The sequence below is a fragment of the Eubalaena glacialis genome, chromosome 6 (genome assembly GCF_028564815.1).
Source record: "Eubalaena glacialis isolate mEubGla1 chromosome 6, mEubGla1.1.hap2.+ XY, whole genome shotgun sequence".
NCBI classification, from domain to species: Eukaryota; Metazoa; Chordata; class Mammalia; order Artiodactyla; family Balaenidae; genus Eubalaena; species Eubalaena glacialis.
This window is the reverse complement of record NC_083721.1, coordinates 77,921,489-78,040,639: the sequence shown is the minus strand read 5'-3', so window position 1 is coordinate 78,040,639 and position 119,151 is coordinate 77,921,489. Positions and strand designations below refer to the sequence as shown.

The following is a 119,151-nucleotide window of genomic DNA, read 5'->3' as shown; positions in this document are numbered from 1 at the left end:
GATGGTTTCATTTTGCTGCAAGCAGCACTTTTAAAAATTAAGGCTGAATCTAATTCAAAGTTGGCAAATGTCCCGTCAATTACTCTCTCTAATACTTGCTTTAATTGTGTTGGTTTTCTTTTTAAGTCAGTCTTTCAGTATATCTATAGTTCCAATTTTATGGCTCCGAAGATGCAGTAATGACCAATGACCTTGGCATTTACTCCTTCTCCCAAGAGACTTAAGATGTATTTGCTCTAAAACTGACTGGGTTCCACGTGCGGTGAACTGCAGCACATGATGATGTTAAGGAGGTGCAGTAACCAAACTTTTCACCCACTGCTTTAATAAATTTTCCGAATAAAGTCTAAACTACTTAGTTTGATAGGCAGGACTGTTTTTTCTTCACAGACTCATTTTCCACTACATGTCTTTGTGCACAGCTATATTAGACTTCTAATTCCTGAACATATCCTGCACTTTCTACACTCCAGAGCTTTGCTGCTATATTTCTGTATGCCTGGACTCTTCATCCCACCACCATTTTACCTTCTCAGTCCTCAAGCCTCTGATCAAATGCCACCAGCTTTGTTTAGTCTTCTGGATCTCTCTCTCTTTTTTTCCCTTATGGCCATAATATTTTTTTAAATTTTTATTGAAATACAGTTGATTTACAATGTTGTGTTAGTTTCAGGTGTACAGCAAAGTGATTCAGTTATACATATATATTATTTTTTAGATTCTTTTCCATTATAGGTTATTACAAGAGTATAGTTCCCCCTGCTACATATTTTTTTTTAACCTCCTTTGGACTGCTGCAACACTTTGTTGATAAATCTATCACAACTCAAAAATCCATTCTTTTTATTACAGTTATGCGTTTGCGTGTCTGCTTCCACTATTAAATTATCAATACTTTGAGAGCAGTTATTGTTATAGTCATTTCTATTCCTATTTGCAAGTATCAGAGTGACTTAAAGGAAAAATAAGTGAAAACATAGTTGCTGTGTGAATAAATAATAACTGAAACGTGTGGTAATTTAAAGGCAAAATGGGATAATGCTCTTCAACGTTACAGCTAGTTATAAAGCTAAATAAGTGAAAAGAATAGTTGCGACCCTTTAAGTGTCTGTTTTTTTCTTCAGCCTAAAAAGTTAAGAATAAACATTGTCTTTGAAACCTGCTTTTAAAAGTTTATCATGTTTCTGTCATTCAAGTATATCTTGATGTTATCTATCATAGTTTATTCAGTAAGTTATTTAGATTAGCTTTTTGAACTATTTTCTAAAAACTATATCAATATGGAAAATGGTACATCAGTATCACTTGATGAACAAAGAATATACAAATGTGATGAAAAATAGTTACAAGTTAAATAGTAAAGAAAAAAGAAAAATCATATATAAAATATATAGATAATAAATCTGATAAATTTTATATAAAATATACTGATAAATTTAATAATCCAAAATGAAGAAAGACCTGAGAATAAATTATTCAATGAAATGAGAAAGTTAAATATGAGCGAGCCAATATTAAAGACACGTTTAGCTCATGGTTCCTTAATTTTAAAAAAATATATTTTTAAATGTAAATAAGATTGTTCTGATTTTCTTTAATTTTGTTATATAGAACAAGGAACCCCATTTCTTATGGGGTTTGCCTTCTTAAAAGAGGCAAAATAATTGGCTTGCCTTCTCTGATAGGGTTGGGTACTGATGACTTGTTTCTAAACAAACTTATATATATGACTTTTGTTCCACAAATGTTTGTTTCAGGAAATCTGATACAATCGTCTGAATCTTTTCTTCTGTTATATCTTAGTTGATGTTGGCAAGGTGATGAAAAATAAGTTCCTTTTTCATGATCATCCATTCACTTTGGGAAAAAGCTTACAAAGCCCTTTCATTAAGTTGTTCATCCCTCTCTCCCCAATAATCAAATTATTCTACTAAATTCTTCTCATGAGTGTATAGCCAAATTAATTGTTCAAAGAAAAACAAATTTTCACTATTGATTGCATTGAACAGGTAAATGAAGTCAGCATATTTGTTCCTGGAGCCATTAATATGCACTGTAACATAGCAAGGTTATTGCTGCCATTCATTGAGCAATCATCCCATGTCAGGCCCTGTCCTAAGAACTTCACATACAGTATCTTATTTAATTCCCACCACAGTCCTTCAATAATTATGTAATTGTCATATTTCACTTTTTCCAGCAAAGGGAGAAAGTTGTGGAGCCAAAAGTGAAACCTAGACCTACCCAACTGCAAAGCCACACTCTTAACCCAAGTTGTCTCTTGCCCACAAGTGGGGAAAAACAGAGATGAAAAGTGATTGATTGTGCCAATAACAGAGACCCCAATTTTAAGAAACTTATGACACTTTCACTTTGCATTTTCAAGAGCAATTTTTTCATCACTTAAACTGTATTTCAATTATAGCATATACATAACATTTCTATTTTGTCAGCAAAGACATTGTCAAGTTATAATTTACAGAAAGCTTTAAGATTTACGTACACTTTATCTATTTCTCATAATGAGCGACAGGAAGAGTCGGGGTCCATATGGTGACTCAAACACATTTGAATAATTACTTTCTGACTCTATTAAACTCTTGGGCTCTCTTTCCAGTAAGTAGAAAAATTGAACAATTTCATTTTGACCTCTCTGACCCTGTTAGTTCTTGGTAAAATTCCCGACATATAGTTAAATGAGTGAATGAAAACAGCAGGCAGAAGGAAGAAGGCAAAAACAGAGGCTCCAGCATTCTGACAAGTTGAGGACATGGATTTTTTTTAAGAGTTCATAATGGGCTTTATTTGTCAAAATTAAATAGAAATGTCTATTCAAATACCTTGACAATTTTTTTAAATTAAGTTATTTGTCTTTTTATTCTTAAATTGTAAGACTTCTTCATATTTTGGATACTAGTTCCTTATCAGATATATACTTTGCAAACATATTTTGTATTCTGTCAATTGTCTTTCCACTTTGTTGATAGTGTCCTTTGAAGCACAGAAGTTTTTATTTGGATAAAGTCCAACTTATCTATATTTTCTTTTATCGTTTTGTGTTTTGAGTATGGTATCTAAGAAACCATTGCCTGATCAAAAGTCATGGAGACTTATGACTATGGGTTCTTTTAGAGTTTTATAGTTCTAGCTCTAAAATGTAGGCATTTGACCCATTTTGCATTAAGTTTTGCATATGATGTGAGGAAAATGTCCAGACTTATTCTTTTGCATGTGGACATCTAGTTGTCCCAGCACCATTTGTTGAAATTTCCCCATTGAATGGTCTCATCATTTTCTCTAAACCAATTGACAATAGATATGTGGTTTTATTTCTGGATTCTTAATCCTATTTCATTATTCAATTTGTCTATCCTTATATTTATACTACATTGTCTTGACTAACGTAGCTTTGTAGTAAGATTTGAAATCCGGAAGTGTGAGACTTCCAACTTTTTTCTTTTTTTTCTGGATCACTTGTATTTCTAGATAAATTTTTGGATTAACTTGCCTATTTCTGTGAAAAAAGGCAACTGGGATTCTGATAGGAATTGCCTTGAATTTGTAGATCAGTTTAGGAAATATTGCTGTCAAGTCTTTCAATCCATAAACAAAGAATATCTTTCGAACTATTTAGGTCTTTAATTACTTTCAAAGTTGTTTTGTAGTTTTCAGTGAACAAGTCTTACACTAATTTTATTCAATTTATTTCTACGTAGTTTATCTTTCTGTTGCTATAGTAAATGGAATTATTTTCTTAACTTAATATTTGCATTGTTCATTGCCAGAGTATAAAATACAACTGAGTTTGTATAATGATCTTGTTTCTTACCAACTTGCTGACCTCATTTATTAGCTCTAACATTTTTGTTTGCTTGTTTGTCTGTTTTGCAGATTCCTGCAGATTTTCTATTTAGAAGACCGTGTCATCCACAAATACAATTTTACTCTTTCCTTTCTAATCTAGGTGCCTTTATTCATTTTTCTTACCAATTGTTTTGGCTATAACCTTCAATACAATGTTGAATAGAAATGGTGAGAGTAGATCTATTTATCTTGCTCCTGATCTTAGGTGGAAAAGTTTTCAATCTTTCACCTTTAAGTATGATCTTAGTTCTGGACTTTTTGTAGATGCCCTTTACCAGGTTGAAGAAAGTCCCTCAACTCTTAGTTTGTTGAGTGTTTTTATTGTAACAGAGTGTTGGATTTTGTCAAATGTTTTTTCTCATCTATTGAGATGGTCATGTGGTTTTATTCTTTATTCTATTACTGTGGTGTATTACATTGATTTTTGTATGTCAAATGAAACTTGCATTCCTGGGGTAAATTCCATTTGTTCATAGTGTTTGATTCCTTTGAATATGTTACTAAATTCAGTTTGCTAGTAGTTTATTGAGGTTTTTACACCTATATTTATAAGGGATATTGTTCTGCAATTTTCTTTTCTTGCTATGTCATTGTCCATCTTTAGTATCAAGATGACACTGGCATCATAGAACTGATTGGGAAGTGTTCTTTTATCTTTCACTTTTTTAAGACTTTCTGGAGGGAGGAGTCAAGATGGCAGAATATGAGGAGGCAAATTTGCCTCTCCTCACAAGTACATCAAGAATACATCTACAAATGGAACAGTTCTCACAGAGGACCTGCTGAACACTAATGGAAGATCTCAGACACCTAAAAGTAAAAGAAAAATTCCCACACAACTGGGTGGGATGAAAGAAAGAAAAAAAAAGAAAAGAGGAAATGGGAAGGGACCAGCACCCCTGGTGGGGAAGTGAAGGTGAGGAGAGGTCCCCACACTCAGAAAAGCCCATTCACAGCAGGGAATTCAGCTGGGACAGCAAAGGACCTTCAGGGGATCAGAGGGGAACACAGCAACCGGTCTGTGGAAGGCAGGACAAAGTAAGAACTGTGCATATGGTCCATGCCACAGCCCCACACACCCCCCAGCCTGAGTCATGTGTCTCCTGGTGTGGAGGGGTGCTGGGTGCTGGAAAGTAGTATTTGGAGAGTGGACCCAGGGAGGGGACAGCCGTTGGCTGTGGAGAGACAGCCTGAAGGGACAGGAGTAAGGAGCTCCACAACCAAGAAAGTTTTTGGAAGAAGCCCGGGCCACTATCGAAGCAAGGTGCCATTGTTGAGTGGCATATAAGGGGTGGGGCCGCTATTGCAACCCCCTCCTCCACCCACTAGCCCCACGGGCATGGGGAGGGGCACCCATCTGAGCAGCCTCGCCCACCCCTCAAGCCAAGGCCTCCTCTGACTGCACAGGCCCTGGCAGGCTTGCACGTGCCGCCCATGCCAAAGCCTCCTCCAGAATCAGACCTGGGCAACCCAGTCTGAGACGGGAAGCCACCAGTGCTGTCAGGGGCTGAGTGCTAAAGTGTGGGGTTACGAGAGCAGATCCAAGGAGAGGACCGCTGTTGGCTGTGCAGAGACAACCCCTGAGGGGATGGGAGTGAGGGGCTCCACAGCTGGGAATGCTCCTAGAGGAAGCGTGGTCTGCCTTGGAAGCGAGGTGCCATTGTTGAGTGGTGTACAAGGGGCAGGGCCGCCACTGTGACCCCCTTCCTGACCTACCAGCCCCTGCCTTCGTGGGCACTGAGAGGCACTCCCAATGGAGCAAGTGCTCCCCAGTATGTTGCAACTTCCTGCCAGTCTCTGTCGCAGGCATTTCACACACACCCCAGTTGTGCCCACCTTATCCCTCCCCAGCCTGAGTGAGTACGCGCCCCAATCAGCTGCTGCTTTCGACACCTCTTGCCTGGGTGGGGAACAGAGGCCTGAGGGTGATGCACATGCAGAGGTGGGGCCAAAGCCAAAGCTGAGCCCCAGGGGCTGTGCAACTAAGGAAGAGGAACTGAAATCTCTCTCTGCAGCTGCACAAGCCATGGATTAAATCCCCATGATCTGCTTGGTAAACCCTGTGTCTGTGGAATACTTGAATAGACAACAAGTGCTCCCACAACTGACACTGGTCTAGCTTTAGCAGCTGTGGACTTTGGGGACAAGTACACATGGGAGTTGGGTGAGGTTAGAGTCTGCGCTGCCCCCACAGTGCTCATAACAGTTCCAGAGACCTAGAGGTATTGAAGGGCCACCAGTGGATGCAAGGGTTAGCTGTGGCTCATTGTGGGTGCAAGGATATTGACAGCAGAGGCCTCAGGAAAATATTATTATTACTATTATTATTTTGTTTTGTTTTGTTTCATTTTGTTCTGTTGTTGGTTTTGGGTTTTTTTAATTTTTTATTTTTTATTTATTTAGTTTTATTTTTAAAAATTTTTATTAGATTTTTATTTTTCTATTTTTACTTTACTTTTTTGTTGTTTTGTGTTTTATTCTTGTTTTTGTTTTCAGTCTTTGTTTTGTTTTTTGCTTTTTTTGATCATTTTCTGTGTTTGTTTTATGTTATCTTTATTTTAGTTTGCTTGTTGTTTTTGTTTTGTTTTTGGTTTTGTTAATTTTATTTTTATTGCTTGTTTTGGTTTTGGGGTTCCTCTGTTTGGCTGTTCTCTTGTTTTTTGTTTTCTTTGGGTTTTTTGTTGTTTTTGTTGTTGTTTGATTTTGCTGTTACCATAGGTCTTGGGTTTTGTTTACCTGTTTGTTTTCTTTCTTTTTTTTTTTTCTTTTCTTTTTGGCCACACCATGCAGCTTTCCGGGTCTTGGTTCCCTGGCCAGAGGTTGGGCCTGAGCCTCCAGGGTAAGAGCACCGAGTCCAAGATGCTGGACCTCCAGAGAATTCTCAGCCCCAGGGAATATTAATTGGTGTGAGCTCTACCAGAGGTCTCCATCTCAACACCAAGACCCGGCTCCACCCAACTGCCTACAGGTTCCAGTGCTGGACACCTCATGCCAAACAACCAGCAAGACAGGAACACAGCCCCACCCATCAGCAGACAGGCTGCCTAAAGTCATATTAAGCTCACAGACACCCCAAAACACACCACCTGATGTGACCCTGCCCTTCAGAGGGACAAGACTCAGCTCTGCCCCCAGAGCTCAGGCACCAGTCCCTCCCACCAGCAAGCCTACACCAGCCCCTGGACCAACCCCACCCACAAGGGGGCAGATACCAGAAGCAAGAGGAACTGCAACCCTGCAGCCTGCAGAAAGGAGACCACAAAAACAGTAAATTAGGCAAAATAAGATGACAGAGAAATATGTTGCAGACAAAGGAGCAAGGTAAAAATCCACAAGACCAAATAAATGAAGAGGAAATAAGCCATCTACTGAAAAAGAATTCAGAGTAATGATAGTAAAGATGATCCAAGATCTCTGAAATAGAAAGGAGGCATGGATTGAGAAGACACAAGAAATGTTTAACAAGGACCTAGAAGAACTAAAGAAAAACAGTGATGAATAACACAATAACTGAAAAGAAAAATACACTAGAAGGAATCAATAGCAGAATAATTGAGGCAGAAGAATGGATTAGTGATCTGAAAGATAGAATGGTGGAAATAACTGCCATGGAGCAGAATAAAGAAAAAAGAATGAAAAGAAATGAGGACAGTCTCAGAGACCTCTGGGACAACTAAACACACCAACATTCGAATTATAGGGGTCCCAGTAGAAGAATAAGAGAAAGAGAAGGCATCTGAGAAAATATTTGAAGAGATTATAGTTGAAAACTTCCCTAACATGGGAAAGGAGATAGTCACCCAAGTCCAGGAAGCACAGAGAGTCCCATACAGGATAAACCAAGGAGAAACACACCAAGACACATATTAATCAAACTAACAAAAATTAAATACAAAGAAAAAATATTAAGAGCAGCAAGGGAAAAGCAACAAGGGAATCCCTATAAGGTTATCAGCTAATTTTTCAGAAGAAACTCTGTAGGTCAGAAGGGAGTGGCAAGATATATTTAAGTGATAAAAAGGAAAAACATACAACCAAGATGACTCTACCCAGCAAGGATTTCATTCACATTGGATGGAAAAATCAAAAGTTTTACAGACAAGGAAAAGCTAAGAGAATTAAGCACCAACAAACCAGCTTTACAGCAAATGCTAAAGGAACTTTTCTAGGTGGGAAACACAAGAGAAGAAAAAGACCTACAAAAACAAACCCAAAACAATTAAGAAAATGGTAATAGGAACATACATATTGATAATTAACTGAAATGTAAATGTATTAAATGCTCCAACCAAAACAGACTGGCTGAATGGATACAAAAACAAGACCTGTATATATGCTGTCTACAAGAGACCCACTTCAGACCTAAGGACATATACAGACTGAAAGTGAGGGGGTGGAAAAAGCTATTCCATGCAAATGGAAAACAAAAGAAAGCTAGGGTAGCAATACTCATATCGGACAAAATAGACTTTAAAATAAAGACCATTACAAGAGACAAGAAAGGACATGACATAATGATCAAGGGATCAATCCAAGAAGAAGATATAACAATAGTAAATATTTATGCACCCAACATAGGAGCACCTCAATACATAAGGGAAATGCTAGCAGCCATAAGGGAGAAATCAACAGTAACACAATAATAGCAGGGGACATTAACACCCCACTTACACTAAAGGACAGGTTATCCAGACAGAAAATTAATAAGGAAACACAAGCCTTAAATGACATATTAGACCAGATAGTCTTAACTGAAATTTATAAGACATACTATCTGAAAGCAGCAGAATACACTTTCTTCTCAAGTGCACACAGAACATTCTCCAGGATAGATCACATCTTGTGTCACAAATCAAGCCTTGGTAAATTTAAGAAAATTGAAATCATATCAAGCATCTTTTCCAACTACAATGCTATGAGATTAGAAATCAATTACAGGAAAAAAACTGTAAAACATACAAACACAGGGCGGCTAAACAATATGCTACCAAATAACCAATGGATCACTGAAGAAATCAAAGAGGAAATCAAAAAATACCTAGAAACAAATGACAAAGAAAACACAACAACCCAAAACCTAAGGGATGCAGCAAAAACAGTTCTAAGAGGAAAGTTTATAGCAATACAATCCCACCTGAAGAAACAAACAAACAAAAAAATCACAAATAAAAAACCTAACCTTACACCTAAAACATGTAGAGAAAGAAGAGCAAACAAAACCCAACGTTAGCAGAAGGAAAGAAATCATAAAGATCAGAGTAGAAATGAATGAAATATAATTGAAGAAAACAATAGCAAAGATCAATGAAACTACAAGCTGGTTCTTTGAGAAGATAAACAAAATTGATAAACTTTTAGTCAGACTCATCAAGAAAAAAAGGGAGAGGACTCAAATCAATAAAATTAGAAATGAAAAAGGAGAAGTTACAACTGACACCACAGAAATACAAGGCATCATAAGAGACTACTACAAGCAACCCTATGCTAATAAAATGGACAACCTGGAAGAAACAGACAAATTCTTAGAAAGGTACAACCTTCCAAGACTGAACCAGGAAGAAATAGAAAATATGAACAAACAAATAACAAGTAATGAAATTGAACCTGTGATTAAAAATCTTCCAGCAAACAAAGTCCAGGACCAGAGGGCTTCACAGGGGAATTCTGTCAAAAATTTAGAGAAGAGCTAACACCTATCCTTCTCAAACTCTTCCCAAAAATTGCAGAGGGAGGAACACTCCCAAGTTCATTCTACAAGGACACCATCACCCTGATACCAAAACCAGACAAAGGTATCACACAAAAAAATGAAAATTACAGGCCGATATCACTGGTGAACATAGATGCAAAAATCCTCAACAAAATACTAGCAAACAGAATCCAACAACACATTAAAAGTATCATACACTATGATCAAGTGGGATTTATCCCAGGGATGCAAGGATTCCTCAATGTATGCAAATCAATCAATGTGATACACCATATTAACAAACTGAAGAATAAAAACCATATGATCATCTCAATAGATGCAGAAAAAGCTTTCAACAAAATTCAACACCCATTTATGATAAAACCTCTCCAGAAAGTGGGCATAGAGTCAACCTACCTCAACATAATAGAGGCCATATATGACAAACACATAGCAAACATTATTCTCAATGGTGAAAACCTGAAACAGTTTCCTCTAAGATCAGGAACAAGACAAGGATGTCCACTCTCACCACTTTTATTCAACATAATTTTGGAAGTCCTAGCCATGGCAATCAGAGAAGAAAAAGAAATAAAAGGAATCCAAATTGGAAAAGAAGAAGTAAAATTGTCACTGTTTGCAGATGACATGATACTATACATAGAAAATCCTAAAGATGCCACCAGAAAACTACTAGAGCTAATTGAATTTGGTAAAGTTGCAGGGTACAAAATTAATACGCAGAAATTGCTTGTATTCTTATACACTAACAATGAAAGATCAAAAAGAGAAATTAAGGAAATAATCCCATTTGCCATTGCAACAAATAGAATAAATTACCTAGGGATAAACCTACCTAAGGAGGCAAAAGACCTTCACTCAGAAATCTATAAGACACTGATGAAGGAAATCAAAGATGACACAAACAGATGGAGAGCTCTACCATGTTCTTGTATTGGAAGAATCAGCATTGTGAAAATGACTATACTACCCAAAGCAGTCTACAGATTCAATGCTATCCCTATCAAATTACCAACGGCATTCTTCACAGAACTAGAACAAAAACTTTCACAATTTGTATGGAAACACAAGAGACCCCGAATAGCCAAAGCAATCTTGAGAAAGAAAAACGGAGATGGAGGATTCAGGCTCCCTGACTTCAGACTATACTATAAAGCTACAGTAATCAAGACAGTATGGCACTGACACAAAAACAGAAATATAGATCAATGGAACAGGTTAGAAAGCCCAGTGATAAACACATGCACCTATGGTCACCTAATCTATGACAAACGAGGAAAGAATATAAAATGGAGAAAAGACAGTCTCTTTAATAAGTGATGCTGGGAAAACTGGACAGCAACATATAAAAGAATGAAATTAGAACATTCCCTAACACCATATACAAAAATAAGCTAAAAATGGATTAAAGACCTAAATGTAAGGCCAGATACTATAAAACTCTTAGAGGAAAACATAGGCAGAACACACTTTGACATAAATTGCAGCGAAAGCTTTTTTGACCCACCTCCTAGAATAATGAAAATAAAAACAAAAATAAACAAATGGGACCTAATGAAACTTAAAAGCTTTTGCTCAGCAAAGGAAACTATAAACAAGATAAAAAGACAGCCCTCAGAATTAGAGAAAATATTTGCAAACAAAGCAACTGAGAAAGGATTAATCTCCAAAATATACAAACAGCACATGCAGCTCAATATCAAAAAAAACAACAACCTAATCAAAAAATGGCAGAAGACCTGAATAGACATTTCTCCAAAGAAGACATACAGATGGCCAACAAACACATGAAAAGATGCTCAACATCACTAATCATTAGAGAATTGCAAATCAAAACTACAATGAGGTATCACCTCACACCAGTCAGAATGGCCATCATCAAAAGATCTACAAACAGTAAATGCTGGAGAGGGTGTGGAGAAAAGGGAACCCTCTTACACAGTTGGTGGGAATATAAATTGATACAGCCACTATGGAGAACAGTATGGAGGTTCCTTAAAAAACTAAAAATAGAACTGCCATATGACCCAGCCATCCCACTCCTGGGCATATACCCTGAGAAAACCATAATTCAAAAATATACATGCACCCCAATGTTCATAGCAGCACTATTTACAATAGCCAGGACATGGAAGCAACCTAAATGTCCATCAACAGAGGAATGGAAAAAGAAGATGTTGTACATATATACAATGGAATATTACTCGGCCATAAAAAGGAATGAAATTGTGCAATTTGCAGAAGCGTGAATGGACCTAGAGACGGTCATACAGAGTGAAGTAAGTCAGAAAGAGAAAAACAAATATCATATAATATTGCTTATATGTGAACCCTAGAAAAATGATACAGATGAACTTATTTGCAAAGCAGAAATAGAGACACAGATGTAGAGAATGGACTATGGATACCAGTGGGGGAAGGGGGTGGAATGAATTAGGAGATTGGGATTGAGATATTTACACTACTATATATAAAATAGATAACTAATGAGAACCTACTATACAGCACAGGGAACTCTATTCAATGCTCTGTGGTGACCTAAATGGGAAGGAAATACAAAATAGAGGGGATATATGTATACGTATAGCTGATTCACTTTGCTGTACAGCAGAATCTAACACAACATTGTAAAGCAACTATACTCCAATAAAAATTAATTAAAAGAAATAGTTTCTGAAGGATTGGTGTTTATTCTTCCTTAAATATTTGGTAGAATTTGACAGTGAAGTCATCTGGTCCTGGACTTTTTTTTGTGGGGATTTTTTCTGAAATACTAGTTCCATCTTCTTATTTCTTATAGGTCTATTCTACTTCTTGATTTGGTTTTGGCAGTCTGTGTTTTTCAAGGAATTTGCCCGTTTCATCTAAGTTATCTAAATGTTGGCATAAAAGTCTTCATAGTATTCCTTTATATGCCTTTTTTATTTCTGTAAGATTATCAGTAGTTTGGAATTTGATTATATAAGTTTTAAATCTAGAAACAAAACACTGAGATATTTGTCACTTATTTATCAAGAAGAGTCATGAGATACAAAGACCTCTCTGGCAGAATCCAGGGGAGAGTAATAGTAATAATAACATATACAACTAATACTGAACACCAACAAGAATTGACATCCAGAAGAGACTTTACTCCAGTGGATGAGCATGGCAGCAGGAATTTCTAGGCACCAACACAATATAATGTGGGAGTTTAGTCTGTTTTCAAGTAACATTTTTTGATACTGATTGAGAGCATGGTAAGTGTCTGAGTAGAAGTTAAGTAGGGGCTTAGATTCTGGTCCAGACTGGGAACTTAGAATATATGCTTCTTCACTTGTAGCACTTAATGCAAGACAGAACAGCATTCAGAACTGCAACTGAGGTGAAATCACTGAGCAAGAAATCATATGAAATATAGCCTATGGGAACAGAAAGAGATGAGAAACTGGGTTCAAAATCCAGGCTCTACTAGAGGAGGCAAAATTAAATTAGCAGTGTCTCTGTAACAAAAAGGATTCTCTAAGCTTAAAGATGTTATAAGCAGCAGGAAGCCAGACTCTTAGAATTGAGATCAGAGGAAGAAACTGTTAAAAAAAATAAAATAAAATAAAAGAGGTTTGGGCCTCATTTTAAAGAGTAGACTCCTTGGCCAACAGGGGCCCTTGGTTATAACAAATGTCTCTAAACTCACCTTCTTTTTTCAGTTACCATGGAGATGGTAGTTGTAAAGACAGTCTATCCTTCTGTCACGGATCAGGACCTCCATGTGCCACTAACATTTAATCAAACCTTTTTTCTCTCCCATCTTAAAACAAACAGCAAATAAACTTTATTAGACTACTCACATAATCTTCCACCTACAGTTCCTAGCTTCTCTACCCCACCATGGCCAATCTTCCTGAAGTAATTTCCTGCCTCCAGTTCTTTCTCATATATTTACTTTAGCCTATCTCAATCTTGCTTTCACCTTCCTCTTCCCAAGTCCACTGAAATAGTCCTTCCCAATAATCTTATTGCTGCTAAATGCAGTGAACACTTTAGGTTTTCCTTTTCCTGGGTATCTTTTCAGAATCTCCTTGGTTACCACACCCTTCTTATTGAAGAATTCCCTTGTGTTCTCCTACTTTTCTTGTCATTCTTCTTCAGTTTCTTTTACCATTTCCTCCTCCTCTGACCTTTAAAGATGAACTTTCTCAGGGTTTGATTCTAGAATCTCTTTTCTTATCACGCTTCAATCTCTTCTAGGAAATGTATGACTTTAATTATTATCTATATACCAGTGACTCAAAAATGTATACCTCTCACCTCACCTTGCTTTTGACTACCATACCTGGACTTCTTACAATTTTCTCAACCACATCTAGAAGTGAATCATTCATTTTTCACTCTAATGTTTCACTTCTCTTCCAATGTTTACTACCTGAGTAAGTAGCAGGGCCATTTACCAAGTTATCCATTCAAGAAACCACTTCCTCTCTCTTCCTTTCCATCTTTTCCAACCAACTGCAAAGTTCTGTCTAAACATCATAGGTATTTTTTCAGATCTTTCCATTTCTATCTTTCATACCACCTCCCTAGACTAAGAAGCTATTATCTCACACCTACGTTACTGAAGTACCCTTATTACCAAGTCTCCTCACATCCACTTTTGTCCCCTTCAATCCATTTTCCAGAAAGCTTTTAGAGTAATCTTTTGGAACTGCAAATACCCGTCTGTAATACTCCTACTTAAAACCCTTCAGTCTTTTTCATTACACTTAGGATAAAGATCAAAAGTCATAATACAGTCTATGAGGTCCTGCACTACCTGCCTCTACCTACATCTTCTATCTTGTCCAGACCCATCTTTCTCTTACCACAGTTCAGCCACAATGACCTTCTTTCAGTTCTTCAAAAATGTCACTACTTTCTGCCACGAGGACTTTGGAACTCCAGGGAGGCACACTCTCCTCTCTCCACTTACACACACACACACACACACACACATTCCCTTTTAAGCCTCAGTTAAAATTGTCACTTCCTCAGCAAAATCTCCGATTTTCCAGACTAGGTGTGTCCTCCCATCACAGCCTCTCACTGTGCCGTACTTTTCTGAATAGTGCATATCTTAACTCTAAATCGATTACTCATGTATGTTTTTGTGCATTGTCTGTCTCCATTGCACTATAATATTCAATATGCTTGTAAGATTTATGTTTGCCTTGTTCATAACTATATCCCCAGCAACCAGAAGAAATCCTGGCCCACAGTTGTCTCCCAAAAAATATCTAATGATTAAACAAATGAATAGATAAGAAGAATGAGTCCATTTGTAGTCCTATTTGTGCTTGGGTGCTTTCCATTAGTTTGACTAATTCAAACTCCACCTGCTAGAGGGAAGAAGACTCCTTACTATTCTAGACATAGAATAGGGCTATCTCAAGAAAGGTGGAAGGATGAGTATCTCTAAAACTAGGCAGGGCTGAGATTTCCAAATTGAGAATCTCCGTGCCCAGAGGAAAAGAGGATAAGAGAAGACAAAGGCTGGCATATAGTATTCTTTGTTTTTCTTCTAAATGAGGAAATAGCTGGCACTGAGCACGTGAGGTGAAGGGAAACCGAACATGACTTTGAATTAATAGGCAAACTAACTAATAATATATGAACACCTTAATGTGTATATAGACCAGACAAAAAACTATAATGGTATTTGCTATGCTTGAGAAAGAATGTCATTATCGGTGAGGAAGAACAGTGTTGGAAACCAAGTGATGTTAGAAAAGGAAACTGGCAGGCATGCTGCAGTTCACTTAGAATCTGAATCAAGGATTCATCCAGCGGAGCTCAGGAACAAAAAGCATTTTTCTATGAGAATCTCTTCAAATGAAGAACTTCCCTATAAGTTCTTTGCCTTTTCTCCTTGTGTGTGACTTTGGGATTTGGACTGCAGATTAATCTAAAGGTTTTGTCTGTTATAAGTGTCTGACTCAGAGTAATTCATCTATGTTTGGCCATTTTCCTGACTTTACCCTTATTAGGAACTAATCTCAGGAGTCCTATTTGCTCTTCTCTGAACCTGATTTCAGCTTTTTCCTTTCTCTTACTCTGAGAGCTGGTTTAGAACTTGCCTCATTATGCAATGGAGATAGGAGAATACTTTTAAGAGATCATTCTTTTGTTCACACAGTTCCCATTGTCTAGCAGATCCTTATCCTTCATTTAACCTACCTGGGAAACTTACTTTAAAAAAATCAGAAGTCCAAGATTGTATTTTCCAGTTAAGAATTCCAAGAACTCCTTAAGGCAGAATAAATTGCTTCTTCTTCCATATACTTATAGTATAATATAATTCTATGTGTTACTGTACTTGTGGCATCATACTGGTTACTCCTTAAGTCAGCGTCTGGATTGCCCTCTAAATCTGATTTGCTTGAGGACAAGGATAGTAATTCCTTATTTTTCATTGTAATATATATCTTCCAGCCTGTGGTAAGAATTTAGAGACAAAATATGAGATATAAAAAATTTAGCATGATGCATTCCACATATTTTCTCTGGGGAGGGAGAATTTAAGACAAGAATTTGGACAGAAGTATCTAGGAACATATTCTCTTTTAAAAAAAATCTCACAGTTAATTCACAAGTACCTATTTATCCCCAACCAGGTAACCATCAGTGAGCCAAGAGATATGAGGGATAAAAGCATTAAGAAGCTGTGTTCCATAATGGTTATACATGCTGGTTAAAATGAATAATTATACCATCATTCATTATCTTTATTTAAACCATCTCTATTTACTAAGAAATTAATTTTAAGAAAACATTATTCATCATAAAATGTATTTAAAGAAATATTTGCATTGTTATCCAACCAGGTTAAATGTGCTTTGGTCACCTACCTTAGAAAAAAAAATAATAATACATTTTGCTCTACTATATATATTGGGACTTCCAAGCTCTGGGCTCCAGTCTCCCCCATGTAAGATGCTGAGATTAGTTATGTCTGAGATCCTTTCCCCTTAAACATTCTGTTGCAATATTGTGCTGAACACTTTTTTTTTTTTTTAACATCTTTATTGGAGTATAGTTGCTATACAATGGTGTGTTAGTTTCTGCTTTATAACAAATTGAATCAGCTATACATATACATATATCCCCATATCTCCTCCCTCTTGTGTCTCCCTCCCACCCTCACTATCCCACCCCTCTAAGTGGTCACAAAGCACAGAGCTGATCTCCCTGTGCTATGCGGCTGCTTCCCACTAGCTATCTATTTTACATTTGGTAGCATATATATGTTCATGCCACTCTCTCACTTCGTCCCAGCTTACTCTTCCCCTCCCCGTGTCCTCAAGTCCATTCTCAACGTCTGCATCTTTATTCCTGTCCTGCCCCTAGGTTCTTCAGGACCTTTTTTTTTTTTTTTTTAGATTCCGTATATGTGTTAGCATACGGTATTTGTTTTTCTCTTTCTGACTTACTTCACTCTGCATTACAGACTCTAGGTCCAACCAACTCACTACAAATAACTCAATTTCGTTTCTTATTATGGCTCAGTAATATTCCATTATATATGTGTCACACCTCCTTTATCCATTCATCTGTAGATGGACACTTAGGTTGCTTCCATGTCTGGGCTATTGTAAATAGAGCTGCGATGAACATTGTGGTACATGACTCTTTTTGAATTATGGTTTTCTCAGGGTATATGCCCAGCAGGGGGATTGCTGGGTCATATGGTAGTTCTATTTTTAGTTCTTTAAGGAACCTCCATACTGTTCTCCATAGTGGCTGTATCAATTTACATTCCCACCAACAGTGCAAGAGGGTTCCCTTTTCTCCACACCCTCTCCAGCATTTATTGTTTGTAGATTTTTTGATGATGGCCATTCTGACTGGCGTGAGGTGATTCCTCATTGTAGTTTTGATTTGCATTTCTCTAATGATTAGTGACGTTGAGCATTCATTCATGTGCTTGTTGGCAATCTGTATATCTTCTTTGGAGAAATGTCTATTTAGGTCTTCTGCCCATTTTTGGATTGAGTTATTTGTTTTTTAGATATTGAGCTGCATGTGCTGCTTGTAAATTTTGGAGATTAATCCTTTGTCAGTTACTTCATTGGCAAATATTTTCTCCCATTCTGAGGGTTGTCTTTTCATCTTGTTTATGGTTTCCTTTGCTGTGCAAAAGCTTTTAAGTTTCATTAGGTCCCATTTGTTTATTTTTGTTTTTATTTTCATTACTCTAGGACTTGGGTAAAAAAGGATCTTGCTGTGATTTATGTCATAGAGGGTTCTGCCTATGTTTTCCTCTAAGAGTTTTATGGTGTCTGGCCTTACATTTAGGTCTTAAATATATTTTGAGTTTATTTTTGTGTATGGTGTTAGGGAGTGTTCTAATTTCATTCTTTTACATGTAGCTGTCCAGTTTTCCCAGCACCACTTATTGAAGAGGCTGTCTTTTCTCCATTGCATAGTCTTGCCTTCTTTATCAAAGATGAGGTGACCATATGTGCGTGGGTTTATCTCTGGGTTTTCTACCCTGTTCCATTGATCTATATTTCTGTTTTTGTGCCAGTACCATACTGTCTGGATTACTGTAGCTTTGTAGTATAATCTGAAGTCCAGGACCCTGATTCCTCCATCTCCGTTTTTCTTTCTCAAGATTGCTTTGGCTATTTGGGGTCTTTTGTGATTCCATACAAATAGTGAATTTTTTTGTTCTAGTTCTGTGAAAAATGCCATTGGTAGTTTAATAAGGATTGCACTGAATCTGTAGATTGCTTTGGGTAGTATAGTCATTTTCACAATGTTGATTCTTCCAATACAAGAACATGGTATATCTCTCCATCTATTTGTATCATCTTTAATTTCTTTCATCAGTGTCTTATAGTTTTCTGCATACAGGTCTTTTGTCTCCTTAGGTAGGTTTATTCCTAAGTATTTTATTCTTTTTGTTGCAATGGTAAATGGGAGTGTTTCCTTAATTTCTCTTTCAGATTTTTCATTATTACTGTATAGGAATGCAAGTAATTTCTGTGCATCAATTTTGTATCCTGCTACTTTACCAAGTTCATTGATTAGCTCTAGTAGTTTTCTGGTAGTGTCTTTAGGATTCTCTAGGTATAGTATCATGTCATCTGCAAACAGTGACAACTTTACTTCTTCTTTTCCAATTTGGATTCCTTTTATTTCTTTTTCTTCTCTGATTGCTGTGGCTAAAACTTCCAAAACTATGTTGAATAACAGTGGTGGGAGTGGGCAACCTTGTCTTTTTCCTCATCTTAGTGGAAATGGTTTCAGTTTTTCACCATTGAGAATGATGTTGACTGTGGGTTTGTCATATATGGCCTTTATTATGTTGAGGTAAGTTCCCTCTATGCCTACTTTCTGGAGGGTTTGTAACATAAATGGGTGTTGAATTTTGTTGAAAGCTTTTTCTGCATCTCTTGAGATGATCATATTGTTTTTATTCTTCAATTTGTTAATATGGTGTCTCACATTGATTGATTTGTGTATATTGAAGAATGCTTGCATTCCTGGGATAAATCCCACTTGATCATGGTGTATGATCCTTTTAATGTGCTGTTGGATTCTGTTTGCTAGTATTTTGTTGAGGATTTTTGCATCTATGTTCATCGGTGATATTGGCCTGTTGTTTTCTTTCTTTGAGACATCTTTTTCTGGTTTTGGTATCAGGGTGATGGTGGCCTCGTAGAATGAGTTTGGGAGTGTTCCTCCCTCTGCTATATTTTGGAAGAATCTGAAAAGAAAAGGTATTAGCTCTTCTCTAAATGTTTGATAGAATTCGCCTGTGAAGCCATCTGGTCCTGGGCTTTTGTTTGTTGGAAATTTTTAAATCATAGTCTCAATTTCAGTGCTTGTGATTGGTCTGTTTATATTTTCTATTTCTTCCTGGTTCAGTTTCGGAGGGTTGTGCTTTTCTAGAATTTGTCCTTTTCTTCCAGGCTGTCCATTTTACTGGCATATAGTTGCTTGTAGTAATCGGTCATGATCCTTTGTATTTCTCCAGTGTCAGTTGTTACTTCTCCCTTTTCATTTCTAACATTATTGATTTGAGTCTTCCCCCTTCTTTTCTTGATGAGTCTGGCTAATGGTTTATCAATTTTGTTTATCCTGTCAAAGAACCAGCTTTTAGTTTTATTGATCTTTGCTATTGTTTCCTTCATTTCTTTTTCATATATTTCTGATCTGATCTTTATGATTTCTTTCCTTCTGCTAACTTTGGGGGGTTTTTTTGTTCTTCTTTCTCTAATGAACACTTTCTTATAAGCTATTTGTAGCATGCAAAAATCATCTTAAAGAAAAGATAATTCAAGGTTCTTGTCATACATTTTCAGACCCAATGTAATACTGAACACAATAATAGATCCACAGTAGCCTCACAAAAAAATCATTGATTTAAATTATGAAATCATCACTGCTTTGTTTAACTTAGAATGGTTACTCTTTTTTCTCAGTAAATCTATTTTGTGTGTGTGTGTCCTAGTTTATTATTCCTTTTCTTCCATTTATATAGTAGTGACTTTCTGCTTACCCACAATATGTCACTTTCCTCTCCTTGACTGAGCAATCTCCTCTCCTTTTGGTGGATTCCAGGAAGTCTTTTTGGGTGGCTAAACAAATTTAAGAATTTATATAAGCCTTCATCAAACCAGCAAAAGAATTTGTCTCATTCTAACTGGTGACCTGAAGAGTTGAATGGAAAACAAAGTCATTTAAATATGCTTGCTTGGACAACCCATTTTGCTCAGTCTTGGTTGTTTCACAATGCTACCTTGCCAACAACAAATTTCCTTTCATTTCGCACCACGATATTTTTCAAGATTTCACTGTGAGAAATCTTCTATGTTGTCAATACAGTAAGTAATGGATGAAGTTAGATATTGAACAATTCAGTTTTATTAACTAAATTCTTGATGAACTTAATACACCTAGAGAACCTCAGTGAAAAGAGCAGTGATTTAGGGAGAAAATGCCATTATCATAATGAGATTTCTTCCTTTGACACAAACCATTAGGTGGAATCAATATTTATGAAGCTTTTATCCTGACTTGTATAATTTGTAACTCCTGCCTGGGTATGACTTTTTAGCTCAGCTGTTCTTAAGTCCACTAAGTACTATAACAGGATGAACTCAGAATTATTGCAACTACTGGAAGCTTTGCTAGGAAGTGTGAGTCGAGAGGAAAAGAGTCCCTGGAAATTGGGGGATGTAGAAACAATCAATTTTGTTGACTGCTGAGATTCAACTTCATACTTAGCTTTGTTATGAGACGTCTTCATCAAGCACCCCTTACATCCCATGAACAGATTAATGTCTCTGGGGAGGGAAAATTTAAGACAAGAACTGGGACAGTAGTATCTAGGAACATATTCCCTTAAAAAAAAAACTCACAGTTTTTTCACAAGTACCTATTTATCCCCAACCATGTAACCATCAGTGATCCAAGAGACATGAGGGATAAAATCATTCAAGAAGCTGTGTTCCATAATGGTAAGAACCTATTACTAAGATTCAGAATGCCTAAGTTCAATCTGTGATGCACCACTTGTTAATGTCATGATAATTGGTGAGTCCTGATTTCTTTATCTTCTTCCTCATCCACTGTTCTTCCCAGTATTTCAAGCTGATGGTACAATCAGCAACTGTTCATTGTCTGTGGAGTATTATATACATGTGATTGACCCACACCCAAGCCCTCTGGAGTTGTAGTTTTCTGTGTAGCCAGACATAGAATAGGATGGGACATACTCATTTAGGTCCAACTTGGTGAAGGATATATTTCAGAAGAGAGACTTAGCTGATGACTTTAAAATGAAATCTAGTAGAGCCCCTGAAACAGCCTTCATCCAGTGAAAGGGATTTGAAAAATAATTATGTTGGCTTTCTTGACCTTGATTGGGAAAACTCTGAAGCATGTTCTTCGCCGTCATCCCAAATTCCCTAGTGGATTATACTCCGGTTGTCCACAATGGTATCTTGCTTGATAACATACCCTATCGGCTTTCTTCCCTTCCTAGGCTCACTTCTTCTCTCCCCATCTGTCTCTTCTGGCATTTCCTCCCCAATAAACTACCTGTACTTGAATCCTTGTTTCAACGTATGCTTCTGCAGAAAGCAAATTAAGACACCTTTGATAAAATATAAGTATAATATTCACATATTGTTTTTAACCTCAAAACTCCATTGTACAGAAACTCAACAAACACAAGATATGTGTATATTGCTTACCTTTTCCCTCACTTACCATATAAGACAAAGAAAAACTACATTGCTGTAAAAACATAAAGAGCACAAATTAACTTCAGAGACATATTCAACCTGCTCACTGATTTCATCATCTATAGATTAGGTAAAATGATGATTTAACTCTAGCACATTCACAATTTGCAAATAATCTATTTGGGCTAGTAGACATTTGGTGCTATCTAAAATATCCATCAGCATATTTGGTCCGTGCCAAATGGCTTTGGACAGGATCAAATAGTTCTGCAAATATAAGGACATTTTGGCATAGACCAAATACCTAATGGACCAAATGTCTTATGGACATTTTGGACAGGACCAAATGTCCTGCAAGGATCTACTTGTCACGTATTTTGGTAGTTTATATCTATTCTTGTTTTATCTTGTATGCAAGTCAGAAACATACAATAGCCACTAGACTCCACTGCAGTTTCAGAAATTGCCTAAAGCACCATGGAGATATTGACAATAGTTCAAAAGACCTGCTTTGGGGTTCTTTAGCTGCTTGCGCACTAAATAGTCCCCTCCAGTAAACATGGGGAAATTTCATGCTTGTAGTTGCTGCAGATTTCTCATTAACTAATTCCCTAAAGAAGCTTTGCTTCACCTCTGGCAGACCTTTCCTCTCCAGCACATGAGAGATGGGCTACTGACAGGAACGAGAGTGCAACCCATGAAATTAAATGAACGAGAGACTCATAGGAATTACGTGAAGAGAAAGAATCAGCAATCTTCACTTCCCAGTTTAATTAGCTAATGAATGCCTGGACAGGCACTGAGTCATTTATTGAGGCAGAATTCTGTTCCGACCACTCTGTGTGAATGCAGAATCATAGATTCTTGGAACCTGAGCTTGCTTTGAATGCTAAGCTTGACATTGAAGGCTTTCCATATCTAGCCTCAACCTATCCCTATAGTCTAGCCTCAACCTATCCCTATAGTCGCCTTGCTGACCACATTTCCTCCATATTCTAGTATACTGTGTTTTAGCCTGAGTACTTTAGAAAAGAAAACCTGAGGCAAAATTACACGCAGATGTTTTATTGGAGGGTACTGAAGGGTGACAGAATATGCCACCTTAAAATATACCATTTTGACATAGGATTATTTTGAGCTAAAGACACCTGAAAATAAATCAAGTGAAAGGGCACTGTGACCTCCTCTTTTTCTTCCTGAAAGCAGGAGATAAACCCACTTATGGAACATGCCCTCTTAATACCAAGAGGAAAGTAGCATTCTCAGCACTGAGAGAAATCTGTAAAGATAAACCTTGTTAAACTACACTTAACCTTCTGGTCACTTTTCTACCCAATGAACTATCCTAGTTCTAGCCCCACTACCTTGCCACATTTTCACGATTTACTACTCTTTGCCCAATTCAGTATATATATGCGTTCAAATCTAGCTGCTTCATTGGGTCTTCAGTTACTTATGAGGGCTCTCTGTCATGTAAAACTCATATTAAATTCACTTTTATGCTTTTCTCCTGTTAATCTGTTTATGTCAACTTAATTCTGAGTCCCAGCCGAAAACCCTAAGAGGTTTAGAGGTACCATTTGCCTCCTGAATGGTACAAAGGAGCACGAGATGAAAAGGGAAAGTAAGGCATGGAAAGAGGGAAACCAAATACAGAGTAATGTGTTGCTGTGCTGGCCACAGTTTCCCATTACTCACCTGAGTCCTACAGGATATATCTGGACTCTCTTCAAGGGATCATTGCACCTCAAAGGAGTCCTTGGTGGATTGGTAGGGCAAGGGATTCTCTGTTACCTCCATCTCATCTCTTGTATCTTATTGGTCTACTCCATGGAGCGCTCCCTCTCCTGAACATTCAGGCTGTGTTATTCCCCGAGGTTTCCAGTAGGGAAGCTAGAGCTTCCTCAACTTCATTTCACCAGTAAGCCATGGCAGTTGTTTCTCCCTGTTAATCAGTATGAAACTGAGCGGGACCTTGTGAGGCTCCTGGGCACAGAGGCCCTTTTGTCCCCCATTTCTTGTAGGCAAGACTTCAGCCTCCATGACCTTCCCTGAGTTCCAAAGGGCAGATTCGAACAGTTGCTTTCAAGGTAGGAACAGCCAAGAAACCACCTGAGGCAAGATTAAAAGGACCAGAGAAGCTCATCAAGATTAGGAGACTGCCCACCTAAGATGACATTTAGGGAGTACAGGCCCTGCTCACACCTTAATCTTGTCAGCAACCCCACCCTCAAACTATTGCTATAAAACCCTTCACCAAATCCACCCAGGTGGGGACACGTAGTTTTTGAGGGCAGGAACCCACTGTGTCCCCCTTTGCCTGGCAAAGAAATAAAGCTATTCCCTTCTGCTTCACCCAAACCTCTGTCTCCCAGATTAGATTCTGCAATGGTGTACAGAGGCTGAGATTTCGGCCTCAAGTACCTTATGCAGGGGGTCATTCATTTGTGTTTGTGGGAGAAGTAGAAAGAGTTGGACCTTTAGCATCATGGGAATGGCAAGAGCTATTGCTAAAATCTCTGTGGCTTGAAAGCAAGTGCTAGGGCCAGGGATAGAGGTAAACAGGAGCCACATGAAGATGTTCCAAGTGACAGAGCAGATTGAATTGCAACATGGACCCACTACAGAACATTCTCTTGTACAGGGCCACATGCAAAACGTGCAGCCTCTAAGTCACAGTTAAAGGTCACAGTAGTATTACCATTTGCTATAAATGTTACCATCAAAATTTAAAGGGGCTCACACGTGCTATATCTCTTTTTGTCATGTAGGAGTTGCAAGAGGCAAAATCATATTTATTACTTTCATTTAAAGCAATCTCAATCTTGCCATTACTGAGAATTAGGGTTGAATACTTCTTTGTTGGAGGAGGCTTTCTTGTGCATTGCAGCATGTTTAGTTGCTTCCATGGCTTCTATTCACTTTAGCTATTTCCCCGACTTCTACCCCTGATGCCCACTAGATGCTACCCACTCACCTTGATTTTTGAAAACCAAAAATGTCTCCAGACATTGCCAAATGTCTCTCGGGGGCAAAAATTTTCCCCGGTTGATAACCATTGCTTTAGAGGGAAGGACTCAGCGTGTCCCAGATCACCAGACCCAAAACACATGACTCCTGAATCTTTGTAGGGTTTCTTTCCACTTTCTGGCATATATGTGTCTTACTAAAGTATTGAGAATACTTGTTCACTCTTGCTTACCAGGACAATCAGAATGATTAGAATGATATCATCTATAGAGTAGACCATTGGGATATTCTGTAGAATGTGAGAACGACCATCATGGTCAAGACACTTGAGGACTAGATTCCAAAAGAGTATTACAGTTAACATAACCATGGAAAGGCAAACTGTACTTGATCTTCTATGCTAAATGGATCGTTAATTTGATAAGAGCACACCAAATGTCAGAGACTGGGTTAATAAAGATAATAATCAGCTATTGGGAGTCAATTCTCAATGGGTATCCCACATATCTGCGTAACTTGTAAGCAGAGACACTGACTTTCTTTTTTTTTTAAACATCTTTATTGAGTAAAATTGCTTCACAATGGTGTGCTAGCTTCTGCCCCACAATAAAGTGAATCAGCCATACATATACATATATCCCCATATCTCCTCCCTCCCTCGTCCCCCTCCCACCGTCCCTATCCCATCCCTCCAGGTGGTCACAAAGCACGACTTTCTTTATTCTAAACTATCTTTCAAAGGATGATTGTATAGCAAACAGCCTTGGAAGATAGAGAAAGCATCCCCTTTCAAAGCCAACAGTAGGTGTATTTACAGTCCAGTATAAGAAAGACAGTATCTCCCATCAAGGCAAATGTCAACCAGGCTTACTTCCCATTATAAAAGATTCAGGATCCTTAAGTTTGAGGTTCCTTTCCTATAATACACCCCATTGAGTGTGAAGGAATCACCTGGTTGTCTTTGTATCATCCTTGTGAACTGGGGTTTGGGGAACTGGTGCAAATATTGATACTCTGTCTACTGCTATTTCTGTAAGTAATACACTATTTTTGTCTCTAACCCAGGAATCTCCTATTTTCTGCCAGTGTCCAAGAAACTGTGACAGGCTAACTTATTAGCTTGCAAGTGGAGTAAAATCTCACACTTCCCAGTTCTTGATGTCTCGTAGGATAGCAATAATTGGAGTTATAATCTGGTTAATGTTACAGCAGTCTCCCATCATCCACCATGACCCATGGTTTTTACAGAGGTCAGACAAATGAACGCATCAGAAAAATGCTGGTGGCTAATTTTGCTACATCTTTTAGATATTTGATGGTGGCTCAAATCTCTACAATTCTTTTGGAATGTGATACTGTTTCTTACTTATTGTTTTTGGGGTGATGCTATAGGAAACTGATTTAAAATTTTTTATTCTTTAATTGTTGCTAGTATATAAAAATACAATTGATTTTTGTATATTGGCGTTGTACTCTATGCCTTTGTTAAATGTATTACTTCCAATAGTTGCTTTGCTTCTAAATACTTTCTATGTAAACAATCATATCAAATATAAATAAAGTTGACTTTTTTTCCAATCTGAGTGAACTTTATTTTCTATCCTTCTTATTTCACTGTGGAGTGTTGCACAGTAAAATGTTGAATAAAAATAGGGAGAATTGATATCCTTTCACCGTTCCCAACTTAGGAGGAAACAGTGCAATATTTCACCAAGCTCTTTATTTTTTTCTTCTTTATTTTTCATAGATACCTTTTACAACATTGAGGAAGCTTCCTCCTATTCCTGGTCTGGTAAGAGTTGATTTTCTTAAAATTATGAATTGCTGTTCCATTTTGTCAAAATTGTTTTTGATAATTTCTATTGAGATGACCAAGCTGTTGAATTACAGTGACTGCTTTTTAAATATAAATTAATTTTACATTCCTGGGAGTAGCCTCAATTGGTGTTTATGTGTTATTCCTTTTGTATATTTATATTGATTTACTAATATTTTGTTGAGAAATTTTGCATCTAACTTCATCAGGGATATTGGTCTATATTGCTCTTTTCATATAATATCTCTATCAGGTTTTGTATTCAGTGCTATGCAAGACACATAAAATAAATTGGGTCATGTTTTCTCCTCCTGGCTTATTCAAGTCTTTCCACACCTAAACCTCATAGCACTTTAATTGCATTTTTGCATCCATTACTTTGTGCTTCTGTTGTCATGAATCTTACTTTTACACACTTTATAAACACTACCTTATAATGATTTTTTTTTTTTTGCTTTAAAAAATAAATTGTCTTTTAGGGAAACAAAGAAAAAAAAGAAAAGAAGTTAGTCTTCAGAAAACCTATCCTCACATTTAGATCTTCTTTCTTTCCTTTAAATCTGAAATTCCATTTGTTATCCTTTCCTTCAGCCTCTTGAACTTCTTTTAGTGTTTCTTGTAGTGTAGATATGGTGGTTACAAATTTTCTGAGCTTTCATTTTTCAGAAAATATCTTTATTTTACTTTTATTTTTGAAGGACAATTTTGTAAGGTATTGAATACTCATTTGACAGGTATTTGTTGTTGTTATCACTTTACAGTTGTAATTTTATTATTTTCTGGCCTGTATTGTCTCTGGTTAGAAGTCAGGCAACGTTTATATAACTTTTCCCTTGTATAAAATATGCCATTTTTCTTTAGATGCTTTGAAGATTTTCTGTTCCTCTGTGGTTGTCGTCCATTTTGACTAGAGTGGTCTAAGTGCTTTTTCTTTGTATTTCTCCTTCTTGGGGTTTCCTGAGCTTCTTGGACCTGTAGACTGAGGTTTTGAAATAAAATCTGGGAAACTTTCAACCATTATTTTCTCAAGGGTTGTTTTTTTTTTCCTGCCTCATTATCTTTCTCTCCTCTCCTGGGTCCTCATGTACCTGTGTTATAAATAGTATGGTATTATTCCACTGGTACCTGAGGCTCTTTTTAAAAAAATCTGTTTTCTGTTTTTTCATATGAAATAATTTCTATTCATCTGCTCTCAAGTTCACTGAGTCTGTATGTGCCATCTCCAAAATATTATTAAGTCCATCAGTGATTTTTTTTCACTTCATATTGTACTTTTTGTTTCTAGGATTTCCATTTATGTTTTTGGTTTTTATCTGCTAAAATTCTATATCTGTTCACTGTTTTTTGTGTAATTTCTATTCCGCTGAGAGTTTCTAGTCATTTATTCATTATGACCACATATCTTGCTTTAAGTCCCTAAAAATATTTCTAATAACAGCTAAAAATAGCCTCTTTATGTCCTTGCCTGCTAAATTTAACATCTGGGTCATCTTGGTGTTTGTCCCCTCTGATTGCTTTTTTCTTGATATTCATCACATTTTCCTACTTCTTTACATGTCTAGTAATTTTGGGGGGGAAAACTTTTTTTTTTTTCCTGAATATTTTGAATGATACTTTGTAAGGAGTCTGGATTAAATTGCCTTTTTTTTTTTTTTTAATGATTGTTGAGTTTTGTCTCGGCAGGCAGTTATTTGCTAGAAGCTCTTCTTCTGTCAAAGCTTGGTTTTAGGCTGTGTTAGGTTAGCTACAGAATATCCTTTGCAAGTAGGCTATCCACAAAACTTATGGCCTCTTTGGTAGTTTACCTGAATACCAGACATGTTAATGAGGTCTCTCCACTCTGAGTGGGTCTTTAACATTTCCCAGCATCTAGTTCCCTCTAGAGTGGCCATTCCATCCTCCATTCTGTGGAAACTGCTTTCTGTTAGGCCTCATAGGGTTTCAGCTGGCAGATATGCAGTGCAGGCTTTGACCAAGGACTTGGGAACTCCTGTGTGCAGCTCCTGCTTCTTCAGTCCCCTACCCCACAAGTTCTAATTGTATCAGCAGCCCTGTACTCTATTTTATGCCTCCCCAGAGAGACTCTGCTTGGACTCCACTCCCTTTATAAAAGTTGGAAAATTGTATCAAGCTACAAAGTTAATAAGAGCATGGGAGCTCACTTCATGTATTTCTCTTCTCTCAGGGATCATACTCCCTAAAGCCCAGGACTTGTCAACATTGCCACATACATTTTCTCCAGCTTTATACTTGTTTATGGATGGAGGACATGTTTGGAACTATTTACTCTATCCTAGCAAGAAGTGCAAGTATAAATATGCTTTTACATTTGGAATTATGAAATATGTAATATTTTGTATGTAAAGAAAAAAATGGAAAATATCACCACACACAGACCAAGGTCAACATTTTCCATATTTGTCTCAAATATGTGGCTTTTCAAAGAACTGCAACTTTACAGATATAACTGAAACATACTTTTTTTGTTATTTATTGCTATATAATATACCACTCTACAGCTTCTTAGCTTTAAATAGTAACATTCATTTCTTTGTTCAATATTCAACAAATTGGCTCAGGTCAGTGAGGACAGCTTACCTCTGTCCCACCTGGCTTCATCTGGAATGTCTCAGCTGGGTTTTGAAGATCCATATCCAAAATGCTTGGCAATCCTCTTGGTGTTGGCTGTCAGTTGGGAGCTCCACTAGGGGTTCAGGCTGGGGATCTTTATTCCCTTACAGATAGCCTCTCCACATGGCTAGTTGAGCTTCTCACAGCAAGGAGATATTAGGATAGTCAGATTTCTTACAAGGCACCTTACTTCTTTCAGAGCATCAAAACAGAAATTGCCTAGTCTTCTTAATGCCAGAGCTTTCAAGTTTCAGAATATTACTTCTGCTGCGTTTTACTGGTCAATGTAGTAACAGATCCAGCCCAGATTCAATGCGAGGAGAATTAGACTCTATGTTTTGATGGAGCTCTACAACATCATAGTGCAAGACCGCATGTGTGATAGGAATCAATATTGTGGTCATTTTTGCAAATGTAATCTACTACTCACAGTTTCTTGCATCCCTTATTCTTTCCCCTTCTCCCACCACTCAGAGGTAGCCACTGTAATCAATGTGTAAACTTCTCATTCATATTTTTATATCTTTAATACAGCTCTCTCTAGAACTGAACAGCTTTCATACTTCAAGCATTCTCCACATAGAGCCAAGCAAAATATTGAAAAATCTCATAAATGTGTTATAGGACAGGAATTCCCTAGATGTGTTTACCCAAGAATCCACTAAGACCATTACACTGTTGACAGCTTGAGTTACACAGGTTCATCCTGTTTCCTTCTCTCAATTTGAATTTATAGTCCTGCCCTTTTAGTTATAGGTATCATGGGGAAAATAACATGTGGAAAGAAGATTCCTAAATTATGGGTCTCCTGGAGAAAAACTGACTGTGTGGTTCATCTTTAAGAGTGGATTCCAATCTTTTCTAGGTTGAAGATCTCCTTTTAATTAAGACCTTCCTCCATACATAGTTTTTTTTAGTCACCTTTGGTTGAAAAAAATACATACTCACAGAAAGTTATGCTGATCTTAGTAACATTTGTAAATAAATTTTTGTATATGAATCACAAATGCACTTGAGTTCATTTAAAAAATAGAAATATGCTTTATGAGAGATTTATAATTTATGCAGTTTGCAGATAATTCCTAATATATATTTATATAAATTAGTGGAACTTATGAAAGTAACTCCAGAATACAAGGTATTTGTCCCCCAGAGGTTAGAAACCTTTTACCATAGTTCACACTGCTGAATCTTGCTTTAGCTCTGTATTAGATCATGATCTTCCTTGCACAAGTCAGAACCTATGCCAGTGTGCTTAATATCCCTGGATATGAAGCCTGTTGACATCCTACCTTAGTCCCTGCCAAGTCTCTTGGATGAGAATCCCTTGCCCTGGCTCCATATAGACTCACTTTCTTCATTACTGTCTCTTGCCTGCACTCTCGTGGTAGTCATGAAAAATCTCCCAAATGACAGTGGTATCCATACTTATTTTTTATTTTCCTTATTTTTTCACACTGGAAATGTATTTATATGTAACAAATAAATGCCCTGTAAACAAAAGTTAGACTTCGGGACATGGTGGTATATAAGCTAACGTTTCCTCTTGGCAAAATGAGATTTCTGTCTTTTTAACCCAGTTGTTTCTCTAAATTTTTTTTAATGATGTCTACTATCTAGTAAGGTCTAGATTTTTTTCTTAAAACTCATTTTTGAAAACAACATTAAAAAAATTTACTTTAAAAAATATTGTTTGATCAGCACGGTCATGATCTGCTTTAATACTTCTTTACCAAATGCTTTATTCAACAATGTATTCAATACATATTTGTGAACAGCTATTATGTGCCAACACTATTCTATGTACTTAGGATACAGTAAAAATTCACATAGGCAAAGTTCCAATCCTCTTACTAGACTGGACAGACATAATAAATAAACATATAAACAAATAATATCTGCAGGAATAACTGACTTGGAGAGGAAAAAAAGACAAGATATGGAATGACAGGGATTGGATTACTATTTTAGATAAGGTCAGGAAATGTCTCTCTGAGAAGGTGGCATTTGAAATAGATACTTGAATGAAATTGGGGGAGCACATCATGACGTTGTTTGGCAAGGGGTCGGGTGGGGTGAAGGCTTTCCAGGAAGAGGGACCAGTTAAGTGAAAGGTCCTGTCGCAAGAATATGCACAGCCTAGGAGGAAAATCAAGGAGGAAGGGCAAGATGTCAGGGTGAGGGAAGGCCAGTGAGTTAGGGTACAAGAGGAAGGAAATGAAATCAGAGTGGTAGGGGTGATTCTAGTAGATTATGGTAAGCACTTTGGATTGTATTCTATAGATGAGATGCCACTAGAGATTTAAGTGCAAAGGAGTGACATTGTCTGACACGTATTACAAAATGTAGGTGATTCTGCAGATATAGAGAACAATCTAGAGGTTACCATTGGGGGGGAGGGGCCACATAGGGGTGGGGAATTAAGAGCTACAAACTATTAGGTATACAATAAGCTACAAGGATATATTGTACAACAGGGGGAATATAGCCAATATTTATAATAACTATAAACGGAGTATAACCTATAAGAATTGTGAATCACTACATTGTACACCTGTAACTTATATAATATTGTACATAAACTATAACTCAATAAAAAAATTAAAAATTGACTGGTATTTCAATGGGAGTGTGGCTTTAGTGGGTTTTCAGGAGAGAATGAATTAGATACATAAGTTCAATCCACCATCTTTACTGAAACACCCTCATTCATTTTTTAAACTTTGTAATCTGGTTACTGGCTCTCAACTCTACAATTGCTCTTTCCTTGTGAATAACCTAGATGTCAAATCAAAAGTCCTCTTTTCCAGTCCTTGTTGCCCTAATTTTTTCAACAGTATTTGACACCACAGCCAATTAAACCTTTGAATGAATATGAAACATATGCAGTAGGATACATGAATATGGAACTCATGGGAGAGTTTGTGATGAAAATATAAATTTTGGAGTTGTCAGAATATTAGGTTGAACCATATTAATTGTCAGTCAAAATGGTTCCATATTTCATTTACCCAAGAGTTAATAATTAAAGCAAAGAGACTGAACGAATTACCCAAAGTAGTAAGAATAGTTAGGAAGGAATAGTTTGAGAACTGAAGTGCTGTCTGAAACACTCCAGCATTTAAAGGTCTAGGAAGGGACTTCCCTGGCGGTTCAGTGGTTAGGACACCGTGCTTCCACTGCAGGGGGCTCGGGTTTGATTCCTGGTCCGGAAAGGTTTTATGACTTTGTACCTATTTGCTAATAAACGTGTATATATATGAATTTGGACATACTTTTTTTGTAACCTAGTAGAAACAATTTGGGTGGAGTTGCTAGCCTATAACTATCTCCAATAACTGGCAGGTACCACTATCCAGAAGAACCCTCAAAATAAGCTTTCACTGGCTTGGATCATTTTTGAACAAAGTGGTTAGTGGTGTAGAACTGTCTTGGGAGCTAAATGAGATAAGTAAAAATACAAAAACCAAAACAAAAAATGTTTCAAGAAGATGACTAGAATCATATCTATTACATGGTAATAGTTAGCCAATAAGAGGAGGGTTGAGAATTGACCACTGGATTTGGCAACATGGAGGTCATCGTTAATTCTAATAAAAACAGCTGTTTTTGGAGTGGTGAGGCTAAAAAGTATGATTGGAATAGGTTCAAGAAAGAATGAGAGAATAGGAAGTGGAGATCATATGAATAGATGAATATGGCTTATGATCTTATGAAGATAAGAAATGTAGATATTTTTAAGGAAAACAAAGCAATGACCCTTTGGCATATCTTAACCATATTAGTCAGAGTCTAGGTAAGAAACAGAAACCACACTCAAAACGGTTTAACTGGAAAGAATAAAATGCAGGGATTACTTACAAAGGCGTGGGTATGGTTAGGGGAACAGCAGTGAAGCCATTACTATCCCAGGCCTGAAGGGGCACTGGAAAGAAATGGTATTATTAGAGACCCATGAGAGCTGAACAATGGGAAGGAGGGCTCTAGACAGGCATTGTAGTCAGAGGGACACAGTATGACCAAAATTTTGGCCTAGCATAAAGGAAAGGAGTGTAATACACACCCTGATATTTCTCTCCTCCCTTTTTTGATCTTCTGCCAGTGCTCTGCGTTGGTCTAACTCAAAAGGAAGAAGCCACAGGGCAAGGAGGCCCTGGTGATATATTCATAAATGTCAGCCTCCGAGGGCAGAGCATGACAGAGCAGTGAAGACAATGGGTTTTGGGGAGGGAAACGGACAATACTGCTATTATAAATATTCTCTATGACCACAGGAAGTTAAAAAAAAAAGTCACAGGAGGCAGGCAAGTTAAAAATCCTCACAAAACTACCTTTCTAATAGCACTTCCTTTCTATTTACACATTTAATTTACTGGGTGTTCTTTCTGCCTAGTAATAGGGTTGTCTAACCTTTTCTGAAAATGGTCCAAGAGTAAATATTTTATAATTTGAGTCCTAAGAGGCAAAATTGAAAATATTATGTTGTATTTCTATAACCACTTAAATGTAATCATTTAAACACATAAAAAGCAGGCATTCAAATCCAGTGGGCTGGATTTGGCCTATGGGCCACGGTTTGCCACCCTCTGGCCTAGAAAATCTTTCTTAATTTTTCTCTGGCCTTAGTCAATGTCAAGTCCAAATAAAACCTCCTACATGTGGCCTCTCATACTGTGACTCTGAGCTGTGAGTGACAGAAAATCAACTTTTACTAGTTTAAGAAAGTAAAATTACTAGCTTAAATTGAGAGGATGCTGGGGGTAAATCCCAGAATCCAGAGCAACAGGAATCCCAGCTGCTCCAGGGACCAGCTGGTTTGCTATTGTGGTAACATCAGAACACACCCCCTTCATCTCTATGTCTTCTTATCTTTGCTCGTGTCTTCAGTTTGGCTTCACTGTCTACTAGGAAGAGCAAACCCTCCCCACAAGAAATAGAACGCTTATCTGTCCTTCTTTATATAATAACCCCAGAGAAGTATTCTGCTTGACCTGTCTTGGTCACACACCCATCCTTAGATGAATGTATGTGGATGAGGGAGGAAGCCTGCTGATGGTGGAGAGGTTCTTCGGTTGTACAAGCTTGTGAGAGGAGGCCCTCCTGCGGAAGGCTTCCCATAGGGAGGGAGAATTCTGTTGCCAGGAGATGCAGACAGGAGATGCTGTCTATTTCGGGGAGATAAAAATGTCACAATTATAGACCAATGTGTGACATGCCAGAAGAGAGAGATGTCTGACACACGTTGTTATCACCCTCAGAACCTAAAATCACACTTGGTAGACATTCATGCATTTCTGATGAATGAATGACTCAGTTCCCCCGGCTGGTTGTGAGCACTCTCTTCTCCTAACTGGCCCAGATTTTGATCAGCTGCTCTTTAGTTCTGTACGTTGTAGTAGAGGTTTTTTAACGCCCATGTATTATCTTTCCTCTAATCCCCGGAGGCAAAGAGTGCCCGAGAGAGCCAGTTTCACAGCAAAGCATCCTGTGGAAACAGCTCACAGCATGGGGACTACACCGGCGACAGTAACGACTCTGTTCTGGGGGACCCGTGCGGCCTTTTTGAGGAAGCCTTCAGGACACAAAGCCCCCCACCGACAGACGCGACCCTCCGTCGGGAGGGAGGCAGGGCGCGGGGGCGGGGGCACCGCCGGGCCCCAGCCTCGGGCGCGCGTCACTCGGCACAAAGGAGACAGCAGGGAGGCGGCCGCGGGAGCCGATCTGCACTCGCCAGCCACTTGCAATTGCGGTTACAGACCTGCAGTTCCCCTCCCCCCTCCCCCTCCCCCTCCCCACCCAGGCCCGCCCGCCCGCCCGCCCGCCGGCCTTTCTGTCTCCTCTCTCCCTCCGTACTGGCCGGCCCGGGTCCATTTCCGGGCTCTGGGTATTTGGTATCGATCAGGGCCGGGGGCGCGGGAGCAGGTGACTGCGGCGGGGCAGCTGGGCCGCCAGCCTGCTGCGCCGGGGCCCGTCTCCCGCCGCCTTTGTCGCCAGTCCTTGCCCGGCGGCCCGCTCTGTCCTCCGGGCCCGCGCGCGCTGCCGGCCGGACTTGGCGCCGGGTCGGGCGCTGCTGCTGCTTCTGCTGCGCGCCGGGCCGAGCTCGGTGCCGACGGCCGCCGGGAAGCGGGAGGCGAAGGGCCGTCCGGAGCGCGGGCCAACATGGCTGAAGTCAGCATCGACCAATCCAAGCTGCCGGGAGTCAAGGAAGGTAGGGGCCGGGCCGTGGAGCGCGCGCCGGGGCCCCTCCGGCTCCCAGCCCAGCGTCCCTCCCGGCGGGGGCGTCGTCTCGGCGGCCCCAGCGGCGCTCGCTCGGCGCCCAGCTGGTGCCGGCCCGCCCTGGCCGGGAGGGAATTGAATTCAGGCTCTGCTGTGGGACCTTGGGCAAGTCACTTTCGTTCTGAGCCTCAGTTTTCTCCTACGAAAGGAGATTGTGGGAGAGAGGTCAGCACCACTCTCATCAAAAGTGGTTGTGCAAAGGTTCTCGGGAAGAGAAGTGCCCTTAGTGAATGCTCCAGAGCTGGGTACATCTGACTTATTTCTGTTCCTAAAAATTCAGGCCCAGCCTGGCTAACTTGAAGGCTAGGAAGTGGGGAGGGGTTGACGTTCAGCTCCTTGTGGAGCCTTTGTTTTGAAACTTGACTCTTTCCCTCCTTCTGTCTACTTTTCCTAGCCCTGCGTCTGGCTGGCTGACTTTCTCACCTTCCTCCAGGTTTAAAAGTTTAGTCTGGGCACTGCCCAGCGCGAGCAGCGGATGGGAAGCTGCTATAAATAAGCATTTTCTCACAAAAAGCACTAAGCAAGGGGGAGCAGGGGACTCACTGTGACCTTGATTTTTACTGGCTCCGTATACTGAGGTCCAGAAAAATCAAGATTGATTAGTATTGGTCTGGCTTGGCTTCTAGCAAGTAGCCCACTGACTTCTTGTTCCTCGTCTTCATCCAGACCTAGTATTTTTTTTTTTTTTTTTTTTTTTTTTTCAGCTGAGATCTTGGGTGCTGGATTGCCTTAATCTTTAGTGATCTTTGGCTGTTATTTTGACCCTGGGAAGCATGGAAGTCCCAGAGTGCTATCCGGGCTTGCAGAGATTGTCTTTGTAGTGGATGTTATTTGTTTCAGCTGACTCTTACGGTCTTAGTTGTCTTGTGAATATGGAATTGAAAATAAGAATCTTTGCTTTCTTGGAACTGCGTGTTTCATTGCCAACCTGATTTGATTCAAAGGGGCTTGTGGGTGCTCAGGCTGACCCCAGGATCCGAAGAAAGCTTGACTGCTTTATGTCCCAGAGTTCCAAACACTAGGAGACAGTGTTGCTGATTTTATGTAGAATTTTTAATCGGGCTGGGCCTGTCCTGTTGTTCCGGAAGGATGTTAGAGCTTAGGCCTGAGATTTTTATCAGATAGTATTTTTCAACCGTTCAGTTCCTAATCTGGCTTTGGTGAAGATTCTGGCATTCATATGTAAATGAACTTTTCTTAACACTGTCAAGTCTGGAGCCTGAGTGATAGGAAAGGCAAATTTACACTTTGAAAGTCCAGGTCTTTGAGATTGTCCTTAACCTTTCTGGTATGAGAGAGAGAGAGAGAGGGAGAGAGGGAGAGAGAGAGAGAGAGTGTGTGTGTGTGTGTGTGTGTGTGTGTGTGTTGGATGTCTCTAGAGAAAAAGTGATCCTTGTGTAGTGTGTAGTGCTTCCTTGGGGGTGGGTGAGGAGTAGGATGAGAACTGGAGTTCAAACACAACCTTAATATGTAAAGTATTAGTCATGTAGTGCTAAGATTTTACCCAGCTCCCTGTATGTCAGTGACCTGAAACAAACTTGAAACTCACTTTCTGTGTATGCGTTTATATTACTCTTAGGTCTTCTGGTTTCTAACCCAAAACATGAATGGTTTATTCTAGTATATTCTTTCTTAAGGGTTTCAACAAACACTTTCCATCTGTAAATGCAAAATTTTTCCATTGCTAAACTCCGGAGTTTAACACATTTGGATTGCTTTTATTTTGCACAACATGGTGTTTGGCAGTCGGGTTTACATGATGTGGTAAAGTGGTAAGGAAATTTATGTGGCTGTTTCATTCAGTTAGAATTAAGTATTGATTTACTTTGAAGGTGGTCCGAAATTGTTGAGAAGATTATTGTCTTTGTAAGCATCTGATTTTTCTAGTTCAAAGATCATCAAAGGAAGTGATATATTATACTAGGAATGTGCTAATGGTGGTGTGGTTTTTGATCTGGGAAGTGTTCACATCGAATAAAGTGTATCTTTCCCTAATATAACTCTTAATTATGGCCAGTTGCTCCCTAACGATGTTTCTGGACCCTAATTAAAGAAAATAAAGTTGGTGTCCATGATTGGGTAAAACATACACAAACACTGAGACTTCTTAATACTGAAACTCCAACTCAGTTTGAAAAGGAAGTTTAGTAATAATTTGCTTAATATTCTGGCACAGATTTTTAAACTCCAGTTTTAAAAATCTGTCTCCTCTACTTCTCCTATCCATCTAAACCTTTATATACAATTACAGTTTGGGATCATGGGGTAGATTCCAATAGAGATTGAGAAGAATAATGCAGTGGATGTCTGTCCATTCCCACTGCCCTTTTCTTTAGGAGGGGATGGGGAGCCCTGGGACTTTTGTTGTGAACTTCTCAACAGAGGTCATGGGTAGCAGCTGACATCAGGGAAGGAGACTATTTGAAAACTTGTTTTTTCTAGGTTACAATCGAATGCTTGCTTATTTAGTTTTAAGATGGCCAAAGATATTCATCATTTGGACAGACCTTTGAAAAAAATAACTACAGCAGTATTTTTACGTTGGGAAATCTCTCTTAAAATAGGAGACAAAGGGACGTGTGAGTTCTTATGCAGTGAAAAGAATTAAGTCTAAATGTCAACACACATTATTATTTCTGGTTTAAAAACATATTTGGAACATCTAAATACTTTTTGTAATGGAAATACTGTTGCCATTGTTTAGTAGTAATGCTTTATTTCTTCTGAAACGTTTGAGGTTCTCTGCAACAAGAGAAAAAATTTGAAAAAATTCTCAGCCACTTTTTTATCAGTAGATGTGTAACTCAAATGCATCATGCAATTTGTGAATGCTAGACAAAGGTATTCTCAAATAGACAAAGGTTCCAACAATATTCCGAAAGTTTTTTAGTTTAGATCAGAGCTCCCCTCCCCACCCCCCGCCACCAAAAAAAGAGCACTTTTCATTAGTTAACAAGCTTAGAGTTTTGGTAAATTTTAGCTTCTACGCTGAATCTTCTTTCTGAAACCGCAATCCAGACTCCCCACTTTTTTTTGCTCTCTCCAGTCTGATTCCCATCTCTCTACTTTGTTTTAATTGCTCACCAATCACTAATCTTGCCCTTTCCCCCATCTAACAGAGGTTTCACATTATCTTCAAGTTTTGGTCTGAGTGCTGTAGCCTGTCCATCAAAGCCATTTCTAGACCCTTTAAACTTTATTAACTCCTTTGCAGGTTTTTAGTCATTAGCGTTTTCCCACTTCTAGCCATTGAGCACTTGTGTATCAACCCTCCTATCTTCTACCAGGGCTAACCTTCTTTTTTCTTTCCTTTCAGCAGTAAGAAATTTTATTATGTGTTATATATCCTTACTGTCCTTCAACTGGAAGTTTCCACCGTCTCCAACGTTAGTTAACTCTGTGTGTGTGCAGGCACGTGTGCACCTGAGTGCAGTCACGATTAGCATCTGAAATTGGTGCACTTGGTAGAGACATTTCTTGAAATAAAGGTAGCTAGCTATTCTGAGAGCAAATCCTTTTTCTTTAGTGAAAGACAAAAGTTAATACATTTTCAGAAATATGCCTAGAAAGCACTGATTCATTTTAGGTCCAGGACACCCCAGTGGCATAATGGGGTAAATTAAATTAATGGCATAAATCCAGAACTTTAAGGGGAAAGATAAAAAATTATGTCTGGTGCAGTAAGTTAACCAAGTAGTCCCAGAGATCTAAAGCATATCACACGCACACTAGGTATCTAATGTGTTGTTGGTCTCTGAGAGGTGCATTATCTGGCTCCAGGGCAAACTCACTTTCTGTTTTCTTGAAAATTCCACAGCAGTTTTTTGTTTTTTTGTTATTGTCTTTTAATGAGACCACGGCTAGATCTTGAGTTAGGAGGTTTGTGTCTTGCTTTTCTTTACCCTCATTTGGCTTCAGGTCTTTCACATAGCCAGCAAAGATTCAGCAAATATTTGAATGTGTGAATGAATGAATGAGTAAATCATGAATACTAGATGCTCCCTTTTAGTTTAGGAATCGTATCTCTGGCATAATTTCATATTCCTTCTCAGAGCATAAGCTCTTTTTTTTGTATTTTATTTAATTAATTAATTTATTTTATAAATTTATTTTTTAAAATTTATTTTTGGCTGTGTTGGGTCTTTGTTGCTGCGTGCAGGCTCTCTGTGGTTGCAGCAAGCGGGGGCTAGTCTTTGTTGCTGTGTGCGGGCTTCTCATTGCAGCGGCTTCTCCTGTTGCGGAGCACGGGCTCTAGGCGCACGGGCTTCAGTAGTTGTGGCAGGCGGGCTCAGTAGTTGTGGTGCACGGGCTTAGTTGCTCCACGGCGTGTGGGACCTTCCCGGACCAGGAGTCGACCCGTGTCCCCTGCATTAGCAGGCGGATTCTTAACCACTGTGCTACCAGGAAAGTCCTCAGAGCATAAGCTCTTAAAGGGCAGAGATAATGCCTTTTAACCATGGGCATCATGTATCTTAGTGCCACTATTAAATTTATAAAAATTTTTAATCTATTTTTCTAATGTTTTTTTCTTCTCTGATCTTCGCTGTGGTGGAGAGGCAGTCCTGTAGAGTTCAACGAGTTGTTGTAAAGAACCCTTGAAATTCCATACGTGCACCCAGAAAGCCTCTCACATAAGGGAAAAAAACATCTTTCAGTTTATTGCTATATGCAGGTATGCAGTACTTTCTTAAATGAATCAGTGATTTTTAAAAAATGAAATAGCTGTTAATTGTAAAATAAAGATTATCTTAATGATTTGAGAAATGCTTTTTTTTTTTTTTTTAAACTAACAAGTACATAAAGGACAACTTCTCCCTTGTGGGAAACTGTAAAGTTAATTGCTATTTTAAAAAAAGGATCTCAGAGTAGAAAGCATTAAAAACCACTGATCTAGGCCAGCCAGATTAGAGCCAGGTTGGGAAAGTGAGTTGTATCAAACCGCTGAGGCTAAGTATCTAAAAATTGTCACATGGGGCCTGGAATTAGAAAAGTTCAAAACGGAGTATTCACACAGCTCAGTCTTCCCTGCTCTCTCCTTTCCCACCTTCCCCTTCCTTTCCTGTCTCCTCCCTTCCTCTCTCTTCCTTTGTTCCCTCTCCCTCTTCTTCTCTTTCTTTTAAATTATTCTGTAGATGCCTAAGAATCATTCCTCATGTATTTCATTAATACTGTCATTTAAAACAGTGGAATAAAAATAATGAATGACAAAACAATTCCAGAGATTTTTCTCAACTTATTTTAGGGATAATGTTTGATATGAATGTTAATGAGTTAACATAGGTTTCATTTTATTTTTTAATTAAAAGCTTTTTTTTTTTTTAGGTTTTTATTTCGATTCAGCAAATGAATTACTGGGTGAACTACAGGAGGTCATACTCCTGCCTCAGTGTTTTTTTCTACCTAGAAAATGCATTTCTTCTCTGGTACACTCAGCTGAAGGGGCTAATGTTTAGAGGCTTGGACATTTTAAGAAGTTTAAACACATTAAGGAAATAAAGAAAGCCATAGGCTATTGTCTTTTCTCTAGTTCTTTTCAGGAACATAGGAGTTTTGATTGAGATAAATGAATTTTTGCCTCAGTAACAAAAAGCAGTGTGATACCACAAAACTTAAGTAAACTCTGCTTGAAATCCCAGTTCTCTAAGTACAGGAGTGTATTTTAAAGTTAACTACCCTGACCTATAAGGGGAAAAAATAAACCTTATCACAGCTACCTTTGCGGTTTCAGATGTAGCCACTGGAAGGGCTGTTGGATTAATGTTTTTAATTGATGACCTATTTAAAAGTGTCCTGTGCTTCAAACCTGTAAAATTAGGATACCCTAGATCCTAAATAAGATCTACAAAGGATCATTGGTCTTATATACCTTAGGGATTATTTAGACTATTTATTCCCAGATGTTTGAATTTAGAAACCAGTACAAAAGAGTTCCTAGATACTACTTTTAAAAGGACACGACAAACACGCATACGCAAAAGAACTATTTTTTTGGTCATTATTATCATTAAAACACATAAACACACACACATTAAGATATGTAGGTCTTCATATGATAGTTGGTAACCATACACTGACATAAAAGCGTTGAAAACTTTCTGATAAACCAGAACCAATGTAAAACCAGTCTTGCTTGTTCTATATCAGTGTTTTTTTTTCTTTTTAGTCAAATTCATTGATGTATAATTCACGTACAGTAAAACTCATCCTTCTTAGTATGTAGTTCTGAGTTTTGACAAATGTATAGTCTTGTACCCACCACAGCAATCAAGATACAGAACAGTTACATAACCCCCAGACTGTTCCACCCTTTTCCCCACCTCCACCAACCGCTGATGTGTTTTCTGTCCCTATAGTTTTGCCTTTACAAAAATGTCATATACATGGGATCATCCAATAACTTGCTTTTTGAGTTTGGCTTCTTTCACTTAGCATAATACATCTGATATCATGTGTGTATCAGTAATTTTGTTCTTTTTTATTGCTGAGTTCCAGTGTATGGCTGTACCACCATTTGCTTATCCATTCACTGGTTGACGAACATTGGGGTGTTTTCACTTTTGGTGGTTATAAATAGTCTCTGTAAACATTTGTATACAGGTTTTTTTTGGGGTGAACATGTTTTCATTTCTCTTGGGTAAGCACCTAGGGTAGGATTACTGGGTCATATGGTGAATGTATGTTTAGCTTTATAAGAAACTGCCAAACTTTTTCAAAGTGGCCTGAACCATTTTGCATTCCCACAAGCAATGTATGTGAGCTCCAATTGCTCTGCATCCTTGTCTGCACTTTACATTGTCAAGATATATTTTTTAAAATTTTTAACTATTTTTTTAAGGGTTTAAATTCTGGTTTTGTTGTTTCGTAGCTGTGTGATCTGAATTTTAACAGTGTAATATTATCTTATGTGGCTTTAATTTGCATTTCTCTAATGACTAATGATTGGAGCCTCTTTTCTTGTGCTTATTTCCTATTCTCATATTGTTTGTCGAAGGAGTGTGTGTTCTAAGCTTTGCCTTTAAAAAAAAAATCAGACTGTTTTCTTTGTATTGAGTTTTGAGGGTTCTTTACATATTCTGAATTCAAGTCTTTTATCAGATAAATATTTTGAAAATGTCGGTGGTCTTTAAACCTTGGTGCAACATTAGGATGATGTGGGGAGCTTTGCTATAAACATATTCCTGCCCTACTTGATATCAGCTGAATCTCTTGGAGATGGTCCCAGGAATCTGTAGTTTTTTATACCTAGATTATACTCTTGGACTTACAATGGACATTTGGAACATATGACTAAGAATACTGTGGCCACCCTAATGCAGGAATTGATCCTACCCTACTCTGATTTTTTAAGCTTTTGCAATGGCAACTCATTTCTTTATCAGGGTTAAAGAATGGGCGGCATTTTTTTTTTCCTTTTACTAATTGAAATTAGTTCCTCTAAGATAGGGGTTTGCAAACTATGGCCTATGGGCCACCGCTTGTTTTTATACAAGTGAGCTGAAGATAGTCTTTACATTTTTTAATGATTAAAAAAAAAGAGGAAGAAGAATGTTTTGTGACAGGTAAAAATGATATGAAATTCAAATTTCAATGCCTAAAGTTTTATTGGCACATAACTTTGCTCATTTGTTTACATATTGTCTGTGGCTGCATTTATGCTGTGAAGGCTGAGATGAGTGAGTCATTATAACAGAGACTATGATTAGCAAAGATTAAATTCTTTACTATCTGGTACTTTGTGGAAAAACAATAATTTCTTTGGGACCATTTCAGTGAAACCGTTTAAAAAACTTCCCTATTTAATCTTTTTTGATATTTCAGTTATCACTATGAACATTTATCAAAACTTTTCTTTAATTATAGTGGTGCGCTGTTGGGGACTATTATTGGCTGAACTCGTGTAGCATGTTTTATTTTTGTAGTGACTTTTAAAAATACAGGCTTACATCCTGATTTTTATTTTAATTTTTTTTAAAGAAGAAAATGTGCTCTCCATATAAATTTCTAGGGACTTCACAATTGATTATCAAGGTAGAACTCTTATGTAAAGTAAGAATAATCCATATGCCAGTTCTGAGTAAGGATCTGTGGGGCTTTCATGAGTGAAGTGTATGAGTAAACAAGTTCAACTTCTAAAAAGTTTGCTTATGATTCTTAGCTTGTTACTTGTTACTGGCTCTCTTCAAAACATGTTACGAACATTTGCATGAATGAAGTGTCACTTTGTCTTCTTGGAAACTTGTATCAGAAGTACCTAGGTTGATTTACCACTAAACTTTGAAGGCTTAGTGTGTGATGAGCATTTCTAGTCCTGATACAGCTTCTCAGTGACCAAACACCAGGGGAGTCCCCACTGGACTTTTCTGGCTTTTATTTTTCTAATGAGTCATAAAGACTGAGTCACTTTCCATTAGCATTACTCCAGGACTTTTAACTGCATATAGTAAAAGCACGAATGACTTACAAGGATATCTTTCCCTCTTCATTGCCTCCCCATCAACAAATTTTTTTGCCTGTTGACTATATAGAGGAGTCCATGATTCACTTTAGGTATTATATTCACTAATTTTTGAGTAGCACTTCCCACTAAATACTTTAAAATATTAGCTTTGTCTTTCATATTATGAAATTCGGCAAAATACAGAATGTTAGGGTTGGCAAATACTTTCAAAACGTTTTTATTGTCTAGATGGGAAACCAGAAGTAGAGGAAGAGAAACAAGGGACTTGATTAAGATTCATATCCTCTCATCTGCACGTTGAGTTTGGCCTGACATCTGCCAGCAGCTATTTTGGAAAGGACTGTGCACTCTCACTGTCTGCATTTACAGATCACTTTCTGGCTTTGCTTACAAACGGTTCCTTATCCTGTTAGTGATTGCTGGATTCTAACTTGCCATGTCTGCTTCTGTTGTTTTCCCAGTTTTCCATGGTCAGACCTCATTATTTGAAATTGAGCTTTAGTGTACCCATGAAGCATTTCTTCTTTTCTTTTCCCCTTGTAGTTACCCCATTAAAACTCCACAGAGCTAATGTTTGAAAGATCATTTTGGCTATGTGTGTATATTGGAGGGGACAAGCTGGAGATTTAGAAAATGGTTAGGGAGCTATTATTGATAGACTCCAGTTTACTGTGCTTTTAACATCCCCGAATTCCAGGAACTTGGTTGCAGTGGCGCTCAAGCTCCCCAAATTAGGATAATTACTGAGGCTTAAAGGCAGCGCTGCCAAATAATTTATAGGCCAAACCCAGACACTTTGTGAGTAAAAAGGGTGATTCTAATAATTTTACCAGAACAGGTGTATGCTGGTGACCACGCAACTGCAAGAGACATTGCTGAAATACCACAGGCAGTTGGATATGATGACTAAGCGAGCTCCTTGTTAAAAAACCCTTTCTAGATATGAAATGTAAAGTTTTTGTTGACACTTAAAACCTGAAGGGTACCTGTTTCCCGTAGACTGTCTTGAGGTTCTTAATGTGTTTTCTATTTCATAATTGATTACTAAGTGAAATCTGCTCAATTGGAGGTAGTAGGAATAATTAAGATTTCATTTAGCTCTTCATATGTGGGTTTCCGAAAATTCTACTTTTAATTAGTTAGTTTTCTTTTTGTTTCCTGTTTATTGGTTCTCCCCATTTATTCCCCCTGAATGTGGAGAATGGGTGTTGAAAAGATTTGTGCAATTGAAGGGAGGTAAGAAGTACACACATTTCTGATTCCTACTTACTTGTCAGTATGTAATATAACTATCATTTTCTTCATCTTAAATAGAGTAGGAGGCTACCATTTTCCTCTGTACATTTCTGCTGTGTATCTTTTCAGTAATTGAGCTCCTCCTAGAATTATTTTGCAGTATTTGCTCTTGTTTACTGATACATTAAATAATTTGTCCAGATTGAAAACAAGCTTGTATAAAATTTAACTTAAGCAGACTGACTTCTTTGGGAAGGGGAAGTACTTTGAACCTAGACTTGTTAAGCCTTGGTTTCACATCTCATCTTTCCTACTCATTTGATGTAAGGACTCAGAGAAAACACTCAGCATCTCTAAGCTTCAGTTTGCTTATCTGTTTATTGGAGATAATATTTACTATGTGTAATATGTGGACTTTCCATGAGAGTTAATTGAAGAAATGGATATGAAAGTATTTTGAAAAATGTGGTGTTATACATTCAGCCTCAGTGATATTACTGTTCAAGTTACCCTATAATACTCCAACTTTTCCTTTTTCCAGACCATTGTTATTTGAGCCCTAATCCTCTGCATGGTATTTCCTTCTATACTATCCAAATATAGCGTATTTCTATCCTCTCATCCTCTCACCACCTCCCCAGGCCCAGCTCAAATGCTGATTCTCTGCTAAGTCTACCCTGTTTCTTTCCTGTGTATCTCTTTAACTTACTTCCTTAAGCAACATGTCTCATCCTCTGTATTGGTCTGCAAGCTCTCTATCAAGACAAGACTGGTAGCTGACTGATCTCAGTACTTCTTGGGGATCCTTACACATAGGAGATACTCCAGAAAACTTGTCAGAGTATCTGACAGCTTATGTTCAGTGGGCAGACTGACCTGAGCTAACAGAACTAATGACACTAGAATAAGAGCTATGATCGTTTGCATGAATTCACTGGGGTAGGAATAGAGGATTAGAAGCAATCACTTTTACTTTTTGTTGCGTGAAATTTCCCCATCTATCAAATGTCTGTAGGGGACTGATTGGTGTTAAGGTTAACTCAAGGCCAAAACACATAGCAGGCTCCTTTGGAAGCAATGATCTTACCTGTTTATGGATTGATTTTAGTTAAGTAAGACCCTGTTCAAGTGTGTACATTTTCCAGGCTTGTGATATGGTATCATTTTGTTGCTGTTACTAAAAGATCCAATTAGTTTCTTAGATGGTATTGGATTCTATTCAGAATTTTTATGTTTACTGTTTTCTCCTTTAGAGTTATTTTTAGGTAAAGGGGTCAAAGTTCTTATAAAGTTTTAACTAAACAGGTCCCATGTAACATGTATTTTTTAAGTTCTTGATTATAGAGTTCCTGATTGTGAAGAATCTGAATATTTTGAGTTGGAAACTAAAAAGATGAATGTACAGATTATAAACCTGGTATGGTTTATGATCAAGAGAGGGTGGGAAAGCGTGAGCAAAAGAGCTCAAGAATTTTTGCTTTGGGGGTGGATATGTTTAATTCATACTTATTTAGGATGGTTTTCTAAATTAGGGCATACTGTTTAGTCTCTTTCAGCTTCATATGGTGTATCAGAAGTTAACACTGTTTTAAAAACATGCAGTGCTACAAAAACCAATTTATACTTGTAGGTAGATATTATAGCAGTTTTTTAAAATCATCAAAATGACTTTGAATTCTTAAAAAACAAGTGAGACAAGTGAATCAATCCTCTAGAGCAGAAAGGTATTTGGACAGCTTGTCTTCCTGTTCACAGATGCAGGGTGCCCCTGATTTTCTTTCACTTCCTCTTCAGGGGAATTACATGATAACCAAATATACTATAGGATAACCAAATATACTATACTGAAGCCAGTTTCAGTAACAATACATAGAGAAATCCAAGGCATTTAGACCACATTCTAGTTGAACTTAAATTTGGTGATCTTCAAGAAGACTTCTGAATATTGAGGGTGTTCGCTTTCCCAGGCTGTACTCTGTTCATCTGGCCCCAGGTTAACCTTTTAGTAAATAGTACAGTCCACAGTTGCGTTCATTGGACAGTAAATGAATGATAACATGGTCTCATTTTACCATGATACTGAAGGCTCTGTGAGAACTGCTAGTTGAGACAGGATAAGTCTACCTTTTTATAAGTCACTAGATTGAACAAAAGGTTATTTTAAGATTTATTGGTGGTGAAGGCTACTATACATAAAATATGATGGATAAAAGCAGATGTTTGCCATTTTGTATGGTAGAAATAGTAAAACCAACAACAGCAATGAAGAAAGCAATATTTGGTACAGGAGAAAGTTAGCATAACAGTCATCCTGTATGGATGGTCTTTTACATAGCTGTGGTTATGACGTTTTAGATGATGTGCTTGTATCCAAGAGACAAATATATATTACTTATACTGAATCAACTAAATTTCATACTACCCTATATCTAAGTTGGAGGAGTTCTTAAAAATAATTTGGACTGTTTCCTTATAGGTCAAGACACTGAGGTTCTGATTTGGAAAGTGACTTGTCAAAGGTCACTTGGTGAGCTGCTGACAGAGCCAGAACTAAAATTCTGACCGGTATCTGGAATGAAGAACTGGGCTGTTTGTACTTCAACCTGTTTGTTCCTTATATGCTACAATAAGGCCATTATATTTCTATAAATTGGGAAAGAGATATCTACATTTCTTATAGTAAGATACCAAAGTGCCATGTGGATTTGGCAGAAAGCTTTTACTAGCGTATTCAAGGAACAGAAATTAGGAAAATTCATCTGGTTTTAGGCATGCTGTATTTTAAATTTACATGTTAATATTTTGTTTAGATTTTGATGGCTACACTTCTTCTCAACAGTCTACTCTCCTACCATTCTTGATGGTGATACTTTGATGATTCTTCTATTTTAGTAAACTATAATTACATGACTTTCACATAGAATTCTACTTTGCTTTCTAATCCTGGACGTTCAGCTGAAAAAAGTTTGGAGTGGTGGAGCTTATTAAACATTCTAGACACATTGATTTCCTTTTAACTCAGGCCCACAATGCGTACGTGTAGGAAACATGTTCTCCCTCATGAGAAAACATGAAGTTAGAAAGAGCTATTGAAATGTAGTCAACTGTTGATTATATTGTAATTCCTTGCCAGGAAACATTTCCATACATTCATAAGAGGAAGTAGTAATTGCTTATTCCATTATAGATTCTATACTACAGAAGTGATAGATCTGTGTTAATCAGGGACTTAGTGAGACCTGACTAAAAGAAGTACTTAATAGAAAATAACTAATTATAAGAATTCATTAACTCTGATGATGCCAGTAGTAATTGGAAGTTCCGTTTATTGAACTTCCTTTTACTGAGTGACAGATGTTTTCTTTGGCCCTTCACTTACCTAATTTAGTCCTCACAACATTTATCCTCATTTTGCAGATGAGGAACCTGAGGCTCAAAGAGATCAAATAACTTGCCTAAGATCTTTTAGCCAATAAGAAAGCAATATTTGAATCCTGATCTGTATAGCTCCGAAGTTGTTTTTTCTTCTCTGAAATAGTCTTTAAACATTAGGCAAAATCCAAATCAGAACCATGATGCCATTTTATGTACTCTGTTCACTTTTGTATTGTTGAAGAAATCTCAGCTTCTTTCTTATTGGAGTTTATTACTAAACTTCAGTTTTTGCTTCTCTCTTCCCATAGCACTAACTGAGTGTCCAGCCTTCTTTGGTAATAGAGAACCATCAAAAGTTCACATCTAACTTAAATACCACTAAGGTGAATACAGGTTTCCTTCTCAAAAAGAAAAGAAAGAAAGTAAAGTCAAGTTCATCCCCTCTGATGAACTACATGGAAAACCAAAGTGGTTGACAGAATCCCTTCTTAAAATCGATGCACAACTCCCTGTTATCTGCTTAGGAAGTTTCTGGGTGTACTTTGGAACACAGGCTTGTTTTTTCCAGTTTTCTGTTGGGTCATTACCTTCTTCTGTATAGAGTATTTCTAGGAGACGAAATCTGCTTTTAATGTAAGCCTGCTTGTAAGAGAAATCTCCTGGTCTTCTGGGGAGGCATTCCCCTAGTAAGTGTAAAAACTGAGTTGATCCTAGGAATGTACCCATGATCTCAAGATACCTTTTAGAAAAACACAATCTAGTCAGTAAACGTGACCAATTATTGAGCATATGGCAGCATATCAGAGTAGAATTCCAGAAATCTCAAGACTTGTCCATTTATTTTATGTCCATACTTTCAGATTTACATTATCCAAGATTACTGGAAATGAGTGTAGAGTTCTGACAAATGGTTACCACAGTGGAACTGTGAGTGTTCCAATTTGCTTTATGGGAACAAGATTGTAAGAGAATATTTTTCCCATGCCAACTTATCCCATGAGCAATTTTTTAAGTTTGTTTTTTTTTAAATTTTGAGTATTACTGTACTCTCAATCTTTTGAAATTGAAATGAGTTTACTAATCCTAATAAGAAAGAAAGTGCTAGCTAAAGTATCTACTTGCAGAAGAGAAGTTGAAAGTTCAAAGATAAATAGAACTTGCAGTAGCTAGTACTTAAGGAAACTTGTCATATGAAGCCAATAAACCAAAATGGTTTTTCTTCCCTTGGTGTAAACTTGTACTTAAGTTGGCTTGATGTGATCTTTTGGGTTTTAATGGGCATGACTGGGTTTATCCTACAGAGGTTTAAGGAGATGGGTGGCTTTTCTTTCTAGGCTAAGGCAAACAGAGAAACCAAACCATTTGAGGGCTGCCAAACCATTTGAGGGCTTAAGTGCCAGGAAAAGTGCCATTCAAATAGAGGAACAGAAGGTTGGAGTTCTTTAGGGATACATAGGTTGAAAATAAAAGAAAGAAATTTTTACTACCGGGATATTCATAGTGGAAAATTGCTTTGAAAAAATTGTCTGCTACTGCTTGTCTAAGGGTATTTACCCTTTTGAGGACTCCTGTGGTTATCAGTGGTCTATTGTTTTCTACATAGAAGGTTTATCTCCATCAGAATAATTTGTGAGTACTTTTTTTAAAGAAGAAAATTTCCTGCAATGCTTAAGTACTTACAGTTGTTATTATTACTCTCATATTACAGGGGAGCAAATATAAGTGATATTAATTTGTTCAAGATTATTCATCTAGTGAGTGTTAGAGCCAGGATTAGAATCTAGGTAAGCATACTCTTGGTTATACCGTAGTGCCTCTGTATGCAGTAAGTATTCACTGAATATCTCATTACCAATGCTCTGTGCAGTGTACTACAGAATTCTAACACTGTTTAAGAGTTTCATTTTTTCCTAAGTGTAATTTTGATAGTCATCTTTCTATGTTTAATTATGAAATTTTATAAATCTATTTATAAATCAACTGAATCATTTTAAAGCAGGAGTGCTTCCTTTTTAATCATTTTTATGATCGTAAGAGTAATTATGTACTTAGCTGCTGTGTAAATTCATATATTCCTGAATTGTTCTGAAGTGGAACACCCATGTAAAATGTAATTGTTCTTTAAGGAAGGCACCAAAGACAGTACATTTAGGAGAAGGCTCATCTGATTATGATCAGTTTAATTTTACAAGCCAATTGAAATTCACAAATGCATAATTTGCTAATGAGAATCCACAGTTCTTTGGTAAATGATCTGTAAGGTATTAGAGATCTGGTAGGTTATTCAGTAGTAGTTGTATTTCACAGAATCGAATTCCCTTAACTTTATTGAATTAACAGCTCACTTTCCTTTCCAAGTGGATGTTTGTTCACTTTGTTTCTGTGACTGTATCTGCACAGTGGTTACTTGATAGATGTACAACAACTCTTATTCTTATCAACTGGCTGAGGTTAGCAAAACTACCACCACCTTAAGGCTGAGGAAAAAGAAGCATAGGAGAAATAATGCACTCTGAAGTTAAATCAGTAGCTACTACAAGACTAAAAGTATATTCAGGACCCTTGGTTGTCCATACTGGCAAAGCGAGTTATATCTGTTGGTTAAGATATAAATATGCATTCTCTCTCTGACACACACATACACACACACACACACACACACACACACACGATTAAAATGGTTTTCAATGCTGCTGAGTGGTCCGGTTGTCTAAATTGACACTGTCCTTTCTGTCATACTGTGATTGTTGTTTAGGGCAGTGTTGTCCCACAGAACTTTTGTGAAGGTGGAAATACTCTGTATCCCTCACTGTCCAAAATGGTAAGCACCAGCCCCATAAGGCTATTTAGCACTGAAAATGTTTTTAGTGAGACTGAGGAACTGAATTTTTATAATTTAATTTTGGTTAATTTAAAGAAATAGCTATGTGTGACTAGTGGCTACCATATATAGTGTGAAAAAAATTGTTGTGACCCTGCTGGATAGAATAATGGTGGATGGATAGAACATACAGATTTGGTTCAGTTTAGGGCAGTCTTTTCTAATGCCTGTTCCATCCAACATTGGACCATGTGAATGCACCTCACTTGGGGTTTTGGAGAGTTGTAATTTTTCTTGGGTAACTTTTTTCTTCTGTTACTGCCAACACAAAAAGGTTTGGCTTCAAAGCACCAGTCCATAAAGTTTATGCCTGTAGCCCAGGAAGCTTGTGAGGTTGTTTGTGTTTGTGGGTATTTTTAATCATTTATGAGAACTTGAGTCAGATATTTCCTAATGGAAAGTCTTATCTCTATCCAGCAGTTCTACCAGGATGAGTAAAAACCTGCTGTTTCCACCCTGCTACCTTCCTTCCCTTTTTCAGTATTCCTCTCACCCTCAGTCTTTTACCCTGTCAGATGGAAATTTCTGACCTAGCCATTTTCACTTTTCCAATAAGTTACCCAGTTACTCTGTGGTCTCTGATAATGATGCAGATGGTCTGTGATATTAAAGTAGTACTTCTGATTTGAGGACTTATCTCAGCGTTTTCAAAACCCACTTGCCTGCAATCTAGTGTGTCTGTGGTTAGCTATAATATATCTCCTTGCCAAACAAGTGGTTTGGGTTACTGGGGCTTTCATTTAACTTTGAATTGAGGGGATTAGGGGGAAAAAAAAGCTCAGGAACCTATTTTGATAAATTGCATCAGAGTTAAATGTTGGGATTAAATCAGTTGTTTTGCTTTTTAAAATGTCTTCTTACTGAGCTCAGTCTTGTTCTTTTGTTGAAGGTGTGTGCATATGTTTGTGTGTATGTAGACACATGTTTAAAACTCATGCTTGAACTATTGAGGAGTACATTATATAACTCAGTGTTTCCTACTTAAGTTCCAACATGGTGGCTGAACTTGCTTCCGTGTTTGGTACTAGTAAGACATTTCTCTCCAGTCAGGAACTGGTGTTATTTCTCCTTTACAATAATGAGAACTGAACAGCTTTTCATATTTCCCTGATTGCTTTGGTTTTCAGGAAGATCAGATGCAAATTTGGGGTCTTACGTAGACTTTGTTTTTGTTAGCGTACATTTTTCCTTAAAAACAAACAAACAAACAAAAAAACTTATTCCCTAACCTTAAGGAAACAGTATAATTAAATTGAATCCATAAACATTGCTACTGCAACTTATTTTTTCCTGTGGTAAATATTTGCTGCTTCACTGTTTAGATGCTTAAATTAGATTAAAAACATGTATTTTTTTATTATAAAATGTTATACAAGGGATTATAAATAATAAGATTCCATTTCATGGTAGATAAATTGGAAAATATAGAAATGTTTTAGAAGGAAAATAAGCTACATTATAGTCCTACAGTACATGATCAATGTTAGGATTTTGATGTTTATCTTTTCTAGTATTTTCTAAATAAAATTTAACTTGAAAAATCAAGTATTTCAGCTATAGTCAGTGTACACTATAGAAAGGCTCAGAAATCAGCCCTGGGCTCTGCCCATATCATGGCGAGTACCTTCAGGACTTCACCTGTGCATAGCCCATATAATATGCCATGTGGATGGTCACCTATCGTGTGTATGAAACAACAGACCGAAGAGTGCCAGTGGTTTGTACAAAACACCCACATACACTGTAGGGAATGTGAGTGCCCTCTGAGGTCATCCTTCCACAGACCATTTTATAGTTACCCGAAAGGGAACTGTGTTGAAAGGAAGTGGGCTTCCTGTGGTTAAATATTTATGAGGAGTCCAGATGATTATTTGGACAGGATAAAGCTGGACTTAACAACTACTCAGACCCCTTCTGATAATCAATTTCTATAATTTTAAGAAAGTGATGAATCAGCACCTTTTTATGAACAGTGACTGAAATTTAGAAATATTTGAGGAAACTTGGGAACCCAACCTGTCATCCAGGGCCTTTATTATTTTCAGAGGTATTTTGGATTAAAGCCTCTTGATGCTCTAAGACATTTTGGACTTCTAACCAAGGTGGTGACTTTAGCAGATCAGATATTTGGTAGAACTTTGCAGAAAATCCTGGGTTATACTGTTCTGGTCTTTGTGGAGCTTTTTATGAAAAGGGTAGCTTTCTATCATTTTGTAATGTTGATGGAAGGACAATTAACCCTGAAAATGTCTTTCTGTTACTAGATTTCTCAGGACTTTTCTCTCCTCCCACTTTTTTTTTTTTTTTTTTTTTTTGGTTCTGTCATCCTTGACTTGCTTTTCATTCACCTTATACTTAATTTATTAACATTTTCTAATTTTCAGGACTATTTGGCAGCCTGCAACTATAGAGGACTTCTGAGGACATGAGACAGTTTTATCAAACAAATAGCTCAGGGGACCAGCTCCAGATTCTGAAAATTCATGCCAGCACCTTAGCACACAGTGCATTCTGCTTTAAAATGCCACATACATCCTATGTACCCTGTCAGGCTGTTTAGCTTAATAAGCATGTCCTCATGTATACAGACATTTTTCATAGCCCTGGGGTCTAATCTTAGAAATGCCATATATTTAACTGTGTGATCCTTGGCATGTTATTCTAACTTTCAGAGCCATTTTGAGTGATGTACTTAATTGTCATCTAAAGGAACCAAGAATTGACCACCTGCCTGAGTGTACAACTTTTCTAAGTGTTCTAGGAGTCTGTCAGGTAATTATCCTTTCCATTATAATACATCTGAAATTTGGGGTGTTGGGAACAGAAACCCTTTACTGTCATTTAAGGCATTGTGGGTAGATGTGCAGCTTCTTAGCTTTGTTTAGGTAAGCTGGAGAATGTGGAAATGCAAGATTTCATGGTGCATCATTTATACTAGTCATCATTTTCCTCAGGAGCCCTCCTTTCCACAAGGATTTATTTGAAAATCATCATCCCAGGCATTGAGATAAATATTGGAGAGAAAGTGATCCATAAGATTTTTCCTACCTTTCAGGATCTTGAATGTATAATGGGGAAACAAATGAGTACATGTATTTATATGATTAGTTCTCCAGTGTTATATTTACTACATGTTATGAAATCACTGGGGGGAAAAAAGCATAAGTAAATCTGCTGGGTGTGTGAGAGTATCAGTTGTGATGGTTTTGGTTCTGTGTCCTATAGGATTGGATTAATAGAGAAGTAACATTTGAATGAGGTTTCTGAAGGTTGATTATGAATTTTTTAGAGAGTAGAGAGGAACCGCTGGCAGATAGAAAAGGGTTCTTATGCCCATCATCTGCGTAATGGTGACTAAACTTCCCTCAGACTTGAAAGACTCCCCCATTCTCTGTGTTTCACACCCACACCAACCACCCAAGAAAAGCATAAACCAAAACCAATAATCATAAAAATCCCCAAACAATTGAAACAGTGGTTAATGATACTTGATGCCCCAATCATTTGTACAATATGTGGAATGAAAGTCTTTGTCTTTCATAAAGGAATTGCAGAAATCTGTGTGTACTTTGTGGGTAGTTTAGTAAGGGGGGATAATTATACGAAGGATGATAAATACAGGAAGGTGGATCTGATTTAATTATTTTATAGATCTCTGCTCAGAAGCCTCTTCTATCTCCCAGACGGATGGAGTAACCATAGTATATTGGAAAGAACAGGGCATTTGGAGACTTGATCAGAAAAGTAGCCCTCCCATTGGCTACTTTAACTAGGAACAAAGAAAATGAGTATGGAACACCTGTGTTGTTTACCTCTTTAGCATCAGCCAAAATGAGGTGCCACTCTTATTTCCTCTGTCATACTGTACTTCAGTTTTGTTCATTTCAACAAGATGGAAATTATAGACACTAAAAGTCAGAGGAGGATCAAAGGTTACCTTTCAGTTACGCTTTATCCCTAATAAATTAATTGCTCAAACATTACTTGGGTATTATTCTCATTGTTTTCAGCTTTCTGCCTGAAAGTGGGAAATTTCAGTTGTCAGAGGGACCAGGGGCTCAAAGCTGTGTTTGTTGTTTTGGGGCTCATAATTGGGGCAGGTGGTTAGGAGAGTGTCTCCATTCCATAGCTGAGCATCTCTAAGAAGCTACCACTGATGGTGGTGGTGATGGGGTTGGAGACTGGTTTTGGTGTTGGTATTAGTGGTGGTGATGTTGATGTCATCTTAATCCCTATATATAAACTTTGCTGGGGCTGAGAATGTGGAAGATCTGGCATTAGGATGAGGTCTATTCACAGTTTACCTGCATCCCATTTCTCTTCTACTGAGGCAGTTTTATTAAAGCTTTTAATAAAGGGAAGAGACTTCTTTAATCGATTAGAGAGACATTTCTCTTGTAGGGCGGCAGACAAAGCCTTAGGGGTTTTACCTATGTTATCATTTCTTAGTTAAAATTGTCTTTAACAACTCTGAGACACATTAGTCTGAATTCATTAATACTCTCTTACCAAAGGGAAGAAAAGCCATTGATTTTGGATGGAGATGGGGGAAAGTGGTTAGATCCCAAAGGGAGATTTTCCTTGGACTTTCCCACTGCAGTTATTACCTAGGGTTTTTCTTATAGGTCATCTATGAAATACCATGCAAAATTTTTTTGTCCTTGCTTTTCAGAAGTGAACACAGGCCAACCGTGATAGCTAGAGACTTCTTCTTGGGAGATAGTGAGACAAAGTAAACTATGTCCCTTTTTATTGCTCTGTTTTAGGACCTGGAACCCACCTTCTGAACACATGTACCACCTTTACCTAAATTTTATTTCATCCTCCATTTCAAAGAACCTAATGCATATTTGTCTTATTTTAATTAGTATTTAATAATATCACTCTTTTCTAACATACTTAAACATTGACCCATTTCTTCTAGGAGTTCTTTGAGCAGGAATATTGGAGGCCAGAAGAGCTCAGGTCGGTTTGCAGTTCATTTGCTCATTTGTTGGGTTATCTTGGTCAAGCCAGTTTATTTCTCTGAGCCTAGTTTCCTCATAAATAAAATGAGGATATTGATAAAACCTTCAGACCCTCAGACAGTTAGGAGGAATAAGTGTGAAAGTGCATTGTAATCTACAGAGTATTATATCAATGTCAATTGCAGTTGCCTGTCATTACCAAACTTTTCAAGACAAAATGTGTGTCTGGAACATCTTCCTCATTCATAGAGGGTGTTTCCATGTGTACAGAACAAAGGAAAGTAAGCATAAACCCAGCTCTCGAAGCAGTGAGTATGTATTCCATCTGCTACTAATAGCATTTACACTAAAACAGAATAATTCACAAAATTATACCAGAACATAAAAGGCAATACAGACACAGTTGAAAGAAATAGTTTCTAGTGAATGTATTAGTAATCCAGGCATTTTTATGTGGGAGGAAGCTTGCTAAGTTTTCGTAGCAATTTATTTTCAGAAAGTTTGGGTATGTGGGTAAAAAAATGACAAAACAGGAATACTTATTCACTCATCTTCTAGTTTGTATAGGGTTAGTTGGTCCCTCTGCTAAGAACGCTTACCACTTCTGCCCTAGGAGTTTTAACCTTTCTTTGAGGTTGGTTTTGTATGTTAACTACTTTAAGGTTTCCTGATACAGCTCTGCCAAGTCACCCCCACTCCTTACACCTACCCCCAGTTCATAACAAGCACAACTGCTCCACTTTTATGCCTTCAAGGAATTTTCTATAGGTCTTTATAACCTTTATTAAATTTTAAATTATGCTTATTTACCTTTCTGTCAACTCCACCTCCTTGATGGCTTGTAAATGACTTATTCCTCCTAATAATAGAATTCAGCAAATGTTTGTTGAATAACTGTGTTTATTAGGTGCGTACTATGCCATTTGTTTATTTAGGGGGATCCACAGATGAATGAGAATCATCTTTCTCTTCAAGGAAAATAGGTGGGAGATATATAAATCCTACTTCCCATTCCTGAGACTTGCTTGCCTTAATATAAACTAATCCACTGCATGTATGTACATATCTGGATTTTAAAAATCACTAAAGCTCTGTTCCTTTCATGGGAAAGGGAGAGGTTTCTAGTTTTTATTTGAATGTCTGAAAAATTTTACAAGTCTCTGTAATGCTGTCATTAACGACAGAGCTTAATTCTATTCATAACATTGTTTTCCTCCTGTCTATGGAACTCTGTTCTTTGACTTTATTGACCAGTATTTCTTCATTTTTTCTATTAATGAGCATCTCCTGAAGTCCTACTTTATGCTACATCCAGCACTAACTGTGTGGAAGGTGTAGAGATTGCAGGGCTGGATGGGAATGGAGGATGATGGGGTTGACTTAATGGCAAGAAGATAACCTGAGATTAGGGTGAATGAAAGTGAACATAGGAAGGAAAAAGTTTGAGAAGTGGCAGGATAAAAGCCCAGGGTCCAGTAGTTCGTCTTAAATGTGCCTGCCTGGAAACGTAGTGAGATGAGTTTATACTGTTTATTCTCAGTACTGTTTATAGCCGTTTGCTTCAAAGTAGAGTGGATTAGAGGAGGAGCAAAGCTCCTGGCTTTGAACTTGTCCTGGCTGAGAATTGTTTTCTGTAATTCCCAAACTGGTTATTGATTTGCAAGGTGGCTGGATGTGTGACTTTCCCAGCTTGCATTAGATTAGCATTGCAAAGAATACAGAGGCTGACTTTGAAAGCAACTAGAGTGGATGCATAGGAAATTATGGATTAAGTAAGTAATATCTCTGCATAAATGAGACGATACATTTGGAAGTTTTTAGTAAACTTTGAAGAGCTAAATCTGTGTATTGACAATACAACCCTGTGCATGTATGAGTGTGTGTACATCTTTGTAGTCATGGAAGATCTTCTAGGTTCTTTTCTAGCGCAGGCCTTACCCATATTTTGTGGGTACCAATTCAGCCTCTACTGTAATAAGATTCAGGGTCAAATCACAATAATTAAATATACTTCAGCCTTGCTTTTTACATATTAAGAAATGGTTAAGAAGAGTCATTATTAAGGTGATCATAAATTCATAAATTCCTTGGTGTATTATGATATGTCAAATGCGTCATCATGTTTATGGTTTATATGTGCTGCTGATGAAATAAAGATGTGAATTTTAAAAGTTTTTATATTTAGCTGTAGAATTTAAGTGCAGTATATGTAAAACATTACAAAAAGCACAGAAAATACAGAAACCCAGGAACCTATCACCTAAATTTAATAGATGTTAATATTTTGCCTCACTTCCTTCAGTCTTCTGTAGTTTGTAAAGCAGTGGAACAGCATACATATGGTAAAGGCACACCTGCTCCTTTGCTTGTGTCTCTAGGGGTCACTATGTCAGTGCCAGATATTAAAAACATATATTTTTACTACAGGTATATGTATCCATAAACATTATATTTTTAATGTCATGCTGACTGAAATAAAAAACTTGAAATTACTACAGTTATTCACATGGTTATCCGCATGGAAAACTGTAGTAATTTTATAATTTTTATTTTATTCAGCATAATATTAAAAGCATATGGAATATATTGTTTTGGCATACCTTTCTGCTCTAATAACATAAATTGAAGTGGGTTTTAGACATTTTTAAATATTCATTCTGAATATTTGTTTTCTATGAACTAAATCCATACGTGTCTTAGACATTTAATTAATTAATGTTCACCAGCTAAGTGTCTTAGAGAATGCATGTTGGTCAGTATAGAATATCTTCTTTCAGTCTGTTCCGACTGTGATTTACCAGAGTCCAGGAGGGCTGGTTGTCAGGAGCAGAAACAGCTCTTCCTTGCTGAGAAACTGACTCCCAGCCCTGCCACCAGCAAACTATGTATATAGCCTTAATAAGCCCTTTCTTCCTTCTGGCCCTTATTTTCCTCACCTATTAAATAAGAGGTTTAACTAGCTCTTCTCGAAAGCACTTTCGTTCTGTGAAATATTGGGGAACTTTGACCTGGGCTTCAAGTTGTTAGAATTTGCTGAGAATATATCCGATGTAAAAGAACAGGACTTTCTATTCAAATTGCTGGTTTTGTAGTTGCATTTGAGCCAGGGCTAAGTAGGTCATATTCGGTTTAATATGATTTTTGGGCAGAAATGATTTTTCCATCATCAAACCTTTTCAGAGTAATCGTGACGTCTCCAAGCTCTGCCTGCTTTTTAGTTGCATTACCTCTCAGCGAGGGACAGGGCTGTGTGAATGTGTATGTGAACATACATAAGTGCTAAGAATGGCAAAGGAATGTTTTTTCATTCTGTTTTAATTAAATGTCTTCACAGACAAAGTCAGAGCTGCAGAAAGAAATCTGTAAACTCTGGTAAACCCTAGAGGACAGTTTCATGAGTCCTACACATTGCAATAGTCTGAGGCTTTGGGAACTTTCCTCTTTAATGTGAGGTACATGTTTGGAATAGAGTAAGGATATATCACCTAAACTACACGTCCTTAAAACAAACAAAACAGCATTTTTCATGATAAGAGTCCTTCATATGTATGTTTGTTTTAAGAAGCAGAAGTTTAAATTGCAGTTTGGGGTGGAATGGACCTTTAAGACCATCTCTTCTTATTTGTGTCTAAGAAAGTAGTCCAGGAAACGCTCTTGCCTGGCTCTCCAGATGGAGGCAAAGTTAGGGGCAGATGCCTGGTACCCTCCAAGGTTCCCACTGTCTTTTGGTTTGCAGGCTCTCTTTAGGCAGCTCTATGTTTAGAGAGACCTAGAGAACCAGTTCTAACTCGTGTCTGAGGGTGTGGACCCATTGAAGAATGTGACTACACTTAAAGTAGAGATCTGCTTCTGCCTAAGGGACTAATAAAGGTGTGTTTTTCATTAAGAGCACCAGGATACACATAAGACTCTGGGAAAGGATCCTCTGAATCCCAGATGGCTTAACTCCTCTGACCATGCAAAAACTCAGATTTTTCTCAGCTGCAATATGTGAAACATTCTTGTCTCTTATTATTACAGCAGTCCTTACCCTCGCTTTATAGAAGTGGATTAGAATTTCTGGGCCTCTGGGTTCTGATTGTGTGATTCATTTCCTTAGGCCAGGGACCCAACCATTATTTTGTGACACCTTGTTGTTGGCCCTGAGCAGGTACTATGTGGATTTTTGTGAATGAAGACTTTATACTAACTAGTCACTGTTTTGTGCATTGCAAGTTATGAAGTTGATCATCCTAAAATATTAGGATGGAGTCTGAAGTCCTGAACAAGATCTTTTTCTTTTTATGTTAAAGTACTACTAATGAGCCTTCCTGTCTGCCCTCCTCCCTCATCCTCTGCAGTGTGCCGAGATTTTGCTGTCCTGGAGGACCACACCCTGGCCCACAGCCTGCAGGAACAAGAGAGTGAGTAATAGCCCTCTGCATGCTCCTTCAGTTTTCTTTTTTAGTGATAGCTTGAGGCAGATTTCTCAGGGTGAGGCAGGGAGAAAAGAGAGTCATTGGGCTATATCACCCATCCATCCTGAGGGATCTGTCTAGGCAAATGACACCTCAGTGAAGAATGAAGTTCTGGGTGTTTTGAAGTCAGATAGCTGCTAGGGATGAGAAGACTGTTGGGTGTATCGGACGAAAAGAGGAACTTGAACCATTTCCTTTGCCTTAGTGCTATAGGAGGGAGATAGTGGTTATACATGCATCGGGGGCATGTAGAAGGCTGGCAGAGGGATGGGCTCCTTCCCCTAGAATAGGAGGCCTGAACATCTTTTCCCAGGCGAGGGCAGTGTCTAGATTGTAGATTTTTCTGAATTTTTATGTATGTACTCATGAAAAGTAAATCTAAGTTATATGTGTTATACAAAAGTACGTAAGTATGACTTTGTAATTTGTGAATCATTAATTCGTGTGTCAGTATAAAAATTCAGTATTGAAATAGTATTTTATAAATAAGGTGGCAACTTGTGGCGCAGAAAGAACACTGGCCCTGGTTTTAGATTATTTGAGTAGAAGTCCTGGCACTGCCACTATTTTATCTTGTGCCCAATACAAATTACTTAACCTTTCTGATTCTCTTTTTCGGCAATGGAAAGATGAAAATAATAACTCCTGTGCTGCGTATTATATAGCGTTATTTAGAGCATAAGATGAAATGATGGATGTGAAGCCCTTTTTAATGGAAAGGCTCTTCTTCAGTTTATTCTCAGGTTTATCATTAATAAGCCAAAGCATTATAATTCCTCTCTCCAATTTTACTATCCAGTTGAGCATCATTTGGCGTCGAACGTTCAGCGGAACCGTTTGGTCCAGCATGATCTCCAGGTGGCTAAGCAGCTTCAGGAGGAAGATCTGAAAGCTCAGGCTCAGCTGCAGAAGCGCTACAAAGACCTGTGAGGACTTGGGGATTGGGAGGGCATCATGCCCGGACTGGTTTTCTCTGTGGGGTCAGCAGCCAGGGCAGGGAAGAGGACTCTCTCTCCATCTGTTCCTCTGATTCCTTTCCCTATTAGATTACAAATCCTACAGTGACTATCCCATAGTTTCCTTTGAATTAAAAAAATTGTCTTCGTTGTTGGAATACTTTACTAGGTTTTGGGACATGTGGTTTCTGGTGTGGACTCAACACTCTTCACGGATGACTTTGAGTCATTTGGTCCACCTCTCTGACTCAGTTTTCCTTACCTGTACAGGGGGGAGATGATCTCTGTCCCCTCTGCCTCCTGGGCTTTTGGAGGGAATCCAGCGAAATACTGGATGTCAAAGAACTTTATGAGGTCTGTTGGGTTCCTTTATTGTTTCCTAGCAGTGTTTGCTACTCCTATTTTCCTCGAACCCCTGGCTTTTCTTCTTTTGTGGCTGCGCCGCACAGCTTGCGGGGTCTTAGTTCCCTGACCAGGGATCAAACCTGTGCCCCAGCAGTAAAAGCACCACGTCCTAACCACTGGACCGCAGGGAAGTCCCAAACCCCTTGCTTTTTAAGTAGAGGCAGAATCTTTTGGAAAGCTCTTAATCGTACCCGTAGTTCTCTTCATAACTTCAGTGTCTGACCAAAGTTATTTATCTGTCTCCTCCTAAATGGAGAGATCATGTCTAAGGTCTCTTCCAGCACAATGACTTTTTATTCTTTTTAATGTCTTAAAGGCTCACAGAGTACCTTTCTTCTATGAGAGAGGCTCCTATACCTAAATCTCTAATGGTGGATTTAACCACAAAATTGTTTTGAGGAGGAAGGGGTAAAGGAGGAAGTGAAGGGACCCTTCTATTTACTTTAGTTGTCATGTTTAAATAAACAGGATAGCCTATTATTTTTGCTGCCTTTGAGGAAGGGTTTTTCTATTTTATTATTTTCAGAGAGGACTTCATTCGTGATTTTATTCAGCTTCCTTATTTTGTACATAAACATTCTTACTGGCTCTTGCTAATAACTCTGCCACCATGAAAGGCACCAGAGAGCACAGATATGAATAAAACATAGCCATTGCCTTTAAGGGACTCAGGGAAAAAAAAACTCTGAGCGTTTGCCAAAGCGACACACAAATTTGTGAAGCATTCCATATTTTTAAAACTAGATTAATAAACACTTTTTGGTAAGTTTAAAAAAAAAGCAAGTGAATGAAAAGAAGGTATGGAAATAAAAAATGAGTAGATTTTTATTTTCAATTCTGTGGTTTGAATGGTTCAGAATCCTTGAATGTTAGACCTGTAATATGAAGTCATTAAGTCCAAAAACTTTTATAGCTGATAAGACGACATAAGAGGGCATGATTCACTGGTTAACAGTGGCAGGACTGGAAATCAGGTCTCCAGGCATCTTGTCCAGTGATTTTTCTACTGATTCTAAAAAAGCTTGCCATTTCTGCTTCTGGCCTGTGCTCTCTGTCTTGTATTCCCTTCCTCCCTTTCTGTCCTGTATGTGCGTTATACACATACATACATACCCCCGTGTGCGCACACATCTACTTTCATCTATACCTATTTCCAAACATGTTGAAAGTGACCAGTTCTTTATACAAATGAGAATAGTCTTCATCTGCTCAGTTTTGTTAGAATAGAATGTATGGATTTCGATTCCTCCAGAGAAGTTAGGCTATTGCCCCCCACACCCAACACTTTTCAGTTACAAAAGACTGCCATTAAACATGGAATATACAACCAAGACTAGATTAACTGAGTACTTTAAGTTCAACTGGCAGGGGGAGAATAAGAGGAAATATTTGTGTAGCAAACGAACTGCATACATAAACCACAATTGTAATTTTGTTCCAGCATCTTTTTAGATAGTGAACTCTAAACATGCCTATATCTCTTTCCTAGTTAGCAGTTAAAGGTTGTAAAGGCTGTGTAAAGGCTGGCTCCCCAGCACTATCACACTCTAAAGTTTTAAGCTGCCCAGTGACTTTTCTTGAAATCTGCAACCAGAAGACTTGTGTACCTGTAGCCATCCCTGAGAGATCCAAACCCCATTTTCTGTTGGAACCACTGTTTCATAGGTGCTGTTTTAAAGGATCTATTTCTCCCACCAAAATGATTTGTCTTATTTCTCCCACCAGAATGTACTGTGGGCTTCTGAGTGCAGGATGGAGATTTATTTATTTTCGTATCCTCAGTGTTGAGCATGGTGCCTGGATGATAGCAGGTGTTGTTTGAATCTTTTTGAATGCACAAATGCCAAAACAAAACAAAACTGTGGTAGCAGCAGTATTACAACATTTGGGTTTTTTAGTGGCCAGAGTATTAAGAAAACTGGCATCAGCCACAGAGGTTTCTCCTGGGACTTAAAGCTAGGGAATATACATTGGGGTTTTTTCCCCCCTTTTTAAAAGTTTTATTGAAACTGAAAAAAAATACCTCTAATTAAAAAATCTATAAAAATCATTTTAAAATCATACCACCACCTCTAGGTGGCCACAGTATTATTGACATTTTAGTGAACTCACTCCCAATTTTTTTCTGCATACTCTGTACGTATTTGGTTATTTGTGGACCTTATTCTCATAGTATACATCTCCTTTTAGGGAACATGCCTGTCTCTGTAAAGCAACCCCAGTAGGGTGAGGTGATATGGTAGTATAGAAAAAGCCTGGAGCTTTCCATTGTAGTGTCTGGGTATTGCATTCTGATTCTACCACTTATTTTCTCTGCAATCTTAGGGAAATGATTCCACTACTCTGGGCCTCAAGTTTTTTCATCTGTAGGATATGACAGTATCAACCTCTTTGCATCATTATTGTGGAGATTAAGTGAGATAAAAATATGCACTGGCTCATAGTGAGTATTCAGGAAATTGTGTTTAGGAAAAATCATTCCTTATGTTCTTTATTCATGTTGTTTTCACCTTTGTGTTTCAGTGAACAACAAGACTGTGAAATTGCTCAGGAGATTCAGGAGAAGCTGGCTATTGAGGCCGAGAGACGACGCATTCAGGAGAAGAAGGATGAGGTACCACTTAGTGAATGCCCCTCCACCCCGCAGAGGGGGACTGCTCGGCTCCAGAGCTGTGACTTTCTGTATTCACGGGCTCCGTGTAGGGTTGCTGGGTGGGCAGCAGAACTCTCCCCTTTTGGGGTGCATAGTCCAAGGGTCGCCCTCCATGAACCACTGTTTATTGCCCTTTGACCAGTTGTTTAAGTGGTGCAATCTTAAAAGATGATAATGGATAATTTGACATAAATTGTGAATTCGTTTCCGTAGGGCTGCTGTAACAAATTACCACAAACGTGGCCTAAAACAATAGAACTTTATTCTCTCACAGTTCTGAAGGCTGCAAATCGAAATTAAGATGTTCGCAGGGCCATGCTACCTATTAGGAAAGATCCTTCTTTGCCTCCTCCTAGCTTCTGGTGGCTCTTGGCTGTCTGGCATTCCTTGGCTTGTAGTTGCATCATGTCAGTCTCTACCTTTATTGTCACATGGCCTTCTTCCCTGTATCTTTTTGTCCTTTTGTTTTCTTATAAGGACACCAGTCATTGGATTGAGGGCCCACCCTAATCCAGTATGATCTCCTCTTAATTATATCTGCAAAGATCCTATTTCCGAATAAGATCATGTTCTGAAGTTCTTGGTATAAATGAATTTTTAAGGGATGCTTCAGCTCAATACTGGGTGTCTGTCTGTGGGTTATTCCTCTCAACTTTAGGGAGAGCAGACCTTGAGTGTAGCCTGAACAGGAGTCAAGGACTGTTCATTGCTCTCATTCTTTTTTGTTTGATTTGATCTGTTTGATTCTGTATATATTTTTAAACTGTGTTGTTTTTAAAGCTGAAAATGGCTAAAATTAGCAGTGGTATATGGTTTGTGAGAAGACTTGAATTTGCACTTAATGATCACTTGCTTTTGTGTTATGTTTTCAGCATTTCAAACGGTTCCTTTTCAATTTGCATTCTCTGTCTGCTTTTTTTACACCTATTGTGCTGTTCTTGGCCATTGTCTTGATTTATAATAAGGAAAAAGTGATTCATTATTTTTAATAGTAGAACGACCATATGGTATTTTGCATACTCAGAAATACTTTTCAGGGTTAAAGGGGGTGCTATTAATAAGTACATAAACTGGGACTCTCCTGGGCAAACTGGCACATACGATCACCCTATTAAATAGATACAGTCAGGGTTATCAGTGAACCAGCCTGCATCTTCTGTTCCCCCACTGAGCCATCCTTGTTCCTCTGGAACTCCTTGTTCAATGCCAGGTGAGTGTGAGACGCTTGGTGTGAGTATATTTAGCTATTTCTTTACGAAACAAACCATGATTATGTGATGATCAGAGTTGTAAGTAGGAATTAAGGATTCCTTTTCATCCTTCCTGTTAGCAACACAGGAGCTCTTTCTTACTACAGGATGTGTTGCATCTCTATAGTCAAGACTGCCTTGGAGATGAAACTGGCAACTGAAAGAAGGGATTATGTTTTGTAGACAGGAAAGCTTCTATTTTAAAAATCACAGAGTAATGAAGTTGGCTTCTTATAAATGCTACTGGTGTCCTGTAATTCCCCCCTCTCCCCCCACCCCATTCGGGGAAAAACAGTATTCGGGAAACCAAAATACTTTATTTTACGCATGTGGAATCTAAATAGCAATCACAATAATCTCATTGTTATACTATATAAAGTGTGTAGTGTAGTGAATAACTCCATTTTTCAGATGAAGAAATTAAGTTTTGAAGAAGTAAATTACTGGTCCCAAGCTACAATAAGATGCCAGAGAAATGTCTGTACAGTTCAGTCTCCTGACTGACTGCCTCTGACCTGGATATACCGTGACACAACATAGAACACAGAGACTTTGGAGTTAGACTATCCTGGGTTTGAATCTTATCCATTTAACTTTTAGCTGAGACTTTCAGCATCTCACTTAACCATGTAGAACCTCAGGTTCCAAATTGAAGAAGTCCATGATAACTCCACACTTACCCCAAAGGGCTGTTGTGAAGTTTAAATAAAATTATGTATATAAAGTCTCTGCCACATATTAAATTAATAGTTGCTCTTTCCTTTTTGCTTTCCTGCCAGGTGTTTTCCCCACCATTCTGCCCCTTGCAACAACTCTGATTTCTCTTATAGGGAGATAAGCGTGAAATTAGAAAGGGGACACAATACACATGCTCAGGTGTGCTCTAGTATGGTCTGATCTGAGGGATCTTCAGGAGTTTATGCCTTTACTGCCCTCCTACTACATTGCCTTCCACTACTGTTTGACCTACTGAAATGTTCCCCCTTCCCCAGTGAGGTGGAATGAGAGATGAGGAATCCAGTGTGGACGTTTAGTGAGACTAGCCTTTAAAAAACTGCTTTCAGACTTTTTGACTTTTCACTGATGCCTTAGATTAGATGGCTGTCCCGCCAAGATGTTCTTCTGTTGTAGAAAAACGTGACTTCCAGCTGACTAGTATGTTGTTATATTAAATAAACAAAATCTGCATTAGTAAAGTTTGATGTTGAAGGATGTATGATAATGCTTATTTATTTTAGTCCAGGGTGACTAATAGGGGAGACTAAGACAATTGTGCTAATTTTTCTGGCCAACTTTGCATTGCCTGTTACTCATCAACTGTCCGAATTCTCCCCCTCCTCACCCCCCCCCCCATGCTCTTCTGCTTCCTTGTAGAGTCTGCTTAGCTAATGAGTTCTTACTGAACAGCAGGGTTGTGGAAAATTCCTCTCTGGATTTTCACCCAAATCTCTTTTAGACATTTTTGGGGTCAACTCTCTTGGGTAGTTCATAGTCCCCCAAAACAACCAGATGTAGAATCCAAGGCCCCTTTCCTCTTGGGACAGATTTTTTTCTGAACAGCATTGTTCATGAGTAGAGTTATATGACTTTGTGGGGGTGAATTAGCATGTCTAGCTTTGTTATGGTATAATTTTATTGTGTTTTTTAACAGAGCACAGATGTAAGGAAGGTAGCATTTCCATTGGGGAGACAGATGTAGAAAAGTTTAAAAAAGTTCTTTTGTATTCTTACCAGCATTGTGGCCTCTCCCTCCTTCCTTTTCCTCCCTCTTTTCTCTCTTTCCCTCTTCCTTCCTTCCTTCCTCTCAGTGCCCTGTTGAAGGGGCTTGTAGCCTTTGGTAATACTGGACTGTATGAGTTTGTGATTAATATGGGGGGATTAATTTTATTGGAATCTTTCTCTTTGGTCACAGCTTTAGCATTTGTCAGTGTTGTTTAATGAAGCCAAGAAATGTGTGTTTAGTTGATTTAACTCAGTTATTCTTAAATAAAACTCTTAACTAATTGTGTGTGAATGTATACATATGTATGTCTTTGAACCTAGGTCCAAATATATGTGAATGTGAAACTATTTTAGCGAAAAACTTTTTTTTTTTTTTTTTTTTTTTTTGCGTAAATAAACAGTAGCATGGCCAACCATGTTATGAAAAGTCTGTGGCACTAGTCCAACAATTTGGAGCCATTTATAATGTGAACTGTTCAGGGATAAACTTAGTAACCAATTTACATTAAAAATTAATCTAGTGTGAGCCATGGTACTTTTTCATAGCATTCTTAAGGTCATTAGAAATTTGTGTTCTAAAAAAATATTTATATAAGTTGGTAATATCTAGAGAATAGCTCAGATAATAATAATTTTAGCAACTGAAATTTTTTCCTATGTTTTGGCACTTTAGAAATAGGTTTATACATATATAGCCAGACAGGGGGAGTGAGTGGGTGGCTTCTGGTTGAGAAAATTCTTCTCTCTTTTTATCCTAGTTATATTGATGTTTTTATAGCAATGGAATTGGTGTTACTCTCTTTTTCTGGTCTTATAGAGTAACCCTTTTGGGTTTATTCCTGCTTTGAGTTCCCTACTGAGTTAGATGTTAATATATTAATTGCTAGTTAATAAAAGAAATTTAGCAATCTAATGGAATGGCTTCCTTTTTTTTGTTCTTCTGACAGTCATTGGACAATCACATTTTCAGATCTCCTTTAGATTGTCTTTATACCCAAGATTTTCTCATTTTGAATCCCAGTACTATTGTATGATAGAGGTGAAAACTTTAAGGGGAAAGTAACCCTGATATAAAATCATATAAACCATAAAAATACCCTAAGGGATCCAGCACCACAGTTCAGTAATTTGTCTTCTACTTGAGAAAGATGCGCGGGGTTCCTCTGGGTTCCATTGCACCTTGTTTGTATGAATGCTTCTCTTAGAGCACTCATCTTTGCGTGTCTTACATTAGGTTAATCATTTTTCTTCTAGCACTTAATAGATAAGAACATTAACGATATTGACCACGTATCTTGTTTCCCTATAGGAGGTCTCTAGCAGAATGTTTGACTCATTGAAGGGAATCAGTAAATCTTTGTTTCTCTTAAAATAACTTTCCTCTAGCATTCCAGGGATCCTTACCTGTGCCCTTACTTATGCTCACAGCTTCCAGTTTTCCAGAGTTGAGTGTTATTTCAATAAATGTATTTACTAGAAAGTCTTCTATGCAACAGAGTTGTTTCTACATATTAACCCAAAGTAAGTCTACCTGATTAATTAAAAAATAATTGAATGTGACTTCAAAAGGGCTTATGAGTTCTTTTAGATTTTTTTCCCCAAGTTATGTTTTATTGAACACTAGTTTCATAAGGTTTATATTTTTTTATGTAACAAAAAGGCATTTGTCACAAAATAAATTTGGAAATTCCTGGGTTACAGGAAGATAACAGGTTACTTTTCTTTTATCAAAGTGTCAAAATGAGCTAATGTGTTTAAAGAGTTAGATATAATACATGTTTTCTATTGAATGCTTTCTGGTTTTTTTGGAGAAACTTTTGATACCAGTGTACTCAGAAAATGAGCTTGGGAAATGCTGTTCTAGACTAACCTTTAACAGGAAGGAAGCTGAAGACTAAGGAGGTTGTTTATGTCAAGGGTGACTAAGCTGCATCCAAGCATTGTGACTAATAATTGCCATCTTTAGCTTGTTTCGGGGGAATTTTTTTATATTGAAATCACCTAACTAATCCCATTGTGCAGTAATGTTGGAAAGCAGGGAAGAAAACTGACTTGGGCTAAACCACAGTTTATAATATAGCAGCAATTTTCCTTTCCCTCCTTTATCCTTTCCCTCCTCAAGTCTAGCTAGCTGTTCTTGTTCTTCTCAGACAGAAGAAGCTTACTCAGAAAAGAGCTGAGAGGTTAAAAGAGCAGAAGGTTTGGGTGCTAAGGTGCATGGCACATTATGATTATTATTATTCTACTTGGTTAAAAGCCCTCCTTTTGACTAGCTAATGCATTGTACAAAAGGTGCATCACCCTTGTTTCTCTATGGTTCATCTTTGGCTCTTCACATTGAGAAGGCTTATTACTATGTATTCATTAGGACTAAATTCAGTAGCAGCAAAGCAATTATAAAGTCCCTGGAGTACAGTTTAATAGTTTCTACTGGCAGTTGGACCTGGTAATTTTCCTTTATATTTTTATTTAGTTATATCAAGGGAAACTTTTTGTTTTCAGTTAAACAAACCACTTAGGAAAATGAGTGTTGGGTGCTTAGTAAACATGACAACTCAGGGAAGTGTTTACATTTTCTTCCTACTTTTGCAGTAAAATAAATAGGGATTTGGGAAACTCTGTAACAGATATTACTTTGGGGAGAATAAATTATCTTGTCACACCTCTCTCTTTTCCTAACTGACTGGTATATTGCTTTGCAAGACATCAGATACAATGAACCTGGCACAGGGGATGGCACCTGGTAACACTCCCAGATTTATTAAAATGGTACATTAGGGTGTCAAGACATTTGACTTTAAGGTTGAGTAGTTCAGACTCTTTATTTTACAGATAAAGAATTCAGGCCCAAAGAAATCCATTTTAGTAGTTAATGTTTCTCTCCCAGTGTCTCTAAAGCATCTCTGACTTGAACTGGAAGGGAAAAAGAAAATCATCATATTCTTTAGGTTTAGGGGATTTTTTTCCATCAAAGTATTAGAAATTCAGATTTCTTTGCATGAAAATTATACTTGTGTTTTAAGTGGGATTGTGTTCTTTACCTTTCATTCTGAGCTGCAGTATTTTGTGAGTGCTTTTACATGGATTACTTATCAAATATATATGTATATATTTTACAGACTTATGAGAAGTTTCCAGCATAGAAATCAGTTAAAGGATATATGTTAATAGTATATTTATAAGTTTGAATTTAGGCATGTACTTAACATAAAGTCAGATTTGTAAGGCTATTTTGTGAACATTAAAAGCCAAGTATATGGATAACGTTTGCTAATTTACCTAGCCTCAGTATCCAACTTATTTCTACACTGATATAAGAGAAATTGAGTCATTCAGATGAATTTTATTTGCCTTGCGGTCTTAGTATATTCTTCACTTTGACTTATTCAGAAAATTGCAAAAAGAAGAATAGTGATTAATTCTTGCCTCAAAATTTGCACCATTTACATCAGAGCACATCTTATATTCCTCATTGTACATATAAAGAAGTTAGCCCCTCAAACTACCTATGGCTGTTATTACCATTTGCATCGGTGAGTATTGTTGCCATATTTGTAAGATCTTTAAGAATCTGATGACGGCTAGGGATCTTTTTTCCAAAAAAGTGTACGTGAACAAAGTTTATGTGCTATTTTATTGGGCCTTTCATAGAAATAATCTTCAAATTCAGAACATTGTCACTTTCTAGCTCAAAACCTTTAGGAACCCCTCATCCCTTACATTACAGATGCCAGACTTCTTAAGATTGTCTGTAAGGGGCGCCTATGATCCAGCTTCTGCCTGGTTTTTTAGCCTCACCTTTCTCTGTGACACCCCACATCCAGTGTTCTAATTGGACTATTGGTTGTTCCCTAGATTGATGCCCATTAAAATATTTATAACTTTGCTGATGTTGTTCTCTGTTCTTCTCTTGCCTGTTGGAATCCAGTTCTTTGTTCAAAACCTAACATTAATGCAAAGCCTTGAACTAATCCGTTTGAGTAGAAATAATATTCCCTCTTTTGTGCTCCCATAGACATTTTACCCTCTTTTTTGAGGCATTTATAATTTAGTTGTATTGCAGTTATTTGTATATACCTTTGTTTTCATGGGGGGCGGTAATCGTTTAGGGGACGCAGTCAGAATGTTATTATTCATCACTCAGTAACTGCTAAAAACTTGCCTGGAGATAGAGCAGAGGGGAGACAGGAGGAAGACTGTTTTCTCTTTTTTATTGATAGTTAAGACAGTGGTCCTCTAATGCAAAGCTAAATCAGAATCAACTGAAAAATTCTTTTAAAAACGTTTTTAAATTACATTGTAAATACAGTTTATAAAAGTTTAGAGATTATGGTACTCTTCCTCATTCAGACTTAGTGAATCATCATCTTGGAAAACGGGCCCATAAATATGTATTTAAAAAATTCTGTTCTATAACCAGCTTTAGGAACATTACATTTGAATGTCTTCAAGTTGAGTTAGATTTAAACTCAATTAAAAAAACCTTTCCCTCTCATCTGGATCTTGTGCCCTTCCTATTGAGCAGTCATCTGTGGCATTTGGACAGAATGAGCTTAACAGCAGAACGTCTAGAGAGCCTAGCTGGAGGGAGAGCCACAAAAGCCTGGCAGTGGAATGTCAGACCATTGACCTGTAGGGTCACTGTATGGAGTTTGTTCATTCTCTGGTAATATTTATTTCCCTTTTCTTTGTATTTGCAGGACATAGCTCGACTCTTGCAAGAAAAAGAGTTACAAGAAGAGAAAAAGCGAAAAAAACACTTTCCAGAGTCCCCTGGAGCCAATGCTTATGGTGATAGTTACTATTATGAAGATGGAGGTAAGTTCTTACATCATGACCTACTCTATCCTTAGACTCAGTTGCAAGACACCCCTTTAAATTTGTCTGTAAAGTGACCCTAGGGCCCCTTTAGATTTGTGGTGGAATTTTATCTTATCTAATAAATTCATCTGTTCTTTAGTTGGATGACCAGAGCCATTTTTATGGCTGTTAAAACTTAAATATAGTTTAGCAAAATTTGGCATGCATTCTTTTGCACTATTGCTACTTGGAATGTTGTATTACATTCTAAGCATATAAACTGGGGTGTGGAAAAGTGGCATATGAGTCTCTGGGCTTGATCTTTCTCAAGGAAATCTAGGCAGTACTGTTTGAAGCAGCAAAGTGGCACAAATAATAAAGGAGGTACAGCATTTATCAGTTACTGGATACCAAAGCTTTTTTTCCATGCTTCTTATCTTTTAAACCTAGGCTAATGGGTTAGCCTGCTGATGACAAAATTGAATTTTAAGATTCTCTGTTCATTTTTTGCTCTTGATGCTTTCTTTGCTATTTGATTACCATATAGAAAAATTTCTGAGATAGAGAGATCCCTTCTCTAGTGCTTGCTTTTGCAATGTGGTGGTGGTGGTGATGGTGTGGTGGTGGCACTTGTGGTGGTGGTGATTATTTATCTTAAAAGTGTGTTAGGAAATGAGTATTGGCAAATATTGTTCAGTCCTTTTTAAAGATCTGTCAAAGGAAAGACATTTCCTATAGTTTTTAGTGTCAGTATTTATTGTAGTTCAGCTTGGAGACCATACTTAGGATACCAGCTAAATAAAATCTAAAAGCAGCTTCTAGAGAGTAAAGATTTTAAGGTCAGTAATCCCCAAGTCCCTTGAAAATTACTTGTCAATTGCTTTTCTATAATTTCATTATAAAAGGTAAGTAGGTATTTGTCTTTGATGAGTAGAATGAAAGATACATATATGTAGGTGATAGGATTATTATAGTTTGAGTCTTGCAGTCACATTGTTCTAAATCTATCCTAATCAGTAGAGCTCAGCTCTATAACACAATCGGTAAGCAGGTTGATTCTCTACTTATTGCTTGGTGTGTTGTTCTTCCATATGTAAAATGCTCAGCTCTTTTTTGATAGCCATTTTCCTTATGCTGGTTTTTCTAATCAAATGTGATACATCATTTAAAAAGAAAAATTATTGCTGTATTTTTCTTTACTAGAGGTCAGAAGGTAAAGAGTTACTCATCAGCTTTAATTAAAATCTTAGAAATGTGGTCTGGCATAAAACATTAGGGTGGTAAGTAAATTAAGTACACTAAGGTACTAATTTTAGCATTCCTCTATTAAAACCTTATACTAACTTGAATTGGGACTCAAACCTGGTGGTTTTGACCAGAGTGCTGTCATACTGATTCATCTCTCTAGACTATGTTAAGAATTCAGTGGAGTTTCAGGGACACCTAAAATTTTTACAAATCTCTATTTAACTGCTTTTGTAAAATTATGGAGAATGGCATATATGCTACTTTTTTGGAGTTGGGGGGGATTGGTAAGAGAAAACAGTGACCTTCTGAGCATGTGCCTGTAAAGTACTGTTGGAATTTCTCTTCAGTTGTGTTGTTGTCGGGAGACGATGTATCGCTGAACACGTGATCTTCATTTATATGCCTTTGAGTTAGACTAAGTTGAGTTCCACAGAAACCATATTGCAGTCCAGCTCATATTTACAAAGCAGCCATATGTTCTTTGCAGTGGTCCTTTCCCAACACATAAGGGATATTCTTTAATTGTACTTCTTTGCGTGCAATATGATTTTTGTCTGTCTTATAATAATCACAGCAAATCATTACAGAAGTGGTCGTTTTAGCTTTCATTTTACTTAAACTTTAATAAATTAATCTTTTAAGAATAATCATTTATAGATTTTCTACAAATCTGAAATTATCCAAAACATCTGTCAGATTTATATCGATTGAAATGGTATATCTTATTCATTTATGAATCCATGTTTTTTTTTCAAAGCCACTTACCTGTATTGCAAGCATGTTAGAGACTTTAAGTCATGGTCTTTGGAGTCATTAGACCTTGATTCACGTTTCATCCATTCCTTAGAAAAATTGTAATGTTAAGGAAGTTATCTACTGTAATCACTCTAAGACTTTTTCTCATCTCTAAAATGGAGATTCTAAAAATAAATCCTTCGCAAGGATGTTGAGAAGATTAAACAATGTAATTTTTCTGAAGACTTATAAACTCTAAAGTACTATTATTTATACATATATTAATGTAATGTGTGTACTACATAGTATTTTGTCTATTTAAACAAAAATCATTTTATTTTGAAAGACAAACATGGAAGCACACAAATCAAATGTTTGCATACATATATATGCAAACATATATATATGCATATATATATATATGCAAACATGTGTGGGTGTATATATATGTATATGTATATACATATATATGCATGTATGTATTGGCTATAAGGAAGTTAATTATATTTGCCAAATAACTTGGTCTCAAGAAACATAAAAGTCTCAATCCTTAACTGGACTGGGTTTTAAAGGATTCAGACAGATTCCTCCACCCCTGTCTTTTCTTTTTTTTCTTTCCCAGGTTTAAAGATATCACAAGTGATCACAATAAATATTTTTTCCTGTCAACTCTGTGAAAACGTAGTGACAGCTCTGTTCTAATTCTTGCAACACACTTCCCTAAAGTAAAACTACTAATATTTGTTAACTTTTTAGAAAGAAGTAAAAATAAAAAACAAAACAGTCATAACTTGACACATCCATGTTGAAAACAAAACCTTTCTTGTCTCTTTTTGGGCTTAAAGGCAGGCTTCACTCCTGCAGTTTTCTGTGGGAACATAGGTATTAACACTAAACCATTGTCTCCTAGTTGTGGTCACCTTATGTAGCTGGTCAGTATTATGTTAATTCACAGCAGTAGTGAATTGATTCCTTCTCAGCTGTCAAGATACTCCTAAAATAACAGTTTGGTTAAAAGAGTAGATACTTTATTTTATTACAGAGAGTAATTGTTCTGTTTCACTTCTGCTTTTGTAAAAAATAAGTTTTACCATAAATTATGGAGATAAATACCTCTACAGACTTTTTAGAAGACAGATTTTAATTTAGATGTCATCTCTGAGGCAAATGTTCTTTTCTTCTGGAAAGCTCAAGAGGAAACAATTTGGAGTTTTTAGTGGAAGCTTATGGCATAAGAGATACATTTAACACATCTCCCCTACCTCTGTTCCTTCCTTAGATAACAATAACACACTTTAACCAAAACAAAAAACCCAAAACAAGCAAACAAAACCCCTGATAACTAAGGAAATTTATGGTCATTTATTTTTTCTTCATCCCACCCAATTACGGTAGCTGTTTCAAAAGCAGTTCAGCAAGTGACTAATTCCAACAGGGAATCTTGGCTATCTTAGCAATTTTCCACGGAATTAGGATTTCTTTTTGTTGCTTCCCCATTAAAGTAAAAGTCTTAGAAAATGTTAAAATAAATATGCTCTTGCAATGTGCATTGTTAATTTACTTCCTTTGTTTTCACAGTTTGCTTGTTCTTAAATGAGACCTGACAAAAAAGCACCCATCTGTGTGCTGTTTCTGCAGTTTGTGTTAAACTTAGGGACTTGTATATTTAGCACATATTGTATTTTTATACCCAGAAAACAATATCATAAAGTTTTTTGAAATGTATTTAGGAAGTGACCCCTTTTTATGTATTCTGTTATGGCATCTCTTTTTAATTTTTTTCCTCTGAAGAATTTCAAGTAAGATTAGGAACAGAGTTATCCGAAGATAATACGGTCATTTACTTACTCAAAATTCTCCTTTACTCCCTCTTTTTCCACACTGAACTGTAACATGGCTGGGAGTGTTGGCTTTGGCCACCTATGGGGAAAGGACAGAGGAACACGAAAATCTGTGGATCATCACTCTAGTGGACTAAGTAGAAATTAGCAACATTCTGACATAGATTTATTGTTATTTCCAATAAGAATATTTGAAAGTCTCTGACTGGAATCACAAAGCTTAGTTCTTTTTCTGTTTTATAAGACTCCCTCAACTCTCAGTTTTCCCCCATATACTAGTTCCAAATTGGTTTTATAAATAGAATTAAACATTTAATGACTAGAATTTTTGTTATTGGCAAATATTAAAGTATGTGTTAACTCTTCGCTAATCATGATCAAGCTCTTCTTTCAGATTTACTTTTTTTCACTTACTTTCATTTTAGTTTTTTACCTTTCTGGCTATGTACCCAGAATCCTTCATGTATGCATGGACCATTCCAGCAAATTGCTCATCCCTTCGTTTCAGTTCGTTAAGTTGAAAAAGTAATCTTCTTCATTTTAAAATATGTTAAACTTGGGCCCTGCCTCTGTCCTGTAGTGAGTTCATACTCTCATTAAGTTAACTTGCATTTCTATTTTTCACATTCCTCCACCTTCCCTCAGACCAGCCACGGTCAAGGAGGGCAAGGGAGTTGGGTTCTGGATTCTCAAAGTCTTATAGACCCCAAAGTGAGGAAAAGACTGTGAAGCAGAGAAAGGAGAAATCGAAACATCCACAGGAGAACTTGGAAGAACTGGAAGAGCATTGTTCATCAGAGAAACCTCTTTCGTCCTCTAGCTTGGGTAAAGTGAGGGACGATCCCCAAATTAACACTGAGCAGCCTGAAAGGAAACGATCTGGTCACGAGAGGCTCCGAAGACCTCCTCTCCGCAAGATCAGTGGTGAGGTGTTTCTGAGCACTGAATCGGAAGACTGGGAGGCTAACCACAGCCATCGAACTCGGAATTGGGAAAAACAGTCCAGGCACCAAGACCAACTTTCTCCCGAGGCCTCACAGAAAGCGGGGCTTCACTGCAAGGAAGCTGTATATAGAAGCGACCATGGGCAAGGTGAGCACAGAGAGAGGAAGCACAGGCCCAGGGCTCCTCCCTTCTCAGAGAGTGAGGAACGGCACCAACTCCATGATGCAGGTAATAAAGGGCAGCCTCGTTGGAAGTTCTGGTATCATGTATATACATACAAACAAATGTGTTTAATAAGCATCGTAAACAACCTGTCCTTTCTCTCTGGTTTGTGCTCCTGGCTTGGAAATAAATCCTGGAGCCAAATATTACGAAAAGGTATTTACTTAATCTCAAATCTCTGCCTTCTAAGAGAATACACTCATTCCTTACAACATTCTTCCAGCTCCAGATTGCAGTGGAGGTACCCATCCCAGATACAATTTTTAATTTGCCAAGACCATATATCAGAGATTCTGATACCAAATCAATGCTCTTGAGTTTCTGGTTTTGATTCAGTGAACCCAGAAGGTTTAGTAACACCACCTTCATAGTATTTGCCTAACTAGAAGACCTGCGGGGCTGAAAGTACTGGATTTTCTTGACCTCATCTTTCCCAGCTGTAAAGTGAGAGATGGGATAGGCAATCTCTTAAGATAGCGTTTTTCAAATAGTGAGCCTCAAGTTTGTTTTCATCAGAATCAGCTGGGCTATTTCCTAAAAATTCAGATTTCTGGGTCTTACATATGTTATCATCTCTGGAGTGCAGCATGGCAATTCGGGTTTGTTTTAGACCAGGAGGTGACTCTTATGTACTTAAAGTTTGAAAACAATTGCCTTGAGTTCCTTCCTGTGCTTTAACCATCTTCAACTCTAACCCTACAGTTGATGTTCTGAAGTGCCAATATGAGGTAAGTTCTTGGTACTTACATAAGAACGAGGTGAACATTAGTCTTAAGCCTCAAATTTCTGGCATCCATGAGGCCTAACTCTGAAGTCCGTCACTGACATAGTAATGGTTCTCTCTATTCTTGTCTGGAAAATGCCGCTGTGATGTTTTCCGTGTGGCTGTACAACTGCAAGTCATAGTACTGCACTGTCTGGTGTTTTAAGTAGACCATAACTCATCTCCCTAGTTCTGTTTTGCTCTTATGGAAGTTTTACAAAGACGCGAGGTTTATTGGGAAAAAAGTACCAAGGGGATGACCGTTCTTACTTACTTCCATTACTGTTGCCCAGCCAACCTCTACTTCTGGTCTGGAAAGTGGTTTCTAGATTGCAGGTTCAGGTTGATCCTTTTGGTTCTTCCTTTCATGTTCTCTCTTCCTATCATGTTAGTCCTTTAAGTTTTTAAAGGACTTGGTGATAAAGAAAATGAAAATTCAGTTCAGCAAGCCAAATGAGTGTCTGCCACAAATATTCTTGCCTCAGGCTTTATGTTTGGGGATGGATGCTTGGATCTGAGCCTGAGAAGTTTCATGAGTCAAGCCAAAAAGATGGATATGTAGACAAACAATTGCAAATTTGATATACTTTTAACAAAGAGCTGTGGGGCAGTAGAGGAGGAAGTGATAAAATCTACCTGGAGGAGGCTTTATGAGTAAGTTACACTGGATCAAGATTTAGAAAGACATGTTGGAGTCCAAAAGATACCGGGGAGGAATGGTGATTACATCGACCTCCACATTTCTGATTCTGTGACTCCAACCTTCTAAGTGTGCTCTGAGGGCTGGTTAAATCTTTATGGCTTTTAGTATACTTGAGGGTATCTTAAACAGGCTTAGAAAGGGTGGAACTAATATGAAACACTGACTCACAGGCCCTAGTACTGGAGTTGTAGGCAAATGTTTTATTTCTTTTATTTTAATAGCATAAGGGTTTAAAAACAGTGTGACTAGGCAGCTACTAAAATGGCTACAACATAGCTGCTAGCGTCTGTCATTTTATATTCAACTTACTTTGCAAACTTTACCTATGTGGGCCCTGTAGGCGGCTGAATTTGCGATGCCCCTCCCCCCCACCTACCCAGAATAGGTCAGAAGATACATTAAAATATAATTATTAGATACTGGTGTCTATTCTTGCTGTTGTGAAAGCATAGTTCTTAAAGTTGTTAGCATAGGCCAAAGTTTTATTTAACTTAATAATGAAGAAACTGGCAGGACAACAGAGAGCTAGTTCTAAGAGCATTGATCTGCAGGACATGGTTTTATAATCAGTTGAAAATGGAACACAGAATAAAATTGCTAAATTAAATATAAGATTGGTTAATTTTCTAAAGGGCAGTAAATCCATACCACCTTTGAGGGTAAACATCTCTATTGAGCTATTAAATTACAACAGCTTATTAATTTTCTGCCAGTCAACTTCCAACCTCTCAGAGCCATTAAACACCATTCTGCTATGATATTCCCCAAGTGTCAGAATGGCTTATTACAAAATACTCTTGAATGGTATCAGGATCCATGTGTCATCATATTACCTTATTCCATAGTTTGGGATAAGTTTATCTTGAGTACCAGTACTTTTAAGTTTTATTTTATCAGAATTTCTTGAAAGGTAAGCTTTGTTTGTGTTCATTGAGGGAGGTTCTTGTGTCCTCAGACTGGAGAATGATGAACAGAAAAAGATAAGCAAGAATTTGATTAAGAAATGAACGTGGAACTCTTGAAAGTATGGTTCACCTGGTGTTTTGAAAGCTAGTTTCCAAATTAGGTTTCCACAATGAAGGCAGCCATTTTGGTAATTTCTTTGAATTAACTATGTTTAATAACATTTTAGAGCATCTCTGTTTTCTATAATGACAGCCTTACACTGTACTATCTGAAGTTCCTCATTACATACTTACAAAAGCTCTTTTCACCTTTGGTACAGAGTATACTGCATTTAATGGGCAGTCCTGTCAGTCCAGAAATCTAGTATTCCAGGCTGTAGAAATTGTCTACTTATGAGGCATGCAAGTTCCAAAGATATATCAAGAGTTCAAATAAACTCTTCTTTTTCCCTCTAAATATTTGACCTAGAGAGATATTACCTCAAAATATAGCTGTTTGTTTTTATTGCGGTATAGTTGACATATAACACTATATTACTTTCAAGTGTATATTTGTATATATTGCAAAATGATCACCACAATAAGTCTAGTTAACATCCGTCACCATACATAATTATAAATTTTTTTTCTTGTGATGAGAACTTTTAGGATCTATCCTCTTAGCAACTTTCAGATAGGCAATGCAGTACTTATAGTCTCCATGCTGTACATTGCATCCCCTTGACTTATTTATTTTATAACTGGAAGTTTGTGTCTTATGACTCTCATCACCCATTTTGCCCACCCCCCCTCTGGCAACCACAAATCTATTCTTTGTATCTCTGAGCTCAGGATTTTTTGTTTTGTTTTAGATTCCACATATAAGTGAAATCGTACAGTATTTGCCTTTCTCTTTCCGACTTATTTCGCCTACCATGATGCCCTCAGGGTCCACCCCTGTTGTCATAAATGGCAAGATTTAATTCTTTTTTATGGCTGAATAATATTCCTGTGTGTGTGTGTGTGTGTGTGTGTGTGTGTGTATCTAACATTTTCTTTATCCATTCATCCATCAATGGACACTTAGGTTGTTTCCATGTCTTGGCTATTGTAAATAATAATAATGCAGTAAGCACAGGGTGCATATATCTTTTTGAGTTTGTGTTTTCATTTCCTTCAGATAAATTCCCAGAAGTGAAATTACTGGATTATATGGTAGTTGTAACTTTTTTAAATTTTTTGAGGGACTTTTGTACTGTTTTTCATAGTGGCTGTACCAATTTACATTCCCACCAACAGTGCACAGGGGTTTCCTTTTCTTCACATCCTTCCCAACACTTGTTATTTCTTGTCTTTTTGATAATAGTTATTCTAACCGGCGTGATGTGTGATACCTCACTGTGGTTTTGATTTACATTTCCCTGATGATTAGTGATGTTCAGCACCTTTTCGTATGTGTTGGCCATCTGTATGTCTTCTTTGGAAAAATGTCTATTCAGATCCTCTGCCCATTTTTTAAATCAGATTGTGTTTTTGCTGTTGAGTTGTATGAGTTCTTTATATATTTTGGATGTTAGCTCCTTATCAGATATGTGATTAGTGAATATTTTCTCCCATTCTGTAGGTTGCCTTTTTATTTTGTTGATGGTTTCCTTTTCTGTGAAGAAGTTTTTTAGTTTGTTGTAGTCCCACTTGCTTATTTTTGTTTTTGTTGAGTTTGCTTTTGGTGTCAAATCCAAAAAATCATCTCCAAAACCAGTGTCAAGAAGCTTACTGCCTATGTTTTCTTCTAGGAGTTTTGTTGTTTTGGGTCTTATGCTCAAGTCTTTAAACCATTTTGAATTAATTTTTGTGTATGGTATAGGTTGGTGGTCAAATTTCACTCTTTTGCATGTGGCTGTCCAGTTTTCCCAGCACTATTTACTGAAGAGACTGTCCTTTCTCCATTGTGTATTCTTGTCTTCTTTGCCATAAATTAATTGAACATATATGCATGGGCTTATTTCTGGGCTCTCTGTTTTGTTCCATTGAGCTATATGTCATTCTCTCTCTCTCTTTTTTTTTTTTTTTTTTCTTGGCCATGCCGCGTGGCTTGCGGGATCTTAGTTCCCTGACCAGGGATTGAACCCGAGCCCTTGGCAGTGAAAGCGCGGAGTCCTAACCAGTGGACCGCCAGGGAATCCCCATGTGTAATTCTCTTTTTAACTGCCAAGAGGTCACAGTCTTAACACCTTTCAAACCAAATAAGACTCTTTGTTTGACTATTTCATTTGAATGCCTTCCAAGCATCTTTGATTGGTATTAAAACAAAATATTTTCTCAGTTAATTTTGTGGTATAGAGTAGGAGGCATAGTAGTGGAGAAAGTTTAGTTCTCCAAATCTGAGCACATTTCCATTGTACTTCTTTCCCCAGATGGCAAAATTGAAAGAGCAGGGCATAAGTGTGATCTCCCCTGTCTTCCTCAGCTAGGCTTTGGGTTGCTTGTGGAAGTGCCATTTCTGTAGAAGGGCATATGGTATAGCAACCTGTCTTGTCCACTGACTTTTCCCAATGCCAACCTCCCTATCTAATTTTACTTATTTTTCCCTGAAATCTTCCCTTCTAGTTATGACTAAGCTAATCATAACTCAAGGAGTTTTATCTACTCTTGGGAGTGAGTATACCACTGTTTCCTGACTGTCCCAGACCACTCAGAAATCTGCGTTAAAACCAGCCCAGCTTAGCATAAGATTCAGTAGCTCTAGAGATAATGTGAAGCTGAAGTAGATTCTGTATTCTGGGTAATCAGGTGCTAATAGACCTGAAGGTAAGAAAGCTAGGTTTAATAGTCTTTATTTGTGGAAAGGCAGATGAGTTTGTGGCTTTTGGATTTACCACAAAGCTAGGTTGGTTTAAAGTTCAAAAAGAGGCTTCACCAGATAATTTAAACTCTTCATTTGCCCAGAATTTAGTTGTATTTTTTTCTTTCCTTTTTCCTCTTTTGTTTAAAGCAAGTGAATCATGTGCTGAGGCATTTTGATAAAAATTATTTTCATGTACAGTTAATTTGATGGACATAATACACCAAACTAGTAGTTCTAATGGTAATTGCAATTAAGAATCAACTGGTAAGATTTAAAATAAACTAACAAAGGCCAGATCTCACCCAGGCTACTTACATTAGAATCTCAGGGGTTTGGATCAAAAATTTTCATGTGTATATAAAGTACTCCAAGTGATTCTAATATATAGACATGATTGAGAACCTCTAATGTAAAGAAATAGGCAACTAGGAGTAAATTTTCTTTCTCCCTTTAGTAATCCATTTACTGAGAGTCACTCTTCCAGATGGTTAATCTTATTCACTGCATTAAAATTTTTTATTATTTTTGAATGTAATACAGTCACATTTTTGAATAATTGTAATTTATAAAGGATACAAAGAAGGAAATACCCACAATTTTAGAATAACCATTAGCATTTACCACTTAATTGAAAGTTATAAAAGGAATATATGCTGCTTATAAAATTTCAAAGTAAAAAGCCAAAATTCTCTACCAGTCCCCGTGTTCCTTTCTCCTGAGAACAATAGAACTCTAAGGTCATTGTGCCCTCTGACATTTCACTTATGTTACATCTTCCCTAAAATTTAGCAACATTAAGCTGATCAGAGCTATGGGAAAGCTCTAAAGCAAGTGGGTTTGGAGGCCATAAGAGCAGAAGCCACGGCAGGGCCACTGATTGGTTAATAGGGACTGTCACATAACTCCCAGGTGATGCTGTTTCTGTTCCCTCTGAAGTAAGGTGTGCAGGGCCGAGGTAAAAAGATGGAAAGCCTCTCACCTCCTCCAGCCTTGACAGTTCAGTCTCTTTAAAACTCCAAATAACTTGCTTTTCGCTAAATTCTTTTTATTTCAGGGACTTAATCTTTTTTTCACTTCCTGTTTTGCAAAAGCCTCACTTACAGTTCCTTGTATGATTTTCTACTGCTGGAGAAACTATGTGAGAGGGCAGTTTTTATCAAGCAGGTTTGGGTGGGTAACTTTGTTTTAAATGTGTGGATTACCTGTATCACCTCTTGCATGCCTAGGGGAAACAATTATTTCCAGCACACCCTACGTTGAATTTTAGAGTGGAGGCAGTATTGTCACTGTTAGATACTGAAGAAACATTTCTTTATCATAAATTTTGCAACTTTTCAGAAAACACATTCAGTAGCCTTACTGCACTGAGCTTTTTCTAGGAACGAAGCCCAGAGTGATGAAAGAAGCGGTCTCTACTCCATCGCGAGTGGCCAACAGGGATCAGGAATGGTATGATGCTGAAATTGCCAGAAAACTGCAAGAAGAAGAAATTTTGGTGAGCACACTTTAATACAGAATTTTAGGTGAATTAGTGGTTTTTTTGTGAATTGAATCAATCTTGACATTATGTAATAGGCATTGTAGTCCAATCTCTGTCAAGAAACTGATACCTTTTTTATGGGTGGAAAAATCAAGACAATAGGAATAACGTGTCCAGTTGTACTCACTGCGTAAGCATTAGCAACAGAATTCCATATCCCTGTCTCTCCTTTATTGAGTTCTGATAATTCTCTAAGAATCCACTGTAGAATTTGATAAAAATAGACCCTGCTCTGGCTAACAAAAGTATACCAACTGATTATCATCTTCAGGGGTGTTAATCACCACTAGTTTCAAATATCAATTTATTTTTATGTAAGATTTTTTTTTTAAATGGACAACATAGATTCCAATTAAATTATACTTTTTTTGTATTTTCTATACCACAGGCTACCCAGGTGGACACGAGAGCAGCTCAGGTAGCTCAGGATGAGGTGAGTTCGTGTTAGTTAATTTGTTTAGCCGATATTCTTTGGAAATATCCCAGTTTTTATCGCAACTTATCCCAATTTTCTACCTGCAACTTTGCAATCAGTGATATTGACTGGATTTTGTATAGGAAATCGCTAGACTTCTAATGGCTGAAGAAAAGAAAGCTTACAAGAAAGCCAGGGAACGGGAGAAATCATCTTTGGATAAAAGAAAGCATGACCCCGAGTGGAAGGTAGGGTCTGTCTGTTTGTTTTTCATTAGAAATACAGTTAGAACTGAAATGGGGAGTCCTCTTTTAGGGTAAGCTCACAAATATATTTAGGGTATACAAATTATCTGTATCGCATATGTGAATCTGACTTGTAAATGTTGATTCACCATGAAAAATCATATTGAATTCTTGAAAGTAGCTATGTAAAAAGTTACTGCTAAGGTTGAAAAACTCATTTCCTTCATTTTAAGACCAACTGAGATGCAGGTAGGTGCCTCTGGCCATGAGCAATCTTAGTTTTACTATGCTTGCCTTACAGGACAATGTAGTGTTTTCACTTGATCTTAACTTTCCACAGTGCCCTTCTCTTCTTCTCTCAACTTTCCCTGTTTGCGTATATTGTCCTTCCTCCTTGATCATGTGCCAGCTGTCTCTGTTTCCTCTGACATCACTTGACCCATGGCAGACTGACGGCCATTCTTATCACCAGCAATCATTGCTTATGAAACCCTCTAGCATGAGCTTGAACTGTAAGCATCTCCTCGTTAATCAGAAATAGTAGACAAAATAGTCAGCGACTGCTGTTCATTCTCCTGTAATCTAATTGTTGTATATGGTGATTGCAAGTTTAGTTGAACAGATCTTACTCATTAGCTACTGTGTGCAAAGGACCACTCTGGACTTACAGGGAAAGACAAAGATAGATTTTCCCCAGAATAATGTGTAATGTAGAGAAGAAGACAAACTATAGACAGCTAACAAATACACGGTCAAGCTGGCCGAAAAATGCAAAAGAGGAGCGGGGCGGGGGGGGGTGGGGGGGGCGGCGGGTGAGAATTCATATAGTAAAGGCTTTTAGGGAGGGAGTTTGTACTAGGCTGGAAGGATGCAGCCAGGGTGTGTGTCCATGGTATCGTTGATGTTTAGCACTGTTCTTCCCCTCCCCCCTTCCCTCCCTCTCTCAAACAAAATCCTCCCTTGGGTCTCTGATCCTGCCACAGTCTCAGCATGGTTTGAGGAAAACAAAGACAGAGAAAGCATGATAACAGTATCGCTCTACTATTGCCTGTTGCTCAGCTACCTAGTTGTGAGTCTGAAAGCAGATGAAAATATTATTTGCATGTTAATTATTTAATATATCTCCCTCCTGTACACTCTTAGTAATTCAGGATTTTTCCTAACAGACATATTTCATTTTGGTGGAAGGGTTCCCAAATGCTTCTGTTACGTAAATTAAGCCATAAGTAGTTGACCAGGAGTTACTCAGGTTCTTTGTTAACTATGAGGGAGTAGGTATTTTTAAAGATTGCAAATCAGGAAAGGAAGAGGGGGTAGACCACATTTCTAGCAGTATCAGGACTTCTGTCATTTCTAGATTCTGTAACTGGTGCTGGAATTGTTTCTCTCCTGGAAAAGTTGGCATGAATATGCCTTAGTTTCTGAGCTTGAAAATTAACATCCCTAAGTCAGATGTTCAGAAATAAGCTTAAGAGCATGAAGCTAGATTCCACAGACTCTGGGAGTCCGCCAGTTCTGTTACTGAACCTAACTTGGGTCCGCTCACCCATGTGCAGTAAAGCCACTCTACTGACATCGGGTTGTGGGGACGGAAAGTGCAGCGTTTACTGTAAGGCTCCATTACTAGTAGTCTGGGCCTGCTAGTACTCAAGAAGCCCGAACTCCCCGGTGGGTTTCAGGAAGGCATTTTTAGAAGGCCTGGGGGCTGTGTGCTCATGGTCATCAGGAAGTTAACATCTTCCATTTGGCGGGGGTTTTCACATCTGTAAAACCACTCAGGAAATATGCACCAGATACTATTACCTAGGTACTTCAGAGAGGAGCTAAGGCAGAGGATATGGGGGAGGGCGTCTGTCCCTGGAAGGCCCGATAGGGTCCTGATCAGTTACAGTTCTCGTCAGCTGCTGTGCAGCTGTTTTGTTAATAATGGGTGGCCAAGCGCATCTCTATGGGGGATCGTGTTTGTGTGTGTTTAGCCCACTCATCTGGCTGTACTGAAAACCTGCAACACACTTTCATGCTGACATTTTTTTTTGTCTCCGAGTGGCTGTATTTAAAAATATTTTAAGTTGCTCAGCTGGATGTAAGTAACCTGAAATCACTAAAGGAGAGTTTCACATCATTTAGATAATTAATAAATCTAATCTTTCTCTGTTTGTTTGCTGTTTTCCCTATGTGTGTGTGTTTTTCTTTTCTTTTTTTTCCCCCATAGCCCAAGACAGCGAAATCAGCACACTCAAAGTCAAAAGAGAGTGATGAACCTCACCATTCTAAGAATGACAGGCCAGCACGGTAAGATGACACCTGAAAAGGGGAGTGAGGAACTTGACCTTGGGGTGAGTAAGGAGATGTTGGCTGCCTGAAAAGAGCGTTTGTTCCCTGGAGAGGAGATCCAGAAATCTGCAGTTGTAAGGTGGTATCAAGTCTTGCAGGGTTATTTTCAAGCTTTGTTTTCAGTTTTAAATTGGGTTGAACAAGTCAAATCAGGAAGACGGAGAATTTTACAGAAGCTGGGGTATAGAAGGAAAGATGTACTTTTGGTTAGGACCAAGTTCTTGTCTCTGGAGTCACTGAATTGACTGCCCTCAGCTAGGAAGGGAAGAGATTAACCATTTTCCTAAGTAAAATCTCAGGTTTTAAATTTTTACTGAGTTTCATGGTCACGTTAGTGTGTGCATGACATTTACATACACCTAAATTCATTTCTATGTGAGTCTCAATGTCCTAGGCAAACACTCATTTGAGTCACTGCAGATTGTTCTAAATCCCACTAGATCAAATAGCTGTGGCTATGCTATGTATACTTTCTGACTTCTCTCAAGCAGTCTTGGGTCATGGTTATGGAGCGTCTGCTGTTTTTCCACTGCAGATTCTCAACATTTAAGTCTCTGGGGAAGCAACCTTTTTTTTTCTTTATTTCTTTCTGCTGCTTTTCAAAGGGAAATTGATTGGAAGAGAAAGAGAGAACATTAAATAGAAAAAGACAAAAGTAACACTAAATCTAATATTTTGAAAACTCTAAATTATTGAAACTTTGTATTTTGGTCCTGATTATTAATAATATATTTATTAATTATTAAAACATAAGTTTTATCACACTGAAAAATATACACTGTTGTTGCCACTCATTGCTCACACTTAAACTACCAGACTTGTTTCCTTAAAGAGAATATAGTGTCCTTAAAATGCCATACTCTACTTTTAAATCCATGGGCTTTCAGAAGATAAATACCTTTCAGAAAATTATATCAGGTTGTAAAGCTTTTAGGGCAACAGTAGTGTAGTTTGTCTAATTGTATAAAATTGGTTCCTCTTCCAGCTTTTAGTTATGCACATGCCAAATGCCTTTTAAAGCAAATTTTAGAACTACATACTTCAGCTTTATTTACATCCCTGCAACAGCCAAGTAAAATAAGAAGTAACTAAACTGTTCTCAGTAGGTAAATAGGTGTGGCATATTATGCTTTTTTTAATAAAGGGAATTAAAATCACCTTTAGAGTTAGTTATTTTGCAGTCTTCGAAGTCCTTGGGCTTTTTAGAACACCAATAACTTTGACAGCATATGATAGAACAGTCTGGAATGTCTATTTAAAGGATGTATTAAAGTTGAAAACAAGTTTCTGGAATGTAATAGGTACTCTTTAAAATATTTGATATATTTGATTATGAATAATCAAATGATCCTGTGTTAAAAATGGCTATTGTAAATGAGTGAAAAGTGGCCTATGACTAGTAGAACTGAAGTCTGTTTTGAATTAAGAGGAATATTTGTCTTTAAATAGCTTTTGCAGAAAGATTATATATATGGCAAAACAAAAATGAGTAAGAATTTTATGAAACCTATATTTTCATAGTTAAAACTTAAAGCCTATTATCTTATTATAGGTATCTTACACAATTAATATCAGAATGTACGCTTTCTGGTTAGAGTCTGTGGTTTCCTCTTTCACATTTAATCATGGTGGAAGTTGAGTTAACCATTTGTACAGAAAGAGATGGTTTCAAGGATTGAGAAACATGGAGCTTACTCGTTCAAGACGTTTACTTCAGTGTAACAGTCATGGTTAAAAGTCATTTTCATTGTCTATTATAAGATTTCTAGTCTAAAAAAATAGAGAACCAGTTAGCAATCTGAGTTGATTCCAATTCTTTGTAATTGGAAAAAGTTTCAACCCAAGTTCCAAATTGTTTTAACTCTAGGATGGTATATTAATAATACTACTTGGTATTTTATTTTTGCATTTTTCCCTTAGAAAAACTTAAGGATTTTATAAATCTCATTTAGTTCCTACAGTATTCTTATGAATATGAAATATATTTGTCTCCCTTTACTCATTTATCAAGTATTTATTGAGCACCCTAATAAATTGTCCAGAACTAAAGTAAGCAATAGTCAAAAACAGTTGTTTCCTGCTCTTATGAAATTTATAATCTAAACAGATAATTATACAAATAACTATTATGATTGTGTTAAATGCTAAGGATGAAAAATACAGGTTGTTAGCAGAGCATAAGGAGACACTTAAACTAGTCTAGGTGTCTAGGAGGGCTTCTTGAAGAAATGAATTTTGAGTGAATTCTGAAGCATATTTGGCTTTATCACTAGCTTAAAGATACAAATCATTTCATAAGAGCAGTTGGAAAGAAGTAATCCTAATACATCAAAAACTGTAAAACAAACTATTCGTTAACAGGATTTTTCCAACTTTGGATATGAATACCCTTAACTGAAATAACTGTCTCCAGTGCAACAAATAATTTGGTAGGACCCCTGGAAGCAGTAAGCCAAGATTTGTTCTCCGTGTAATCAAAAATTGAACAAAACAGCACACCAAGAGAACTGAGGGCATTCTAGATTGATTTGTTCATCCTTATAGGGGGGATCCTAGAGAATTCGTTGGTGTCCTATACTTTGTTTCACTCTTTAGCATCCCTTTCCTTGATGATGAGTTGATGGTGAGGCAATAAACATAGAGTTTTTTTGACAGTACCAGTTGGCTAGTGTTTCTCCAGTTTCCAGTCACCTAATGAGGGTGTTAAAAAGAGTAAAAAATAGACCCTGCCACCCTGATTACCAATCCTGTTTCCTTGAGCCTAAGTTACTTGTTTAGTTAACTTTTTAATTCTGGAGTCAGATTGCTTTGTCTCAACTGTTCGTGCCAAGTCTTATGTTACTTTTTATAGATGAATGTTATAAGTATCCATGAATAATGAAAGGAAAACACTTATTTAATTTCTAATATTTGTAAACAAATGGTTCAAAAAGAAAAACAAGAAAAATGCCACATTGTTTGTTATGCTCACATTTATCATATGTGTATAAAAATGTATGAAAGTATAAAAACATATGCCACATACCATTTGAAAGTATAAGGAGTATGTGTGCTTGTGTGTATGTGTGTGTGTGTTTGTATAATCTTGAATGCAGATAATGCTAATGATAAAAATACACACCTATGTAGCAGAGCATAGTATAGTAGTTAAGAGCACTGGTTTTGAAGTCCAGTTGAGTTTGAGCCCTGGCTCTACCACTAAACAACTGTGTGAACTTAGATCACTTACCTGATCTAACCTAATCTAACTCTAAAATATGTGGATGATAGCTACCATGCAAACTCATCCTGAAAGTTGAGATCGTCTCTGTAGAGCCCATAGCATAGTCCTCAATATATACACAAATTTACGTCCGATGCTGACCTCTTCCAGACACTGACTACCCAGGGAGATACCTACCGCTTGGGTCAGGGTGAGAAATTTGAACACTTACTTGTCCTTATTCTTATATGACAGAACCCATTATACCCAAACCGACCATAACTTTCCAAACTTCAAAATATTTATGTTTTCCATATTGCATATATAATTACACGAAGCATCCTACAACATGGCTGTACATTTGGCAGGTCTTAACGTCATCTGGTTCCATGCTTGAACGCAAATGTTGAGCACGCCTTTAGGAAACAACAACCAAAAAAAGGGAGAGATTTTGTTCTATCTTTATCAGTGCCAAATGTTTGCAAAAATCTATGTTATATAAGTAAAATAATACAAAGTTTGGAGTATTAAAAATTTCCCAATTTTTTTTACAGTTTGTCTTGTTTTGACATGAAAAGTTGCACATGTATTGATATTACTGCCCTTTCCTTCTCTAAGTTCTACTCTGCCACCTAGTGGTTTAAGGAACTTTGCTCTAAATTTTCTGTGTTGGCCAGCGTCCCCTCTCTGTCCTCCCTTCTTACCTGCCTCCCTCTCTCCCTTAATTACTTTCTTCCCTTCTATCCTTTCCTTTCTTTCTCTTTTTCTTCGTAATACCTACCAAAACAAAGTATACTTCTCATTAATGGCAGTGATAACATTAATCTTTGTTTCTCTAACCCTTAGCACAATGCCTCACACATATTAGGTGTTCAGAAAATATTTGTGTTTATTGAATTATGTGCATCAGAACAAAGGAACAGTAAGATTAAATAATTTATCCAAGGTCACGTAACTGGCCAGGAACTAACATGAGGATTCTAAAATATTCTGGCTTTGTATTTCTACTGAAAATGTTTTTGCCAAGTGATCCAGTGAGAGGTGGAATTGTTGTCATTACGCCTTAGAGTATCTCTTTAAATTCTAACTTCTTTTCAGGCCACTACCACCTACCATGACAGAGGCTGAGGATTTGGATTACACTCATTTTACAAACCAGCATAATTCCACACGTCATTTCTCAAAGTCAGAGTCTTCTCATAAAGGTAAGAAAAGTATATATGGTCAGGTTTAAGGTCCGTTTTAATAATCCTCATGCTGTGCTGGAAAAGCCAGATGCTGTCTTATAGATCACTAGAGTGGAAAAATATGCTATTCTTCCTCTTGGCAGATCGTTATAGTAGTCTTCATTTATTAGAAAACAAACAAAAATGGTTAAAAAACAGAAAGCAAACACCTTAAGCTGAATATAGGACTTTCTATGTACAGTTAGTTGACCCTTGAACAACATAGGTTTGAACTGCACAGGGGTTCATTTATACATGGATTTTTTTCGGTAATAAATCTTTCAGTACTACACCATCCATATTGGCTGAGTCTGCAGATGTGTATACAGAGGGCCAACTATAAATTATACATGGATTTTCAACTGTGCAGAGAATCAGCACCCCTAAACCCCACATTGTTCAAGGGTCCAGAGAGAGTTCGTTCATAGCTTTTATCAGATTCTTAAAGGGTGACTCTGTCCCCCACTTAGATCTACTGGGCTTTTCCTGTCTTGGCTCTTGTTTCTCATCTGCCCATGATTCTCTTAATTAGATTAAAATACACACATACATACACACATCACACAAAACACATCACATGGAAGAAAAATGGGACAAAGAAAATGAAGAAAAAATATGAGATCTAAGTTGGACCAGATCTTTAAAATGAAAGGAATAATCGGGTCTAGTTCCTCTACTAACCATATGCGTTCACTTATATGTATTTTTATGACAGTCATAAAATGAGTGATGAAAATGTAGTTTCTCATATTAATTTGCTCATCTAAAAATGGAGGTGATTTTAATGGTATCAGCATTGTCAGGATTACATGAGTAAAATATATGAAAGCAGATTGCAACAGACTTTACAAAGATTAGTCCTTATCAATTGATGTTTAGGTTTTTTTACGGTTTTTGAAGATTTATTAGGTGATGTTTTCATTATCCTTTCCCAAATCTAATGATTGCCTTCCCAAACTTACTTAAATTTTCTTTCCTGCAGTGATTACAAGATACCATTGCACAGGTGCCACTCTAGACTAATTAAATTAGAATTTCTGGGGGCAAGTTTTGCCAGGCATTTGTATTTTTTAAAAAGCTCTCCTTCTCCTGCTTCCCTATCATTCTGTCATTCATCCAATGTTGACATTAAGACAAAAAACATTATTTAAAAGATGAGATTAGTTGAATATTATCAAAACAACCCATACACTACAATTTTCATCAGTTGGTGGCCTTTTTACCATCCCTTGTTTAACTGGAGGAAGTTCATGATGTTCTTTCTCAAATTATATACATGCATCACTTTTAGGAGGTGCCTTCCTGTCCTTGACATACATTTGATACATAATATTAAAATAACACATTGATTCTGAATGTAAATACAACCTGGGTATCTGCAGGAGGTTGGCTCCAGGACCCCTGAGGATCTCAGAATCCTCGGATACTCAAGACCCTTGTATAAAATGGCATAGCATTTGCCATGCGTCCTCCCCTAAACTGTAAATCATCTCTAGATTACTTACAATACGTAATACAGTATAAATGCTCTGTAAATACTTGCAAACATATGGCAAATTCAAGTTTTGCTTTTTGGAACTTTTTGGAAATTTTTTTTCTGAATATTTTCAGTCCATGGTGGATGGGGAACCTGCAGATATGGAGAGCCAATTGTATTCTTACAAGCAAAAACAAACAAAATATGAACCACTTGAAATGCATATAAATATAGGTATTTAAAATATTTGCAAAATATTAAAATATTTAAAATATTTGCAAAAAAAATATTTGCAAATGAAGCAACTGACAAAGGATTAATCTCCAAGATTTACAAGCAGCTCATGCAGCTCAATAACAAAAAAACAAACAACCCAATCCAAAAATGGGCAGAAGACCTAAATAGACATTTCTCCAAAGAAGATATACAGATTGCCAACAGACACATGAAAGAATGCTCAACATCATTAATCATTAGAGAAATGCAAATCAAAACTATAATGAGATATCATCTCACACCGGTCAGAATGGCCATCATCAAAAAATCTAGAAACAATAAATGTTGGAGAGGGTGTGGAGAAAAGGGAACACTCTTGCACTGTTGGTGGGAATGTAAATTGATACAGCCACCATGGAGAACAGTATGGAGGTTCCTTAAAAAACTAAAAATAGAACTACCATACGACCCAGCAATCCCACTACTGGGCATATACCCTGAGAAAACCATAATTCAGAAAGAGTCATGTACCACAATGTTCATTGCAGCTGTATTTACAATAGCCAGGACATGGAAGCAACCTAAGTGTCCATCAACAGATGAATGGATAAAGAAGATGTGGCACATATATACAATGGAATATTACTCAGCCAAAAAAGAAACAAAATGCAGGTGTTTGTAGTGAGGTGGATGGAGTTAGAGTCTGTCATACAGAGTGAAGTAAGTCAGAAAGAGAAAAACAAATACAGTATGCTAACACATATATATGGAATCTAAGGAAAAAAAAAAAAAGTCATGAAGAACCTAGTGGCAAGACGGGAATAAAGACACAGACCTACTAGAGAATGGACTTGGGGATATGGGGAGGGGGAAGGGTAAGATCTGACAGGGTGAGAGAGTGCCATGGACATATATACACTACTAAATGTAAAATAGCTAGCTAGTGGGAAGCAGTCGCATAGCACAGGGAAATCAGCTCGGTGCTTTGTGACCACCTAGAGGGGTGGGATAGGGAGGGTGACGCAAGAGGGAAGAGACATGGGAACATATGTATATGTATAACTGATTTCACTTTGTTATAAAGCAGAAACTAACACACCATTGTAAAGCAATTATACTCCAATAAAGATGTTAAAAAATATATATATATAGGTAAATTATTTTACCTGAGCAGGGAGAAAAACAGTGTCTCAGAGATTTTTCCTTCATTGTTTTTCTTCTTTTTTCCTTCTCTCTTCAGGTTTCCATTATAAGCCGTAAAAACCTAGGAATCTGCCTTGAAAACGGACTCACTGTAGCAAAATTACTGGATGATACAGAATGCATTCCGTGCTTATTTTTTTCTCCTATATTTTGTATTCCTCAGATTTATCCTCAAGTGTTTTTTAGACCATAAATAATTTTCATTCATTTAAAATGTTTTGGTTATTCCTGATCACTTGGGCAGTACAAGAAAATCTAGCTTCTGAATATTGGCCACCTTTATGCTGCATACGCTTTCTGGGATATAGTATCTAAGAGCTCTATAAAATGCCATTTTCGTTAGGTATGGAGTATTGATATCTAGGGAATAGGCTTTATTTAGCAATTAGAATTTCGTGGAGATAATGATCAAAGTAACACAATGTTTGGATGCAATGCAGAATAAAAGAATATAAGAAATAGCTTTTTTTTGGTTCATTAGTGTATGATATATTAAAAGACAGAGACGTTTGCTTTTTTTTTTTACTACTCAAGGAAAGAAAAAAAAATCACAACCATAAAATATAAAAAAAAAACAAAAAACCTCGAACAGTTGAAATATGTAACAGACTACCAGCACTGTAGAGGTTTTACATATCCTTACACGCCCTCCTGGGAAGATTGGCCTAGATGTCGTTCACTAACACCGTCACTGCCATTGCCTCCTCAATAGCAAGGCTTTCTGAAGCCTCTGGGCATTGGACCATTTATTAGTGTTTACTGGCAAAAATTTAATTCTGTGAAGTTTTAACTAAAGTCTGTGCAAAATCAACTGAAAATCGGAAAACTGAAAATGAAAAATTTTGTATCCCTTCTCTTATTTTACATTTACTTATAAAGCGGAGGGGAATGGAGATGGAAAGATGTTTATATACGTGATGCTGCCATCATTTTCTCTAGCTGTAAGATTGATCATAGCAGCATTTGTTGGCAACCTCTCAAAATTATTTTGTATATCTGTCAATAAGTAGATTAATTGGGCATGAAGTTGATAAAGGGGTTCTTCATCCAACTATTTGGTTCTACACATTTGTTAGTGACACATGGGCATTGGATTCCTTTTGTGCCAGACCTTTAAACCCCTCTTCAAGAAATATGGAATTTTTTTCCATCTTCTAACCTCATGGAAATGCCTCTTTTCCCATACTAGTTAGTTAACATAAATATCAGTCATGCTATATATACAAATAATATCCTTTCAGCCTGACTTCCTGTTATTTTTCATTGTATGAATCTGACGTTTTTGGCATTTTAGTGTGATGTTCGTTTAGGAAAGAAATCTGTGGGTGACTTGAGAAAAATTGTTAATCCATTCTTTTCTGGCTTCTGTTTGCCTTATCTTTTGAGATAGTCTTTAAAGTTGGGCAATATTCAGGAAGCTTTTTAGACTAGTTTCTCAGAGCAGATTTGGGTTTTTCATTTTGAGAAAGATCTTTAGTTTCATAAAGTTTTTGGACTGTATGAACTTAAGTAAAAGATATCTAAGAATTAAGTTTTGGGAAAATGATAATCTAGAAAGAAACAAAACCCTTACGAATGTAGTCATTTCGGAAAATTGGGGAAAGGAAGGATAACAGGACTTTGAATGTCCAGGATGAAATGAATGAGAAAAAGTCTTTATTTAAATAGACAAGGGCAGACCAAATGGAGATCCTAGCCTTAAATCAAATTCCAGAGGGTGGTTTCAATATCCAAAGTTTAGGTATTATTGATTTACAGTAATGCTATATTTTTCTTTGTCTGCCCTGTGATTTTGCTTCATGTTTTAAAGTTTTTTATGGTAGCTTTAAAGAAAAAAATACAGTATATTTTTATTTGAAAATCAGGCAAATGGGCAACAACATTTGCCATATTTTTATTTTATAAATGTTTATTTTTCTATCTCATACAATGATCAGTTCTTCTTTTCAAATTCTCCATTTCTCTTGCCTCTCATGTATTACTTCATCCAGTCATATTTATTATTGTAAAATGCTAACTGGATATATTTTACTCAAAAAATGTCAGGTCAGTTAACACGTGACCAGGATGTTAGTGTTTCAGCTGTCTTAGTGAGTGACCAAAGGTGGTATTTCCATCGTGACACGCAAATTCAGCCTCTGTATTGAAAATGTGTTGTTTTTTTTAAGGTTTTTAAAAGATTAGAATTTTAAAATATTTTAATTTAATTTTATTTTTTTTGTAAAGCAAACACTTTAAGGAGTATCAGAATAATTCTTTCCCTGTGAGTAAGGAGACAGATCAAATTCAACCAGTTGAATTCCTCTTACTCTCATTCAAATAGTGTAATTGTTATCTTTGAGACTATAGAAGCAACTAACAATTGTATTTTAAGGAACTGCCAGACATTCTTCACTGTGTTCTCTGCTTTTCACTTTGTCATTTTTATATAAATATGGAAGCATTTATTTTGTTTCTGTTCCTACTGCTGGAACACACACAATTTAATTTTTAGGCCCACAATGTATTATGCTTTAACGTTGTGATGTAAACTAATACTTCTGGCCTTGGAAAATCTTTCTGTTGCCATACATACCTCTGTTCTGTGGAGACCAGGCCTCATTAACATCAGTGTCACTGAATAAGCACAGTGTGTTGTGGAGCCTTATCATAAGGCTACTGGACATGCACACCCCATTGCCCCAGCCTAACTTTTTGTAAGTCATCGCCTGGAAACAAGGTTAGATAAGGGTAAGATTAAGTGTTCTGAGTTGAAAATAATGTGACTCTACTGTCTAACCATTGTTAGACATAATTTTATTGGGAGACTGGACGGTTGCTACACATGCTTTAAAATAACACTGCGATTTTTAGAAGGTGACTTTGCATACAAAGTCTTGGACTTACTATTTCCCAAGTGACTTTACAACAACCAGCAACAGACTATTGAACTGCAGAAAAGACTATATGGTTTTTGATCATAGAGAAACATCTAAATTAGAAAAGATACGGATAGATGCTCCCAGGAGGAAAACCTTTTTAGAATGGCAGTGGCCACTTGGATCTAGATCAACATATTCCAAAATGTGTGAACTTGGGCCTTGTGTTCCACTGGACTCACGAGGAAATTAGGAACCAGACCTGTTTTCCCCTTTTCTTCTCTACTGTGGCCCACAGCGGGACTGGACCATGAATTAATCCGTTGCTGACTTTGTCCGTACCTTTCGCACAATCTTGGGACTTTTCAGTATAAAACTAATTAACTTTTAACTGATTATTATTTTTCTTTAATACTGTCAAATGTTCTCTGAATTTTGTCTTGTGCCAAATTGGTCTTTGGAAACACCTGGTATAATATGGTGCGTTCAGTTTACCACGTAAGTGGTTAACACTCTAGGGCCTTGATTTTTAATGAGTGTCGTCTTTATATAAAAATTACGTTGGGGAGTACCAAGATTATTCATTTATTCAGTGATGATTTTCTTGCAAGATAACTGTGGTGATTGGCTGTAATATCCTCAGCCAAATAAAGGCGTAAGACCCCTGTGTAAGCAACTTTCTGAAGGACTGAGAACAAAATAGAACTTGAACTCAAAGGCTTTTTTCCCTTTTGGGAAAGCACTATTTGTGTTGGGGACGTTAATACAGAAAAGGGAACCCTTCAGGTAGATTTCACTGTTACATAGTGTGCCATATTCTGATAATACTGGCTTTTTAGAAACAAGCATACAAAAATCAAAACCTGCTCTTTGAGCGAAAAGAAAAAGAAACAAAGACAAAAACAGATTTTTAGAGTACTTTGTCCATTGCTTACTGCTCAGAGTCAGAGAAAAGTTAGATAAAATGATCCCATTTTTCCTCCTATCTGGTGGTGCCTGTGAGTCTTAAAGCCATAACTGCTTTTCTTACTGGTGATAGGATCCTTTTTTCTCCCTAGTCCATAGTAGGTCATCTGGGCAGGGAGAAGCAACCTGGAGACTGGCCTGATAATGCTGCACGGGGCACAGTGTCACCCAGAGTTCTCCGGGAAGAGTCTCTTTTATCCCTGAGGATACGTAAGACTGTTAAAGGGAAGAGTTGAGGCTGTTGTCACTCCTGCCATTTAACTCTCATTAGAAATGCTGAATTTATTTCTAGAGAAATCAAGAAGGAAAGGGTAAAGTAGGAAATCCTCACTTCTACAGAGTCACTTTTCTTATGAGACCTGCACTTTATGCCAGCAACGTCTGTGAGGAGCAGTATTGCCTTAAATTAGTTTGATTCTGACCAAGGTCAGTGTACTGTATTTCCTATATGTGAACGACTGTCAACTCTCCATTGAGATATAAAATTCACAGGTGAGCCCCGGACATCCTCATCATCAGAAGCTTTGGACGTCCTCACACCAAGCTGTGAGTGACATCCACACTGATAGGTATGTCATTCCATTTCAAATCGCCTCTCAATCTATGAATGAGCAGTGGCATGACCAAGAAGGCTAGTAGTAGGAGAGAGAGAATTTCCTGACCGGACTCTTCGGGTGATCACTTCCTAAATAATTGAGAGTTGACTGTCCTCCTTTTCTATGGCGACTCTGTAGAAGATATTTCCAAAGGTTCTCTTATGCAGTGTGAAGTCAGTCATTATTGTTTTGTAAGAATTTCACCAACACTCTTATGTATTAAAGTGCATACATTAACAAAAAAAGAAAACCAAACAAAACAGAGACATTTACTCAAATGGGAGATTTGTTGATATGAAGAGTGTTTCTATTTTATTACTTTTAAGAGAAAATCAATCAGAGACTTTTGCTATGGTAGGGGAGACACCAGAGTGTTTTTTAGGGTTGTATTTGATGCTACAGACCAGCACAGTCATCTAAGTAATCATGTTGATTTGTGGAAATGTCTGGTCCTAAAAATCATTCTCTTTGCCCTTAAATATGTGTGAACACTGCCTAGATATATGTTCCTAATAGACTTAAATGTTTTTTGTGTATTCTCAGCAAACTAGAAAATTTTTCTCTCATCTTGAGTAACTTTTTCATAGCATAAGGCATTTCAGATAAGAACAGAATTAATTGTGTAACTTAGTGCCCCATGATTCATTGCTGAGTTTCATATAGAAAGAATGGAAGAATTGAAAGACAGGGGTCAAGTGACATTTCCTTCACAAAAGAGCAAGGATTAAGGACAGCAAAGAGAAGACAGTTGAGAGAATATACTATTACACATCATATACTTAGGATAAGTTTTTGTTGCACTGAGTTTCAGACCATAATTGCTAAAAGAGTTTCTAACTGTTAAATTTAGTGAGAGGGTTTTTGATATCAGAATTTCTAAAATTTCTTATTGAATTAGCCTCTGAAATCCCCGTAGGCTATACCTTCAGCTTTGCCATAAACTGAAAGCCAAATGCCCTTCTCGGATATAGCTATATTTTTCACCTGCCTCTTAAAGGCAACCCAATATTTAGTTCATGAAGTATTGTGATAGCATATAAAAATGATGTTCCAAAATGAGAATTCTCTGTAATGCGGTTTTCCTTAAGAAGAATCCATCCCAACACGCTATTGTATTTTGAAAGGTGCCGAATTATAAAGTACAGGAGTTTGTTCATATAAATCAAGTTGCTCAGAAAATTTGAGGTGGTGCTGTCATTTGTCTCAAGATTTGGAAAAGTATCCTCTTGAGAGAGGTAACTGCACAGTGCCCAGAGGTTTTGGATGCTTTGGTAAGAAGCCCTTTGACATTTGGAAAGTAGATGTTTAAAAAACAAGTGACATGTTATCTCAAGTGCTCATCAGTTTGTAGCCAAGCCCCAGAGGGAAAGGCAGCTTTGAAATAGTTACTTCATGGAACTGAACAGAACCTTAATGGAATAGACTTGCCAGTCTGAGGACAGAAAACAAGGAGGCCACCTCAAATCACATGCCTATCTAGAGATTAAGTGAAACTGTGAGGGACACTGGATGCCTTAAGGTGACTGATGTTGGGTACCCGTGGGTATGTGTGCACGCTTCTGGAAGAGGCTGATGGAAACAGTCTGTTTCCATCCACCTTCATACAGCACAGGTTTCTGCTCATGACCTCATTGGGAAAGGTGAGAACCGTGGTGCTGGAGACGTTCTTGTGTCTTGGGCGGCCGAGGTGCTAACGTCATTCAGACTCCAATGCTCCAGCCTCCCTTCAGTGCCAGTTACACATCTTCATTCATTCATCTATGCAAGCTTGTGTTTCAGTGGTTCGGTTTTTACACCTTGTGACCCATTGGATTCTTTCAATATCAGGTTTAACATTGATATTATGAATCATTTTTAAACCAAAGTATTGTATAAGTCCGTGTGCTTGTTTTCCTGAATGGATGGAGGCAAACACCAATCTTGTCCTTTTCTCTTAATACAGTCATCCATTTGTTACGTTAATGGTCTCTGTCTCATGTTTTCTTTACCACATTCAAGGACTTGGGAAGATCTGGGAATATTCATTTGTTTTTTCTTCTTTACAAAGTTAATCCTAATGTATCTTTGTTTAATAACAGTAGTTTTTTATCTTATTCTGGTTACTGTAAGCATGTATAACACTATACTGCCTAGTACATTAAAATTCTCAACAAGTACTCCCAAGTCTAAATCCGTTAGGAAAAAAAAAAAAAAAAAAATCCGTTAAAGAAGTGGCTTTGTTTTGAGTGTGGTGATTGGTGGCTTGGTTGATGTATTTGAAAGAAAAACAGGTAAGTGGATGTTCACACAATAATCTGAATGATTAAAGGCTCCATGAGGCCAAAAACCAAGTCTGCACCGCACATGCACTCCATGGATGTTAAAAATAGACATAATAATAAATAGACATTAATAATAACTACCATTTAACATTTTACCTTTATGAGGTGTTTATCTAATTATCTAGTAATTTTCTTTACTAGACTAGCCATGATGTGGAAACTGATTCTGCAGAAATTTAGCAGGTTACTTAAAAATAAGATACTATTTTCAATGACTTAAACTGATTTTTAAAGAGGTAACTATTGGGCTGGCCACAAAGTTCGTTCGGGTTTTTCATGTTACGGAAAAACCCGAATGAACTTTTTGGCCAACCCAATATTTAGTTTCCCTCGGCCAGACTCAAGACCTCACTTCCTTCTCCGGCAAATATTACAGGGAATCTAAGTGATCTCTTATATATCTATACTGTTGTGAAAACGTGTTAAGGAAACCTAATCCAAAACTGGAGTTGGGAAGCCACGAAGGGAGGGGTCTCGCACGTGCCACGCATTGCAGCTTGTATAGTTCAGCAGGAAGAAGGAAGATTTCCTCTCTCACCTGGCAACAGTAAGCTGCCCTAGTCTTCAGCCAATGAGAAGCCGCCACCACTTCAAAATCTCATTCTCCTCCAATGAACTTCTGTTCAAAACAACCCCTCCCATTTGTTCTCCAGACTGGCTTATGGTTCAACATAGTTTGCTTGTCCCAAATTGCAAGTCCTTTGCTTTTCCCATATAAACTAATTTTTGCTTAAGGAAAATTGCTCTTTGCTCTGTTTAAGGTTTACACTGGGTATCATACCAGACACCTAAGGAGCACTGGTGATATGCAGACGTTACAGTATTTTTTAGTTGAAGAAATTTGATGTGTTGATTTCAGCCTTCAGTTTCTAAAGAATGGGTGAAAGTTGCCAGGGATAAAAGTTTGCATACATACCTAGAAGTCAATTTAAAAATTAAATATGTAATTAAGGCAGCTCCTCTTAATCTGTGGCAGGAGGTACCCAATATGCTTGGGTGGGTTTTGTGGATATGGCTGGGTCAGAGTGTCGGGCTGTGGCCATGTGGTGGGAAGAGGTAGCACACTAGAAAGCTCAAAGACAGCCGGGAGAACGTTAGCTGCCTTCTACTCCTTGGAAATTGGGAGAAATCTCAGAGGGCTTTGGACTACTACATGTCACAGGGTAGGGATTTGAAGAAATTTCACCCACATATCAAGGGGCAGAAAGATCATGTGTTTCCTCCCCATTATATCTGAGTTACGTGCTTAAACAAACATGAACTAAACACTGCAGTAGAGCCAATGACTAAGGAAATCGACAGGAATAAGGAGGTCTGAGTCCTAGTCCTGGCTTTGCTGTGAACTTGGTTCAGGACCTTGGGACACCACTTATCCTTTCTACTAATAAACTCATTGCAGTGAGAGTTGGCAATCTGTAAGTACTCCTTCAGGTCTAATATTCTAGGATCCTGGCTGTCAAGATGTGCTGGATTCCTTTAAGATACCCCAAAAAGAGAAGATAGCCTCATGCAATACTGGGAGCCTGGAAAATCACAAACTCTTCCTAGGCATTCGTTTGAAAGGCCTCATTCCTGACCTTGTGTCCTTTAAAAAATTTTTTTTAATTTTTGACAAAAATTGTATATATTTAAGGTGTACAATGTGTTGTTTTGATATATGTATACACTGAAATGATTACCACAATCAAAGCCGCATACCCATTGCCTCTCATAGTTACCTGTGTGCGCAGGTGTGTGTGGTGAGAACACTTGGGACCTACTCTCTTAGCAAATCTCTAGTATATACCACATTACTATTAACTGCAGTCACCATGTTGTACATTAGTCTCCAGAACTTCTAACTGAGTGTTTATTGCCTTTGCTGATCGTGTGTTCCTGACTGCATTGTTCTGATGCTCCTAGCTCCGCACCCAGCACATTTCCCTCAACTTAACATGTGTTCCTCCAACCAAATCTGTCTCCTTCTATCCCCAAGCTTCAAATATGACCCTCTTTCATTGAAAGGTCTTTAGATATTCTTGTGAACTCTTGAACCTCCTGCTAGTATACCTTACTTTTCATACTCCCGAAACATATATTTCTGACCGATTCCTGAGCCTTTGGTCATGTGAATTGTGATGTGCACCTGCCACACTTGATGATTTTGTGTCATTCCTTTCCTGATCTGTGCCCTCACGAGCAGTGCTCTCAGTGTCTGCCTGACTTTGAGGAAGATTTTCCAGCTGACCCACCAAGCACCTGCCCTCAAATCCCTGACCAGGCCTTGGGGGCTCTCAGACACAGAGCTGGGGGCGGGGTGTGTGTGTGAGTGTGTGTGTCTGCAGGTATATCTGCCATTGGCAGATGTGTGTGTAAATGACAGTGGACTTTTCTGGCCTGGAGAGGTGGGTACCAAGTGATATATCTCAGTTTCCTTTTATGAATCATGCTTTTGGTGTCAAGTCTTAAGAACTCTGCCTAGTCCTACATACTGAAGATTTTCTTTTGTATTTTTTTCTACAAGTTTGTAGTTTTAAGTTTTATATTTAAATCTTTGATCCATTTTGAGTTAATTTTTACATAAAGTGTGATGTTTAGGTCAAGGCTTATTGAAAGTTGTGACTAACTGAGATTAGGCCTCCTTTTATATCATTCTAACAAGAAAGGGGAGGGATGCCTTGTTGCTGCCTGGTGTGGAGGAGGTCCAGACTCCTCACATGGTCCCCGCTGACACTGTGTATGTGTGTGGTCAGGGAGAGGGCATGGTGGATGGCTCATCACCTTGGGGATGTAAGTCCCAGCTCCCTACTCTGCCTTCTCTGACACCACCCTAGTATGATAGGGGGTCGAGGGTCCTCCCTACAGCCTAACAAGGCTGAAGGTCTAAGCTTCCCACCAGGCCATTGCTGGCAAGGGTAGTCATGGAGCCATGCCTTTTCTCTGTGGTGTTTGGCTGGAGTAGAACTGTTGTTGTCTAAACGTATCTGTCTTGCCAGATTGTCCCTTTCCCAGTTCTCTGGCTAGAGATAGCAGGCCCTTGGTTGGTGCCTTTTGTTTTCTGGGCCTCTTGGTGTTTCCAGGTTCCTGGCTTCTTCAGATCCAAGTCTGATATATACAAGGTGAAAAGAAAACCCAAGGAACTCAAAACCGTGTTTTTCCTGGGGTCCCCAAATCCCTCATCTTTTTTTTCTCTACCATTTTAAGTCTTCTTGTGTTTGTTTTCTATATAACGTTAAAGGTTTGTTTGTTTGTTTGTTTTTTATTGCATTTAGTGGGAAGAATAGGGAGAAGTATGTTTATTTCATCTTCCAACAAGTGGAAAACTCCACTATTTACTTATATATTAATCTAGCATTTTTATACTTTGTTTAGGTTTTGATGTTTAGTTCACCTGGAGTTTGTTTTGATATAATTTAGCTTTATTTTATTTTCTCACTTTGTTGGTCCTTTCTTTCTGTGTCATTTATTAAACAACACACTAATTTCCTGTGGATTTGAAATGCCACTATTGTAATGATTCAAATTCTGTATTTCCTCATTTAAAAAAATTTTTGTCTTAGCTCCTAGTCTAGTACTACATTTTAAATCATGAAATTAACATCTAGTGAGACATTTCCCCTTGATTACTCTTTCAAAATATGTCTATGGCTATTCTTTCATATTTATTCCTCCAGGGGAAACTTAAGATCACTTTTACAATTCTCTTTTTCTTTTTTTTCATCATTTCATTTATTTATTTATTTTGTTGGTGTATTCTTTTATTGTTAAAATGGCATATTTTATGTTATGTATATTTCTTGTGTTTGATGGAGATTTTCTTGAACATCAGAGGTGAAAAAAAAAGAAAAGGAAAAAATCTCTCCTAGTCTTTGCAGATTGACTCTGTTCTGAAGCCCTCCTTTAACACTTAGCCAGACTTTCACTGAGTCTAAGATCTATCCAAGGTCAAAGCTTAAGTTCTTCTGAGGTCTTTTCTGAGCATGCATCTTGCCCTGGGCATGTGTATGGTTTTCTAAATTTCTCCATAAATATGGGTGCTTTTGATTGCTCCAATTTCACAAAGAAACTCTCTCCCCGGTTTTTTCTCCTAAGACAGGCTATCTGTTGTCTCAACTGTAATCTCTTGCCCCAGTTGCCTGTGAATTGTTTATCTACTTTGCAATATTTTCAAATGATGCCCACTGCTTTTCTAGCCTCAGTGAATTCCAACTTAGGCAAAACAGAGATGAGCATTTTGCATCACTCCTTCAGGTAGCCCCCAGTCAAGTTATAAAGATTTACACAATAATTTGCAAATAAATTCTGCTCTGCTTCCTTTGGAACCAGGGACTAGGGTCCCCCAACTGGGAATGGAGGCTGCTGTCTTCAACTGTGGCTGAGCCAGAGAGGGGGGTGGGGCGATGGCGAGTAAAATACCTAGAAGCTTTTCTACTGTTTTTAAGTTAACTTTTTCTGGATTCTGTGTTCACTTGGTTAATGTAAACCTATGACTATTTTCCAGAGTTCTGACAAAGTTTCTGCTTATTTCTTGATATTTCTGTGGTGGAATTCAGAGCTTGGAGGTGCCTACATAGTCACTTTGCTGCCATCGCTCTGGGCAGTTTTTAAAAAGCAAATTTGAGTCATTTTATAGATTAATGTTGGAAGATTTATCTTACTATACTTTTCATGAGTAACAAGAGGAGTAATAAACAATGGAGTACAATTTAGCTGTCAAAAGGAACGAGGGAAATCTCAGCCATGGAGTCATTTCCAGGATATATTTTTAAATGAGAAAAGCAAGGTGGTGAAAGCATAAAGGTTTTGCATCATGTATCTGGAAAAGGGGGTGGGTGGGGAAGTGATGCTACTATGTATGCATGTTTCCTTATAATAAGAAAAAATGGAATGTTTATAAAATTTTTAAAAGTTAGCTATAGGGAGGGAGGAAATACATGTGTAGGGGATATGTAGAAGCTAGACATAATGATATATACCTTATCTTGTAGATTTGATGTTATAACTAGATACTTATTTTAAATCACTATGAAACAAAATTTTACAAGGAAAACTATAAAAGTGAAAGTAAAATAAAGCAAATAAACCTAGAAACAAAGAGCACCCTGGTAGCGATTAACATCCTTCATGCACAGATTGTGGTCTTTTTTTCTACCAAAAACAAAAAAAAAAAAATCAGGCTTTCATAGAGAAATGGCTAATTTTAGATATTTAAATTTGCAAGATGAAACTGCAGTATCTTGTACTACCAGATAGCAAAGAAGCTGTCAAAGAAAAAAAGGTTTTGTCAAAATATCCCCAGTCAGCCAAAGACAGGATAATTTGTGCATCAATAGGGATAATAACTGAAATGGATAGAAAGACATCAAATATGTTTAAACCCATGTATTTAAAATGATCTTTATCCCCTTAAAATAACCCTTACTGATCACCTGTGGCAGATGCTATGGACCAGCTCATTATTTTGAAAACTGGTGAATATGGGGAATAATCAAGCATTTATCCTGCCTGTTGTTTTTTTCTTTTTTAAATAAGATCTGTATCTTACTGATGAATAAATGAATAGTTGATTATGATAAATTTCCCTTTGTAGAATATTTTAGCTAATAGTCAAATTTAAAAAATGATAGAATGATAGAATCATTTTGCAACCCTCAAAGAATTAATAGATCTACACAATGATCACCAACAGTTGGTATCATAAAAAGAGAGAGAATTAGATATTCTGTCCCTCCAAATGAGAGTAACAATATTATCAACAAAATTACCAAGTTTCTAGATTTATCTACTAATACATAGGAAGTATAGGGCATTAAGGACAATTTTAAATAGCAACATAAGATTGCAATCTGCAAAATCCAGACTATGAGAAACTTTATAAAACAAACAACAAAAATTCTTCAAAATAAAATATATTTGTAAAGAAAATGGAGAAAGGGAACAGTACAAGATACAAGCAATACTTTTAACTAGTTGAAAACAGACTGAAATCTATAAGGTGATTAGGGAAATGTGAACACTGACTGGATATTTGTTGATATTAAGAATTTAGTGTTAATTTTTTAGGTCTGATAATGAAATTGGGGTTGTGTTGTAAACAAAAATTTCTTATATTTCAGAGATACACACTGAAATATTTATAGATGAAATGATACGGTGTCAGGGGGTAGGACATAAATGAGTATAAAAAAGAAAAGATAGGCCATATATCAATAACTGGGGATGGGTAAATCAGATTTATTATGCTATTCTCTCTACTTTTATATGTGTTTGAAAATGTCCATCATAAAGTTTTTAAAATGACAGGGAAATAAATTTTCAAACAAAAACTATGAAAAGCCACACTAAAGATGTATGTGTACTTCAGGCAAAAGCGAAAAGATCTTGGATGAAAGGTCAGAAATACAGAAAGGAATAAACAAATGAAAAGTATATATTTGTTGGTAAATATAAATGGATATTGACTGTCTAAAACAATGATTAGGTATCTTGTGGGTTTAAAACATAAATAAAATACACCAAAATGGTATATGAATTATGAAAAAGTAAATGGAGTTGAAGTGCCATAAAGCAGTATTTCTCAAATTTTTAATATATGAGTCATCTAGGGATCTTGTTAAATTGTAGATTTTGACCAAAAAGTCTGGAGTGGGGCTGGAGATTTTAAATTTTAACAAGCTCCCAGGTGATTTTTATGCCACTGGTCTAACAACACACTGAGTAGCAAGGTAAAGGAAGAGGTAAAAATACTAACTTTTATTAGACTTTGATATGTCAAATATGCTTGCTGTAATCTTTATTACAACAACAAAAAGAGTGGTAAAATAATGTAAAACTACTAAGATAGATAATAGTGAGAGAAATGGAATAATAAAATATAATCAATCTAAAAAGAACATAGAAAAAGTGAAACAAGTAGAAAGCCAGTAGTTAGATGGTAAATTCAAACCTAAACATTTCAGTAGTTATATTAAGTGTTTGTGGACTAAATGTTCCAATTAAAAGACATAGATTGTCAGACTGAGAAAACCCACTTATATGATGCTTATAAGAAATATTTAAAATACATGATACAGAAATGTTGAAAGTAAAAAAAAAACACAAAAAACAAACAAAAATGTTCCATGAAAACACTAACCAAAATAAAGCTGTGATAAATGTCAGAAAAGTCAAACTTTAGTAAAAATATTACTGGCGAAAAAGAGGAACATTTTATCAACTTGCAAACTTCATCTTACCAGGATGATTTTGACAAAGTGGACAAGTGAACTTTTCTAACAGTTAAATCTGTTAGGCTGCCTCAGGATGTAGCAAGTTATTCATTAAACTATGCTCCAACCACTATAAACTCACTTTCTCCAAACATACAGGCTCCTTTGTAATTCTATTTAGATGTAAACAGAATCTTTCTAATATGAAATATTTTTCAAGGTGAAGTGGGCTACACTGGGAAATAGTGATTTCTAACCACATATAACCCTGGTTAGGACTACATCTTATTCTTGCCTAGCATAGTGCCTGACACATAGTAGGAGCTCAATGTAGACGTTTCTATGTTGACTAAATTGATGCATGGAAAGAAAAGAGGGCTCCTAAAGCCCTCTCCAACCTTGACATTCTTGGGATCCCCATTTACTATGCAGAGTGTTAAAAAATGATTAAAGAAGACAATTTAGGTGATACTAACAAACTAAGTGGACAAACTATGAAGTGGAGTCTTCTTTCAGAGAACTGCAGAATGGGGTGGAAGGCAGGAAGCTTTTATAGGATGAAGAATGAAAGAACAAGGGAGAGCAAAGTCAGCATCATGGTAGAGTGAGATGTTTCCTTTGTCCCTCCCTTTCAATCTACAACCAGTAAAACATCCACAACTCAACAAAGGCGCCTCTGTCCAACACACCAGATGCCAGAGAATTCCACATATCTGTACATTTAAAGATGGGTGGAACAGATAGAGGAGACAAAACCAGGGGAACAGTGGAGGCTGTGCCTGCAATCCTGGTCCCCTGGCCATGGCAGCTGAGCCTGAAGCCCCAGAGAACCCGGGATCAGCAGGAAAGGCAGTGCACGCAACTCCAGCCCCCTGACGGTTGCCTGCAGTGGTGGCATCCAGGAACCCAATAACACCAGACAAGGCAGAGGCACCCATGACCCTGGCTTCCCCTCTCCCCATTTCTCTCTCTCTGTGGCAGCAGAGCCTGCAACTCAGAAGATCTTGAATGCTGCAGAAGTGCCCACCATCCTAGTGCCCCAGGCAGCAATGCCAGCAACACCAGCCACAGCAAGGCACCAACAACCCCAGAGGCACAAAAGCAGTGATAATAAGAGCACTTGGTGAAACCTCTGACAGAGGTGGTGGAGGGTTGGAAAGTGCGGGCTTTCAAATACAACCAGAGACCGCTCAGATAAGGGAAACCAAAATGTTATGCTATAGTGTCACTTACTGAGAAATAAAAGAAAGCCCTCTAATTTCTAATCTGTTGAATCTTTAGATTCAAGTTAGAAAAAAAGCTTTATCTAAAGTAAAAACATGTTCACTACTTTAAAGGCACCAGCAAAGGAACAACTCGTCAAACACCATGAAGCATCACAATAACACTGTATCACTAAAAGAAAATGACAATTTTTCAGAATCCAAACTTAAAGTCATGGAATATCTGACTTTTTGAATCTGTTAGAGAATTCAAAATAGCTGTCATGAAGAAACTTGACAAACTACAAGAAAACTAAGAGAGGCAATTTCATGAGCTCAGGAATAAAATTAGTGAACGGAAGTAATACTTTACCAAAGAAATTGAAATTCTAAAAAAGAACCAAACATATTCTGGAGCTAAAGAACTCAATAAATGAGATGAAGAATGCATTAAAAAGCATTGGAAATAAAGCAGGGCATATGGAAGAGAGAAATAGTGAGCTTGAAATAGAAATCTAGAAATGAGACAGGTAGAAGGGAAAAGATAATTAAGATCTAAAAACATGAGGAAATTCTCTAAAAACAATCCTGACTCTTTTAGAAAGGGCAACATTAGGGTAATGGGTATCACAGAAGGAGAAGAGAGCAGAGAGTTTATTTCACGAAAAAATAGCTGAGAACCTCCCAAACCTTAATTTTTTTAAGCTTAATTTTTTCCCACAATAAATTCTGAAAGAAGGTGTGTATTTTACACTCACAAGTCCTGTCAGTTCAAACTAGGTATATTTCAAGTGCTCAGGAGTCACACGTGGCTAGTGGCTCCTCTTAACAGACAGCACAGATCTATTACATACCTCAGTTCAAACGGAGACAGGGGGGAGTCCCATTTTAACATGTTAACTAGCTCTTATACAATAATGCAAGTGAAAACAAAATGATTGAGCAATACGAATTGGTGTTTTCTAACCTTCACCAAACTGTAAATTCCACTTATTTGTCTGTTGTATCTACATTTTACCAGCAGAGGGCGCTCGGAGCTGGCAAGACGGCTTAAACCTTGAAGTACTAGAGACTTGGCACTCATCAACTGGATTGGCTGGATATAAAAACCAATACACTGGTTTAGTTAGGAAAAGTCATACTCTTTACAAAAACAATACCTTATGAAAGTATTAAATGCTAATTATAGAATTTTTTAGAATTGTGATAAGTAGAATTTAAATCAATTAATGCATCACCCATAGTCCTACCAAAACACAATGACAAACACTTTTTACTACATTCTGTTCCAGGCTCTTTTCTGTACATAGGATTTAATTCCATGTAATTGTAGTCACATTAAGGAGGATGTAGGGTTCAGAGAGATTTGTGCATGTTTCAAAGCTAGTGAGAGTGATCAACCAGGGTAAAAAAAATTTGAAGAACTTATACTATTAATAAAGAAATTCCACTACTGATAGAATAAAATTTCTGATAAAGTAAGGAGCCAGAGACACATAGTCATATGCATTCTATGTGTATAACATATACACGCACACACATATACATATATATGTTTGTATTTGGCCTTGGAGATCACATTATATAATGGGTTATATATAATACGAAGGCCAGAGAAAACGGAGTGTAGATGACATAGATTTGGTGGTAGGAAGTGGATGGAGTTTCTATCTTTCATTTCTTCCTTCCTTCCTTCCTTCCCTCCTTCCTTCCTTTCTTCCTTTCTTTCTTTTTTTTTTTTTCCTCCTGTGTAGTAGGAGAGAATTTCCTGTGCTGAGAATGAGGGGGTAAGGTTGGAAGTCTGAGGAGTGTGAAATAAGAAGCAAAGTTCTATTCTACAACAAAAAAGTGGGATTTAGAAGCCAGTGGAGAATGGTGACAGTTTGGAAAAATAGCCAAGGGAAATGATGAAGGGGACTGACTAGGAACTGCTGAGTACTGTGGATCGAGAGAGCAGCTGGGATTGGATTCTCTACATTTATGGTGGCATCAGTCTTCACAAATGCTTGCTTTTCAGCAGCTGCATCAGCAACCCATATGTAGAGGCAGAAGATCTGAATGGTTGGAAGTGATCCATTGTTGGAGTTTAAATGGGCATGTGTAGCAGAGTCAAAGGGCCAGAAAGAAAGAAAGAGAATAAGTGAGGTACCATGACATCTTGGGATGAGGCCCAGGGGTAAGGGAGTAACACTCTTGAAGAAGAGGGAAAAGTTTTCCAAGAGATCAGTGATCAGGGTGCAGGGAGCAGGAAATGAGGGAGTGAGTGTAAAGAATAAAAGCTTTTGGTCAGAAGGAGGATATTTTAGATATGGAAAAGGACTTAAGCCCAAGGAGCAGATGAGAAGTGCAGTGCAAAGAAAGATGACTTTCTTTTTAGGGTCAAGGACACTGAACACTTGGTGGTCTAAAGTGTCACTTACATGGGCCTTGAGTACCAGAACATGACAGAAGGCGTTGCTGTGGAGGTTTACATTAATAGCAAAGAAAACAGATCTACGAAGGGCAAAGACCTTATGATGCTAATCTCGAAGGAATCCTTGAGTAACCAGGAATTTGTGTCAATTTCTAGGCATAGAATTTGGTAATGCAACAAAGGCTCCTAGAGCAAAATGAGAAAAAGTATTCTTTCAAGGTAATGAATTTGAACTGTTTTCAGACCTCGCACCCTGGGATTTAAGTGCATCAGATAGATTTGGGTTAGAAATAAGTTTTTGACTCTCTTGCTAGCTGTGTGGCTTGAACAAATTACCTATCAACTCTGAAACTTAGTTTCCCTATCTGTAAAATAGGGATAATAATATAATCTATTTCAAAAATTTACAGTACCTTTTTCATAGAAAATATTCGATAAATGATAGTTGTCGTAGTCAAAACTAAGGGGAGAAAAAAAAAAAAACAAACTCAGACATGTTTATTGATAAAAGGCAGAACATATTCAGACCGGAAGGATGTTCTGAGTTCATCAGCAATAACAACTTCAATTACGGGCAAAGAAAACCAGAAAGAAGCCAGGAGATGTTCCAGATCAAACTGCAGGATTATCATGATCTCTAATTCCTTGCTAGAACCTGTAGCGTCCTCCCCTTTCCTTCCCTTCCCCTCCCCCCTCCTCCCCTCCCCTCCCCTCCTTTCTTCTCTTCTCTTCTCTTTTTCTTTTCTCTTGACAGGTTTAAGGGTTAACAGTTTTCTCTTTATGCAGCATAAATCTGGTTTCCTTATTTCCAATCATTTGACCTTCTTATGCCCTCTAGCAGTTTTAATTTCTCTTCTCATGACAGCTCTTCAGACATTTGGAGACAGTGACTATCTCCCTGATGGTCCATTTCTCCTACATAGTCGTCCCTGGGTCTTCAGTGTCCTTTTACGACACAGCCCAGGGCCTTGGCCCTTCCAATCACCTCTTTGCCGGTCTTAGTCTGTCTCTGTTCCTATGGGCACCTCACCTCCAGGCATGGTCTGAGTTCCACAAAACTGAGTAGTATGGACCATCTGAAGTATGGATGCAGTTCACGCAGTTAAAACCCACATTGATCTTTTATTAAGCTTTCTGTTTGTTTCTCATGCACCATTTTTATGGGATTCCCCAGAAGTGCAGATGGATTTTACAACAGAAGGCAGGGTTTGCTCTTTTTCCAGGTTACGTTTCATTTCGTAGATTTGCCTATCATTTACCTTTGATGATTTTGGGGATCCTGATTCTGGCAAATTGAATGTATGTGCAGATTTGAAGAACACTGGCTAAGGCTCAGGTGATTGGCAGCTGCATCATTTAGAAGCCTGGAAGTTGACTTCACAGTCAGAGACCCTGAGGCTTGCAGTGGGAAAGTGGGAGGGAAGGGGGCTATAGACAGCAGCGAGCTTCTTTCTTAGAGAAGATGAGCTGGAGAAAAGGGGCATGCGAGCTCCAGGGTTTGTCCTAACACTGACCCTGACAACGTTTTTCTCATCAGAAGCAAAAGTATTGTTCCTTTTTGAGAAGGATTGTTTTTACTTTTCAAATTGTACCCTTTCTACTACTTTGAATTTAAGCATTCTTTAGTTTGCAAGATAGATGTGCTAATAAGTGGATTTATTTTTTAATCTGCTTACTGGGAGAAGAAAATTTGGCAATTTGTTGATCTACCAAATTTGAGAGCATTGGTCTCTAACTTATTTAGATACATTAAATACGTTGAGTGAACAATAAATTTACTTTGTAAGGAAGGGAAAACTTTTCCTCTACCCTCTTAAGGTCTCTGGCAGGGTCTGAAAATTAATCTGACAAAGATAGATTTAACAGGAGAAAAGCATACACATTTCATTGAATTTTCACATGTCCAAGGGAGCGTTCACAAGAGAATGAAGACCTGAAGAAATGACCAGAGCCAAAAGCTTTTATACCTTTTAGACAAAGAAACAGTAAATCCGTGAAAAATTGACAAGAAGAAGGTGTTTGGGCCTGAAATACTAAATGGTGAAGAAGTAACTGGGAAGATAAGGGCGAGTTTAACAAGGTTTGTTTATACAAATTTCTCAGCTCCAAACTCCCCATCTCTAGGGATAAGAATATCTCCCTTCCTCCTGATACAGGGAGGGAACCTTCACATGAGAGTTTTATGACCTGTTTCAGGGAAGAAGGGCAAGGGGGGAAGGTGGGGAGAATTTTCTAATTCTGCTCTTTTCTCAAACTCCTTTAGCCTCAGCTATTCAATACACCCAGGTGCCATATTTTGGGGTTTGTCCTGAACCCATCAACCTCCTCTGAAAACTAATTTCCACATAAGAAAGAGTCTGTAAGTAGAACTCACTGTGTGTTCAGACCGAAGAGTTTTGTCAACACTGACTGTCTTACTGCTGTAACTTCCCACCTTACAGAGGAGGAAGCTAGTAAGTGGCAGGACCAATGAGGCATAGTAGGCGTGGCTTTCAGCCCCTCATGTGATTGCCTCTCTAGGTCTTAGACCTGGTTCTTGAGACGTGGAGAGCCTGGGAACGTAGCTGTGCAATGAAACTGTGCATCACCTAGAAAGCCAGGTAGGAAGGAGAGTGTCTGTGTAGCCTTGCACAAGTCAGTTCAGCTCTCTGGGCCTCTGTTCACTCATCCTTTAGACTCTATGTAGTGAAGCCCCCTTGCAGCTCTAAAAATCAAGGTTTTAGCCATGTCAATAGAATGTTAATAGGAAAGAACAAAGGACAAATAGGTGAATGAAAAGAAATAGAGCTTCTTCTTTTCTGATATCTGTGTGTGTAGTTGGGGAGCTCTCCTCTCCTGGAAATATGTAGATAGTTCTAGGGACAAACCCTTTTGCTAAAGAACAGAACAAATTATAGGAGAGAGAAAAGTCTGCTAGAGCAGGGCAAAGGAGACTACTGATGCTGCCATCAGCTGCTGTATTCGTAGTGTTGGTGGGAAATGACCTGCCCATTAATCAAGCAGGACCATGAGGCATAAGGAAAGCCATCAGCCCAGCAGGAAATGGGTTGTCCTCATAAATGCCAGATCTTTTCTGCCCTCTTCCACTCAATTTTAATTGACATGTTCAGTACTTTTTGATCTATAGCAATTAAGAGGCAGCTTCTGCCAGTGGAAGCTGGTCAGGGCTTTGAATCTGACACCGAATGAGATGGAGAGGTGCCGTGGGAGTCTGGGCTGTCAGGAGATGACAGCGGCCTGTGGCAGGACTAAGTGCTTTTCACCCAGAGGCAGCACTGCTAGTGAGATGAGAGCAGGGTGCCCCAAGTTTGCAGACGCAGGGGAATGAGCTGGCAGAAAGAATCACATCACATCTGCCGGAGAAAGTGATCAAAAGCAACAGGACTCAGGCAACTGGCAAAAGGTGACCCTGGATACTCGTCTGCTTCAAGAGCACAGATGATCCTGAAGATTGTGAGCAAGTGAATGAATGTGCCAGGATAAGCCTCGACCAAGTTAAACGATCTCTCTGTCTGTCTCTGAGTTTAAAAACTCCATCCTTGTTATTTGACCACTTGCAGATTATTAGGAAATAATGTTTTGTACAATGTCTGTAATTTTGGATTTTCAGTGTTCCAGTTTCATTCCTCGGGGAGCTCTGCCAATACTCATCTGAACACTTCTTCAAGCAAGAGACCTGACACTTGATTTTTCCTTACCTACCATCAGTTCCGAGCCAGATGTTGAAATGAAATAAAGGAAAATCTGCTTCATTCCAAATTCAAAGTATATATATTGCTGAAAGCCATGCCTGAGGCAGAAAAGTAGTGTATCCATTTCTATATTTTAATCTCCTGGATCATGATTTTTTTGGCCACGTTCTTTGTTTACTGTTTCATTCAGCCTGTGACTTCGTAAAAAGCAAGGGTCAGTTTCTCATGGAGGTAATTTAGTTTTTCATTTTCTTTATAATCACATGGTAACTATTTGAGATTGTACTCTCAGCAGGAAAACATTTACCATTTTTAAATAAATACGTTTACTGCAATTAAATCAACTTTAGCTTGTTCATCCTGAAGCCTTGAAGTTTGATAAATTTTTATTGAAAACATACCTTATGTCCTAGAAAACAATTCACTCTTCTAATGCAGATTTCTACATTGCGGAAACCAAGGCCCCAAATGATTAAAGGATCTATCCATGTTACCTAGCTCGTTGATGGCAGACAAGTCTTAGATTTCTTATCCTGACCCCACCCTTGTGCCCTTTCCCACCTGCTGTTCCACATCCATTTTCAAGGAGAAAAATCTATTATCCAGCGGTAAGCAATCGATTTCTACGTTCTTATTCAAAATGTGATCTGGGAACCAGCGCCATGGATGCCCCCCCCCCTCAGCCACTGGCAGAATGTTCAAATGCAAAATCCAGCCCAAACCCATGGAATCAGAATCTGCATTTTAACTCAATTCTTGGAAGAGTCATGTGCACATTGAAATCTGTGATGCGCTAAGCTCTCAGGTTGGACTTTGACATTTAATTGATGGATCTATTTGGTTAGGGTAGCCTCTCAGGCTTTACAGGATTGGAAAACAATATATGTGCATATGTTTTCATTTCAACTAATAAGGCTGTTGCTTATTCTTTAATTTAGCTTGTTACATGACAAAAGTTTAGCATTATAAAAAAATAGTTTAGCATTATAGATAACTAAAGAGATGATTACTTAAAATCAAGTACAAATCTAGGGATGATCTCTAATATTACTCTGACTATGGGATAAGGTAAAGCATTTAGGGCCTGTCTTAATTTGGTGTATAATAATAGAGACTGTGATAGTATAAAAAGACTTTTAGAAATGAAATGGGAAACTGGGCTATCTCCTTCCACTAAGAAATAAGCCACCCATTACAAACTCGATCTTTTTTTTTTTTTCCAACATCTTTATTGGAGTATAATTGCTTTACAGTGTTGTGTTAATTTCTGCTGTATAACAAAGTGAATCACCTATATGTATACATATATCCCCATATCCCCTCCCTCTTGCATCTCCCTCCCACCCTCCCTATCCCACCTCTCTAGGTGGTCACAAAGCACCGAGCTGATCTCCCCATGCGATGCAGCTGAGAAAACCATAATTCAAAAAGAGTCATGTACTACAATGTTCATTGCAGACTCGATCTTAAAACATCCTTTGCAAGCATAGGTTAAAAGCAGGGAACATTTCTTGTCCTGTTTCTTATGTGTGAATTTTCATACCAGTGATAAGAGAAGGTCTGGCATCACAAACTTAAACTGTTTTATTCCTATTGTGGAATGTAGGAGTGGCGCTTACCTTTGCACACTGGATTTTGATCCATCTCTTATTTTTCCTCCTCTTCATCCATACAGTCTCCACCTTGTCCTCTTTCCTCTCATGATTCCAGGAATTTATTAAAGTGCCTTTTTCTGTAAAACCATTTTCTGTAATATTTCACCAACAGAAATGCCTTTTAAAAAACAAAATGAAACAATCTCAGAATCTTCCCTCCTCCTTAAAACCCCCAATTTTTATAAGATTAAGTAAAAACTTCTTAATAGGTCTTCATCTTTTTGAAAAATATTTATTTTTTAAATTGAAATATAGTTGGTTTACAATGTTTCAGGTGTACAGAAAAGTGATTCATTCATACACACACACATATGTATGTGTATATATATGTGTATATATGTATGTGTCTTTTTCAGTTTCTTTTCCATTACATGTTATTACAAGATATTGAGTATAGTTCCCTGTGCTATACAGTAGGTCCTTGTTGTTTATCTATTTTATATACAGCAGTGTGTATCTGTTAATCCTAAATTCCCAGTTTATCCCTCCCCCACCCCTTACCCCTTTGGTAACCATAAGTCTGTTTTCTGTGTCTGTAAGTCTGTTTCTATTTTGTAAATAAGTTCATTTGTATCATTTTTTTAAGATTCCGCAAATAAGTGATATCATAGGATATTTGTCTTTCTCTGAATAGGCCTACATCTTAATATTCACCCTGATCTGGCTCTTACCCAATTCACTAACACAATATGTGATCCTTGATTGGTCCCAGATAAGAAAAAGAAAATTCCTATTCTATAAAAGATTTTAAGGGACAACTGGAGAAATTTGAATAAAGTCTGTATATCAAAAGTATCATATCAGTGTTAATTTCCTGCTTTTAATCATGGTACTGTTTATGTAAGATAATGTCCTTCATTTTAGAAAGTTACACACTAGTGTTTAGAGGTAAAGGGGTATCACCCTGTCTGCAGCTTACTCTTAAATGGTTCAGGAAAAAAAGTATAATTCACAAACATACACACACACACACACACACACACACACACACAGAAAGAGTGAGAGAGACATACACACAGATAAACAAGTGCAGTAAAATAATATTTAGGGAAATTAAGTGAAAGGATTTTAGGATTTCTTTATACAGTACTATTATTGCAACAATTCTGTGAGTCTAAAATTTCAAAATGAAAAAATGAAAAAAAATTGGACAGATGGTAACGTAGATCATCCTGTTGCTATTACATTTACATTATAGAATCTTAATCTGTAAAATATTTTCATGATTTATTTTTTAATGAAATGAAGGCTTATAAAACAATAGGCATACTATGATCCAAGTTATATAAGCTATGCATACACATATATTTTAGAATAGAAAACAGACTGAAACAATAATCTTATAAATGTGAAGGATAGTCATTCCTTAGCAGTGAGATTTATGGGTAATTTTAATATATTTTTCCTTTTGCTTGTCTATTTTTTCTTAATTTATTCAAAGGGCTGTTTTATTTGTTAAAATGAGAAAACAATAGAATTATTATACTTGCAAATTCTTCATTAGATTTTATTCCATCTTGTTTAGAAATTAAGATTACAAGTAACAAATTTATTTTGCATCTTAATTTGCAAAACATTAGT

At 37.5% G+C, this 119,151-nt stretch overlaps 1 protein-coding gene across 3 annotated transcripts; it reads left to right on the top strand.

The window, feature by feature from the left end:
* The first annotated feature begins 34,690 nt into the window (after positions 1–34,690).
* Positions 34,691–95,141, top strand: CCDC50 (coiled-coil domain containing 50). Of its 3 annotated transcripts, none has more exons than XM_061194342.1 (12): positions 34,691–35,408; positions 60,734–60,796; positions 61,650–61,776; positions 64,735–64,825; positions 72,537–72,654; positions 77,106–77,552; positions 84,202–84,317; positions 84,751–84,795; positions 84,921–85,025; positions 87,235–87,314; positions 91,657–91,763; positions 94,718–95,141. In XM_061194342.1, the coding sequence occupies exons 1-12, from the start codon at positions 34,706–34,708 to the stop codon at positions 94,735–94,737; spliced, it is 2,022 nt and encodes a 673-aa protein (XP_061050325.1). In that variant the 5' UTR covers positions 34,691–34,705; the 3' UTR covers positions 94,738–95,141. The 3 variants fall into 3 exon arrangements, with proteins under 3 accessions (XP_061050325.1, XP_061050323.1, XP_061050326.1); XM_061194340.1 differs by having other exon boundaries at positions 77,106–77,633; XM_061194343.1 differs by lacking the exon at positions 77,106–77,552.
* The last annotated feature ends 24,010 nt before the right edge of the window (positions 95,142–119,151 follow it).

Coding starts and splice junctions, on each gene's coding strand:
- CCDC50 (XM_061194340.1), top strand. CDS start 34,706: ATGGGGACTACACCGGCGACAGTAACGACTCTGTTCTGGGGGACCCGT. Junction 35,409..60,733: donor GCTGCCGGGAGTCAAGGAAG/GTAGGGGCCGGG, acceptor CATCCTCTGCAG/TGTGCCGAGATTTTGCTGTC. Junction 77,634..84,201: donor GCACCAACTCCATGATGCAG/GTAATAAAGGGC, acceptor AGCTTTTTCTAG/GAACGAAGCCCAGAGTGATG.